Source organism: Suricata suricatta, chromosome 1 (assembly GCF_006229205.1).
Source record: "Suricata suricatta isolate VVHF042 chromosome 1, meerkat_22Aug2017_6uvM2_HiC, whole genome shotgun sequence".
In the NCBI taxonomy this organism is placed as follows: domain Eukaryota; kingdom Metazoa; phylum Chordata; class Mammalia; order Carnivora; family Herpestidae; genus Suricata; species Suricata suricatta.
Window position 1 is genome coordinate 152,392,819 of NC_043700.1, and position 144,179 is coordinate 152,536,997.

Consider the following 144,179-nt stretch of genomic DNA (forward strand, 5'->3'; position numbering starts at 1 on the left):
ATAGGGGTGGAGAGGAGATAAAATTTGATTGAGAAAAGTAAATGTGACCTGTGTTTTAGAGACAAAAAGATTCTTGAGGAGGCCAAATATGCTTCATGCATTATCTCCTTTGATCTCCACACTGTCACATAAGGTAGTTGAACACATGTTGTTCCTATTCTCATTTTCTCAGGTAGGAAACTGGGTCTTGGGGTGGTTTAGTGTCCCACAGCTAGTGAGAGGTGGAGCTTGGAGTTTTCTCTTTTTTCCTTTGAGTGACACTTCCAAGATTTGTCTCGGAAGGAGAAGGCATATCGGATACGATGTCATGGGAGATGTTGCTACTCTTTTTTTAAGAAAGGAAAGGGGAGGGAGTATTTTTCTAATTAGATTCTCTCAAGCTTGTACTGGGAAGGATGTATGATGACTCACAAAAATATTTAAAGCGAAGTGTCGGGAACTGGCCCTCTGCATTCACAGCAACGTCTTCGGTGTTTTGTAGCCCTGCAGAGTACTTGGCTAAAAGTATTTCCTAGGCTCCCTTGAAGCTAGGGTTCTTGCTGGGAATTCGATTCCACCTGTTTGAAGTGCTTGTGTGAGGCTGAGAAGGTGGAAGTGAGCAAGGCCACCATTTCCCTCCTGCTTCGGCTGCTGCTATCGGCAAACATGGGCACGAGGCCATGTTTCTCTGCCATGGTGTCTAGCTCCTAGATGCATGGGTGTGAAAGTCAGGAGCAGCCATCCAGCAATAACCAACTCACCATCCCTGCACGGCAGCTCTGAGGTGAGCTTTGGAAGTCAACAGTTCCAGTGGGAGCCTCCTGATTTTCGTTTCCTGGCTGCTCCAGAGACGCAGCAGCTCCTTTGGTGGGTCAGTTCGGGAGTGTTTTTCAGGAGGCATATTTGTGGGACTAGTCTAGAGCCCACCTTCCATGCATAAGCATCTAATCCCCTGTATTAAATCCCTCTCTGCTTGAAACAGAACAGTTATGGGTTTTTGTATCAGTACCTTGAATGATACATCAAGTTCTGTAAAATTACATAAACCTTGCAAAAATATCCTGGAAACTTAAATGAGGAGGAAACAAACCATGAGATCAGTACAAAGTGTGTATCATTAAAGCATCTCCATTAGCATAGGGTAGATCATCAGGTTGGCTCCTAACCTTTCTAGGAGTGACTACAAAAAGGAAAGACAAGTATTTGATTTACAAAATCCATTAAGCCAAAACATTCCATTTCATGGACATGCACCACTGGTTCCAGGACCAGAAAGACATTTCCCCCATGGGTCTTAAAAATGCTGTGAATGATAATAATATAGTAGAAGTGACCTGGGCACAGTAACTCACTAATTGATTTAGAAACAAAACAAAATACCAACACTTGTTAAAGTGGACACAATTATTTACAAAAACATGATGATACAGGCATATCTTACACCTTTTATTTAAATGAACCCTATGAATAGGAGTTCATTCCTTAATCTTTTGGTAGGGCAATTCTCTTTGATTCTAAATCCTGATTTGAGTCATGCTGCCATCTCTCTCTTCTATAATCACATCCACAATACAGTATCTATAATTTGAAGTTAAATTGGAGTGTGAAATGAAACAAATTGTGAAACATTCTGAGTATGTATTTCTTCTAAGTTTTCTATATGTTTTCTCCCATTTTTTTAGTAGTTATTATACCCTTAACTACTTTGAGAGCAAAATTTCCTGGCCTTTATGAAGTTTTCCAAATATTTCCCTTGATTTTTATTGAAATAACTCCAGTCATACTTTTTTGGAGTATATGAATATAAATATTAAAATATTACTAGGATAAGTTCAACTGACATAAACATGTTTTAACGAGACAGCTTGGTCGGCATGAGCCAAGTGGGCAAGCAGACTGGAGGACAGTCCTATTGGTCCAGAGTGTCCAGTGGGTCTGGACATCAGTTTCTACGATCCACAGTGGGTCTAGAGCACTCCGGTGAAAGTCATGCTCAAGTAAGACCAGAATGGAGTACTGTACTGCCATAGCTTAACATGGATTATCTCATTTCATTCTATGAACAGCCTATGAGCTAGGAGCTGTTCTTATTTCTATTTAATAGATGAAGTAGCTGAGGCTCAGAGAAATTACATGACTGGCCTAAAATCTTACAGTTAATTGATGGCAAGGCTGGGATTAAAACTGGAGTCTCCTCAACTCCAAACATTGGCCACAATAATGTTCTTTTTACAATAGCCTTAATCTAAAGTGGAAGCTGATGGAATACCCCAACATGTAATTCAGCGAAAGCATTTCTGGGGGTTATTATACAATATCAGCCTAGTCTGTGCACACAGCTTTCATCTGTGCATGGATAGAACTTGAATTTCAAATGAGAGGAGGGATGAACTAATTATTCTTTAGACACCTGTGAATAAGCATGGTTTCTATCAGTGAGGTTTTCAATGGATTCTGAATGTCAAGAAGTCAGAAGTTATACTGCCTGACAATATTGTTATCATTGGCTAAGAGCAGGCCAAAGCTTTATTAATCAGCCCAAATAAAGGTAAGGATTGACATTCTTGGGGGTAGGGGAGTTGTAATCATTGGACAGCAGTCTGAAGAGAAAGTGATAGCCTATTGTGTAGTCTGAACAGTTTGTATCTAATGTAACCCTGGCATGATTTGGCTTTATTTTAAGCATAGGCAACTGAGCTATAGAAATGTGTGTGATTGAGAAATAACCCCTGTCTTCCAATTTCCTTTAGACATCTAATAAAAGCTAATAATCTTTTAAATGGGACGCATGGGTGGCTCAGTTGGTTGAGCATCCAACTTTGGCTCAGGTCATGATCTCACAGTCCTTGGGTTCGAGCCCCACACTGGGCTCTGTGCTGATGGCTCTGAGCCTGGAGCCTGCTTTGGATTCCATGTCTCCCTTTCTCTCTCTGCCCTTACCTGTGTGTTCTCTCTCTCTCTCTCTCTCTCTCTCTCTCTCTCTCAAAAATAAATAAACATAAAAAAAATTAAAGTACATTGAATAAAAACCAATCCAGGCCAACTAATATTCCTTCTAATTTCTTAGTCTTTTTTTTTTTACTTACTAAAGGATATTATACTTTCAGACTTCATTAATGAACACATGCTCCTGCCCAGGACTGCTCTGTCCCCTCTCATATGGATCATCTTTATTTAATTAACAGATTAAAATCTATTATCACATACTTCCCCTTGACTTAGCTTCAAACTCAAACAAATGCATGCCATCCTCTACATTTGTTATAAGTGGACCAGAAATATTAGGTCTTAGACTTCCAGTAGCCAATGTGACAAGTTCTTATCTGAAAACATCAGGTTTTTGGTATGTCTATACTATAGGAAATTCCAAGTTCAATTTATGTGTGATGCTCTGGAGTGATCATCACAATACATGGGAAGTTAAAAATGTAAGTTGCAGTTTCAACAATATTCCCATTTCTCTAAATAACAGGAATAGATGGATACATAGGTAGAAAGGTATGGAAGGAACCATACCAAACTTATTATTGATTACCTAAGGAGGAGTAACAGTTAAACACATCTTTTCAAAATGGTAGTATATTGTATACAAGTTAAAAAGAAATTTGGGAACAAATTGGGGCTATGGAAGTCTGGAAAACTTGCAGACAAGGAAGGTATACTTTCCTTCCTTATTTCCCTGTTAAGTCAAAAGGGGCATCTGTGGTTATGTGGCTGGGGACTGTCCTCAAAGTGTGTCAGGCCAGGAAGTCTTCCAGCAAGAGGAGGCAGGAGCCATAGCCAACCACAGCAGGTGGGATGGGATTTTCAGCTGCTGAAATGCAGGGGACTTTCAGTGGTTCCAAATGTGGTCTGTGCAAGACCAGAGAGTCTGGGGGTGGCTGTGGTATGGGGGACATGAGCCTGGCAGGTGGACTTCTGGGACCCCATTGCCATTGGTTTGCTTATTGGGATTCTCATGGACCTTGGGCTGCAGCAGTGGCAGCAACAAAAGAAGCTGAGAATTTCTAATTCCATTGAGAGGGACTTTGGAGTCAGATAAAATTTATTTTAATCTCACTCTTACAGAGCTTGCTCAGTTGTGTAATGCACATAAATGTGTACCTTCTAGGACTGTTATGAGTGTAAGAAGAAATAATGCAGTTAGGCACTTAGTATTTAATATGCGGTCACTTGAAGGAAAAAAAAAGGGGTCACCCACATGGTAAACAGAGACGCAGGGCAATGACAGGCTTGAAATGGCTTACGCATACAGTTGTCAACTTTCTGCATCACTTTTAGACCTTAAGCATTTCAGAGACCTGGGGCAAATGGTCACCAGCATGTGCTCTGAGCACCTATTCATCCTAGGAACTTCCTCTTTTCCTTTTTGAAAAAGCTGTCTCATTTTGCAAGGTTCCAACCTAAATGCTCATCAGTCTGGGAGGAAAGAAGGCCAATAGGCCACAAAGCTCATGTCCACCGAGCATTATGATGAAGACCCCTTCTTTTATCCTAGGCCAGGACAAAACACAAGGACTTTATTGACCCAGGTAGTCTGTCTTGATCAAAACAGGATAGTAAATACACAGAGAGGCAGTTTGACATAGTGCTCAGAACTCAAACGCTGAAGCCTGCTTCGGCCACTTACTGGCTGCATGACCTTGGTCAAGTTACCTGACCTCTCTGTGCCTTAGTTTCCTTATCCATAAAATAGCAACTATTGCATATGGTTGTTGAGATGATCAGATTAGTGAATGTATGCAAAACACTTAGAACATAAGAGCTATGTAAGTGTGCTCTGTAAGAGTTGGCACAGGGGTGCCTGGGTGGCTCAGTCAGTTAGGCATCCGACTTCAGCTCAGGTCATGATCTTGCAGTTCGTGAGTTCAAGCCCTGCATTGGGCTCTGTGCTGACAGCTCAGAGCCTGGAGCCTGCTTTGGACTCTGTATCTCCCCCTCTTTCTGCCCCTCCCCAGCTTACACTCTCACACTCTCTCAAAAATAAATAAACATGAAAAAAAAAAGCACATATGCTACATTTCTCATACTCATGTCCATACAGCCATAAATCAGTGACAGTATTTTCACTGAATTTGAGGTTGCTGTATCTTTCTGAACAAAGCCACTCCATGTAGTTGTTAATTGATTAGCTCACAAAATGAAAACTATTTTCACATCATATTATAAGGTCAGCTGGAATATTTAAAATATTTATTTATTTATTTATTTTATTATTGAGACAGAGAGAAACATAGCATGAATGGGGGAGGGGCAGAGAGAGAGGGAGACATGGAATCCGAAGCAGGCTCCAGGCTCTGAGCTCTCAGCACAGAGCCCCATGTGGGGCTCAAACCCATGAACTGCAAGATCGTGACCTGAGTTGAAGTCAGCCCCTAAACCAACTGAGCCACCCAGGCACCTCTTTTTCTTTTTTTAATGTTATTTATTTATTTATTTTTATTATTGAGACAGAGAGAAACATAGCATGAACAGGGGAGGGTCAGAGAGAGAGGGTCAACTGGAATATTTAGCAGGAAGCAATAGAGAAAGTCAGTTCACCCATACCAGTTTTCCTTATCAAACACTCCACAAAAGTAAAATTTATTCTGATTAGGGGCAAATGATGCCATACAAGGGGGGTTGGGCACCCAGGCCAGGCAGCCTGTTGGGCGGACACAAATGTTTTCAGCTAGAATGCTGATTCGCATTCTGAGGCAAGCAGCCATAAAAATGTCCTCTTGCCTGTCTTCGTTCTTCATTTGCTATAGAATAAGAGCAGCTGCTAAGCCACAGACCACAGAGAAAAAGGTCAGTATCATAAACTACACCACAGTCCTGCTGATGTGCTTGAAAAAGCACGGACACTTCAAAACCAGCCATGGATGGAGACACACGGGCAAGCTGCTCGAGAATGTTTATTTCAACTAGGAAGATTTATCCTGAGGACCCAGCCCCTGTGAGGTGAAACCCTCATAGAAGAACCCACATCATAAAAGCTGCATTTAACCAACAAAAGTGGAATCCACAGTATCGGAGACGTTAATTTATAACCAACAATAACAAACTGTTGACACAAAGGCGGAGTGGTGTTTTCATCCCCACTCGCACCGAACTGAAGTTCTTGGATTTGCCCTCTCCCTAAGGCTCTTCTCTGCACTTCAGACCCCACTCCGTCTGCAACCCAACACTTTGTTTTGTTTTTCTCACGAGGCTTAGATGAACAAGACTGTTCTTTGAAATATAGAGGGAAAAGGGGAAAATGTTCCTGGAGGGCCTGGGGAAGTTCACAGGGTATGTAAGGAAGTGGACAGATCACCAAGCTGTGAGATCAATAGATAATTCTGGTACTTTGTTATTAATTTTTACTTTAACTACCATTCTCATCCAAATTTAGAAGAGTTGGTAATAAGTAACAAAGCGGTTGATTTGATTTCTTTACCTTTTCTTTCATTTTTGAAGGTGAATAAAATGGCTGAAAGATCACCCAAAGCCCAGGAAAGGACAATAAAAGCATTGCCCATATGCCAGCTAGAAAGTGACATTACTGTCAAAAGTCCTAGGATTCAGGGGTCAAACAAACTAGTGTTTGCCTCTCAGCTCCATTGCTCTTAAATATGAGGTTTAGGGCAAGACAGTGAACCTCTGAGAGGTAAAGTTTTTTCGTCTTCAAATGGAGATAAATAATATCTGCTTCCTGGTGTTATCTTGCAGCTCAAATAAGGAAATATGTGTAAAACAGGTAATATACACCAGGTGCAGTGGACATTCAATAAATGATGGTTATTATCATCATTATCACCATCATCTTCATCACTGACAATTATCCAAACAAGGTAACCTATTAGTTATATGACCAAAATATCTAGCAAGATCCCAGAGACAGTCAGACTCAGTGAGTATACGCTAAGAGAGTCATATATGTGGTACCATCTTATGTGGCAAGAATATTTAAAATTAATTCATTAAATTATATGAATATATCTATTAACTATGAACAGGTATGAGAGAAATTTGGGGCATGATAGCAATGTTCTAAGACTGTATCATGGGGATGGATGAACAACTATATAAAGTTAATAAAATCACTGAATTGTACACATACAGTAGTAGGCTTTATGATATGTTAATTATACCTCAATAAAAATTGCTGAAAAATATTCTCCGTGGACAGGAGCTGAAGGGGAATTCAGAAACCAGGAAGAAGAGAATTCTGTTCTTCATGTAGAACAGAAAGACAAAAAGAGAGAAAATATGAAAGCTGGATTAAGAGGTACCAAGGATAGAGAGTCTCTGTGGTGCAGTGAGTTGGAATCCTAGAAGGAGAAGAGAAATACAATGGACAGAGGCAACTTACAAAGGGCTGAAAATGTCCCAATAGTGATGAAAGACATCAATCCACAGATTCTAGAGTCAAAGAATCCCTAATAAGATAAATAAAAATAATTCGAGCTTAGACATGATAGTGAAACTACAAAGACCAAAGACAAAGAGACAATGGTAGAATCAACAAAGAAAAAGAGACAACTATCTTCAAAAGAACAGACTTGACTTGATTTCTCAACATCAACGATGGAAATCAGAAGAGTGGAAATAAATGTGCTGAAATGAATGAACCGAATATTATTGTTGTTCATGAATTCTATTTCCAGTGAAAATACTGTTCGAGAATGAAGGTGAAATAAGATTTGCCCCCTACTGATCTTCCTGAAAATCAAATCCCTTCTGGGTTTTTGTTTTTTCTTGGTTTTGGGGTTTTTTTTGGTGTGTGTGTGTGTGTGTGTGTGTGTGTGTGTGTGTGTGTGTGAGATCACTGAAATTCTACATTTCTTCCATGGGTTGGGTCTTGAATAGGCAACAATTAATTAGGTGCAGTCCCTAACCTCAAGGTGTCCCAAATCTAGACAAGGGAGATTAGATTTGGCAAACAAGATACAAGACACCCAATTTAATTTGCATTTCAGATAAATAATTATTATCTGTGAGTCCCAAATAGCACACAGAACATTTAACTGGGTGTCATCTGTTTTACCTGGCCACCCACAATCTATCCTAGGGTACAAATGTCAGAGATATTGTTGGAAATTGTCAGCTGATAGGTGACAGCCACATTCCAGGGACTGGATGAGATAGACCAGAGCTTGGGGAGAGCATGTCAAATGAAAAAAGACAATAAAGGACCAGACCCAGCATTCCAGCCTTTAAAGGGTGATGAAGGAAAACAGGAGGACCAGGGAGTGCAGGCCAGAAGGCAAGTTCCAACAAGGAGGTTTCCCATTGCATGAAGCTGCATTCATTCAATGAGTATTGAGTTTCTGCTACAGACCAGGTGCTATTCTAGACACTGTTCTAAACAATAGAAAAATTTAAAAGGATCCTTTGAAAGTTTTACTTTGGAGATCATATTCTTAAAGTTTTTAGAGATCATTTTTACTACCCTAGTGATGACCAGGCCACCTGCTACAACAGAGGGTTTTTGAGGCCCTTCTGTTACAGTGAATTACATCTCACCAAATTCCTATGGAAGTCAAAGGTAACTAACTCCCAGTACCTCATAATGTGACCTTATTTGGAAATAAAGTCACTGTAGATGCAATTAGTTAAGGTAAGATCATCCAGGAGTAGGGTGGTCCCTTAATCTGACATGACCTGTATGCATATGAAAAAGAGGGGATTTGGACACAGACTTACACACAGAGGGAGATCACTATGTGAAGAAGGTAGAGCTCTACAAGCCAACGAATGCCAAAGATTGCCGGCAACCCACCCAAAGCTAGGAGAGAGGCAGGAGACAGATTCTCTCACAAGGCTCAGAAGGAACCCACCCTACCAACACCTTGTTCTCGGACATCTGACCTCCAGAACTGTGGGACAGCACATCTCTGTTGTTCCCGCAAGCCCCCGCCCTCAGTGTGCAGTACATTGTTCGAACAGCCTGAGCAGACTAGTACTTCCCTTCACAAAACTTTGCTAGAAGGCAGACCAGCTGGGACTTCCGAATACAGCCCAGGTGGCCCCAGGTCCTCTCTTGGAGGGTGGGGGGAAGTGTGTCTCCGCATGCAGACACTGCCCCCAAATGACCTGCTCCCAAGATAAAGCCTGGATTGGGGGAGGTCTCCTGTCTGCAATTTCTGTACTTCCAGCCCAGGGACTTACTTTAGTGTCTCTCCCCATTCTGATGAAGAAAGAGAAGTTCTGCCATTTTCCCCTCCTCCCTACCCTTCCGAGTCACCTTTTTGTCTACTTCTCATCTCCTCCTTCCCACAAGGCAGGTGTGCATGCCTCAACAAGGCTGCTCAAAAGAACTTCCCTAGTTCGCCTTTCCCCTTCTCCCCCAAAGCTCACCCCTAGTGAGTGTAAAATGAAGCTTCCTTCCCAGGTCCCACTCTGGGTAAAAGTTATGCTGTCTTACATTTTCTGTCTTTCCTGGACCCATTTCTTCCCAGATGACTCTGCCTTGGTCCATGCTGATGGAATGTTTAATTACTCATTAAGAGACATTAATCACTCACGGGGCACTATGCTAGAAGCTTCAGGAGGATGTGAGACAGAGACCACTTGTGTGTTAACAGGAACCATGGCAATCATCTAAGGGTGACGGGTAAGTCTCTCCTTAGGCTAAATCCAATGGATTTGTATAGGCTTCCTGGAGAAGATTGGGCCTTTTAAGGCATCGTGGCTCCGTGAGAAGGAGTGATAGATAAATGAGTGATGTCCATACTGACATGGAGTGGGGGGGTGCCAGCATGGGACGATCCATGATATTTGCCACCGCGGAAGTACAGAGACTCTGATCTGGATTCAAATTCTGGCTCCATGTTCTACTAAGTGAACTTAGGCAAGTCTTAACCTCTCATGACCTCTTGAGCAATTTAATCCCTGAAAAGTTTGGACAAATATTTTAACAAGTGGATGATAGCCAGTAAAACTAGCGATCCTAGCACATAGAGGTATTTTATGCTGGTAGATTTTAATTCAGGAGAAAGGGGCTGTGGGAGACCTAAGAACCAAAATAATTAACAGTATAGGGCAGAATACATTTTAAGAGCAATAAGAAGTATGGGTACAGGATGCCATAGGAATTGAGAGAAAACTTCCAACTGAGATCATTTGCCGGGTCCTGAAAGGTGGGAGCTGATTGGAAGGGAAGAGATGATACGAAGCCTGAATGGGTGGAGACAGAAAGAGTAGGGCGTTCCTGAGTGTGTGGTAATGTGAGAGAAGGTGGGAAGGAAGGCTTGATAAGGGAATTCTGAATTCCTGGCTAAAATCTACATGGGGTACCAACTGGGTTATCCTGGCACAGAGCATCTTCTTAGTTCCTAGTGAGCCTAATTAGCCATGACAAAAGTTACCATTTGTGTTCACCATTTATGTATTAGGCATATGAATATGGTCTTGATAACTTATTAGTACATTGAGATAGATCCCACTATTATGAAAACTGAGATTCCCAGAGTCAATCTGACTGATACCACACATCAGTAAGTGGTCAAGACAAGGTTGGAACCAGGATTTGAACCTAGTTTGAGCCAGGACACCAAACACCTACCTGATGCTCCTTTATGACTAAAAGCTGGGCCAGTGAGAGAAATAATGACAGGCTAATAATATAGGGACCTTTAACAGTCCCCTCCCCCCCTTTTTTAAGTTTATTTATTTATTTTGAGAGAGACAGAGACAACGCGAGTTGGGGAGAAGCAGAGAGAGCAGAAGAGAGAGAATCCCAAGCAGGTTCCATACTGTCAGCACAGAGCCTGCTGTGGGGCTCAGATTCACGAAACTGAGATCATGACTAGAGTCAAAACTCAGATGCTTAACCGACTGAGCCACCCAGGTTCCCTTGCTGTTGATTGCTTTTAACTCAAGATTTCACACACATGAAAAAACATTAAGAAAGGACTTCTTTGTTTTGTGGTCAACTACCTTTCATTCCTGTCTGTACTACAATAATGGAAAATGCTGGACAGAAATATGGGCCCATATTTCATGGACTATTGATGTGCCCTGGCCACACAATTCCCTTCTGATTTTAAGAGGATTCCTCTTCATCACAAGTCACCTTTCACCCCTCTTCCCTTTCCTTTATGGAGCTTCTACTGTAGTTATAGATGCCATGTCAATAGAGAAAATAAAAACTGATGTATTATGCGCCTAACCCATTTTTTAGTAGGATCACGTGGTTCAGGATTGTTCTCTGTCTTAGGCTGGGAGGACTCTCGGGTCTGTGCAGGTTCTAGACGGAACTTTCTGATCACAAAAGATGCTCTGGCCACAAGACAGTGCCCAACCATGTGGCACAAATCACCTCTCTCCAAGCAAGTGACAGAACTGAATGTTCCAGAAGCAAGTGAGAATAAGGTTGAAGGTAGAGAATGAACATCACACAATGGACTAACCTCTCTTCAAAATCCAAGCCAACAATTTCTTGGGATGTCTCATGTCAACCTTGTGAATTACTTTACAGTTCATGTTAATTTTTAGGCAATCTCTTTTAGAAGGAAACACACCAGTTATATTAAAGTGGACCACATGAAATTGCTGGTTAGCCATCATTTTGCCCACAAAATTGGTCATTTCACACAAATAAACCTAATCATAATTGTAGCAATGTGGAGTATTCTCAAAATGTTTCCATACTTTTCTTTAAATGGAGACCTTGGGGTACAGGAACCCCTTTGAAACAGCACAGCTGTATTCTTTAGATATATACCTAGTAGTGCATTTGGTAGCAGCACTACTGACAATAACCAAACTATGGTAAGAGCCCAAATGACCATTGATAGATGAATCGATAAAGAAGATGTGGTACATATATACAATGGAGTATTACTTGGCAATCAAAACGAATAAAATCTTGCCATTTGCAACTACATGGATGGAACTAGAGGGTATTGTGCTAAGTGGAATTAGAGAAAGACAAATATCATAGGACTTCACTCATATGTGGAATTTAAGATACAAAACAGATGATCATAAGGGAAGGGAAGCAAAAATAATATAAAAACAGGAGGGGGACAAAACATGACTCTTAAATACAGAAAACAAACCGAGGGTTGCTGGAGGGATTATGAGAGAGGAGATGGGCTAAATGGGCAAGAGACATTAAGGAGGACACTTGTTGGGATGAGCACAGGGTGTTATATGCACTGGAATCTACTTCTGAAATCATGATTGTACAATATGCTACCTTGGATGTAAATTAAAATATAAATAAAAATTTAAAAAAAGGAAAGGGAGACTTTGGGTTATAAAAATGAGAAAATATAGCACATACTAAATTCTTAATAAGTGTCTGCTAAATCTTCAAGTATATAAATCCCAGTGATCTGATAGTCTTGCTTGCATCTTAAGCATACTAGGTACAAACTTTTTTTTAAATGTTTATTTTGAGAGAGAGAGAGATGAGCATGAGGGAGGGGCAGAGAGAGAGGGAAAGAAAGAATCACTGAGCCCAGCGTGGGTCTTAATCCCATGAACCATGAGATCATGACCTGAACCGAAATCAAGAGTTGGATGCTTAACCGACTGGGCCACCCAGGTGCCCCCAGGTACAAGCTTTCTAACATCAGGCTAAATGCCCTTTACCACTTTGAAGTTGGGTTTCACGAAGCTTGAAAACATAATAAAAAAAATTCCACTTGATTTATATATGTACATTTTTATTAGAATTCTTCAAGAACTGTCAATAGTTGGACAATACACCAGCAAAAAAAAAAAAAAACATGAAACATCCACGTCCTTTAAACTTGCACCGCGTACATATTTACACATAAAGTTACTGTATATATAAAAAATACTTTCAAGGACTCATGGGCTTGGGAATTATTCAAAAGACATTATTGCTACATTTCAATATTTACAAAAAAAAGCCATAAAATAATTTCAAACATTAAGCCACTGCAAAGAAACATCTGATGTAAAAAAAAAAACAACTATAAAAATATAAACTTTCAAGAATATCCAAGACAAAACTCTCAGTGAAGTGCCCCTAAAGTACCTAGACACTCACAATGAACACCCACGTTTCTTACTATGATCAAGGTCAACAGAAACACAAAGGAAATTTTCCGACAAAGTATGGCAAACAGCTACAATCTCTTATGTGATAACAAAACCCCAAAACCTGTTACCTTTGGAAAGGTGCGAGAGTATAGAACTCCAGTGCAAATGGTTACTTCCAGCTAAACGACCACAATTCTCTAAATGTAGTCTAAGGGACCCAGGAGGGGGAACGGTGAAGGCGGCATACCTGAATCTCGCGAGACTACATACAAACATGGCCGCATACACAGGGACCTCTGGCAGTTGGGCGGTGAGTTAAAAAAAAAAAAATGTCAACTCTAAGAATAATATCCAGGCTACAGCCCAAAGGGTAAAATTTAAATATGCTTCAGCGGGAGAGTAGCCTTACGTCTAAGGAACAGATACAGTATGTTGAGTATACAAACAACAGAGTGCTTTAAGTGGAGGTGGATTGCAAATAAATAAGTACTTAAGCACTCTGCTTCCTATATGGCTGCTTTGTAAGCTTTCTGGAAGCTCTCTAGTCAGCTGGGTGAAGAGAAACAAGGGCAGTACTGATGATGAAGGCCAAGCTACTTCTTGAGTGTTGAAGGACCGTCTTGGGCTCAAGGCAAGAATACCCCCCAAAATATTTGTCTATAAGCATACACACACGCACACACATACACACTAATATAGGTACTGGCCCGGTGTCCAGGATACGCCCGCAGAGGAGGCTGAATCTAAATATAATTTCTGGCTACAGAAGGATCCAAACTAAAACAGCACGGTTTTGTCACTCCCGAGGGAGCCATGCAGTAAATCAGTCACTTTCTCAAATGGCATCCAATCCATTGAGCACAATGCCACTCTGAAGCTGGTAGACTTGTTCTGGAGAATCTGGAGAGCAAGTTCATAGGCTACAAAAGGAGATTTCTGTTAAGATTGTGCTTGGCAATCATGGTTTTTTCCTTTAAAAAAAAAAAAAGAAAGAAAAAAAGCACGGTTTCCTTCAAACTTGTCTGGCTCTTTCTTAATCTATTTCTACACACAGCAGACTTGAGCCAGGGTCATATCCAGAAACTACTTCTTGTGGGTTTTCTCCCCTCAAATATATGAAAATGTACAGTTTATAGATGAGTATATACAAATGCTGGTTGGGGAGGCCTTCTCTCCAATTCGGCGCCCTAAGAGCAAACCCTATTTACAGACCAGGTCAGTAGTACAGAGGCTGATGCCCAGTGGCGAACTCTTTATTCCTGCTTGGGGAGCATTTTTCCATGGCCTATGTCTCATTCCCCACATGAAATCCTAGATTTCTTGAGCCCTGATATTCATAGACTTCTGCCCTTTGTTCTAATAACATTCCATTTTCCACATCAAGAGATCAGGTTTCAGCTTCGAATCGTGCCGCATCATCATATCATCGTGGATGGTCACGAGGCCCGAAGGCGACTACTGCCACTTATTCAAATAAACTATCAACTATGCTCTTCAAACAGAAATTGGAGAAGCCTTGGAAAGGACCAGGGGTGTCTGGCCCGTCCCACCCTCCCTTGCTCCAAGTCAGTATTTTGTTTTCCCCGTTAATGGGGGCTGCCTTGCTATTGGGAGTATATGCAGTTGGAACCCTCACGACAGTGTGGTGGCTGATGACACAAATCACTGGCCACTAAAGTGTGCTTATAAAGATGGGATTACAGCGGGGTGTCCTCTACCCTGGCACGGGACGCGAGTTGAAAGAAATAACCAGTATAGAAACCAAAAGAAAAGGGCTTGTTCTTGCTGGGGAGACCCCGGCCCTCGTCGGGCTTCAGGCATCCTCGTGCACCAGCAGAGGTTGCGTGGAGGACGTGCTGCTGCCCACAGAGTTGATCCGCACACAGTGGTCCACCGCCGTGGGGCGCTCCCGGTTCGGGCTGCAGTTTGCGAGGTTGGAATAAATCTGGGGAGAACAAGTCCACCGTTGATATGCTAGTCCTCACCTCGAACACAGCAACAAAGGGGCACATTTGCAGTGTCTGAATCGCAAATAACTGAAAAGCCTTTTAAAGGGAGATTTACAAGACTTTCACGGCCAAAACCCCAATCACATTGACCAAAGGAAACCTAAGCTTTGTTTATCCAGCATCTCCCCTCAGGTCTGATACATAAAAAGTGCCGGCGAACAATGTGCTAGCACACATCTGGGAACAAGTATTATCTAACCTATTAAAAGAAAAGTTTAGAAACTTCTGTGGCCAATGATTAACCCAATGGCTGACATCATTTGCTGGGAAACTGGTGGCCCTTCCAAGGCTGGGAAATGCTGTTATATTTGAAACATGCTTGGGCACCCAGAAGAGCAAGCTTTAACCCCAAAATATCAGTGGCATACTCTTAGAAAAGGTAACTCTGAGCACACAATCCATCAAAAAGAGCAGCTTAAATAAATCTGAGTTACAGTAAGGATTGCAAATTCTTCCTTAAGAGCAGGAGAAGAAATAAGGGATTTGAGTTTTGAATTCCCCCCTCCCCAAATCACTGGGAGGGATCTCTCCACTTCAAACAGCTCTTCATTCTATATGGCTTGTGGGCATGACAGCTAGCTACCATTTTCTGGCTATGCTTGTTTGAGCAGAAGGCTTATTTCACTGCAGTAACAAGCTATCTTTTCTATGCTTTCATTCTAGTTCACATTACCCCAACAGTCCAAAGGCTGAATGGCCATGGCACATGACACAGAGAACGCGCCGACCCCATGACCAGCACTTGAGGTGGGGAGGAAACACGGCAAATCCTTACGGAGGCGTCTGCTTCCGTATTTCTGCCTGCAAAAACCTCCACTGTTTTTCCTCCTCATCTCATGTCTGTAAGCTCAGAAAGGGGGGCCGGGCAGAAAGAACCTGTATCCATTGCCTTACGTGCCTACCCAAAGCCCAGTTTGCCACCTAAGCCAAGGAGAGAAGGGATGGGTAACGGTCTTCGCCCCCAGAGCCTCAGAGGGTGCATCTGGACCCAAGAGAAAGGAGGGGGGTCTATGCCCGGCCAGAGGGCACTCACATGATTGGTGCTATTTGAAATCTGCTTCTCAATAAGCTGCACGATCTGCTTGAATGTTGGCCTTTTCAGGGGATCAGCATCCCAGCAAGTCTTCATTATGTCATACCTGCAAAACAGAAAGCCATTTCCCATCACCCCCCAGTGCCATTAACCTGGCTTCTCACGGTGTAGGCCACGTGACAATCTCAAAATTATTCCAGGGCCATGCAACTGGACATACTGAATGGCACGTGTGTGATGAAATAAAGCACTGTATATATGAAAGGCGGCTGAAACCTTCCACATATTTGGTGACAAGAGATCGTGGAAATAGGTTACAAAAATCACATTTGATTCAGACGCCATAAAAAAGGAACCAGGTGACACGACATTTCAAACCATAGTAGTGAAAACCCTTAACATCTGGGTTTCTGTCTTCATAACGGAAAATAAAAGGGGAAGCACTATCTGAAGGAAAACGTGTCGGCCCTTACATTTCAGCAGGTGCGTGCTCAGGGCTGAGCATTCGGAACCCTTCCTTGATCATCTTGTAGAACTTAGAATCGACCGGCATTCCAGGGTAGGGGCTGCTTCCTGGGGCACAAATGGTTTGCACATGAGTGTTAATAACGAGCAAGCAGGACATTGGGAAAATGTTAAAGAAGATGCTCTGAGTCTAATGAAGGTATCTTTGGCAAGGCATTTTACCTAAAGAGAACAGCTCCCACAGAAAAATCCCATAGGACCAGACATCACTTTCAAATGTGTACACACAGTTGAAAATGCTTTCGGGTGCCATCCACTTCACAGGTAGCCGAGCCTGTAACGGAAGCACAATAGATCCGGCGATGTTCATTAAGAAGCTTAAAAAAAAAAAAAAAAAAAAAAAGAATAGAAAATATCCCTGTAGCCACTGCCCCCGTGGAGGGGTTGAGGGTGAGAAGCTGACTGCCTGTCCTCCCACAAAGCCTTTGCGCAGGACCGCAGAGGACTCCTACTACCTCAGAAATTGGTGGCTCACATGCTCCTATCCCTATCTTGAAAATGGGGACTGTGAGTTAATACACTATGGTGGTTAAGAGCCCAGACGTCAGAGGCAGACACATGGGTTCAAAGCCTGCCTCCACCATTGGCCTTGAGTAACAGAGGTTTGTTAGTTACCACTACATACGTTTTCCCTTTTTTCCTTGATAAGAGAAACATGGCCTCCCACAATAAAAACTACACTTCCAGCTCCTTTGCAGCGTGGTGTAGCCACGTGACTCAAGTCTGGACACTACGCTGTAAGTATGATATGGGAGCTATAGGAAAACCCTAAAACATGACTGGCAGGTGCCTTTGCTCTTTTCCCTCTCATCCCTCCTCCTCCCTGCCTTCTGACTGTGGTGGCTGGCTATCCAGGGGCCACCTTGGGCCAAGAACAGGCGGGCTGCACACCAGATACGGTAAGAAAATGAAAGGGTAGAAGGATTTGGTCCTGAGTGTTTCACAGAACCTCCACTATACTTTTTACTTTTCTTTTGGGTTTTCTATCATGTGAAACCCAAAATCTTCTACAGATATACTAAAAAGGTCACAAGTATCTGTTTGCCTCAATATGTTCTTCTATAATGCAAAAATAATACTTCAAATTTCATGAGTTGTTCAGTGGGTTAAATGAGATCATGTAGGCAAAAGTGCTTAACATAGTACTGCTGACTGACTAGTCTCTAAACACAAGTGAGCACACAATAAACAGGCGTGGCTCATGGTGACCGGGACCATCCCAAGGTGGCGAGTGGCAGACTGGGCTTTACATTCAGTAGCTGAACTTCACATCCTGAACTCTCACCGCTAAAATTGAGCCAAACTTGCTGGGACCATTCCTCTTACAGACATTCTGGATTCCTGGATCTTAAGCTACCATAAAAAGCTATATCAATCCTTCTCTTAATCCATTTAGGATTGAAACTGGGAAAATGTTTTTTTTTCCCCAGTGCTAAAGATATTTTAGCCTACAGGAATGAGGGGAGGGGAGGGAAAGAAAAAGGGAAGGGAAGGGAGAGAAAAAGGAAAGAAAAAGGAAGAAAGAAGGAAAGGAGGAAGAAAAAAAGAGAGAAGGAGATGGGAAGGGAAGAGAGGGGAGGTCAGAAATCTTCTAGTATCCCCTCCTAGATTTTATGCCAAAGTTCCTACAAGGAGCTTTAACCTGAGATCAAAGGTGTCCTGAACTCAAAAGCCTGTGGACTTGGAAGGGGGAAAAAAATGCCATACATTCTTGTTTTCACTAACTTCTAAAATAAGTTTAGCATTTCCTTAAGTTCTGAAAGAAAGCAATAAAGTAATGTCAGCAGGTCCTGTGGCTTCATCACCAACAGTAACCGCAGACACCTCCATCATGACTAGTGTTTACATTCATCACCACTTTGAAATCAATTTTTAGACCCACGGATAGAACAGGTTATTCCGTGTAACAAAGAAACATACATATTGATGTCAAAAAGTATCCTTTTTAGTATTTGGATAACTATACTCCAATCGAACTGCTTTTCTTGGTAATCCTATATATCTTATTTGATGCATTTAAGACAACATTCTGACAAGGCATCTACTGGTTTCACCAGCAGAATAATGACTAAGAACCTATGAGGAATGGAAGAAGGTTCTGAGAAGCTGACACAGGGCGATGTCACATGACTATCATGTAGCAAATCTGAGGCAGTAACATGTTGTGTGAGTTTCCCTGCTTTTAATGTGTCCCATATATTCTCCTTGCCCAGGAGCCTGGTGAAGAGAGACCTGTAATTGGTTTGTGCAATAGACTTGAGCTGGAGCCCACCATCTAGAAGCCTGGTGGGACCTAGCCCATCCTTGTTCATTACAGGTCACTGACCAATCACAAGCTATTAAGAAGCTGCTGCATAACCACTGTCATGATTATTTATATCCCAAATAAGACACCTATAAAGAACAGTCAAAAGAACCAGTGCCATGGGCTTATTGGCTGTAATGCACCTGAACTCTGTAAAGTTCTAAGCACTTCACATAGATTAACTCATTGAATCCTCTCAAGAACTTGATGAGTCAGGTGACAGTATTTTTTCCCAAGAAGAGAAAAAGAAGCAAGGTTGAGAGGCACTGGGTAATTCTTGCCAAACATCACACAGCCATTAAGTGATGGAACCAGATTCGAACTCAACAAGAGCAGGTCCAGAACCTGCCACCTTCCTCCTCTTGCTCTTCGGTCAATATCCCAAGGTCTGGATAAGAAACTACCTGTCACCCTTTCTTCCAGTAGTGCATGCACTGGGGTGCAGAGAACTTGGTTTCATTAACCCTTGTAATGATGAAATCCAGTCTCAGAAGAGATTTATTAGAAATATACGCTTTGAGCAGGAAGTAAAGCCAGCAACACTTCTACAAAATCAAGTCAGGTACAGCCTACCCATTGAGATGCCACAGTGATGAAGGAGAAGATATTACATTATCTTAAGGCACACACACAGCTGCCACCAGGAATAAATCTGGACTGGGGAAACAGGCCTAGGAAACGGATGTAGAATATATATGGCATGATATGGTTTCCATACTAATGGGATGCTGCTTTGTAGACCACGATCTCTGGATTCGCCCTTTAACTGACCTGTGTCATCTCAGAACGAGTGAGGTTTATTACTAAAATATATAAAATATACTGAGTTTTAGTTTCTCCAAGGCTGAAAGAGTGAAGACATTGCATTCTAACACCAGGGGGTTGTTCTAAGGATACAACGAATACTGGCAATGAAATAAAGCACTCTGAAATAAAATCACTATGTTCCATAAGCCCATTATTACTTATGAACCTATTTTAATATGCTCTCTATTGATTATTAAGTCCAACATTCTACATACCTAATTCTGAACATAACCTTAGATTTTAATCTTTTTCATATAGCATGTCAATCTCCGGATAAAATCTCCCTGCTGTGACCTTCAGGCCCACATTTGTTTCACTTGAACAAAACAGAGTTCATTGCTATTCTCAGGCTATAATGAAAATTAAGGCTATTTCTGTTTCCTTCACATGCCCCATAATTACACAATTAGAATTAGGAATTCTATTATCGGAATGTTAGTTGTAGTAATGTTCAGCATACCATGCAAATTTTGCTGAAGGACACTTAATTTGACTGCTAAAATGCATGCTATCATAAAGGTAGGATTTGCATTAGGAAACTCACAAAAAAGCCAATTCTTAGAAAAACGTGAAACTAACATCCTTCATTGGACTGTCAAGCAGAGAGCGGGTACTCACATTTCCTTTGACCACGTAATTAGAATCATTCCTGATGTCTCTGGCTAGACCAAAATCACAAATCTTTGTGATTCGACCATGAGTAAGGAGGATATTTCTAGCAGCCAAGTCTCTGTGAATACACTATTAGGAGAGCGGGAGAGAAAAGAAAACCATTTACATTTATTTTAAACTCTTCAAGAATGAAAACTACGTGCAACATTAGGATGCTATTTTGTCACACAGGTCCGGCAACTTGGCTTTGCACTGAAACTATTTGGTGCACCAAAAATAAACATCTAAATTACGCTTTGAATGATGTGCATTTCACATCGTTAGGACCTTAATTACTATAATCGCTTTCAAAACCAACTTGAATAAACTTTTTTTTCTTCTTAGGACTGCTTTCATTCATAGGAAAATACATTATAAATAGTCATATCATACTTTTTAAACTGAAAACTCATTTTGCACGCTTCTTCTATGTCCTTTTATAGAGTTTCTAAAATGTCTTTGCAACTTCAATTTGATGTCTCCCAAGGACACAGGGAAGAGGCTCTTTATTTCAGCCATCCTGCATCCTCTTTAGTTTGGTAATTGTTTGGAAATGTCACCAATGACACTTACGGGTAGGGTCTGTCACCTCCTCCTAGGCTGCCAGTCCCCTATGCTGGGGTACCTCTCTCCCGCTTCCAGAGACTCTGCTCCTTGTTTTGATTCTACCATTCTCTTCCCATTCCCGTATTTTCCTCAAATGCTTATCATTCTCTCTGACTCCTTATTCCTCCACACTTCATAAACCATACAATATTTGAGGTCTAACTTCAATAAAGCACAGCATTGCAACTGCATGAGGTACCCCTTCCTTTTGCTGATGAATTCATTCTATTTTCTAAGAGCAGCTCCTATATCCTAAAAGCCAAAGGTTTTAAATGAATTCACTGCATTAAAAAAAATATTCATAGAAAGCTCATTTAGACAGGCTTGCACTTTAAAGCTCATAAATGAGAACAGGAATTCCAAAAAGACAGCAGTTGGAACATGAGGAAACTAAATTCCCTCTGTTTTTGGTTCCTGCACTTCAAAATGGCACTGTGCATTCTAACTATGGCTCCAAAATGCTCCGTGGGGTTGGGGCTGGGGGGGCAGGTGGTAGTGTGGGAGGTCCCTCCCGGGACCCACGCCCACTCACGTTCTTCGAGGCGAGGAATGCCATGCCCTTGGCCACCTGGTAGGAGAAGCTGAGCAAGTCCTCCAGGTCGAGAGCCAACTCGTCGTCCTCCATGATGGCGGGAGTCACATCTCTTTCTATGTATGAGCCTGTTAGGAGGAGGACTTTCTTAGCAATTAGATCTCAAAGCAAGGAAAACAGAGGACAGTGACAGCAAGGATACCAAAGGCTGGTAATGAAGGGACTGATATGACCGTGCAGGCCGGTCACCTCACCAGTGCTGAGGAAAGGCTAAGTGCTCAAGCACAAAGTTCATACTCACTGGGGCCTCAGGGGAGAAGGATGGTGGATTACTACACAAGTCTCACATTTTTGATATGTAAAATATATATCTGATGTATTTTGATATGCATAGCACATATTTGATACACATATATTTTCATACAGGCAGTAAGATGCTCATACACAGTAACAAATGCTCTGAACCAATACCCACTTGGAACCCTTAACTGCCATCCAACATTGGCACTGCCATTGGATGCTACCATATATAAAGGAGAACCAGTCACTATGGGGCGTGGTCTTCTATTTCGTAGCAGGATGAGAAATCCTCTGTAAACGGAATAGGCACCCACCTATTCTCGCAGATCTCCTTTTGTCTGCCTTGGTTGGCACAACATAAGAAACGCCGGGTTTCATGTCCATATATTCATTAGTACTGTCGCTGGGAGAGAGGAAATACCCATCCATCAAATCATGACTGAACAAAATGGAAAACAAAGCGAGTACCCATGGGGCAGGCTCTATCTCCGCATTCCCTGTTTTACAGAACAGGCTAATTTTGTTCAAAGAAAGTCCTGCCAAGTTTGAATGAAGAAAATCTTGTTCATAAGATAGGAGGTTTTAATATTCAACATCAGGGTCCAATCGCCAGGAACGAGATGGCCTTTTTTGCCTTCAGTCGTAGATGGGACTCAGGTTATAAATTTCCCATCTCTTGATACCAGGGATTTAATGGGAAACAGAAAGCCAAAGGCATTATTCCCTGTTCCCTCAAACTCTCTAAATTAGCCCCAAGAGACCAGATGAAAGAGACAAGAAAGACACAAAGAACAAGAGCTTCTGAGACGTGTTACAGGGGGGAAGACAGGGATCGTTAACATATAGCGACTGATGGAAGAAGGTTTAAAAAAACCAAGTTTAGTTCAGATAAACACCAATAATTTGGATGATTTTCTGAACCATCTGGACCTCTTGAATCTGAAACATTTGGCTGGAAAGTCTTCAAGATTTCTAGTACTTCCTGCTTCTGATTAGCATAGAAATACTGTGACAACAATCTCCTTCAGAGTATGGTGGTGGTTCCAGCCCCATATGGGATCCCAACGCACAAAGAACACCATATCGAATTAAACAATTTAGGCCATTATTTCAGAAAATTGAAAAATATATATGGGGCCAAGGTTTTTAGAAATAAGGCAAAGTGGCTCATTTATTTATACAAAGAGCATATGTGCTGGAGAAACTAACCAAAGGTGGTTTGTACTGTATTTTACTACCACTTGACACTGCCCCAAATTTATTGGGCTAAAAATGAAATAAAATAAAAAGTCCTCACCTAGGTTTTAAAACTTTAGCCAGGGTAGGTACAGAAAAGGGTTTTTAAGAGGTTAACTGTCCTACAATTATATTTGCTGATGTCTTCTTGAGGCCCTGGAGTTAAGTTCAGAAGACAAAGTCTTGCCATCTCAAATGTAGGGGGCAGAGTGAATGAAAAGGAGAGGAGAAATCTAACAACTTCAGAAATATAAAGCATAAGGGACTGCACATGATGAGTAGGATTTCTGTTGGGCTCGGTGAATCTAGGAAATCTTTGTAAATGGCAGATCTCAACCTTTGGAAAGAATAGGCAAGGCATGGCAGAGAAGAATCATATTTTGGTTGTAAACCACATTCATTCTCCTTAAAGGAATCTGAAGCTCCTTACACAACATTCAAATTCAGAACAATGTTCAGTATGAAAGAGATGAAAATAAGGTATAGGACTTTTAAAAATGGCTAGTCTTTGTGCCTTTTTATAGCATGATGAGTTTTTTTTTAAAGGGCAAGGTATAAAGAAATAATTCAGAGGTAGATGGTGAGAAACCTACATGCGGAGATATGTTCAGAGCTCTTTGCCACTCTGTTAAAGGTTTTCAAGAAATTTACTGAGACAACTTGACAGGTTTTAGCGTTTTCCCTATTAACAGCGTCTCCCTGTAAAGATGGGTACGGTACCAAGCCCAACAGGGTGAATGAAATGACACACGAGAACAGAGCCCTAAGAAAAACAGGTACAGAATTCATTCAACCCAACAGAACTAATGCCTTGAAAAGAACTAAAGATGCATTTTAAAACATCAATGTAAATCTAAGTTTAACACTATTTAAGTCTTTACAAAGACTTTACAAATTTAGAACTTTCTAAATTGCTGGGGACATCCAAATGACTTAATAATTCTGATTTTGTGCCTCAAAGGATCTCATTTTTTTTTCCCTAAACAATCGGCCTTGATTACAAACCCTTCTGACCCCACGAACTGCCTGTCAACAGCTATTTATGTAAATGAGCCTTACCAGGAAGACTCCTTTGAATGCAGAAGGTTCTTATAAAGTGCCACTTCCGCTTGATCTTCTTGCTTTGAGCAAATAAATGAATCCCGTTTTCTTCTCAAAAAATTCAAAAGATCACCATAGCAACAATACTCAGTAATGACCAGGGTAGGCCCTACAGGCATATAAGAGAAGGTTAAATAAAGAGAGATGCCGCCCCCATAATTATACTCAGGAGTGATCATGACCATTAACATTCAGGTTCATTTGATAAGCCTACTTAGTACCAATACAATCCTATCTATTGACCCTGCTTGGCGCAAAAAAAAAAAAAAAAAAAGCAGCATTCTGTGGGGTAAAACTGAACAAGTAAGCCCCCTTTACCTGACTTTCTAAGTGATGTCAGTCTTGGGACCAGGCATGACTGCTGGCTTTACAAAGAGTTACCGCTTTCAATGTTGTAACTAATTTCCTCCATGAATCCTTTGATTCACTTCTGCTTGCAGGGGGCTCCACGCCCTCTCCTATCGTTATTATGGAAATGATGCAGAGCACAAACTGCATAATAGGAAAACCAACCGCACAGAACAGCCAGCTGATAGGAGACTGGCAAGTGGGCGAAAACCTGAAATGACGGGGTATCACCTGTGTTCTGAGTGCTACTGGTCAAAGATGTCTTCGGTGTTGCGACTATGCCTAAAACCGCAGCCCTGAAGTCAACAGGCAACTAATTAACTTGGGCAGACATGTTCATGAACCATGCATGATGTGGACGCAGCATTTATGGGGGCTGTTTTACAAAATTTTAGAAGCCCTCAACTTGAACTCGAATCTGTACATCTTTAGGAAGACAGCTCATTATACCCATCTCCAGTCCTTTAGACCAACATGTTTTCTTGAAACATCACAGAAATCCTTGATGGAAGGCTCTCCTTCAGAACTGCTTCAGATTGGAAATGTAGTTTTCTACAAAAGTGAAGTGTTTGGCTCATTTGGTGCATTATTTGAGAACTGGTAGGCTTCAAAGTCTATCTTTAATTATGATATGTAAATGAATGTTAACCCTTTAGTGACTACAAATGATCCAGCAAAGCATAAAGCCTGCAAGATCAATGAAAAGCTTTCTGGGCGAGAGGAGACATTCTCAAGATACTCAGGAGGTCAATGTCAATGCAACATAATGTGACAGTAACTAGGGTACGTCCTGGGCTATCCTACCCATAATGATAAAACTCAAATGCACGTTCTGAAGAACAGTTTTGGGGGCAGAGCTGTGACATCTAGCAAGAGGAACCAACCTGGGCAAAAATCTTGCAAGAAGGGTGTAATCGAGCATTGTCGAAACCATATGAAAATTTCCCCTCTTTTGAGAATGTGAAAGATTATAAAAGGTAATTTGGTCATGGCTTTACCTCCGACGGTGCATGCTCCAAGAAGATTCACAATATTCATATGATTGCCGAGGTAACTCAGGACTTTGAGCTCGGACATGAGGGCTTCTCGCTCGGTTAAATGGGCACTTGCTAAAATGAGAGAGATCTTATTTTAGCAAAAGGTAAATCTGGCAAGCTGATGTTGAGGGCATGCAGCAGCCGGCAGGAAAAAAAACTTACGTTTGAGCATCTTAACAGCAACAGTCATGGCTGCATCCGACTTAATCAGGCCATACGCAGTGGCCTCAACCACTTTCCCAAAGGCACCGGCACCCAAGGTTTTCCCTGCAGAAAGGAAGAGAAGACAGTACGTGGTGGTGTTGGAACCAGAGGACCACCTGTGTCATCTCCAAGTCAACAATGAAGGCACTGTTACAGAATTAAGGACAAATCTGTCTAGAGACATTTCCCTATAATGCGCAGCATGCCAAACCGATCAAAGGTGGGGACGTTTACAGAAAACACCGTTTCAGGTGCAACAAAACAAAGGAAGTTATTGGGGTTCCCTAAAGTCATTGTTACTGTGTACACAAAGAGGTTACATGGGAATTCCCCTGTTTCATACTGACCAAAACTCAGCCTGTTTCTGGGAAACTCCCATTTGTGATCATAAGGAAGTTGTGTTGGGTCTATGTAAACATAATTGTTTCCGTTTATCTCCTCAACGACCTTCCACCGGACTTCATACATGGGTTTCTGGTCAGGGGAGAAAGGGAAAGATAAATTGTCTTTTAATGATGAAACGTTTCAATCATTACAGTCCTTAGGGGAGAGAGCAAACGAATGATTACCTGTAAATATTTGTAGGTAAGTATCATCACGATAATGCACATCATACCAGCCGCGATCACAAAACCGATCAGCAAAGGTGTGAACAGGGTGTGGGGATGGATTTGTTCTACAATGAGAGGGGAGCATGGAATCACAATCTATTAGCCGGGACGGACCTTCACCACACAAACACCTAACCCCAAACTCACCCATCTTCTATCTTACAGCCCATGGCAGGATTCAAAGCCGTGGCTTCTCTGTGCCTTGCCTCACTTATTATCTCACTCTTGTTATTCAAAGGAAACTTTTAAAATAACAACTTATACCAGGCTCCTGTGGAGGTTGAGATTTCTGTAGCATGAGAATAATTTTATGCCACTTGTTAATTAAAAAAAAAACACATATGAAGGAGTTTTGTACTTCAACCAAATTCCTGCCTTGATCAACTATAAGAATTTTCCTTTATGGAGGGTTTAAACTTTCTTCTTTACGCTTCCCTGTATTTCCCAAATTTTATACATTAAGAACTTCTTTTACAACCAAGAAAACATTTTTTTTAAAGAAAACATTCTTTAAATGTTCTTTCATTGCCTGTCTGAGGGGAAAAAAAATCTATGATGAAGAACAATGTAAGATTCTTCCCCTCATTACTGAAAAACTGAAAATACACCACTTTTGGGCACATATCTTTGCCAGCTCAAGAAAACAAAAACTAAGCCCTAAGAATGTAGGCGCCTGGTTTCTTTGTCCTCTAACTTCATACCAATTCATCAATTTGTCCACAAGGATCATTTAACTTATGTTAGCAGAGGTAGTCACTCATGAATCAAGTTTTACAGACATTAAGGAAATAGCACACTGACATGACTATATAAAAGGCAGTCATACAGAGACTGATAGAGTGGCTGGCGATGTATTGAAACATGTGATTTTAAGTAACTAAAAATTTTATGGGGCGCCTGGGTGGCTCAGTTGGTTAAGTGTCTGACTTCGGCTCAGGTCATGATCTTATAGCTCGTGAGTTCAAGCCCCGTGTCGGGCTCTGTGCGGATAGCTCAGCGCCTGGAGGCTGCTTCAGATTCTGTGTCTCCGTCTCTCTCTGCCCCTCCCCAGTTCACACTCTGTCTCTCTCTCTCTCCCTCTCCTTCAAAAAATAAATAAACATTAAAAAATTTTAATAACTAAACTTTTAAATGAACTTAAATTTCTAAATTGCCCTAATTCTGGTTATGTTTGACTGTAAGGTAAATATACTCCCCTATTTTCTTTCTCGATCCCTTTTAATGGAAAGGATTGGAAATATGCAACTCATTATATACACACACACACATGTGTATGCACACATACATACATGCACATATGCGTACATATGTATGTGTGCGGTTAAAATCACTTCATACGTGTTAGTAACAAACAGCACGGAATGAAACTTAGTGAGTTTGATGATGGCATGGTACAATGTAGAAATTACCAGAAATGACATGGCCACTGATGGAATGGACTGAAAATCATGATTGATATGGCAGGCAGAGCCTAAATGTCCCCTTAAATTGGATTAAAAAGAAATATACCTTTGCTGTTACCTTTAAATGCAAAGTTAAAAAAGGCAGAAGTCTTGCCCACATTGTTAAAAGCCCTACACTCGACTGTGCCATTGTGCTTGAAAGCACTATAATCAATGGAACTTTGAACCATGAGTTTCCCAGATGGCGATACAGAGGCGTTTTGGAGCTGCATATCCAGTGGCCCAACAGGAATGGGACATCTAGAGGGAAGAAGAGAACAAGCCAGAGTTACTCTAGATAGATCACCATCAATCAAACGCAATGGAGTTGGCATACTTTTTGAATTAAGTTAGCAGGAAATGATCAGAAATTCCCTTTTACAACCAAGAGTGAGAGGACGGAGGGGGCACTAGGTTCCCTGGGGCAGTGAGTGGTGAGCAAGAACAGCACGTCGGACAAGAAACAGGGAGTGAGACAGGAGTTCGAATCCTGATTCAAACACCTATTAGCATTGACAAGATACTTCAAGCTCTCCAGGACTCAGTTCCCATAGCTAGAAGATGAGGATGGTAATACCCATTTTGGAAAGTTATTGAAAGGATTAGAAACGAATGGAAGAAGATGGTTGGCACTCAGCAGACCTTTATAAAGCAACTGTCGAATGGTACATGAGGGTTGAAAAAGAGGAACCTAGAGGAGGAAGAGTTAAAATCTACAAGGATGAAGACAGGGCGGCCCCCAAATCCCCAGCGGCCAAGACCCTGTGGCTCCAGGTTTCATGCAGGGAAGCTGCACCATTGGCTTGTACTTCAAAGCCCGTCAGGGGCTAGACCCAGATGACCCCATACACTCAATACTTTTCTCTTCCCTTTCCTCGTTTTATTATTCTCGTTAGCACTTAACACCCGCATATGGTAGCTGTTTATTTCATCCTTTGCTCACCTCTACCCATTAGATATAAAGACACAAAGCTGGGACTCAGGTGTGTTCTGCTCACCAGACCAGGGTCTGGCATACAGCCCGCGCTCCAGCAACATTTGCTGTACAGACAGCAGTCACTGCTGGGGTCACTGTCACCGTCGGGGCATTTCCAGGGTTCTCGAGCCCTACTTATTGTTCCCCAAAGAAAACATTCCACTAAAACTCCGCTGAAAACAACAATCCTGCGTATCCTCTTCCAACTTGTGATAAAAAGGTCTATTCCGCGAAAAATAAAATTTCTATTATTATCCTGACTATTCAATTGTGATGTTACACTGGGCTTTTAAAGCCTGAGCACAAAATAGCATTTGATGGATAAAAACAGCAATGTTGACCCCATTTTCATCTTCAGGTAATGTGAAAGGACAATTTAAGGCTTAAGTGCAGATTGGGAGGGAGAGGAAAACACAATGCCAGATGTGCTCTGCTCAGGGGCTGGGTACCTAATCAAGGAGAAAACCTTTTAAAAACACGCAACTTACAAATGCCATATGTATGTTGTAAGTGCACGATCATTACTTTTTGGTAACTTGGCAATTAACTTCTGAGGCAATTTTTTTCATGATAACTACAGCCACATTTCCCACACACATTACCTCCTGTATATAGAATGGAAATCTAATTACTCTGTCCTGGAAAATTGCTTTATCTACCTGCAGGCTAGAAATTGCACGAGAAATCCAAAAGATAACCACCAAAAGAGAGAAGTCGCTCAGTAATCATTTTCCAGCAAACAAAATTAATGTCTCCCACGAAAAATATAGCAATTATCTCCCCCTAAAAAGCCACATGGATAGAAAAAAAATAAACAAAGCTTCGAAAAACAAATCTGAAAACGTATCTGAAATTCAGCTAAATTACGGCCCTTCCCTTACGCATGTCAAGCAATACCCAAAATAATCACCTCACCTCGGCTCGGTTCCTGGACAAAAATACCAATCTACTGTGGGCTCCGGGAATCCAGCCACCACACAGTGGAGCATGCCATTCACGAGACTTTCAAGAGTCAGGATTTCTGGTTTCGCTGCAGGAAAAGAGAAATGGTCGTACGTCAGACTGCTGGAAAACCTCGCCAAGACCTCCTCCCCCCACTGTTTTCAAATCCTTAGAACTTTCTTGAGGTTGAAGAGGACCTGAGGAAACACATTCACAGGGAAGAGTCTGAAGCAGAGAGGGAGGCAGAGGTGAGGCTCAGACCAGGAAGGGCTTACACAGTGAGAGCTGCCCAGCCCTGGCGTGGACTGTCCACACTGCAGATGAGGCGGGGGTGGGGGTCGTCGCTGAAGTGGGGTTCCTGGGACCACCTGGCAGGGCTCCTGTTTCCAGTGAGGGGAAATCTGGAAGACCGCTTCTAGTCTGAACTTTAGGATTCCCAACTATTGGGAAGGTGGAAATCCTGTTTAAGATTCTTGCCATGAGAATTTCAAATCTCTGATCCCGCTACAGGAACTGCAAGTTAGGGCATGGACTGGAATGGATGAAATGAAGAGGAGTTACAGTAAAAGAAGACCCCTCTGCCCATCTCAGCAAGGTCCTCTTTTGGGGATGGGAAGAGAAGGGAATGGGTGAAAATAAAAGACCTGAGTCACCCTATTTACAGAGAAACCCAAACATAAGAATAAAATACAATATGTGCTTTGAACTCCAAAGTTTTATTTCAAATGCAAAATATGGACTGAAAATTGTAACAGGAAACCAGCCCGAGAGTTTTATTCATACGTACACCTGAGCCTGTGTACAATCACTGAAAAAGTAAATTGTGTCAGCAGGAATGCTCTCATTTGACATTTCTGGGTAACTACAATAATCAACTGGTATTCAATCAAGAGCGCCCTAAACACTGCAAATTCTTGAGATTATTTCTAGAGGGAAAGGAAAATGAACCTATTCCATTCAGTTGTTCTCCTGGAAATACATTTGAAGGCTGCTAACCCTTTGAGAGTGAGTAGGCTAGACTGTGAGGATCCGCCGGCGGGGATGGGGATGTTCACCCTGAATCCTTAGCACAGCACCAGGCACAGAACTCTGGGAGGCCGCAGGCGTGGCGACCAGGCCTGGAGACAGGCGCCCACACTTACCAGGAATCTGTCTTCCATCAGGCCTCCTGGTGCATCACGTGGGATAAAGACAGTGCCCATTTCGTAGCAATGCTCTGACAGTTACATGCGATAGAGCACACCAAGTAGGAAGAATGATTCACAGAAATGAAATAGATTTATTTGTTATGAACTTATTAATGATTCGGTTATTGTGTTCGATTTAGAGTACCTAGCCTCCTTGGTGCATCGAGTTTGCCAAGGATTAAATTAACTGTATTTGCCACTCTAAACAGTCTCTTCAGTGATGTACAAATTGCTTGAATAATGTGACAATGTGTATGCTCTTAACCCAATGCACTGGGAATCTGACACCGATTATGGTGCAACTGACAGGGAACATACATGTGGTGACAAGGGTAAGACGGACAGATCGGAAGCTTATGAGCTTATTTCCTCAAAGGAAGGAACATTGTAGAACCATCTCTCAGCACCTCACCTTCTTGCAGGCAAAACAGCCGGGCAGGGATCAGAGTGTCTGCACGCATGGCACACCCACTCATGGCACACCCACCCACGCTTAGTCTGGCCCTGTGGATAGGTGGGCCATGTGGCTAATACACCCAAAAGAGCGGCACTCCAAAGCGATCTCAAGGTAGGGGCATCCTTGAGAGTTTGGATCCCATGCCAGCTTTCACAAATAGAGCAAGAAGACGAGCCATCGTCTTGCTAAAGCATCCATCTGGCAAGTCTCATTTAATTATCATGGGCAACTGTGTGATTGGGCTGAAAAGTAGGACAGAACACAAAAAAACAGTGGAACTTTCGGAGAATGCTATTTGCCGGAGACGGCAGGCGCCATAAGGCAGGTCTCTCTGGACTCAATTCAAGTGTCGTCTCCTTTTTCAAGCCATGCTCAACTCTCCAAAGCCAAGTTGGTTGGTCTCTCTGTCCTGTTCCCACAGCATGTTAGGGCATCTGCCACTCTTATACAACATTCTGGTCTGCCTCCTCCATCAGACTCTATGTACTCAAGGGCAGAACCTCTGACTCGAGTGGAGTTGGACCTGCTTGGACGATTAGGTCCCCTCCAAAAGGACAAGTTTGTCAGAGTCAGAGGAATTCGATAGAATCCCAAGAAGGGACCCGGAAGAAGAGACGAATGAATGGTGACTTTCTGGTGTGGGGGCACCATTTCCACTATTTTGCAAGAGTGGTCATAAGATAGCCACACAGCTACCTGCTCGTGTGAATTTTTCTTTAGCGCAGAGATGAGATGATGGGGGAGGGCCTACAGAGAGATGGTGCCGGTAACTGGATAGGACTTGGATGGGAATCGAGATCCTGAGACAGATCACTTCATACCAACATTCTTTTCATCACCCATCCTTCCTAATGCCACCCAACAGATTCTTCCCATGGAGTTAAATATGAATCCAGTAGGAAAAAAAACCTTCAAGGATACCTTCAGATGCTAACGATCGTTATTCCTGGGTCATGGAGACTTTCTATTCTATTCTTTTGACTTATCTTCTAATTTTTGTTTTACAATGAACATGGAGTTAATCGTTTTAAAAACTTAAACATTTTTCAATTTAAAAAACTGGAACAGCTTGAAATTAGATAATCAGTTACATTTAGGTCTGGCTACAAGTGCTCGAGATCCAAGCCTTGGAGCGTGACACCTGGTGGCCATCACACCACGACCAGGGCTGGCATGTGGCGCGGTCCGGCTGGCCTACTTGTTCCTGTGTGCTGGTTAATTGGGCAGATTTTTAAGTTACTGTCTCAGGCCAGTTGTAACCCGAGGCTAACAGAGCAGCTTTCATCCTGTTGGTCCTCAGCCCGGCCAAGTGAGCTCAGAAGTCACCAAGAAGAAGTCACTGAGAGGAAAAGAAGTTAAAACGGAGATTCCTGCCCACCCTCACCCCCCCATTCCCAACCCCTGAGATTCAGGAAGTCGAGGATCTGACCCAGCAATGTGCCTTCTTAAAGTACCGGAGAAAGACCCTCATCTGGGGGCCGGGACTTAGGTGAGGCCGGAAAAACACGTAGGATGTGGAATTTAAAAGGCACTCCCCTTCCTCGAGGTCTTGCAGGTACAGGGCTGGCATGGTGAGTGAGCACCTCCTTAAACTTTGCACCCAAGGTACCTCACTCTAATCCCAGCCCTGTCCTGACATCGGTGATGACAGACCTCATTTTGAAAAGGCTAAATCACACACGTACAGTTTCAGCTTCTACATGGCAAGTTGCACTATGAAAATGTTTAATGCATAAAGAATGAGCTAGGTATAAATCTGATTCCTAAAAATGAAAATCTGGGCTCATCTGCATTTTGTAAGTGCCTCAATGCACTGTGTAAGCCATTAAATATGCATTTTGCTTTTAAAGATACATAACTCTGCAATTCTCCAGGTTAAATCTGAGCTGTGGTTTCAGAGATATTCTGCAATCAGCAGTATACCAAATGACACATTCCCTAATTCCTCCCAAGTTGGAGGTTTAGATAAGCCTAAGAGGGGTAGGAGTTATGTATTTCCTGCAGAGATTAAGAAAACAGCCTTTTCTCCTTTCAAAGCTTCGCGGACCTGAGTCATTCCAGTGTCTCCAACAACACCGATCAGCGTGTAGGCTGATTTCAGACTGCTTAATGACTCTACTGAGAATTTATGGCTCATGCAATTAAAAATCCTAACCATTTGCTGACTTACCCCAAAAATATGTGATCGTGAAAAATATTCCTTTCTACCACCATCAGGCCCATCCGGATAGCAAGAACAAAACAAATTCTTGAGAACACAGCACAGATAAAAAGAGCTGGGGGAAGGGGCGGAGGAGACACAGAAGTAACCGGTGCGGAAGCATTTTGGACTTGAACTTCTCTCGCCCCCAACACCTCAACCAGCTCCTGCTGTGAACGCACATTTGCTGGTGCTTTATAATCAGCAAAGAACACGGACTTAGGTCCCCAAACAATAAAATACTAAACGAAGAGGGCTCATAAGGAGGCATTTTGCTTTTATGACTGTAGGTCTGCTGGTGTTTAATGGCAACGCAGCAAGGCTTTGGGACAATCTGTCACTATTTGCGCTCGGGTCAAATCTGTATTCCTGCCACAACACTGTTAAGATAAAGGAACTTAAGTCAGCTAAAATAGGAGCAGAAAACAAGTCAGCTTAACTTGAACTTATACTTAGAAATATCCCCAGAATGGATATTTTGAAAATATATTTTGTTTTACACATTCTTAAAGAAACTGGTGAATGGGCACTTTGCTGGAAATAAAAACTTCAGCTATAGGTGTCTGTATCCAGCCTTTAACAGAGTGTCTACTATTAAAAAACAAAACAAAACAAAACAGAAACAAAAACAGTGGGAGTTGGGGGGCTCAGTCGGTTAAGCTTCCGGCTCTTGGTTTCAGCTCAGGTCATGACCTCATAGTGTGGAAGTTCGAGTCTTGCATTGGGCTCTGCGCTGACAGTGGGGAGCCTGCTTGGGATTCTCGCTCCCTCTCTCTCTGCCCCTCCTTAACCTCTCCCCTGCCCCCTCCAAATAAATAAAATTAAAAACAAACAAAAACAAACCAAAAAAAATCACCCTCCTAACAAAGTGATGTTCTAAACTAGGGGTAAGCTAACCTTTAATGAAAGGGGGAGGCAGTAAATATTTTAGGCTTTGTGGACCTTAGGGTCTTTCTTGCAAATACCCAATTCTGCCAATTGTACCACAAATGTAGCCAGACAGGCAAACAAACGTGCACAGCTGTGCTCCAATAAACTTTCCTTATGGACACTGAAATTTTATTTTCATGTCTCAAAATCTTCTCATTTTTTTTCAACCATTCAAAAAAAAAGGTTTCGTGTATGGGCCCTTCAAAAAATAGGCTGCAGGCTAAATCTGGCCTTAGGCCTATAGTCTGCCAATCTGTTCTCTTATTTTTTTTTAATTTTTCTTTTTTTAACATTTATTTATTTTTGAGAGATAGAGAGACAGAGCATGAGTGGTGGAGGGGCAGAGAGAGGGAGAGAGACATACAGAATCGGAAACAGGTTCCAGGCTCTGAGCTGTCAGCACAGAGGCCTACATGAGACTTGAACCCACGAACTGTGAGATCATGCCCTGAGGCAAAGTCGGATGCTTAACCAACTGAGCCACCCAGGCACCCTGCCAATCTGAGTTCTAAACAGCCATCAAAGATCTCCCCATCCTGAGATTACGTTAAAAAGAGTAAAAAGTAATAAAACTACCTGTAGAAAGCCTTCCTCAGCCAGAATCACCAGGCTCAGGCTCAATTTCCAGGGGTCCCATGGTCACATGACCCAGACATGGGGGGAGGCGAATGTGGACACACACGCCGAGTGCAGGCCTGTGACAAAATGTTATTTTTCTACTCAGCACAAGCACCGAATTCATTTTGCCACATAATTCGTAAGTGGAGAAGGATCACTGACAAAAAACTCTTGGGAAAAATATGTACCTATTCTTAGATTAACTTAAATTTACACTAAATTACAGGTGAATCTGTATCTATATGTGTACGTGAAGGGGGCTAATATGATGTAAAAACATACCTAGGTTCAACTGGAAAGAAGTTTCAACAGAGTAGAAGTTCCATTAATATGAAGAGGAGTTCGTGCTGTTTTTAGAAAAGCATGCCCCAAGTTCAGGGTCAATTCTAGCAGTGTACATGGTTACATAACTGAAACCTGTTTCTCCTGCTTTTCTACCATCAACATGAAGGATGGGCAGATCATACGAACAAAGGGCCTGAACAGTATAGACAGGCTGCCTGTTCTCAGGCAGGCTCGGCGTTTAACCAGACCCCCCAAGTCAGCAACATACCCCACCAGACCAACTTTCTTATAAGACATGAGGGAGACAGAATACCAACACAATTCCCTAAATTTTTTCAGAATTTAGGAGTTTCAAATTCTACTTTAAAAGTAGGTTCCTGGGGCGCCTGGGTAGCTCAGTCGGTTAAGCAGTCAACTTCAGCTCAGGTCATGATCTCACAGTTCATGGGTTTGAGCCCTGCATCGGGCTTTGTGCTGACAGCTCAGAGCCTGGAGCCTGTTTCTGACTCTGTGTCTCCCTCTCTCTCTGACCCTCCCCCACTCAACACTTTGTGTGTGTGCCTCTCTCTCAAAAATAAATAAACGTTAAAAAAAATTTTTTTAAGTAGGTTCCCGTGATATTCCTTTTTTCTTTCCACTGGAATGTCTCCAGCAATTCTTCAGCCACAGAGATTCTCTTCATTAGGAAAAGGAGACATTAAAGTGTCACACCAAAAACAACACTCATAACTCCCAAGCAATTTAACAACAAAAACTCATTTCAACTTTGGGAAGAGAAAATAAAAACAGGGCTCAGACACCGTCAGATGTTGCAAATGAATACACACTACCTATAAAGAGATTAATGTAAAAAGACAAGCGACTATTTTTAAATAGATTAGCAACCACACTAAGATCTGAAAATTATTCCTTAATTTAGAACCGTCCCCAAAGCCAGCACAGTGAATCTTCTGTGACATATGTTTAAGACAGGGGAGCAGGAAAGAGAATGACAGATGATAACCTTATTTACAGCCAGGCACTTAGGCAAGGTCATGCATTTGAGATTAAACAAGATAATTATAAACCTTAAATAAGCATTTGATGGGTTTCTTGAAAACCCCAGTCACATCAGCCGTGTCCCATCCCCCATTCTCCACAATGTCTCAAAACTGCACCAGACATAGACATGGGTTAAAAAAAATTATGCACTATCCGTGCAATGAGATGCCAGAATGAGGTTGCAGAAGAGTATTTCATGACGTGGGAAGATGTGTACAATGTATTCACTATTCAGCACCAAAACACAAGCTTATGAAGAAATATGACCTCATTTTTATTGAAAATAAAAAGTCTAAAAAAAAAATAGTCAGGAAGAATGAACACACAATAAGGCATATGTTAGCAATGGTAATGTAAATACACTTTAAAAGGTATAATTAGGGGTGCCTGGGTGACTCAGTCAGTTAAGCGTCCGACTTCAGCTCAGGTCATGATCTCGCGGTTTGTGGGTTCGAGCCCCGCATTGGGTTCTGGGCTGACGGCTCAGAGCCTGGAGCCTGTTTCAGATTCTGTGTCTCCCTCTCTCTGCCCCTCCCCCGCTCGTGCTCTGTCTCTCTGTCTCAAAAATAAACAAACAAACAAAAATTAAAAAGGCATAATTAAAACTTGCTTCTTATTTTTGCTTATTTACATTTTCTGGTTTTTCTAGAACTATTTTTCACACAATATTTTTATAATTAAAAATTTGTTTCAATTTAAAAATACACGTACACAAATGTTTGCACAAACCAAGCTACATTTCTGGTTACTGTGAGAGCTGACAGCAAACCCTCAAAAGCAAGTAAATAAATCAAAAAGGTGTTCTATTCAGCACTGGCTTTAAGGTTTAAGAATTCTAATAACTTAATCTAGAAGACCTATAGAATTTATCTAATAGGAAAAAAAAAGACAAGACACTGAAGAACAAAGCCTCTCAAGAAAAATTCAACAGACCAGTGCGAGTCATAACCTTAAAACGGTTAGCCTTGGGGCCCCTGGGTGGCTCAGTTGGTTGAGCTATCTGACTTCGGCTCAGGTCATCATCTCGTAGTTCGTGGGTTCAAGCCCCACATCAGCTTCTGTGCTGACAGCTCAGAGCCTGGAGCCTGCTTCTAATTCTGTGTCCCTCTCTCTCTGCCCCTCCCCTGCTCATGATCTGTCTCTGTCTCTCAAAAATAAATGTTAAAAAAAATTTTTAAATGGTTAGCCTCTAACACAAGTATGGCTCGGGCACTCAAATGTTTGGAAGGTCCTCTCAATCCTGTCCATCCTGTCAGCCTTTCTGACTGACAGCATTGCCACCTTCCAGAGAGGCAAAGGTCTAGTAACTGCCCTTGTCTCGTGGGGATCTTGAAAGGCACAGACCCAAAGTCGCCGAAATGAGCAATCCTTGAAGGCCATACCACATTACCATTTTATCCGGGGGGAAGGTTCTTGAGACCTCCAGCCAGGTGGGTAACCAGAGGGATTGCTGACAGGCAGTCCAAGCCGTCTATCTACATGGCCAACGTGACTGGTCTGCTCTCACCTTTGGCAAACATGGCTGGCATGTACCTTGTTTGCAGGGAGTTACCCTTAAAGTGGCTTCCCCTAGAAGAAGGACAGTTTAGCCATCTGAAAGTAGATTTAACTATAACCAGGGGCACCTGGGTGGCTCAGTCGGTTGAGCATCTGACTTAGGCTCAGGTCATGATCTCCCGGTTCAAGAGTTCGAGCCCTGTGTCAGGCTCTGTGTTGACCGCTCAGAGCCTGGAGCCCGCTTTGGATTCTGTGTCTCCCTCCCTCTCTCTGGCCCTCCTCTGCTCACATTCTGTGTCTCTCTCTCTCTCAAATATAAACATTAAAAAATCTGAAAATCTATAATCAAAGATATGTTAAAGGCAGCCCAGATTTTGTAAATGTGGTCAAAGAGAACCTTTATCTTTAAGAGGCCTTATTCTGGATGATTTACTACTCTGGCTGATACAGGTACACTGTATGATCTATAAAGCATTGCTCATGCCAGACAGGAGGTTAATTACATGATACGGTGATGTGGAAATAATGCATTATTTAGCATTTCCTTAAACTGTCTCAACCGCCTCTAACACTCTGGCAAATGAAGAAGAACTGGCAACTTGGAGAGTTAATCTGGTACCGTTCGGCAGTCAGTGGACAGCCAGTCTAGCTTAGCCTTCCATGTGTTCCGCGGGTGCCCGCCGGCGACAGGCTAGCCCCGGAGTTCTCTGCGTCTCACTTGTCCTGTCTGCATCCCTTCACTGCCTCCGGAGTGCCACAGTACTCGGACTCAACTGGCCAAGTTTGTCATTAAAGGGCAGACCTTTAAGATTGGAGAGAGATCTATTTATGGCCCCTCATTATCATTTAGCACAAATATTAGATTCACATTGCTGATCTGGAAGTGTTGTCAGATAACGGCTTACAGAGGCATTTTAAGGTTACCAGCAAATCAAAAACCAAAATGAAGTATTGTCCACGCGGTTAGCACATCTATTATCAAAAAGGGAAGAGGTAACAAATGCTGACAAAGGTGTGGAGAATAGGGAAGCCTCACGCACTGTTGGTGGGAATGCAAACTGGAACAGCCACTCTGGAGAACAGCACGGAGGTTCCCAAAAGCAAGTGGGGAAGGGGCGGAGAGAAGGAAAGACAGAATCCCCAGCGTGCTCTGCACTGTAGAGCCTAATGCGGGGCTCGAACTCACAAAAGGCAAGATCATGACCTGAGCTGAAGTCAGCTGTTTAACCGACTGAGCCACCCAGGCGCCCCTCTGTGTTGTTTTTTAGTGAAAACTCCCATCAGTTTCCACGGGAAGTTCTGCTCAAAAACGGCAAACACGCTCTAGCTCTTGCTTGGCCTTTATAAACCACCTTTAATACCACAGAGCCAACAGCCAACAGAACAGACCCATGTAAATCATGGCTTGGTTAGAGAAGTTAAAAACAGACTTAAAACATTTTCAAATTTAATATTCTACACATTTTTCTCTAACACAAACTGACAGAACATGGTATTTCTTAAAACCTCCCACATAAGCAATTAAAACACACACACACACACACACACACACACACACACACACACACTCAGTGTACTCAAATCTACATGTGGAGTTTTTAAAACAAGTGAATTTTTCAACCATCAAACAACTAACTGTTCAAAACCATGGATTTTCAGAAGCATTTCAGCTAAATCTATTAAGCAATTATGGGGGTGCTTGGGTGGCTCAGTCGGTTAAGCATTTGACTTTGGCTCAGGTCATGATCTTGTGGTCTATGAGTTCGAGCCCCATGTTGGGTTCTGTGCTGACAGCTCAGAACCTGGAGCCTGCTTCAGATTCTGTGTCTCCTTTTCTCTCTGCCCCTCCCCACCTTGTGCTCTGTCTCTCTTGCTCTCAAAAGTAATAAATAAAACATTAAGAAAATTTATTAAGTAATTATGCATTAATGCCACTGAGTAAAAGTCACTGAATTTCTCCACTAATATTAGGTACTTATTATTCTCATTTTTATCAATTCTAATTTTTGCAGAGCACAATTCCTTTCATCCTTGGGGCTAAGCTTGTTTACAGAATAAATCACATAGTAGATCTACATATGGATTTGGCTCAGCTAAAGTGTTATGTCAAAATGGACACAATTCTAATTTAAAATTTCAAAACTATTTTTAGTGTTTGATTTTAAAATTTCACATTAAAAAATCTTTTTCAGTGAAAAAAAAAACAAAGAAATTAGCGAAGTTGGTCTGTGAAGAGCAATTAAATATACTTCACAAGAATTATAATGTTTTTAAGTTTCACACAAAAATACTACCTCCATCGGGGTGCCTGGGTGGGTCAGTTGGTTAAGCTCCCGACTCCTGATTTTGGCTCAGGTCATCATCTGATGGTTCATGGGACTGATCCTTGCTTGGAATTCTCTTTCTCTCTCACTCTCTCAGCCCCTCCCCTGCTCACACACACACACACACACACACACACTCTCTCTCTCTTTCAAAATAAATAAATAAACTTAAAAATAAAATGCTACTTGGGTGCCTGGACCAGTGTGCTCAGTTGGTGAGCATCCAACTTTGGCTCAGGTCATGATTTTGCAGTTTGTGAGTTCAAGCCTCACATTGGGATCTGTGCTGACAGCTCAGAGCCTGGAGCCTGCTTCAGATGCTGCATCTCTCTCTCGCTCTCTCTGTCCCTCCCCCTCTCACAGTCTGTCGCTCTCAAAAATAAAAAGACATTTAAAAAAGTTTTTTTAAATACTACTTCTGTGAACTGACCCACATTTGATTTCTTTTATCTCCAAATGCTTTGACAGAAGTAGAAGAAATCTAATGTGGAGGGTCAGTGCAAGAAGTGGTTCCTGTTAGCTAAGTGTTGGTAATGAACTAGCATCAGTGAAAGACTTCTTGAAGAACTTAACCCATGGGGCAGACACCACCCTTGTCTGCGTGCCCAGTGCCATGAAGGGGGAGCTCAGGAAATGCGAGTGGCATGTCTGCGACCCGGGCCCAGCATAAACAAAAGGGTGTCTGCACCAACAGGAAATCTGATAAAGAATTCATTTGGGAAGCTTAATGCTGTTTCCTATCTAGTTTCAAACAAGCATAAGTTCACTGGCAGAGGTGACTAACACTGATCCTGCTGGATGGCAAATTAGCCTGTAAGTGAAATGGCAGCAATGTTGTCACCAGAGAAAAGAAAGGGTGACTTTAGAGACATCTTTCTAAGGTCAATGACTCACAGCTAAACGTTAGACTAGGCTAGCAAATGGAAGCACGAAAAAGGGGAAAGAGACAGATCTTAATGTCTCCTTGACCTTGAAGCCAGGGAAAGAGAGATGCAAATTATACTTCATTTTATAAAACTCCCAACTACTGAGCTTCTCAAAGTGAGGTCTGTGGAGCAGGCCATGGCCATGATCTGCTGTTACTGGTCAATGAGAGGTAAGTACACAACCTGATAAGTATTTACAAGGAACAATCTGACACAGTAATTTTTCTATCTGTTGAATCTCATAATTTAAAAAAATTCAAACTTGGGTTTTGCATATGTCTGTCCTGTTTTTCATTTCACTTTCCTAGTGATTGGCTCTTACTGTGTATTTTTTATAAGTTCATTTCTTTATTTTGAGAGAGAGAGAGAGAGAACTAGCAGGGGAGGGCTGGGGGGCTAAGGGACAGAGGGTCCGAAGTGACTTGAGACTCAGGGTTCAAATCCATGAACCATGAAATCATGACCTGAGCCGAAGTCAGATGCTTAATCAACTGAGCCACCCAGGCGTCCTGGCTCTTACTGTATTTTATAGGAAGTACTGATCCAGAATAAATTGGGAAAAGGAAAGGTCCTTTACCACAGACAGTTTGGAAAGCAGTGCACCAGAGCACCAAACATCGAGTTGTGTGTGGACAGTGTGCATATTATGCTTGTAAGGATATTGATTTGCCTGCAATCGCCTCTTAAATTACTTGAATATCAGACACTTTTCAGAAGCAGATCATTTTGTCCATGTGTAATATGCTAAGCTCCTCTTATTAACATCTGAATTAATCTAGAAATATCTGGAATGCAAGCCAATCAGATACCATATAATCAACACAGGATGGTATGAGGAATTGAGATGTTAACACGATTTCCTCGAAAAAAAGGCAAATTCTGTGGTCAATCAAGCTTGGGCTGCCCATACCATCCATACCCCGCCCCCCTCCTGGGGAGGCATAACACACACCATAAGGATCCTGAGAAGGCCCGTAGTTCAGAAACTTGTTGAGGTGAATAAATGTGACCCTCTTTATCTAAACACGCAAGAACATCTTGTTCTTGGAAAGGAAAGACTAGTTCAAAGACCAGATGAGCAATCAAAAACCTGCCCTAAGTATCACTTACTGGCTGTGTGCTGTCTTTACTTGAAGTGGATCCTGCTACCCACCCCATACCACCCAGCTGCAGCATCAATGAACTTGTAAGATCACTTCCTAGTGAGCAAGCTCCTTCAGGACAAGAAACAGGTGCTCATTCTTTGTTCCCACAGCCCCACCTGCAGCCCAGCACATAGGAAGTGCTCAGCACAGTTACTAAGTTGTCTCCTAGGGAATGTTCTGGGTTGTCTTCTTATCCCCTACCCAGCAACACACACCCAGGATGGCTAATTCCGATGGGTCATTTTTTGGCCACTCCTTGGAATTCTGTGCCCTGGTCCCCTGGCTGGTGTGATAGGCACCTGCTATCCTTCCTTGGAAATGCAGACAAGCCCCTGAGTAGAGCCGGGAGGAAGCCCCGCACATGGCAGAAGCCATAGCCGGTGAGCATGCTCCGTTGGCCTCAACCTCTGAGCAGAGATATTTCTCCAAGATGCTGTGGCAGCCACGGCAGGGCAGGACTCCAGTGTTCCGGTTCCCATGTCCAAAGCCAGCCTCCCACCTAAACCACCTGCTCCCTCTCCTGAGTACCCACATGCTACATAGGAGGGTCCTGTGGAGCTGGATCGATATTGCTTTCGTCTTGGTGGGAAAACAATCAAAACACAAACAATCTCACAATCCCCAGACAGAAAGCACTGTCACAAAGAAATCATGTCAGAGCCTGATAGCATGTCTTACCCAACTAACACCATAATCCAGGTCCTATTCAACCTCTGGCTCCCCATTTCAACAATCAATAATAATACGCTTTTCCCTCAGACGACAGTTACTTTTAACTTCTATGGCTCCTCTGTTTACCTCAAAGGCAGAACCCAGAATCTGAGTGCCCTCTACAAGGTCGTGCGGTCGGCGAGATGTAGGACAAGGGACTGGGTTTCGTACACATTCTTCCAACCACCAAACCACGGGGTCTTTGTTAAGGTCAAAATTATCATGAAACATTATTTACACAGCACACAAGGAACTCGGTTCTGCAGCTGTTACAAACGCGAGCCACAACTTAAAATAATAAAAAAAGAAAAAGATAAGGACCCATTCATTTTACTCACTGTTCACGTAAACATTCAATGTCACGGAAGAATTGACATCGGAATTGGACACTTGAAATGTGTAAGTGCCTCCTTCATTCCCTTTTAATCTGGTTAGATGAAGTTCACTCACATATCTACAACAACAACAACAAAAGACAATAAATCAATCATCTGTGAAAAGCCTGCCTAAAGTGAGTGTCTTTTCCACCATTTTTGTCTGGAAATACACACCTATTGGAGGGAAAATAAGACTCACTTAATCCAGTATTGAAAAGATCGACATTAACAAATACAAACACATACACCTATATTTACTTTGGGGCAAATGGCTGCCTGGTGAGGGTGCTGAGTTAGTGGGGACGATGCAGCCACCTCTCCGTCCCTGGCTGTCCTCATGCCCACGGTCCCCACTCAGTCTCCTCCCCACCAGTGTCCTGAGCTCACCTGCACCGCTGTGCTTTCATGACACTCATCTGGCAGGACCCTTGACCGGCAGGCATCTACATGGAGGTGTCTCCACACAAAGAGTGAGGTCGACATGGTGGGCCCTCACCTTCCTTCCTGCAACTCCATAATCTCCTGATTTTCCCCCCACGCCCACCACCTCTTCCAAATGTCCTTCAAAGTACTTCCTGTTGAAGCTTGTTTTACAGCAGGGCCCCCAGATATGGCTGTGTAGACGGAGGGCAGGGTTCTGCCAGAAGTTATTGACAGGGACACTGGGATGGATACAGTGCCCTGAACAGCCCTGGACCCACATGAGCTACACACCATCTTAATGCGTCCCTGAGCAATCCACTCTTGCACTGAACTACTCGCTGTTGCTTACAACTTCCAAATCTTTACCTCTAGTTCAGACTTCTCAGCCCTACGCCTCCTCTACAGAGCTATTTTCATGGCTCCAACCCCCTGCCCTGCGGCTACAGCTAATAATGACTCACTCCTGCGACATCTTCCTGAGTCTTGCCCTAGGACACTTAGGCCCACTTGAAAGTTGACTGTCTATCCAGGTCTACAGCCAATGAGTGATTGACCATGGGGAGGGACAAAAGGCCAGCTCCAGAGGACCCCTGAGATCATCCTGTGGCTCATCCACATCCTTTCTCTCTTCCACCCAGCTCTCCTACTCCTTGGCACCTCTCTCTTCCCCTTAATGAAGGCTTTGATCCAGAATCCCTGTCCCAGGCCCTGCTTCTAGGGAACCTGACCTAGGATACTTCCTGGCTGAACATCTCTACTTGGGAGCCCATGGTCAACCTCAAATTCAACAAACTCCAGGCTGAACTCGCAGTATTTGCCCCTGCTAACCCTTCCTCCTCCTCAAATGGCATCACCCCTCACCATCTAACATGGCTGACAACACAGAATCTGAAAGGCCATCTTCAGCAGCTGCCTCTCTCTCCCACCCCCTCAACCACTGAGTCTTCCTATAGAGGTAGCCTGGATGCCTCCCAGACCCGTTCTCTTCCCTCCCATCTTTGCATCTTGACCCAGGACAATGTCATCTCTCACCCACACTGCTACAACAGCCCATAGATCCTGACTGGGGGTGGGGGGTGGGGGACACCTCTGACTGGGCATTTCCCTCGGGTAGCCATTTTGATCTTGTTCAAGTTACTTAGCTCATTTGTGTCTGTTTCCTCTTCTACAGAAATGATGGAACTAAGAGTGCCTGATCACAGGGCTTGTGAGGACTAAAATGATTAACTTAGTACACGTTGGGTACTTAGAACAATGCAGCACAGGCAGAAGCACCTGCAGCTTATAAGAGGGAAGCGACTTTGACTATTTTACTCTTTTAATTCTTTTAATTCTTTTTATTGGATTTCTTTACTAGTTTTCTTTTACTTGTTAACTATTTTATGATTGCCTCTATTTTCATCATAAATGTCTTGAGGATCAAATGAGAGGTGTGTGTGCAGTGACAGAACTTGGGTTCACTGCCTGGCCCAGAGCTACTGAATGAGGCTTAGTTTTCTTATGTTTTGTTTTTTGTAATATAATTTATTATCAAATTGGTTTCCATACAACACCCAGTGCTCATCCCGACAAGTGCCCTCCTCCATGCCCACCACCCAATTTCCCCTCTCCCCCACCCCCATCAAGCCTCAGTTTGCTCTCAGTTTTTAACAGTCTCTTATGGTTTGCCTCCTTCTCTCTATAAGTATTTTCTCCCTCCATGTCCCCCATGGTCTTCTGTTAAGTTTCTCAAAATCCACATAGGAGTGAAAACATATGGTATCTATCTTTCTCTGCCTGACTTATTTTGCTTAGCATAATACCCTTGAGTTCCATCCACATTGCTACAAATGGCCAGATTTCATTCTTTCTCATTGCCATGTAGTAGTCCATTGTATATATATATATATATACCACATCTTCTTGATCCATTCATCAGGTGATGCACACTTAGGCTCTTTCCATGATTTGGCTATTGTTGACTGTGTTGCTATGAACATTGGGGTACGCGTGCCCCTCTGCATCAGCACTTCTGTAGCCCTTGGGTAAATCCCTAGCAGTGCTATTGCTGGGTCATAGCGGAGTTCTACTGTTAATTTTTTGAGGAACCTCCACCCTGTTTTCCAGAGCAGCTGTGCCAGTTTGCATTCCCAACAACAGGTCTTACGGTTTTTAAAAAAAGGATTTAAGGCACGAACTCTCTTCTTTCTCTGAAAAAACATTTTTATTGTGTCTAGTTTATGCCAGCCACTGCTCTGAGCAAGCCTTAGAACTCTGGGGGTGAAGGATCTTCCATTCCACAAATGAGAAAACTGAGGCCCAGACTTCCGTGCGTGCTCTAAACACACAGCGAAAGGAAATACCAGTCTGAAGACTCCGGAAGCAGGCCCAAACTTCTTTCTACACCGGGTGTCTTCTACATTCATGGGTCACAGAAATAGGCCGTGGTAAACCAAAGGAAGACAGGGAAAATATCAAATAACCAGTACAAGGCTCTCTTCTTACCTGATATTACTTTCGTTGTCAGACTTGGGATAATCTTCCCATTTATCAGTGAGGGTTTTGTTCATATACACCCACCGTTGGTGCTCAGGCTTGGGATAGGCCTCATATTCAACAATCAGATCCACATTCTCTCCATCATTCACAAATATTGTAGTATTCATCATAGGGAAGATATTAATGAATCCTTTATCTGATTATAACAGAACAAAACAGGAAGAAACTGTTATCCACAGCTACCTGACAGAATACACAACTTCAACTTCAGATTACAAAGATAACAGACTGGTGTCAGGTACTAATAGGCAGTAATGAGTAAGAATGTTTTAACTTGCCATTTTACCTTTTTTTCCCATTCTATTTAATCTTGTAGAATTACAGTCAAAAAGTTAGAAAGGACACACTTGAAATGTTTATTCTTCCATCCCGGTCTCTTAAGCAACTCGCTTCAAGATCTAGCACCCTCCAGGGGCACTGCGGGGCACAGTCAGTTAAGCGTCTGACTTCAGCTCAGGTTATGATCTTGCGGTTTGTGGGATTGAGCCCCATGTCGGGCTCTGTGCTGACAGCTTAGAGCCTGGAGGTGCTTCGGATTCTGTGTCTCCCTCTCTCTCTGACCTTCCCCTGCTCATGCTCTGGCTCTCTCTGGCTCTCAAATATAAATAAATGTTAAAGAAAATGAAAAGAAAAGAAAAAATTAAAAAAAGACCTAGCACCATCCTGGAAGTCTTCTAGAACTATTTGTTAGGTTAGAAAGTGTTGGGACTCAGTGGTGAGCCCACACCCAGACCAAGTACGGTTGTATATGTGGTAAGAAGGTGTCAGAAATCAAGAGGGGAAGAGAGGTCAAATGGTCAATGAAGAGGCTGAAAGAATGTCATTTAGTATTTGAAGAAAAATAAACCTCCTATCTCATCACATAATGTATCACAGATAAAATCAAGGACAGCAAGGACAGCATTCTAATAACCAAACTGTATTTTAAGCTAACAACAGAATGAATTCCTATTACACTTCTACAGAGGGGGCAATTTTCTAGACTTTTTAGAAACAACAGAAGAGGGTTTCCTGGGTGGCTGAGTCGGTTAAGTGTCTGACTTCAGCTCAGGTCATGATCTTGTGGTTCCTGAGTTTGAGCCCCGCATTGGGCTCTGTACTGACAGCTCAGAGCCTGGAGCCCACTTTGGATTCTTTGACTCCTTCTCTCTCTCTGCCCCTCTCCTGCTCACACTCTGTCTGTCTTTCTCTCTCTCAGAAACAAACACTAAAAAAAAAAAAAAAAAAAGAAAGAAAGAAACAATAGAAGAAAAAAATCAAAATCATTAAAGTCCTAAGAATCTGAATACACAAGCATTTTTAAATGCCTATACTGTAAAATTATGGTAACAAAAAAGAATATGAAAATCAAGATGGAAAAATATTTAAACTAGGAAATAAATTTTTTTATTTTGAGAAAGAGAGAGCCCAAATGGGAGAAAGGGGGCAAGGGGGAGGGAAGAGAGAAGGAGGAGGGAGGGAAGGTGGAATGGAGTGAGAGGGAGAAAGAGAAAATCCCAACCAGGCTCCACACTCAGCATGGAGCCCAACACGGGGCTCGATCTTACAACCTGAGCCAAAATCAAGAGACGGACACTCAATCGACTAAGCCACCCAGGCACCCCTAAACTGGTAATTAAAATAAGGTATCACTTTTCACATATTAAAAATAGCAAAACTTCAAAAAAGCTGTTAAAACAAAGTATATCCATCCTATGGAAAAATAGCAAAACTAATTTGAAAGAAACTCAATAATTTTGCAAGTGTGGTAAAAGTAGCATGCTGAATTACACACTGTAAGTTGGCACAACTCTTTCAGAAAGCATTTAGCAATATAGATTTTCTATAATTATCTATTCTCCAATTTAACCCTGTGATTTCCATTGGAGAGCTCTTCTTAGTGGATAGCTACATCCAAAAAGAAAAGCTGTCTACTCTCAATATAATCACTTTAAAAAAACCAGGGCACTGGTTTAAAAAGTTGCCCTTAGAAATGGTTATATAACAATAATATAAGAAAGAGCTTAAAAATGTAATAAAGTAATTGCCAATATTATTTTTATAGCCACCATTTATGGAATGTTTGTTATGCGCCAAGAACCGCCTTAAGTAGCTTAGCATTACATTTTAATTAATAATCATGACAAATATTTAATTCCATAACAATACTTAGGGACAAAGCTTAGAACTCCTAATTTAGAGATGAAAGACAGCCAGTCCTGGAAAGCTAAGAGCCAGCTGCCAAGGACAGAGTCCCGATCTGAATACACGTTTCTGAGAAGCCAAGGTTGGCTTCTTCTCGCTGTCATTTATCCCTAGATTCTCCATAGAATACTTCCAATTCGAGAGACAGAATCAGGTTGTGTGCATCACCGACAACCTGCTATCTACAAAAACATAAGCAATAAACCACTTCTTAAAAACGATTACATCACATTAGTGGGGTTACGGGAGTTTTCATTTTCTTCTTTAAATTCTTTTTCCAAATTTAGGAATTGTAAAATTTAAAAATAATTTTTCATTATTTTTGGCACTATTTGGCTAAATACAGTAAGGTCCCCCAGGAATTGTCATTATAGCATTGGCTGCCCTTTGGTTTTCCTATAGACTCAGAAGAAAAACCAGAGTCCAACTCTCCTTTGCAGTAATGGAACTGGATCTGTCACAGGTGAGAATAAAAACTCATCCAAAGGAAAGTTGGATTTGGAAACCACCACCTTGTTCTAATACCTAAATCGTAAATTAAATCCTCTTGTCATTTTTAAAGCAAATTTACGTTAACTCTGGGAATAACATAACAAATGTTTCATCTCAATGCTATGTTACATTTTCAGGTTCTTTTTTTTTCCCCCCAAGAGACAGAGAAAGACACAGAAACCAAAGCAGGCTCCAGGCTCTGAGATGTCAACACAGAGCCCGACACGGGGCTTAAACTCATGAACTGTGAGATTATGACCTGAGCCGAAATCAGACACTTAAGCTACTGAGCCACCCAGGCGCCCCAGCAGGTTCTTAGGGTCATCAATTCAAACACACCCAACGCAAAACCCTCCAATATTACAGATGACAGTATCTGCACTGAAATGAGTTCTCTCATCATCACCATGTATATAAACTACCAAAGTTCCTCCTGAGTTTTCTAGAGTCCTTTATGGGCTCAATAAAGTTTTATGTCCTAGAGCGGAATAGAGCTTCAAATTCAAGAAGTATAAGAGTTATTAGGATCAGAGAATTCCATCAGGGTTGTCTGAACATGAAGTATGATTTTTTTCAGGTACTTCTGCATTAAGAAATTGTTGCGGCATTAATAACATTTAACCAAGTGCAAACTCTATCGATGCCAGGCACTTCCACAAATCTATCGCCTTTTCTCCTCTCCGCAGCCTTTGGAGTGAGAGGCTGGCTTTCTCAGAAGAGGAGATGCAGGCAGGTGTAAAGTTGGGTGATTGAAAAGTTAGGTCCAATTCAAAACTGGGGGGACCATCCCAAAGCCATTCCGCATCCTATGCACACCTGATCTTAGCTGAAAGGCCACGAAGAGAGCTCCACATAGTCTTCAAATCCAACCTCCAGCCCCAAAATAAATGATGTTTCTCTTTGTCCCCCCCATTCTTGTCCCATCCCAACCCACCCCGAAACAATACAAAACCAGATTTGGTTTCACAGCCACAAGCCCTTCCAGTTATACAGTTATATTCTTGGAAATTGATGAATGGATTTTAAAAATCTGATTACATACAATAATATGCTCAAAACATCCTTACTAATTGCTTTCTGGAGCTGAAGCTGATATATCAACATGCTCCCTAATCAACTTAGCAAATTAGCACTTATGGAGTTTAATATTTTAAAAGCATAGCTTTCTATTCAAATTAATAAATGGTTCACAATCACGTTTAGGGAAAAAGTAATAATACTCTTTCTGCATGCTGACTCTATAATTGCAAGTAAAGGGTCTTTTCCACATTTAGTCAGTAATGCCTTCCATTACAACATGGGCAGAAACACCAAAATTATATGAGATTATTGTGGAATAAATCACAGACCTCTAACATTGCTTTATAAATTATTGAAGAAACATGGGGGAAAGAGGAGAGATGAAAACAAATATCACATCGTTTTATTATTGCTCATGATGAAGTTTTGCCACTCCACAAATGCTTAATCAAAGTCAAGCGTTAAGAACATAACTGCATTAAAAAGATGAGAAAATAGATTAAATTCAAACAATACTCAAAGATTTTTTTAAATGTGTAAATAAAGTAATTTAAAAATGATTAGTATTTGCAGTAATCAAAAACAGCACCTCACTACTTTCTGCTCTCATTAAGTAGATCTTGGAAAATAAATATTTTGTGACTTTTCCAGAGTAGGGAAGCAAAGGTTAAACCTTTGCGTTGTATGTACTGGCTGTGATGCACTTAGGACCACAGGGGTCATGATCCAGTTTAGAGTAGGTAGAACCAATGACCTAACTAACCCCACTGGACCTCCTTCCTGAAGGTTTATGCTACGGCCTCTGAGGTTTATGACAGGTAGAAGCGAGAGGTGTACTAGGAAGAAAAAGCCCAATTCAGCCCTTCCTGCAACAAATGAACTAGACCCCGTGGGGAAAAAAGATAAACCAAAGACTGAGGCGCCTCTCTAGGAGATGCAGAGAAATACTTTAGGCTCTCAGCATTCGCTCTCCTTCATAGAGAAGGTCTACACCCATTTCCAAACTCAAGTCATTCAGGAAGGACTAGAACTTTTGAAAATGCTCCGCTTCACATTTAATTGTTCGGTGGGGAGGGGAGGGTTGGATGGCAGAAAATGGCCCATTTAAACAATTTCAGTTACATTTTTCCACTTCCCTTCTATTCAACTGGTAGAATTTGCTTTTGTGCTCTCGTTGAAAGAGGCCACCATGATCCTTTCATTCATTCATTCCTTCCGTAATAAAATTTCTAAGAATCGCTTTAACATTCTATTAACATCAAAAGGAAACTCTCTAGCAATTTCTTCTTTCACTGCTGTCAGTACTTTATACGTTCCCATAGAGATATTTACCTACTACTTCCAAGGTTGTTGTGACATTTGCAGATCCAAAAGTATTATTGGCATAACACATGAACACTCCAGAATCGTTAACTCTTGCTGAGCTGATAGTCAACCTCTCCTGACGCACAAAATTGAAGTCACCTTGATGCCAGCTATTACTCTGTAGCTGTGCGTTTGTTTGCTGGTTACAGAAGGAGAAAAAAAAAAAAAATCAAAGATTACCATAACATTTATATTCAGAATCTTTCCTAGCTAGCTAAATTAAAAATAGCAGCAATTAACTTCTCCATATTAACATTCATTATACACTACTTAAGTAAGAATAATAAAGCATCATGCCAAGTCTGTCATTGGAACATTTCATATTACTGGCTTATGTTGAAAGATAGTCACTATTAATGATTAGGAAAAAAACATGAAAATTCATTTCTTAATAACCATAGCATACATAATTCCAAATTCACTGCATTAAGTATTTGTTTAACAGCGCCAAATTTTAGAAGTTACTATATAAGAAATACCACAGAACACTGATACTTTACAATGAGTCAGCAGAGTTAGGTCATATCAATATTTCCTGTTACATGTATTTTTGTTTAATTTTATATCCTGGTGATTGAAAGAAAACACACCCCTAATAATCACATTCTATTAACATTTATATTATTTTCATGGATAAAAGTCAAATCATAATGTCTAAAACAAGCTTGGAAATTCATCCTACCATTCTTACCCAGCAGAATTTTGGCAACCATTAAGAGGGTTTCCAAAGTAGGTAAGACATGTAAAGACCAAGCCCCAAATTACTTAAACATGAGCTGAAGAGAAAAAGTTACAAATGTACTCATGTGATATCACCAACCACACATGGAGAGATTTCTTGTATGGAAAGTATCATGGGAATAAAACATAATGTAAACTATAGCCACTCTCTGAAAAGATTAAAGGGAATACCAAATAGCTTTCTGCATCTTCCAAATTTTCTGTAATAGGAACACATTCCTATTGAAAAAATAACAACTAAAAAAATAAAGTAAACAGAAGCTGATATTCACACGGAAAGAGATCAAGGGTATTTGCTGGCCAGGCCATGGTGAACCTATTAGCATTAGGCCATTCTGACAGTATTGTAAATCAGAACAACCCTTGTGGAAAGCAGCCTGGCAGTATGTCCACACCCCTGATCAATTTCAGAAAATTAGGTCAAGGAAATAATTCAATTTAAAAAAAGCTCAAAAATATTTACTGCAGTGAAATCTCAGAGATGACCTAACATATCAAGTATCAAAATCATGAATGTGAAAATAAGTGTTTACATTACTTAAAACACCTAAATTGAATGTACCTTAACACTGCAACCATGTGATAATGCATATGCACTGGGGCAGAGAAAAATGAAATATGAAAAAAAAAAAGGTGGGCAATATAGTCTTGATAAAGACCAGTCATACAGTGGGATCAGCATCCACCTTTTGATTTCGACTCAGGTCACAATCCCTGGGTCATGGGATTGAGCTCCACTTCGGGCTCCACACCGAGTATAGAGACTGTTTAAGGTTCTCTCCCCCCCACCTCCTGTCTCTCTCTCTCTCTCTCTCTTCCCCCCCTTACCCGCCACCCTCTCTACTGCTCGCATGCACAATTAAAATAAATTAAAATAAATAAATAAATAGCCACATAAAGACTATTGGACCTTTTGAAATGCTTGAGGTCCAATCTGAGTTGTGTTGTAAATATAAAATATATCCCAGATTTTGAAGATTTAATAACAAAAAGTAATGTAAAAATAACTCCTTGATACTTTTTGTTAATTACATATAATATTTTAGCTATAAAAGGTTAAAGAAGCTGTATGACAATCAATTTTACTTTTGTTTACTCTCTGTCATGTGCCTACCAGATAATTTTAAATTACAGAGGAGGCTTATATTATATTTCCATTGCACAACACTGCTACATGCAATGGTAGAATTATATCCGTTTCTCTTTTTTCCTCATGTTATTATATTTTTGGGGAAAAAAATGTTTTACATTAAAATGAGCATACATAAGAGCAGACTGCCAAAGCTGAATGTTTTGAAATAAAAAGAAGAGAAACCTGCTCTGTTAACGAACTGTGAGATCCTGAGCAAGTCGAGGGAGGGATACTAGCAGTCTCAGCTTTTGTTTCTGAAAGGGAAGGAGAAAAGTTCTGAAAGAAAGGTCTTGGAAGGCCTTTCCAATTTGAAGCACTAGGCAGATTTGAAGACACTCCCTTCCAAGAGGTTCTTCTAATAATTGGCAGAAATCTGCCATTTCACTGCAGAAGATTAATCAAGAGGATACAATAGCAAGGTGAGGTGACATTGTTCTGTCCTTTCCTGGTCCATCATGTCAGAGATTTTCTCTGCAAAGGCAGAGCGACAATGGACAGGCAACCTACCACATTCTAGATTTATGGGATCTCTTCCTCTAGTTCTCCGAAGAGTCCAAAGGTCTTCTAACAGGGAGTTAAACAGGAACAATGAACATGTCAGTGTGGGAAGGGATAGCTCGGTCCTTAGTGGTGTGGTACCAACACCAAAACTGAAGACCATTGTTAGGATACTGTCAAATATCCCAATGTAAAGTGAAACTACAAGGGCTTAGAAGCATTAGAAAAGCCATCCAAGATTCCCAAGTGTTGAATAAATGCCAAGACTCTCTTAGATTATAAAACACCCAACAGCAAAAACTCCAGAATAGTCATCTTACCCTAAATTTCATTGTGAGTTCATTATTCTAAGGGGTCAGGATCAAATACCATGGATTTTTTAAATAATTTGATAGTGCTAACAGTGTTCAGTATTTCAAATTCAGCCAAGGGAATATCAACAAAAGATTCATGGATGAACCTTGGCCAAGAGCCATGAGCCCCATCTGCAAGTCACACATTACATATTGTTTGCATGTGATTTCGTTTTCCTTAACCCTTGAGGTGCACACTGGGATTTCCCCAAAGAGCTCCCCATACTGAAGGCTTATCTTCCAGTGCCAGTGGATTAATTGGGAATGGCATGCAGTACTCCTGGGAAAGAGGGTTCAGAACAACACCGCCAGGGGTAATTTAATTTCTCATTGAAAAAAGGCTAGTTTTCAAGTTATACTGAGGCTCAAAGACACACATGGTATAAACTGTTTTCTCATCTGAAATCAAGGATTATAGAAAGCCAATTAACAGAGGATTGTATTCTAGAAGGTCAGTCGAAAACCCATACATAAGCTACCGTTTTTATTAAATCATATGATATGGAAACTAAAACTGGTTTCTCTGAGCCATTGGTTTGAAAGAGCAGATCTACTACAATCCATTCTCCTAGTCAACGCAGACTTCATTAGCAAGGTATCATCCATCACAAGTCCATGTGAACACCATCATAGGACTTTGCATTACACTAATCACCATGGTTACTTACTTGGAAAGCATTCTTTAAACAGGCATGAAATTACCAATGCTGAATAGAGCATGAGGAGGAAGGAGGAAGAAGAGGAGAAGGAAAGTATATGGTATCTTTTCTCCCATGCAATGCATATATGTATACTGAAGAAAAACCACTGTGATCGCTAATTAATTAGATGGCCAAGATTATGCAAATAAAATTATTGAGACTTCAGGAGATGCGAATTTTAAAACAAAATATTTGGGAATTTAGACATTTTAAAGACCTTGCTAGTAAGGAATATTTAGAGAAAAAAAACTTCATATGACTGGCTAAAATTTACTTAAGATATGCCTAACATAGTAACTGACATCTAGTAGACATTCAATATGCATTTGTTAAATGAATGAGAACTTAAGTATGTCCAAATGTTTCAGATCAAAGATAACCATTTTATTAATAGTGACTAAAACAAACAGAAAACCATTAGCAACTTGATCTCAGGTAACCAGCCTCCGCGGGGAAGTCAGATCAATACAAAAAAGAAACCCATGTCTCAAATGGATAGGCCACTTAGTGGGAAAGCAAAGAGCTCTCTGGTTAGTATCTGAGACCATTTACTCTTTTTAAACATGAAAGGAAAAAAAAATGGACAACTTTCCCCAATATTTTAAGTAATCTGGTCTGGATAGTTTTGATAATAGTCTGAAAAATCAAGGTACTGAACGCAACTGTTAGTTTTCTTAAAAGTTTCACCATGAAAGTCAAAGAAACAGTAATAGAAGTCTCAAGTTCTCTCTTTGATTTTCTCAGCATAAATTTACCAAATGACATGTATTTGCCACTAATAATGAAGACACACATCCACATATGGTGTTAGGAACAGGGGAAATCTGCATCTCGACACACGCCCAGACAGTACCACCTCAGACACACACACCAGCTGAGCCATCCCCGGGACAATGAAGGGACCCTTTGAAGGAAAAAACACCTTAAAATCTCCCACCAAGACAGAACCACCGATTGGGGAAAATAAAGGGAATACGCCACTCACCGGGCTGTTTTCCTTGATCCACATTGAGTCCACGGAACTGGACACATCCTTTATCAAACACATCACGGAGAATTCTTCCCCTTCCCTAAGAAGATAGCTTGCTTTGGACACAGACACAACTGGGACAGCTCTGATGGCTAGAATAAAAAGAAATGTGACCCTCAAATAATCTGTTCTAGGATATGCCATTTTCACTTACCTCTTGTCCTCAAATGCGCACAACTTACTTGGTGGCCTGTTAAATAAAAGATCAGGTGTGCTGCTGACTGCTCTGTATTACTTGCACGTCTGCAGGCATCAGCAATTAAATCTTGCATCCTTCAAGCAAATTCATTAATACTGGGTGAAAAAGATAGGACTGTCTGCTCTGAGATTATAATGCTCCTTGACAATGCTATTTTGAAACAGGCAGCAGCCCTGGCAGAGGGAAGTGGCTTTAATCTTTACCTCACACAACCCTGATGGTTTCATGAGGATGTGACCCACACCTAGCTATATTCTCTTAACCAAACAGGCACTGTTCCCATAGGCCGTAAAAATAATATCCTGCTCGTGTCTGAAAATCTCCATTTGAAATGATCAAACTTTCCTTAATTCCAACGAGCACCCTTTTTCAAAAAGCCTTCATACAAACCAAGTAGCTGAATGCCAACTGGTGTCGAATTTGATGATCTGAGATGCGAAATCTAGACATCTTCCAGCTACCAAAATAATCTACACAACGCCAGGATAACAAGGCCGATACTTGGTTCTTGTCTCCTCTGAGTGTGAATAGCTTGGGAATGCGTTAAAATTAAGTAGCTGAGGAGAAAGTCAATTCCTCCATCAATAGTAAATCAAGGAGTGAATAATGTGTATGCTAATCTTTTCAAACAGGGTAACTAAAGCTTCCCAGTGAGTTTTTTCCTGCAAGGAACACCTCGTGCAGTTACAAAACTCAGGGTGTCCCAATGTCAGTTGGTTAAATGGCTGTCCCTTCCCCACACGTGTAGCTTAGATGCCAGTCACTGGTCAACGCGCTCCCCTGGAGGCAGTCGTGGACTGTGGACCGGTCGTGTAGGGTGGGGACTATGCAACAAAGAATTCACAAGCAGCTGACAGTAGTCTGAAGCTGGGGGCAGTGAGGAAAGCCAGCTGTCGGACTGCTGATAGAAAGAGGGACTAGCAAGAAGAGAGAAGTCGTGTATCAACTGACATCGCCAGCTGCTCCGCCTCCCAGAAGAAAGTGAGAAGGAGCCCCGTACCTGCCCTCACTTTCAGGGTGAATTTCTTTGACAGCACGGACTTGCCCTTCTGGTCCGCAGAGCAGTGCAGGCAGAGGCGATGATGCTCGCGCTTCACGTTCCTGATCGTGATGCCAGCCTTGGGATCAGCGATGAAAGTCAAGTCCTTGGGCAGAGGCTTCCCCTCGCACCCCCGGAGGGAGTAATTGGTCACGTTTGGGTCTGTCAGAGGACAGCGGACCAGTGTATCATGGTCTTCTTTCCCATACAAGGGAGGGTCCACGAGGAAAAGCTTTGCAGGGTCTGCAGCATACGAAAAATTAGTAGTTTGAATGGTGGAAAACATTTTTTAAAAACCTCACACGACTCCAATGTTTTCCTTTGCGAGCAAAAGTAGAATTATTCCAAATACTACTAATTAAGTAACAATTAACGTTTGTTAAACCCTTTCCATGTGTCAGACACCATGCCTGGGCCATTACACTTTCTTTCATTTCATCCTCAAAACATCCCCATGTGATGGGGACTGTCATCATCAGCCTTTTATACATGAAGAAACTGAAGTCTCAAAAAAGGGACTCTCCTAGGGGAGCCTGGGAGGCTCAGTCGGGTAGGCATCTGACTTTGGCTCAGGTCACGATCTTGCAGTCCGTGAGTTCGAGCCCCGCGTCGGGCTCTGTGCTGACAGCTCAGCTTCGGATTCTGTGTCTCCCTCTCTCTGCCTCCCCACCCCTGCTTGCACTCTGTCTCTGTCTCTCTCTCTCACACACAAATAGATAAACACTAAAAAAATTTTTCTTTAAGTGACATGGTCCAGAAATGGCAGAACTCAGACCACAGTCCAACTGATACCACAATTTGAGCTCTTAAAATCTGAGGATACTTTATTACAAAACCTACTCTTTTTCTATAATACAGGACACTCTAAGGAGCACGCGCCAAGACTAAGCTATCTGATCATACCTAACAGGATCAGGGAGGAAAGGTGTTCTTCCTCTAACTGTTCTGTGGGAACCCCTTTCCAGAGTCCCCAGTCTCCAGAATCTTTTAGGTTCTGCACAGAATCTGCAAAACTATTAGCAGGCCACCCCATACAAATGTCATGTGGGCCCCGCTCCATTCATACTCTCTTGAAAGATACATATTAATATAAACTTGTGGAAATCACATGAAGCCATATTCCCAAGGGGAGCTCATGAGTTCCAGGAATCTGGTGGCAAATATTTTATCATTCAAAATGGGGCACTTGTGAGTGAAGGGGAGTGCTATTAATAATTATGCCAGGACACCAGGTGGACTGGAAAAGCCTCAGCCAACTGGGACCTCATAGAAGCAAAGATAAACCTCATCCTGTACACACAATATGCTTCCATCTCTACTGTGTAAAGATAATACAGATATATGGTTGGGCCAATAGATTATGTTACAAATGTTTTTAAATTGTTCTTTCTACCTGGAATTCAGGTCTTGCACCGAAATCAACCTGACCTCATTGAAATCTACTTACCATTGAATTTTGACCAACTTTGAAAAAGAATTTTCCAGAATGAATCATGCACCTCCCAGCCTTACTAATTCATTCTATGCATAAAGTACTTCATGATGACAGACCTATGGTCTGAGGCCATAGTTGGTTAGTTTTCCATCTGCTCTTTCTCGGTTGTGGAGTCTAACTCCTACGATTTCTTTCATTGCTGTTAACATCAATCCCTTCAAGTATCCAAACATCTTAAATCAGCAATAATTCAGCATAGGGCTAAGTTAGTAAGGAAGACTTTCCCTTTAAAGAAAACCTATGACCTAGACCAGACCAATCTGGCTAATTCGGTCCCCATTTATTCAGTAGTTTACCCATTGTATTAATGTGCAGAATGATGCTTCGTTATCACCTGAAAATTACAGAGTACCTTCTTGAATGTCAGAGAACAGCTCACAGGTTAGCTCAACAATTATGAAACCATACCCAGAGGCTAAGCTGTGCCTTATCAATGTGTATTTTTCAGCTACCCACCTAGGAAAGAATAACAGATAAACTAAGGAGAGGCAGAGTCAATTTCATGGCAACCTTCTTTCTAGCGAACACTACTACGGGAGTCAACTGTATTAACCCTTGATAAGACTAGAATTTGCAGAAGGCTGTCTCCTGAAAACAATTACACCAGGACGACAGAGCAGGTGATCTTATCTGAAGGTTTCAGTGAAAAACTGAAGCTCCTGAAGTTGCTCAGATCTACGACCTAGGACAAATTTACTTATTATTCCTCCACAATAACCACGCGGGAGGCCTCCTACGCAGCCTCCTTCAATGGTAGCCCAAGTCCAGGGACAAACTCAGGACCAGAGCTGGGACTCTCTTTGTCCTTCTAGACTTTGGGTATATCTGTTAAGCTTTAAGTACTTGTTTTTACATCAACAAGAAGATTCTCCTGTCAAACCTCCTCTTGACGAGGAGGTGAAAAGCACAACCACAGATGAATCATGGAGGTTGTCATGGTAAAAGAGGTACAGAAGTCCAGCCATCATATTTTTCTTCTAAGAGGTCGCAAGTTTTTTTGTTTGTATGTCTTTTGGTTTTTGGCTTGTTTTGGGTTTTTTTACATGAATCAACTGACAACTATTAAGAACCCAAGAGGGACATGGGGTGATTAGCTGACTGGGTGATTTTTCTGGGATTTGCTCCCTGAAAGTGGGTCAATTCTTTTGAAGTGTTGGTCTGTTGAGGCCTTTAGTTCCCTGAAGTGTTTTTACTAAGTGGGAGTATCTAGGATCTCAAGGCATTAAAACGCAGCTTTCCCAAAGGGCCTAATTTATTCTCAGGGTGTGCTCAGAGTGCCAGGACAAATGGGCTCACCATATTGTAATCTCATTAGGAAAAGCATCACAGCTCTTCCCTTGCACACCCTCAGCCGGCGTTGTAACCACAGCCACCATGTGTCAAAGTTGGGGGTGGGGGAGAACTAACCAAGAAAAATTTGTTACGGGCTTTCTGGACCCAGCCAGTAACATTTTCTCTAAGGCCCGGCCATGAATATCTCATCCATAATTAAGAATAGAACCTTAAGTTCTCTAAAGCGTAGCATGAGAGAAAGTCACACGTTTACCTCTCACAAACACGTAAATGGAACTGCTTAAGCCGCCTCCGTTGGTACACGTGTAATTGCCTGTGTTGGTGGCCTCGGCCTTCTCCGTGACCCATTCATTGTGTGTGTTCTCACTAGACTGACCCAGGGCCTCAAAAGTCCATTTGACAAACCCTGGATCGGTGCACAACAGCCTAATCTCGTCGCCAACGCTGACTATTAACTCTGATGTTGCTGGATGGATGGACGGTGGAGACCGTTCCCCTGGACTCACAGATGGCTGAGAAGAGCCTGCCAAGAAAAATAAGAATCGTGTTGAGTATGATCTTTTTCCTTAGCGAAATAAAACATTTCTTCCAATATTGATTTCCATCTTCTGTGTGCTCTACAATAAAAATAGGACAGAGCTGCCCAGCTATTTATAGTCAAAAAGAGTTCTGTTTAAAGTTTCTTGAGCTCATCTAGAAAATTATTTACTGCAACTCTCAACTAATCCTGAGGGTCACACTTGGTATGCAAGTCATTCTTGCTGGACGCCATGGCCTTCTCTGGGTTAAACACCCTGAGTGTGGGTCAAGGTTCCACTCGGAATGGTGGCCATGGCAATGGTACTGACTTGCTGACACCCAGCTTAGGAACAAAAACAACACCTCACACTATAAAAAAAAACAAAAACCATGGACATGTTACTCTTCTGGCAAAATGTACATGACCATGACACAGCTTGGCTGTGAACTGTTTATTTACATGCAATTCTCCTTCTATGGTGATGTTCATCAAAAGGAGAACTACTCATGAATTTCAAACAGTAAGGCCGAAAATGAAAATCCCATTTGAAGATTACACCATGAGAGGTTTCAGGACGTTTGTCGTGTTGCAGCCTAATCAACCATTTAATGCCTAGACAGGCATCCTGTTTAAAGACGCAAAGTTTAGACTCCAAATAGGAAACTTGAACCTCAGAAAACTCACAGCAGCCCACTCATTCATTCATTCATCCTTTTGTCACATAAATGTACTAATTATGATCTGCAAGAGCTTTGAGCTAGGAGAAAAGTCCACGTTAGGTGCAACACGTGGTTCTTACACACACTCCAGAGTTTAAAGAACACACTGCGTCCACATCAGAGTAAGTGAAACACAGCTATCCAGTGCCACGGATAGAGGCCACAGAGAACATGCAGAGACACTGTATGTTTTTCAGTACAAAAGTGCTATGCTGAGGAAGAGATCAGAGATCAACTCGATTCAAGGAAATCAGTGACATGCTCTGGGCCTCAGCTAGGCAGAAGCGAGAAGACTTACAGTAAGGATTTCAGACTAGAGACGTGAATACTGCCCAAGGAAAAACACATCGACGGTTACAGTGCAGTGAAAGCTACAGAGATGAACTGCCACGTGACGTGGGTGAGGGACATGGCAGAAAGAGTCCCTGGAGGAGGTGGGCGAGCGCAACAGGGCAACAGAACTCTCTGGGGTGCTTTCTATCACTTCTTCAAGGTCATGGGTGAAATGGGATACCTACCCCCTCCACACACATACAAGGTCAGAGACAGGAAGTGACCAGAGTTCTGAAGGAGGAGTAGAAGCCCTCCGAGCCAGGTTGGGGGACAAAGGCAGCAAGTAAGCCACACCAGGAAACTCTCCACACGTTTGGCATGATTGGGGCTGGGGAGAAGGGGACAGGATCATAAAGGGATGGGGACAGGAGGAGCAAGAGCCCTGCAATAACATGTGAGATTAAAAGATCGGACAGTCAAGGGTAAGGGTTTGTGGGGAAAAAAGAGGCACACACTGTACACTCCTAAAGAGCTCTTCTTCCAGTTAAGATTTAAAACTCAAGCAAAAATAAACAAGAAAAACAACAAAAAAGCATGACCAGAAAGGAAGGGGAGAAGCCAAAGAGGGAAGGGAAGGCAACACATCAGAAGGTTTCAAAGAGAAGGTGGTAGGTCCTAAGGCAGATGCTGAGAGACGTCAAGGGCATGGACCAAAGTCCCTGCATTTAGTGAGAAAGAGATCACAGGAAATCTATGAGTACAATTTCAGGTGAGTTGGAATGTCTGTATGCTCCAAGGTTAAAGGCTCAAAGGACAGACCTCTGAGGAGCTACAGCAAGAGAAGGTAGAGAAACAGATCTGTAGTCAGACGAGGCTAAAAGTTACAGAAGAGATCTGTTAACATGTGAACATAGAAGGCAGAGAGTCTGCGAAGAGGGACAGACCAAAGATGCGCAAATTGTCCCCCGCAGGTGCATATAGATGACCAGTCTCAATTTCAATTTGTCATCCAGATAAATATTTCATCGGGCACCTTTCAACCGTGGATGCAATCACAGCTCCATGAGAACATGCCAAGCACATCCCAGATTAAAGACAGTCGGCAACTTTGATTCGCAGAAGGTAATACACGGTCAATTAGAATTATCAGATGTGATTAAGCAACAACATAAGAAATGTTACAAGCCAAGACTCCCTGTGCCCAGTATATCTGGCTCAGCATCTAGACGGAGGGGCCAGAATATAATAAAGTTATTATTTTTTATATTTTTAAAGTTATACAGCATGTTAAATAATGAAAATGGGCACAGCAATAAATGGAAACACAATCACTTCAATTATATATCCCCTGGTAAAAAGGGTGTAGTTCCAAGTAAAGAGCAGTGATGTTGAACAGTAAATTTAATCCAAAAATTCTTTAAAAATTTATAATGCAATATATTTTGATCAATTCCATTTTCTCAGGAGTGGATCTTAAGGGTATAGGAGATATTACAATCCAGGTGAATAAATACTGCTGACCTCCAGATACCTACCATGCCAATGTATGCTAAGCCTCGCTGTGTGACCTAAGGCAAGCCACCCAACTTCTCTGTGCCCAAGTTTCCACATCTGGAAAATGATAAAGAAAATAATTCCCTCATCTCAGAGTTCTTATGGGAATCAAATGTGGCAAATACACCGTAAGGCGCTTATCACAGGACTGAGCACCTTTAAGAAACATTGGCTCTTACAGCAAAGCCATAAAGCACACTTGGTAAGAGCTCAGATTTAAGATGGTCTAAATTTGCATCCTGGCTCTGCCAATTACTAAGTTTGTGATCCTTAGGCCAATTACTAATCAATTGTGTCTTGGTTTGCTCATTTGCAAAGGAGGGACAGGACCAGAGCCTATTTCAGAAGGCCAATAAAGAAAGCACTCAGAACGGTTTGGGGGCACAGAGACAATACATAGTAAATATAGGACACAATTATTCTAAGAACAGAACCTCTTATCACTCCTCCAACCAGTCCTGACTTACTCACTTTCTATGAACATAAATGGTTCCATCATTTCCCAAACAGTTTCCTGCCTGACTTCTGCGTCTCTGAAGGCAAATCCTAGCAATCCTTCCTTTGGAGCCTCTGTCACTCATCCTCATGTGCCTTTCCCCGCCCGCAGACTAGTCACTTCCTACCTTACTGAGAGAGAACACCGCTCCTCAAAGGTCTCCATGGCTCTGGCCCCCCCACTCACAACGCCTCAAACCTCATATCCCTGAGATCTATCAGCCTAGAACACCACCTTTCAACAATCCCACTCCCAGACTCAAGAACCCTAACAGAGGCTGCAGCAGCTAACACTGACATAGTGTATGATTTGCAAGGCATTTTCCCGGGACCAATCTGGAGCTGCTTCCTCTGGAGCCTTGCCTGCCTCTCCAATAAGACCGCTCCCGTCCTTGCTCGGCCCATCTTTCTGCCTGTGTCCCCAAGAACACACCTACTCCACCAGCTCACTTTTGTGCCATGCGGAAAGCCGTGTTTTCATGGGTGTTAGTCCCTCGCCACGATCACCTGTCCTCACTAAATCCGTCCGGTATGTCCAGCCCTACCACCCGTTTTGTCATGATGCTCACACGTGGTCTACGTCTACATCTTATCTCCTCCTAATCCTAAATTCTACTTTTTCCCTGGCATAGTCATAAAAACATTTCCTTTGGTCCCTGGATGTGTAAAACACCAGAGGAAGGCCAGATTCCTAAATACCCAGCACCTGCAACAGGCGTCAACAGCCTACTGATCTATCCCCAAAAGAGGACAGATGTGGCCCCATTTATCCATAAAACTGCTACAGAAACCTCCAGAAAGAAGCCTCCAAATTTGAGATCATTGGTGTATGCTTTACTTCTTGAGATCTTAAAAAAATTTTAAATTGTTGCCACCAGAAGCACTAAGGGTTTTATTTTTCAAAGCAAATTATTTATAAGTTCAACCCTCTAAGTCTTGAATGTTGTTATAATGTTCTCACAATAAAAAAAAAATTAGACATACATGTTAAAGGTACGTAAGGGGCACCTGAATGGCTCAGTTGCAAGAGCATGTGACTCTTGATCTCAGCATTGTAAGTTCGAGCCCCATGCTGGGTGCAGAGATCACTAAAAAAATAATAATAAGCTTCAAAAAAAGTTTATACACATACATCTACCTACCTTTGTTATATTTTAAATTCAATATCAATAAGGTATTCCAACTGAGCTTTAAAACTATTCTGAAATCACACATTATTAAAAGCATTTGGCACACAGCAAGTTCTCAACAAATGTTTGTTGAATTGGGTTTCATCTACATCAGGACTCTTTGCATTAGAAAATGTACTTTCCTAATTATGTTTGGCTACAGCCAATTTATGAGTTGTTTTCGATTCCCTGAACACATGTTAATTAATGAGCCAAAAAAAAAAAAAAAAAGGATAAATGGCAAATCCTACCATTGTAGGGACCAACTACCAGAGTGAATGATAGATCTGAGCTAGGAACTCCAGGAACTGGTCAAATATTTATATACTTATTCCAGGAACCTAAGTCCTGAATCTAGAAGGCATCCTCAAAGAACATAAGGGAGAAAAGGAGCACTTATGATCAGTCAATAATGTTGCAAGACTTTAACAATATGAAGATAATTGCCAACATATCTTCTATAACCTCTTTCGCTAGTGTAAAGTTCAACCATACCCCAAAGAATTGAAAGCAGAGATACAAACATATACTTGCATACACATGCTCATAGCAGCATTACTTATAACAGCCAAAAGGTAGAAACAACCCAAGTGCCCATCAACAGATAGACAAAATATGGTATGTGCATACAGGGAATATTACTCAGTCATGAAAAGGAAATTCCAACACCTGTTACCACTTCGATGAACTTCACAAACATTATGCTACATGAGATAATCCAGAAACAAAGGGATAAATATTCTATGATTCCACTTCCATGACCCACCTAAATTTGGCAAATTTATAGAGACGAAAAGTAGAATAGAGGGCTGGGGAAGGGGAGAATGGAACATTAGTGGGTTTAATGGGTACAGAATTTCCATTTGGAAAGATAAAGCAAAGAAAAAAAAGTTCTGGAAATGGATAGTGGTGAGTTTAACAACATTGTGAATGTGAACGGCACTGAATTGGGACACTTAAAAAAATGGTACATTTTATATCATGTGTATTTTACCACAATAAGAAAAAAAAGCCTAAAATTAAAACAACAACAACAAAAAAAATCAACAATTCTTTAAAGGGCCTGGCTGGTAAAGCCTCAAACCTTCTCAGTTACACTGGCTCTTTCTTAGCTGACCACCAGTATCATCCTCTGACAGTCCCCTGACTTTGTTTTAAATCATATCATTAAAAAAACTTTGTGGTTGTCCTTATTTTTACTTATTCCATACAGTTATGCCTGAGGGTCTGAAGAGCATCTTGGTTCCCATCTCTCTACCTTACACAAAGCAGGCATTCATAAAAGGTCTTTTAACCTTCTGGGTTGAATACGCTGTATGTTTCAGATGCAGACTCCTGGGGTGCCTGGGTGGTGCAGTGGGTTAAGCATCGACTCTTGATCTCAGTCCAGGTCATGATCCCACAGTTTGTGTTTGAGCCCCGCATCGGGGCTGATGGTGCAGAGCCTGCTTGAGATTCTGTGTCTGTCTGTCTGTCTGTCTGTCTCTCTCTCTCTGCCCCTCCCCTGTTTGTGCTCTGTCTCTCAAAATAACTAGACTTAAAAAAAAAAAATTAAACCATGTGGACTCCTACCCAAGAGACTCTGAGCACTCAAGACCATTACGTTCTTTTCCTTACCTCTACTCGCCTACTCACACCATCACTTGGTCTTATTCTCAAACCTGTCTACAGAAGTTAGACTTGTGGTATATTACATATATAAATTAAGTGCATGTTATGAAAATTGGTGAAATGTATGTGGGGCAGGGGGAAGGGCTGTTGATTCTCTGATAACACTCTAAATAAAGGAGGCTCACCTAAATGAAGTGTCAAATTAAATATGGCTGAAATAGGAGAAGATTGGAGGAGGACCTCCAACGCACAAACAGGGTAGGGGGACTTGACCCCTAACAGTTTCACAAGCATTACATTTAAGGAAACTGAAGTTAGAAACTCAAGACCTTGCTTGCATTTTGGGTCTGGCTTTTGGATAGAACTCGTGCCAGTCATCCCAAACTCAAAGTCAACCAAAACTCAAAGACAAAGCTCTGCTTTTCCAACAAAAAACGCGGCTGTCCATCTTTCTTCTCTTAAGTGAAAATAAAATATTCAAGGTATACCTGTAGTCTTCATGACCTGTCAATTGAAAGACTAACAGAGGTTGCCTGGGTGGCTCAGGTCATGATCTCACGGTTTTTGAGTTCGAATCCCACATCGGCGAGCTTGAGTCTCGCTTTGGGTAAAACATGAGCCCTGGGAAGACTAATTAAGAGTCCAGGTTGAGCTTCTACTGGAGAAGGTTCTTAATGTCCAGTGTAAATGAGAGCCACTTGTTTGAGCACGAGGTTCTCCCCAATCCCCTCAGCAGTGGCTGGACCACACCAACTGTTGCTGCAAATCTATTCTCAAAGATCCTCCTAAGGGCTTTGTACCCTTTACAGATGTCTAAGCTTCAAAGACTGGATCTATAGCTGGGGTTAAAAGTAAGGAAGTCATTTCAAAACCTTTCCTTTGGACGTAAAGGGCACGAATATAAGGAACCAGGTAAAATAACAGCAGGGAGGAAAACCCTCCTAGAGAGGCCTATTCTAGTTTTGAGGAAGTAGAGCAGGAGGAGTCACTACTAAAGCAAAGCCCCATTGTAGTCTAACTACTCTTTAGTTCAAGTACTATTTAACCACAATTCGTAATAAAAGGGAAAAAAAGCTAATGATGTGCCTATCCAACTGTTTCTGACATACTTCTGTATCCCCACAGGAATAAACTGGATAAAAACCAAGATGGAAGGATCTGGTAATTGCCCACAACACCCATGAGGCTTTAAAAACAAGTAGATGATACTGGAAATAGAATAAAGCTGGGGGTGGGGGAGGGGAGTATGAGCTCAGTGAAAACCAGACAAATCAGAAAAATGGTCTTGCTCAGGCGGCCCTCGGTGGCAGAGGGCGCCATGGTGGGTGGGGACGCGGCCACCACGGAGAAGCTGGCTTCCAGGGCGCGGCAGGCAGCGGACTTCCCGGAGCACTTCCGCTTCTAGGAGCACTTCCGCTCCTACTCAGAGAGCGAGAAGCAATGGAAGGCACGCCATGGAATTCACCGCGACCGGTGGCGGTGGCCGCCTGGATCTGCAGCTGTCCCTCTCCATGGTGTGGGCCAACCACCTTTTCTGGGTTGCAGTTACAACAAAGACCTTTTAGAGTGATGGAAATGGCTGATGGGGTTGAAGTGGAAGACCTGCCACAATTTACTCCCAGAAGTGAATTAATGAAAAAGCATCAACGCTAAGGCAGAGGCTTCATCGCATTTTCAACATCAGCTTAGGAAGGAGGCTGGGATGAATGTGACACTGACCACGGCAGCTCTCTTAAGATTCCTGGTATCTCAACCTGTAGGAAATCAAGAGGCAGTTGGAAGGACAGATAGTCTTGTCTAGATTGGAGTTTGAAAAGGCCTCATACTTCCAATAGGTATCATTCTAAAAGTGTGCATGGATTTTTATGTATTTATAAATCATGCCTTCTTTTATTTTTGAAAGTCAAACTTTTTGTTAAAAATACCTGTTTTTTTAAATGTTGATGTAATAACCGCAGGTAATGAATTTTACAATTTGGATTTTAAAACAAATGGTCTTGCCCAGTGGCAGGGAGACTGTAAATCCATTCTGGATCACCCCGAGTGAAGGAAGCCATCCACAGAGGACCCCAGGAGGGGCCGGGCCCTACTGTTGTGAGTTCCAGCTACCATATGTATCCAAGTCTTTAGCTTCAACAGTGCGTAACTATTACAATGGTAGTGATCTAGATGCTGATGGAGACCTCAGGGACAAACCCAGTAGAAAAGAAATAAGACTGAAAGGTGATGCAGACATCCCAGGACTCCAAGGGAGTAGCTACTCTTCTACCCAAAGGACCAAGAAACATTCCAGAGGAAGGGGCCGTGAGGACTGAGCCAGGAAGACCTTGTCCATTGGCACGTGTCACTATTTATGTGTGTCTTCACAGAGAGGAAAAGTTCTCAGAGTACGAAGGTGAGTGTGATAGTCAGGAAAAGCTCATCCTACAACGACCTTGCCACCCCCACCCCCACATAAGCTCTCAGAATCCAAAGCAAAGTCTGTATCTGTCTTTATCCTCAAAGCCTCACAGAGCATCAGGAATACAGAAGGAGACAATAAATGTGGGGTGAAGGAATTACTACATGTATTAAATGTGGAGGTGCAGGACAGGGGAAGGTAATCGGGGACATCATCCTATATAGTAGCACGTCTCTGATCTAGGGTGCTTTTTAACCAGTCTTCCTGAAGGTCAATTTCTTTAAGTGACCAAGGATTTTACACATTCTTTTCTATGACATATCATGAAATAGAAAGTAAAACAAGTTCATTTTTCAGGTGGAAACACATGAGCCTTCAAAGAAATTAAACCACCTTACAACTACATCCTCCGAAACATACCACCCAGGTCCCTACTGCCCCCAATCTTTCAAAGCACCTCTACAGACATGCTGGAGAATGGTCCTAATGGACAACATGATTCCAGGTTCACAACTCTGCTATTTCCAAAGGACTTTCGGGGTAAGAGAGAGTTCGGATGTATTTTTAATCTTGTAATACCAAGATTAAAGCACTTACCGGGATAGAGCTCGTTATTAAAATCTCCTCAGGTTAGACACAAGATAAATAACAAGTAATTGACAGAATCTCACGGTCTTAGGTCTTCCGCTGCAATACTCCTGTGGCCGCGGCCTCAAAACCAATCCCTTGGCACAGTGCAATTTGTACTTGGTTCTTAAGAATGAAAGAAATTCTCTACCTGCACGTGCAGCCTTGGTACAATGCTAGGTACAAGATTTGTAGTGATTATACAAAATTTGTTTCAGTGTTTGAGACAGTTCACGGTCTCCAGCCATAGCAATACGCCACGGTAAAACCATCAGCCATTTGAAAGTCAGTTTAAAATCACAAAATAACAGAGACTTCACTGCAGCACAGTTTTTTTTAAAGGAGCTCCTGAAGTATATTTCAATGTTGGTTTAAAGATTATGAACTAATTGACAGAAGGGAACTAATGGGCAGAAAAATAAAAGCTGGAGCCTTAGTCATTAGTGGCAGAGATGCACGGGGGACAAAGCAAGCACTTCGAAAATGGCCTTCATTGATGAAATGGTCCTTGAGCTATTTGTCCTGGGTGGCGCCGGGGCCCAGGAATAACGCCCAGAGCCTTAGAATAAAGAGAGCCCAGCTAGAAGGGAATGGGATGGGGCAAGAAGAGGGTCAGAAAAGGATTCCCAGAGCTCAGAATAGAGAATGTGTGTGACCTGGGTGTGTGACCTGGCCCAGCCCCAGGGTCTATTAGGTGTGGGGGCGGGGACACAAGAGCAAATATCATAGACCTAGGAAGATGTGTCCTTAGTATCACAGTATCCTTCAGAATGGTTGCAACATCAGGTCATAGGTCCTGAGGGTCAGGAGCATCACAGGGCCCCCTTAGTCACAGTAAGGGGGTGAGCCCATCCCGATGGGGAGCTACTGATGTGTGCTTGTCGGACTTCTGAGGGAGCACTGATGGATAGTACTGATGAGAGAATAAAAGTCCTGGGGTAGGCTGCATCTGAGCAGTGCAAAAGTGAGAGTTGGAAGACAGACACCTGTGTTTGGCTTAGGTGATAGGGAGACGGGGTGCTGACAGACTGGAGGAGGAAGAACAGATTTCGAAGTATTTGGGCCAGTGGGTGGTACTAAAATGTCCTGGAAATTTGGGGGGGGGGGCTGTGTCATGGCCACAAACATACCAGCACACAGCAGGTGAATGTGGGAGGGAGGCTAACCAGCTGTGTCCATAGACTCATCCAGGGAAGGCGTGGAGAGTACAGTGAGACCAAAAGGGAAATGACAGACACAGGTGGCTGGAGTAGGCTAGAGATGGCATGACTGCATAGGTAAAGGAGAACCAGGGAATTCCAGATGAGGTAGTGCAGAGGACCTTCTAGATGGATGCCAGAGTCTTTGAGGACGTGCAGCAGGTGGGGGAGCAGAAGCGGGCAGAGTCAGCCCCTCGATCATTAGCACACAAGACCGGTCACCAGCAGACACGTCCTGTCCTACATCACTCATTACGATGCTGGCCACATACTGGAATCGCCAACACGCTGGCCCCACCTCACACCGGTGTGCACCAGAGTCTCCAACGGTCGTGGGGTGTGGGAGAAAAGGAGACTTGACTGCACATGCTGTTGAAGGCTGGCTACCTTGGGGCCACTGGAGAGAGGGGGAAGAGGGGGCGGGAGGACTCTTGGAGCTGGACAGCATGGGAGGCAGTGGCTCTTAGAGGGCTGAGTTAGAAATCAAGGACGGATATCCACAGAGGCCGGAGAACAAAAAAGAAGGAAAGAAAAGGAAGCAGGGACAGAGAGAGGAGTGACTGGCAGAGAAGGTCAGTGCACAGAGCCTGTCACAGGCTCCGGGGCTGTTGCTGCCTGACCTCAGGGGAGATGAATGTGGCCATAAGGTGCAGGAGCCCATCTGGGGTTCAAAGGCACCAAAGCTAAGGTGAAGACACTTATTTTCCAGGTCCTTTTCCTTTGTTTTTAATGTTTATTGGGGCGGGGGAGTGTGGAGAGAGTATGAGAGGGGAAGGGACAGATAGAGAATCTCAAACAGGCTCCGTGCTGTCAGCATAGAGCCCCATCCCATGAACCATGAGATCACGGACCTGAGCCAAAATCAAGACTGATGCTTAACTGACTGAGCCACCCAGGCGCCCCTCCAGGTCTTCTCTCTTTGGACCTGCTCTTTTCAGGAAAGGGGTCCAAAGGGGCAAGGGGTACCGCATGTGGGTCCTGCATTCTCATGGATGCCCAGGGAAGAGAGGTCCACCAGGCTCCCCAGTACTAGAGAGGGATGTCCCGCCATAAATGGGGGTGCTCTTCTCTCAGAGGCCAGGACCAGGCTGCATCACTGCATCATACTTTCACATCCTACCTTCTCACTCACTCGCCTTTCTGTGCGCTTTCAGCCTGAGTGGATTCACTTGCCTCTACTATGGACAGTGGTTTCCTCCCCTCCTCCCCGGGGCCAAGTCAGCTCCTTTATTTTCTGCCTTAAGCACAGGACCAGTAAGGTGCGTGCTTGGACAAAGCCAGAAGTCCTGAATCACCTTGCTGATCACACCTTATCAGCAACATTTGCATTTCCTGCTTTCCGGCTGTCCTCTGCTGTAAAGCACTTCCCCACTCAGATTCCTCAATCTTGTACAACTGGGAGCTTCTCTGTGCCTGTACCCCTCAATTCCTTCGTTCCGCTGCTTCCTGGCTCACAAGCATGCCATCTGGTGGCAAGAGAAGACCGCCCCCGCCCCGACCTTGAGCTGTTTGCGCTGTTTGAGAGCTGTTTGCGCTGTTTGAGAAAGCAGACCCAAGGTCAAGGAGATGTTAAATATTCTGCTTTCTTCTAAGGAAACTTACAAAGGGGACCCTGGAGCAAAGACTCGAGCTCCCAATAAATGCCTTTTAATGACAGGACATCTGTCAGAGCTTGGGGCGCCTGGGTGGCTCAGCTGGTTAAGTGATCGACTTTGGCTCAGGTCGTGATCTCACAGTTTGTGGGTTCAAGCCCCATGTTAGACTGTGCTGACAGCGGAGAGCCTGGAGCCTCCTTTGGATTCTCTGTCTCCCTCTCTCTCTGCCCCTCCACAGCTCCTGCTCTCTTGCAATCTCTCGCTCTCTCTCACACTCTCTCTCAAAAAAATAAATAAATAAACATTTAAAAAATTAAAAAAAAAAAAGACAGGACCTCTGTCAAAGCTTTTCTCAGGTTAGGGGAAATAAGCAAAATTAATTGTTGGTTTCTGCTAAGATAAGTCATATTTATATACTTTAGATAAAATATATGACTGCCTTTTTTGGTTTTTTTGCTCTTCAGCAGTTAGTGAAAAGTATGAAGGAAAAATGTAATGGTAGAGAAATACAGAAGTTCTAGATTTGAACTTAGGTTCTCTAGGCCTCAGTTTCCTCTTCTGAAAAATTATAAAGAGGCCATCAAAAGCCACCAAGAGCTTTCAGATTTTAGCATCTGTAATCAATACTTAGGCCATAAAAAGGTCAAGATTCAGTGGCCGGACATAAAAGGTGCTCAAGTAACTGAGGCAAGAATGAATAGCAGTGATTCTCTTAGGATACAAATAATATGACTAATCACTTACTTTGTTTTAAAACTCCTATGTGAACACAGAATAAGGGCCTAAATGTGGAATCTGATCCCTGGCTCTTCCTTCTTATAAAGTGAATAGAAAGTGTGCAGAGGGGAGGACCCTTCAATCCTGAAAGAAAGACCCTTCTCAGCTGATTATTTTGCAAAATGTCTTCTAGATTTGCATACCTCACCAGCAGCAGCAGATTTCATGGGATTACTTAATATACTTCCTACTCACTCATCCTAAGAAAAATACAACCCAATGTTTGAGGAAGCAGGACTTCCTCTTTTGATCTCAGACAATGACACACAGGGAGAGGAAACGTTTCCCTGCCATTATGAAGTCTTTGGGGAATCAGATAAGGTCTGGCTTTGACAAGCACAATATATTAGGATCCATCCCCGCAACAGAAAAGAGGAACTTTCTCATTTCCAGGGGGTTTTTCCCAACACCCCAGTTCAGCTCCTGTTGTAAATACATAGATTTCCCCATTTCTGAGCTCTGGAAAGCACTTACTGAAATCTGAACCAGATAAGAAGCATTAAGGATTTGAATACAATAACCACCACAAGACCCTCAACATCTGTGAAGTTGGGGGTGGGGCTAAAGGAGCTCTTGACTTCTTTCAACCTGAACTTCTTAAAGAAGGATTGGGAACACTGTGAAGAGTGAAAAGAGCATGGGGAAGGTCATCCATACTGGTCAGAGGCGGGTGTTACCCCAAGACCTACCAAGGACCCAGGAAGAGGGCCATGTGTGGCCACCTTCAGGCTGCATGCTCCAGAGGCAGAGGCTGTATCTGATCCTTGCAAGATTTTGCAGAAGGACACGTCGGGCATCAACTGCTGTCACATTCGTGTTGTCCTGGGCGGCTGTGACAGTGCCGGCTGGTGTGGGCGCAGTAGGTTCCCATGCTAACTAATCACCATAACATTTCCTCCTACCAGGAACTAAGAATTCCTCAAAATACCAACTCCCAGGTTTAGGAGAGGAAATGAGGTTGTGCTCGCAGCACATGAAAACTTTAAGAAATGATAATACGTGTGCCAGCCATAAGCTCTAGTTCTAATTCCATCGCCTTGAATTGCAATGACATCAAATAATACGCCAATAAGTAAGGGGCCAGCTTGTCAGTATTTATACACGCAAATCTATGCCAACGGGGGCATTTCAATTTTGTTTCCATTAAGGCAAAACATAGAGGACATAAAATCTACCGTTTTAATCATTTTTAATTATAGAGTTGATTGGTATTACAACGTTGGCCAACACGGCCACTAAGCCACCTCCAGAACTTTCTTATCACTGAAACTTTGTACTCCCTAAACAGAATCTCCCCCTCCCTCCACCTCTTTCCCCATAGCCCCTGGCGACCAACATTCTACTCACTCTCCATGAATGGGCTCTTCTAGAAACCTCAGATATGTGGAACCAGAAAATATTGGTCTTTTTGTGTTTAAATCTGCAGAATGTCTCCAAGGCTCTTAAATGTCTTAGTACTTGTCAAAATCTCCTTTTTAAAACTGAGTAATATTCCGTTGTAGATACGTCGTGACTTGTGGGTTGCTTTCCAAAGGCAAGTTTCATACCTTGTCTTCAAAGTGATCTGCATTTTGAAAGGCCATTCTGATTTTTCTAGTTCTAAAAAAATACTAGGCATTATGCTTGGCTAAAGTAGATATTTAAGCTAATTTTCACCATAATGGGTAAATCAATACATTTGACTAGTGACTAAATTGTAAATCCTGCTTTTAATGGGCCTGTCAGATAAGGGAAATTGCACCTTCCCCTCCATCCCCTGCAGAGCTGACAGGACCTGTTTTCCTTCTGTTTCCACTTTCAAAATGTCACTTTATAGCCTCCGAGCTGGTTTATACCAAAGGAAGTAAAAACAAAAGTATTAATTTTTTTCAAAAGGGAATTTTATCTGAGGCAGTTACCAGAGAAAAAAAGGTTACCAACATTGATAACTGTCCTGCAAACAGACGTGAAGTAGCAGGGACGGACGACAGTTTCACTGCGGCTCTGGATAACAAACTGAGGGGAATCCCTTCTCTCTTCCTTTTACAGAATAGGTAGAAACGTCCAGAAAGTTCCCTCTTATTTGCCTTTGTGTTACCTTGCCAAGAAGAGATTCCCTTTTTTAGGTGCGAGAGAGAACCAATTTCCGGGAGTAGGGTCTGAGCTGCATTTGAAGAACTCAGACTGAGTTTGAGGGCAAAAGCAGGAAGCTCGGACCATCCCTCCCTGGACCAAGGTCCCACCCTAGAGGAAAGGGGGAAAGACCACACTTGGGTGGCGGGCAGAAGAAGGACTCCATTCTGGGTGGCCTCCGAGCTCTCATAAAATACAGAGCAGAGCTGGCCTCCCTCAGATGAGCTTTCAGGGAGCATAGTAGCAACTTCCTCACAAATGGTTCAGAAAAAATTGTATGTATATACATAACGTGAAAGTGTCGAAATGTTAACAATCAGAGAGTCTAGGTGAAGGGTATCCTGGGGCTCTTTTTACTAATTTTGCAACTTCTGTAACTTTATTTAGCAACATTTTAAAGTCTTGGAGCAAGCTCGGAGCCAGGAGACAGACGGTAGTGCTTCTCTGAGCTTCAGTTAAGCAACAGGAATGAAAAAAGGTGTTCGTTTTAGAAGCAGAGAACCATGGATTCCAATCCAAGCTATGTGAGACTTTGGGGAAGTTACCTGACCTTTCCAAGCCTCTGTTTTCACAGCTCCGATGAGGTGATGTGAAAGCCAGGATTTCCAATATTGTAGGATTCTTATTTCACCTCCAATCCTACATGTACCTTGCTGCAGTAAATGGTCTTGTTTCTACTACTGCAACAATTACTGTGCATGACAGTAGCGAAGGAGGATAAGCGAGTGCCCAAGTATTAGAGCCACACTGGGATCCAGATTGGGCAGGAAAGCAGGGGAGGGGGGTGGGGAGAATGTGATGGACGGCAGCTTTGATGGAAAATGGGATGTGATAAACAAAGGGCATAGGTACCAAAATACAAAATTATAGCCATGTGCACCATCCACACTCCTGGCCAGCTCAACACATCATAGCTATTCTGATTATAGCTATTGGAGTGGGCATTTGTGTTCATGACTTTTGTTCCAAACTATACTGTGTTTATTACATTCACTTAATCTAAAAAGGGTTTACAATAAGTATACAGAGAGTATGTTGTGCCTCAAATATAAAGAAAAGACCCACAGCAATCAACTAATTTATAAATAGGCGATAGAGCCATTCTATTAAGAGTAAGATTCCCATAGACATGTCAGCATCTTTACCCTCTATGTCTTAAAAACCCTATCTTCACAAAACCCCGAGCTCTCATTCTCAATATACATATTTCTATAAATTACACAGGTGCATGCTACTGGCAATCCTATTAAATATCAGCACAGCTTACTTTGTGTCTTATTTGAAACACATGCCCCAACCTTGAAGCTGTTGCCTCTGAGAAGCAAATGCCATGCTTTCTCTTTCTGAAACAGAAATGAAAAACCCGACATTATCCAGGTCAAGACAAATAGGCTAAAATAAGGTGAAGGAGAGGACGCCTGGGTGGTCAGTTGGTTAAGCATACAACTTCAGCTCAGGTCATGATCTCCCAGTTCATGGGTTGGAGCCCAGCATCCAACTCTGTGCTGACAGCTCAGAGCCTAGATTCTGTTTCTCCCTCTCTCTCTCTGCCCCTCCCCCACTTGCTCTCTCTCTCAAAAATAAATGAACATTATGGAAAACAATTTGACAATAAAATATTATGGAAAAAAATAAATGAACATTAAAAATTTTTTAAAAATAAATAAGGCAAGGTAGACATCTCTGTTCTATTAAATAGATTTGGAAGTGCGGGGGGGGGGGGGGGGACATCCAGTGCTCCAGCATCAAATTCTGTAAGCAGAGCAGGCAGCCCTTCCTGGACACTCTGAGGGGAGAGGGGACAATGGTCATTTCCCTGAAAACTTCTCAGATGCTACCTTTTACCACTCCGGCCGCTGGTTTCTGGCACATGAATTAAGAATGTGTCCAAGAGCAGAGGACCTCTCTCCTTTCCCATACGCCTACATAGTAACACTTACAACTGCTTCTCTCCGTGTCCCAAAGCTAGACCCCCAAGTTAGAATCAGCTTATGAGATTTTGCCGCCACCACCGTGCAAGGGACTGGCCCTTTCAGTAGTAGGATTCGGTGGTGCTAGCAATTGCTCTTGTGAATAACTTACTGGGTACACCTCTCTCCAGTTGCAAGCATTAGCCAGCCCTGTGACCCAGGGATTAAAAGGGGACCAGCCCCCCTCGACTATTCACTCATTCATTCATTCACCTAAAAATATTTACTAAATGCTTGCTACTTCTGGGACCTAGGGCAGCCGGGCATATGCAAGGTCTTTCCCCCCTCATGGAATGTATATTTAGCTCCACCAAAGAGCAATGAGCCAATAATTATACAATTGTATAATTACAATGTGAGGAGTAAAGATGAAGTGCACTGTACATGGGGAGCTGACCTGACCCACCCTGGGGGGGTCAAAAAGGATCGCAAAGGAAACAAACTAGTTGCAACCTGAAGTGCACTAGACCAGGGAGCAACACGGCCCCCCAGCAGCGGGCAGAGGGGCAGCTCCTGCAGAAGCCACAGCTCAGAGGAGCAGGACATCTTATAAGAAGGGAAGAAAGCACTAGGGTAAAGGATGAGGCGCGTGCTGTGTGCAAAACAGGATCCAAAGGAGACACTGGATGCCCTGAGTGGGATCTACCTGAGCTAATCGCAGAAGGATAAAATCCTATTTGTCCTTTCCAAACACCACCTCTAGGGATGCCTGGCTGTCTCAGTGAGCTAAGTGAAGGGCTCAGGTCATGATCTCCTGGTTTGTGAGTTCGTGCCCTACTTTGGGCTCTGTGCTGACAGCTCAGAGCCATCTTTAGATCTTTTGTCTCCCTCCCCCGCTCCGTCCCTCCCCTGCTCACGAGCTCTCGTTCGCTCTCTCCCCCAAAAATAAACATTGAAAACCCACTTTAAAATACCACCTCTAAAGGGGCCTTCCTGCTCCCTCCCCCAGCACATGCACAGGCTCTAAAGGCCCCTTGCAGTCCGTACTGAGGCCCCAGCCCACAGCGCTGCAATTGTCTGTTTTCCTGTCTGGACTAACCGAAATTCATATCTATCTTTTTAAGCACAACAGAAAAAGAACGCAGAATTGCACCCTGGTCGGACACTCAAGAGGCCAACAGGAGCCTTAACTGTTCAGTTATCCCTTGCCGGACGCTGGGACAGAGCCCGGATACTAGACGTCAGCCTGTACCAGGGTCACCTGGAAGGTCGTGAAAATGGACCCCTGGGCCCTGCGCCGAGCTTCCCATTTCAGCAGGTCCAGGGCGGGGTGCGGGGGGAGAGTCTGCCTTTCTGAGAAGTCCCAGGTGACCCCTGCCGTGGTCCAGGACCACACTTAGAGAAGCAGTTACTCCCCAACCCATAAGATTGTCAGCTACCAGAAGAAACTCAGCATTCATGCAGCAGAGAAGAAAAAAAGAAAAGAAAAGAAAAAGAGAATAGAAAAAGGAAAAAAAAAAAAAAAAAGAAAGGAAAAGAAATTTTACCAGTATCTGTATCTTGGAAGTCAAAGCAAACCTACAAAAACAGATTTTCTTGAGTGAGCAAATCTGCCTGGCTTTTACACCTAGAAATCGGCCTCGCACTGGGTCCCCCTGACAAGCCTTGGCAGCCACTCGGGCACAGATTTCTCGAATCCCCAAGCTTTGGAAGTGGGAAATGTTGCAGAATTCACCAGTCACAGCTACAGGACTCCAGAATAGTGACACTGGGTGGCAAATGCAACTTCTGCAGCACATCAGACCTCAATCTGGGGCACTCCATCTGAGGGCCCAGGGCCCGAGCCCACAGCCCATGCTCAGCCACTGCAAAGCCCGCAGCCTATGCTAATCCAACGCAGGCCCCTGAGCTCCCATTTGCGATGGGTGAGAAACAGAGCAAAAAGTGCAGGCTTCTCCCCAGAAGAGCAGTGTTCTTGCACTCAGCCCTATTGCGTAACAGACATCGCTTGGTGAGGAGTTCAGATACCATTCACCAACTTTCTAAATTGCTAATCAGAAAATTGCTGCAAAATAGTTAATTCTGCAGCCATTCTACATTTGAATAAACAAAATAAAAAATAATTAGACCAAAACAATCACATTGGTCTAAAAGCACACTAATGGACAAAATTGGTTTATTCAAATTTGTTGCAACATTCATCCGAACACTTGCTGGTCAATTTGCTTAATGAGTGTTCACTTTTCCCTTAATTTTTCTTGGGTGACATTCACTTAGGGCAATACATTAAGCCCGCTATCCTTTTGCAAAGAATTCATAATGACCAGCTGTTTTCAAAATGATTTCTTCTCAATCTTTTTGTAGAAGAGGAAATGTCTGAAAATGATTTACTTTGTTTTCCAGAATTTTTTTTTTAAAGTTTCTAATATGTCCACTGAGAAAGTTTTACTTCTTTTCTATATGACTTTAGAATGACTATTCCTTAAAAGATAGGAGGATGGAGAGGCCAATTCTGAAATCGTAACCTTTTAGTATATAATCTAAATCAATAGCCAATTGAAGGAAACTCAAATTGGAGGAAGGATATTTAGTATTTTTGGAAATCTAAATTAATATTATGTCAAGTCCTGGCAGCATCTTTTTCAAATGACTATAATTAGAGATACGCAAATTTTTCACAGAGGGAAAAAAGCCGAAAGTGAAAAATGCACCTAATTAACTAATGATTTTATCTTTACTAGATCATATTCAAAGTTTAAATGTGGTCCAATGCTTTTAAAACCATAAAAAGGCATTATCTCCTTCAGTACTCAAGGAATATCACACCACACAATGGCAGAGTGTGTCATTTTTATGCATTTTCTTCAGAAACAATAGCTCAGATACAGGCTTCCTGGTAATCCAGTGATTTCAAGCATCACATTTTGTCATACACAATAAGCTTAGAAAGCTAATGTTAGGTAGACCATGAAGTGTTCAGTTCTGGTCTTTCAGAGAGTCACAACCACTAACTTTCTCTTTGTGACATCTTTAATAACTTATTTGGGAAGAAAATGATTTATAATGTCAGCTACCAGTGATGAAATGCTTCAAGACTTTGCTACTTTGGTCCCAATTTCATAGATGGAAAGGCTACCAAATCTTATGTTAAAAAGTCTATGGAGAGGGGCACCTGGGTGGCTCAGTCAGTTAAGCATCTGGCTCAGGTCATGATCTCACAGTTGGTGGGTTCGAGCCCCACACGTCGGGCTCTGTGGGCTCTGTGCTGACAGCCTGGAGCCTGGAGCCTGCTTCAGATTCTGTATCTCCCTCTCTCTGCCCCTCCTCTGTTCATGTATGCTCTCTCTCTGTCTGTCAAAAAATAAACATTTTTTTAAAAAGTCTGTGGAGAAGGGTGTCTGGGTGGCTCAGTCAGTAAAGCATCTGACTTGTGATTTCAGGTCAGGTCATGATCTCATAATCTGTGAGTTCGAGCCCCGCCTGGGACTCCTTGTTGATAGCACAGAGTCTGCTTGGGATTCTCTCTCTCAAAATAAATAAATAAGCGTAAAAAAACAAAGTCTATGAAGATTCTTTCAAGATGGCTAAGGTGGCTACAGTGGCAGCAGCATAATGATTGAGTCTCCCCTACCCACACCCATACTAACCATAAAAACAGACAAACAGAGCAGAACCAGAACCCCAGGGACAACATTGATAACAACACTAGGTGACAAGGTATTCCCTATATGTGAGGTGAGGACAACCAACCAACCAACAGCTTCAAGAATCACCATTGGATGCTCACTAGAATGTTCAGAGAGCCATTCTGAGAACACCCATGCAAACTGGCAGAGGGCTTTGTGGGTCCCAATTTTCCTAGTATGTGCAGAGAGAATGTGACCCATCTAGGTCTAACGTCCTGGAATGTTCGGGGGGGGGGGGTGTCTGATTTTTATAAATGAACCAAAAAGGAGAAAGCCCCAGAGGGGGAGAAACTTCTGGGAATAAATCTAAGATGAGCAAAACAGGGGCAGAGGTTGGAGTGGGTGGGGATGGGGACCAAAAATGTAAGATCTTAGACTGTAGAAAAGTAGAGTCCATATACCACTCCATGAAAACAGCGTAAGTGGTACCCCAGAATTGTGAGGCCAGAAAGGCTACACTGGCCCTACTAAAAATACAGGAAAACTCACGGTGAACAACAGAAAAGAATCACAGCTGAATTCCAAACAGTTATTTAAAAACACAACAAGGCACAGAATGACATCCCTAGTATAGGCAATAAAACCATGCCAGAAGGAAAGAGAACAGATGAAAACTATGACCCAGTATTTTCAAAATAAGCTGAAAGACATGAAATCAAAAAAGCTATAAGGAACCATACAAAGCAGAATTTTCAAAACCCAAAAATTCATTACTGATTGGAGAAAATGGAAGATTTGAGATTAGAGGTAAAGAGCTAAGAACAGAAGTAAAAGAAAAAAAAATCATTTCAGAAATGAAGGGTAAATTTTAAAAAAAGAAAAAAAAGAAAGCCCAAGAGCAAATAAAGTGAATAGTGCCTTAAAAGAACCAGAAGATGGAAAGGAACAAAAATTTTTAAATTTACATGAATTATGAAGACACCAGAAGGATTTAGGAGAAAATGGTTAACATAGAAGATAGGCAAAGAAGATCTAACATACACGTAATGGGGGTTCCTAAAGCTAACGAAAAAGAATAGAACAGCCAGCAAAAGCTTTGCCCCCAAGAAAACTTCCCTGGGTAAGTACCTAATTAAGTGGTGCACCATGTCCCAAGAAAAATCAGTGCAAAGCACCCAACACTGTAAAATACTCCTGGGCTTCAAAGAACAAAAGTGAAATACACTCCTTTGGATATCTAGGCAAACATACCAAGTGAAACATGAGGGAAAGAAACAGACTGTCAGCAGACTTTGACAACACTTTATGGCAAAAGACAGTACCATAAAATATTAAAGATATTTGAGCAAAGAAAGATAAGCCAAGGATCTTATATCAGCCAACCTGACTCTGAAGTATAAAGGCGACAGACAAGCTGTAATGAACACGGAATTCAGGAAATACTTCCCATGAGTGCTTCCTGAGGCATCTAGTAGAGGATGAGCTTCAGAAAATCAAAGTGCCAGGAAATACAGGCATAAGGACCAGTGGCCAGGATCAAACATATATTTACAGAGCAAAGAGCGGTAACAAAGGAAATAGAATGTAGGATTGCTATACAGTACGATAAAGCAATTTCAGTATAATAGCTATCAGCAAAATTAGGGACGGGAGGGCTATCTGAAAACTAGCATATGCTTGCTGATTGTACAGATAGTAACCGGGGTGAAAGACTATTACTTCAAATGCCAAACTAGGGGGAGAAAAGGGAGAGGAAAGAATAGGCTTCTAGATAATTTCAATGTTACTCACAGCAGGAAACCAAAAGAAAATAACCCAGACCCCCCCCTCCCATGCCGAAAGAGCAAAACAAGGGTATTATATAAAAGGTATCAGTATAGGAGTGCCTCGGTGGCTCAGCTGGTTAAGCGTCCGGCTTCGGCTCAGATCATGATCTCATGATTTGTGGGTTCGATATATGATCAAACCTGTAAATCACAAATTTACAGGAAATACAGGGAACAGAGCATGTTGACCACCATCACAGACTATGAAAAATTGCATAGAGCAAGCACTCACTTTCTTCAACAAAAATGGGAGACTAGGATCTGTTATAAATAAGAAATGACTGAAAGGCCACATCAACCAACTGCAATATGTGAATCTTGTTTGGATTCTATCAAATGTTGATGAATTTGTATAGATCTTTATATTTATTATATTTCAGTAGGAGAAATGTGAATGCTGGGTCATCAGCAATATTGTGGAATTATATTGACTTGGAAGACTGTGACATTGGCATTATCATTATGTTTAGGGGAAGGGAATCTTTGTATCTTAGAGCTACATGCTAAGAACACTTGTAGATGAAATTCCACAAGGGCTGAGATATGCTTCAGAATAATGGCAGGATGAGGTAGAGATAACGCAGGAAGACTGGTTGTTGATCCAACTGTTGAAGCTGGGTGATAGGCATATGAAGGTTCGTTACACTACTAGCCATGTCTCAAATGTCCCCATAATTTATTTAAATATTTAATGTGAGATCTGACTGCTCCATATTAAAAAGGCTACCACTAGGTTCCCAAACAATCGGAGGAATTAGTCTAAAAGTCATAGGCCCCCTATTTTTTTTTAACCCTTCTCTATCTAGTTAACTGATAGCAAACTCAAACAGGCTCTATTTAAATGAGGGATTAAAGTGCTCACCCAAAACAGTCAGTACTAACCAATGGGTACAACACTGGGGAAGAAGAATTCTCTGACTTGCAAACACTAGTTGTGTCATCTTAGAGCCAGTTTATTAGAGCAACTGATCTCCTAATTACTTAAGCACCCATGCTTATGTACCTGCAGCAGGGTTGTTTCATCAAAATTGTTAGCTGACATCCGCTCAAGCACCTGAGGAACCCTTACGGGCTTCCACCAAAGCTGTGGTCCACGGGAATACCTTCTTGCCCATGGAACTCAAGGGGGTATCACTTTCCATCGCTAGGCAGTCTGTATCTTGGATTCCTTCCTGAGAATCAATACTAACAATGCCAAAGACAACAAGACTCCTACTCGATGCCCAAGAATGGACAGAGAATGAACTTTGCAGTCCTCAGTAATTCACCAGGGTCAAACCTCATTGGGGCAGTGCTAGATTTGAAACTGGAAGGCTTATCCTACCACGGATCTCTGTAAGGCCACTCTCAGGCTAAGAGTGCAAAAAAGTCAGATGAAGCCAACGTGCTGTCCCCTCACCCAGGCCACCTACAGGAACAGGAAAGTGGGACATGATGCACAAAACACCTGTCAGTGGCTGAATGGCACCGAGTCAGACTCAAAGTGCCATCCGTGGATCAGACTTATTATTAAACCCAAAGATGGTCAGAGTTTCACAAGAAAATGATGGAAGACTTTGAAAAGGAGGTATAGAGCCTCTAGTCCCGGGGGACAAACTGAAGAGCTCTCAGCCTGGACCCCTGAAGCATCTCTCTCAGCTGTGAAAAAGCATTCTGGTACATTCTGAGAAGAACAATGCCAAGCCTCCAGACTGACAACGCACTTTGGCACAGGAAAGGCCCCACGACATCCTGGATGGGAAGGCACCTGTCTGTGCTGCCGGTGTTACACACATTTTGTTCAGCCCCTTCGGTGAGTCCTTCCAGGAACTGCTCAAGTGGTTCCTGGCTCTGAAGTTACAGAGACTGGGGCGGTGAAAAAGCTACAGGAGAAGTGGGAGCTCAGCCCTTCGGAAGGCAGGACCTGTGGCAGACAGGACTCAAGGGACTAATGCCACAGAAAGCTCTCCCTGAGTCAGCCCCTTCCCCCTGCCCTGTTTCCTCTTCTTACCCTGCTCCTGCATGCCTTCTCTAGCCCCTCCTTCCCCATGAACTTAGCCCCCCAGACCCTCTGAGAAACCTTACCTGTCTCTGCTTCCTTCCTTAACTGACCATAATGCAGAACTGAAATGAATCTAAATTAAGCTGCTTTCTATGAGAGACCCTAGACTTTTCTTTCTGGGCTCTTTGTGGGCCTGAGCTCAGGAGACAAAAAGAATTCTCTGGAACAGGAGCCCCAACACGACAAGGATTTTTGCTCCCTGTGTTCACTGTTATATCAGCCTCCCTAATGCTTTAATAATTGTTTATGAACAAAATCTATGAGTTCCTGGTGTAAGGGCAGTTTCAAAGATACTAGAAAGGACCATGGGAGTGAAGCTGTGAAGTCTATAGCACTACAGTTTAATGGCCAGAGCTGCTGCCCCCGATTTCCGAAGAAGGAAGCTGGCTACACCCTGCTAAGGACTGTCCTCACCTGCCGGCAGGTCCCCCTCCTCAGCTCTCAAGAGTCCACCTCACTCCCTCGGCCAGTCTCTCTTCCCAAGGCAGTCATTCTGAAACTAAGGTGATCATTTTAAATAATATCCCTCGAAAATGCAGAAATGTAAATTAGGCTACACATTCAGAGCTACTAAAAAATTCATAAACCCTTCTACATATGCTAGTTTATTTTAAAAAGCAGAAGGGGGGGTTCTTTTTTTATGAAAATGATGCATTTTGGTTGAACTGGAAACGTGTCTACTATTTCCCTGCGGTAAGTTCTAAAATACTATCATAAGTAGAAAAAACCATCCCAGCATTACAATTAACTGTTTTCAAGGGGCTGTTCCGATGACACACTTTGGATTAAGAATGCGGGTTAACTTAACAATGACATAAAAGCCTCAAGGCCAGTGCCTGCGGTCTTACCAAGCCCTTTCTTAAAACGAAGATCTTCCCAAGGTAAGTGGACTCAACATCACCCATTAAAAAAGAAATCTGGGAAAATCAGAATGGCAATGCATCTAAAACATTTTACAAACTAAAATCCCAAGTCACTTTAAAAGTCTTTCTGAGTAGAATAATTCTCAATTTTATTTAAACACGGTCTTGTCAGGGCGCCTGGATGGCTCAGTCGGTTAAGCGTCCGGCTTCGGCTCAGGTCATGATCTCACAGTTCGTAGATTCGAGGCCCGTGTCAGGCTCTGTGCTGACAGCTCAGAGCCTGGAGTCTGCTTCAGATTCTGTGTCTCCCTCTCTCTCTGACCCTCCCCTGCTCACGCTGTCTCTCTCTCTCTCTCTCAAAAATAAATAAAACATTAAAAAAAATATTTAAACACTGTTTTGTTTTCTAGCCAAGTAGAGTAACAGAGAGCCAAAGCCCCCCACCCCCTTCACACTTCCAAAATCACCAGTGTTTTCCACAGAAGCCAAATCTATATTAGATTCTGTTCTATAAATACTGCCTTCCAATAAAAAGACACACCAAGTAATTTCCAAAGTTCTTTGTGATAATCCCTCCTTTGTTCTGAGTTCTTGCTAAACAATTCTGCTACTGACCAGCCTGCATAGGTCATTGGATTTAAATTACTGGCAGCCTGGCATTGTCTTTGAAGATTTTTTTTTTAACACCCTTTGAATTAACCTGAGTCACCTGGGGTAAATCCAAAGGAAGCTAGGTATTTTGCCTCACTCAAGAACTTTAAGAAAACCAGGAAAGGAGTAAGTGTTTCTCCTCTTTTAGTTTTTACTATTATTTTTTTTCCCACTAGGTCAGGAACAAAAAACCCCAGGGGTGAGCACCATCATATACCTTTTCTTTAAGTGACTGACTTTTCCTCCCACAGACAGCCCCTCCCCCACACACTGCTCACAGCTTTGGGAAGGGCAGTAACCAAAGTCCCTAATTACCCTCTACTGCAGGGCTGGAGAACTCTGGGCAGAAGCTCAGAAAGTCCTAAACCATACAGGACCCTTATTAAGGCTTGGGGGTTTTGCTTGTTATTGTTTCAGGGTTTGTTTTTTTTAATGTTTATTTATTTTTGGGAGAAAGAGAGAGAGAGAGACAGACTGCAAGCAGGGGAGGAACAGAGAGAGGGAGACACAAAATCTGAAGCAGGCTGCAGGCTCGGAGTTGTTCAGCACAGAGCCCGACGCGGGGCTCAAACTCACGGACCCTGAGATCATAACCTAAGCCGAAGTCGGATGCTTAACCGACTGAGCTACCCAGGTGCTCCTGGGATGGTCGTTTGTTGTTGTTGTTGTTGCTGTTGTTGTTGTTTTAGACAAAGGAATTTATGCAGACTGTTTCATGCCTGGATTATCATTTTATTCAATATTTAAAATCTGCTAATAAGCAAAGAACCAAAAATCATCCATTGCCACTACTGGAATTTGAGCCTCCAAAAGCTGTAATCTCACTGGCGGTGATGAGGGAGGAAAGGGAGGGAGGGTAATTAGCCCTGGACTTAAAAGCAACTCAAAGTACCTATCCGTGGACCTTCTCTGGATTTGCACTGTACATACAGTGTGTGTAATACATGCAGAAGTGAGATCTGTACTTTTCCATTCTTTAACTTTAATGTCTCCGAATAAGTAACCACTTGACCAGATTACACTTAACAAAAACCTCATCACATATGGCTCATTATAAGAAATACTGCAATTACTGAAGCATAAAAACTCTAAGAAATTACCCTCTCTCACCTTCTAGGGGATTCTTTCTACGGGAGTCTTCTAGCTAACTGTAACCCTTTCCTTTTGGATTCATACCTTAACCAGCTCCTTAACCAAGATTTAACTCAGGCCCCAGATCTTCCCCTGAATCAGTCACTCTCCCCCAGAAGCAGCGCCTACTCCTCTAATCCGGTGGTAATGAATATGCATCCCGGCTCTGGACCAGGACTGTTCTTTAAATCTTATTAGAAATCGTATTACATTAGCCCCCACCCCAGCCCTTATCTTCCCACAGCTCCTAGACTCCTTAAACACTGGGAACACATCTCAGACATGGTCACACATTTCAACATGACAAGTGAAATGGTGTGATCAACTGGAAGCTGTTGAATTGCAATTTCATTTCTACCACCTTCCCCTACCAGACGGCTGGCTGATCTGAGACGTACCATGGAGCCATGACCATGAAATGACCAAAGGGAAAGGGCAGGCGGGAAGGGAAGTCAAGCTGGTGGGTAAACCACAGAGCGAACAATCTGCCCCTGAGTCATCAAGGGAGAAGGACTCCCTACATCCTTACAGATCTCTCCGCCTACACGCAGCTCGACTGGCTTTCTCTCAAAACTATCAGTCAGTTGGGAGATCAAAGAGCAATTCCTTCTTAGGTCAGAGTTAATTATGATCGATTACAAGTTCTCTAAACCTCGAACTTCCTTGCCTTCCTCTTACTTTGGCACTCAGCTAAAGCTAGCTCACTGCATAACCCATTTGTGGCTAGACACCCCCAAGATCAACAACCCGTTTTTAAGCTGTGAGCTCTTTATTGGCTATTTTCAGTATAGCCAAAATTTGGCGAGTGGTGGATGTTAGAGCAGAACGAGAATTCGGAGAAGCATTGAACGCAAAGCCAAGGCAATGAAGAAGGAAAAATGGGCTGGCTCTTTTATTTAGAAAAGATTCCAGGGGCTCCTGGGTGGCTCAGTCAGTTAAGCATCCGGCTCCGGCTCAGGTCATGATCTCACAGTTCGTGGGTTCGAGCCCCGCGTCGGGCTCTGTGCTGACAGCTAGCTCAGAGCCTGGAGCCTGCTTCAGATTCGGTATCTCCTTCTCTCTCTGACCCTCCCCTGCTTGTACTGTCTCTCTTTGTCTCTTAAAAAAATAAATAAAAAACATAAAAAAAATTAAAAAAAAAAAAAGATTCCAGACAGGCCTTGAAAGGGTCCTCAAAGCAGCTGAGGTAAGCAGGGTCCAACCATTTCAAAATGACAATTACTTGGCTTTCCTCATATTTGCAGCCAAGCCCCTATAACTAGCTCTGATAATGCAATAAACTATCTTCCAAACCTCAATCAAAGAATTTTCCCTTAAAAAAAAATCTCAATTTCCTTCTGGGGCAATTTACACTATTTTCATCTTCTCCCATTCTTTGCTCGCATATTACAAATATTTGAAGACTGTCCTTCACTAAAACTTCTTCACCTTATCTTCTCTAGCTTAATAATTCCAATTTCTTTAAGTTGCCTTCAAAGAGCCTATTTCCCAAGGCTTTAATCAACTCTGGGTCCTCTTCTATACCCAAAAATGTCCATTCTGTTCTCTGACAAAACCAATAAACGTCCTTCAAAAATGGCTTAATGCAGGGGCGCCTGGGTGGCTCAGTGAGTTAAGCGTCCGACTTCGGCTCAGGACATGATCCCGCAGTTTGTAAATTCAAGCCTGCGTCAGGCTCTGTGCTGACCGCTCAGAGCCTGGAGCCTGCTTCAGCTTCTGTGTCTCCCTCTCTCTCTGACCCTCCCCCTCTCACATTCTGTCTCAGTCTTGATCTCTCTCTCTCTCTCTCTCAAAAATAAACAAACATTAAAAGAAAACAATTTTTTTAATAAAAATGGCTTAATCCAGGGGCGCCTGGGTGGCTCAGTGGATCAAGCATCTTACACTTGATTTCGGTTTAAGTCATGATCTCATGGTTTGTGGGTTTGAGCCCCATATCCAGCTCCATGCTGAAAACGGAGAGCCTGAGTGGGATTTTCTCTCTCCCTCTCTCTCCCTCCCCCTCTCCCTCTCTCTCCCTCCCCTCCCTCTCCCCCCCATCTGTCGCTTGTCCAATTGTTTTCTCTCTCAAAAATAACCTTGTTGATAAAGACTTAATCCAGAGAATGAATACAGAATTATTTTCCTGCTATAGATTTCTTTTCATGAAGACTTACTTTTTATCACATGACTGATACACAATACACAATTCTTTATAATCCCTATATCCCACCATTGACACTACACAGCTATGTTCTGTTGACTTTGGGGGTTTAGTTTTGCTCTCACATGGACCTGGCCATCTAACAGGAATCTCATTTGTATCTACCATCACGTCTGGGAAGTGGAGTTTCAAGTAAACGCAGCCTGTAAATAGTCACTAAACAAACACAACAGCACCCCACGTCATAGTCCTCCCCTGAAATGGGCTGCTGCTCCTCTGGCTTTATTTCCATCAGCTCCATAGTCCCACCAGTTCTCCCAGTTCCCCACGCCTACAACCCGCTCCCCCTTCCCCTCAACCTCATTAGCGCCTGACACATGCAAGATGCCTGAAAACTTGCCAAGTGAATTAAGTCAGCCACCTTTATCTTCTTCATGTCTCGTAAGTATTTCCCCTTCTTTCCAAAGAGCACGCACCCTAACACCCAGGCCCTCACCTTCACCCAGAGGCCATCTAAAGAGTCAGTCCATCCCTCTGTCCAGCTCCCCATCAGCACACAGCTTAGCCATGACACGAACCATCCTGGAAGAGGCTGCTGAGAAACTCTCCATTAGGTATTTGTACACCCATGTTCCTATCAGCGTTATTCAGAACTGCCGGAAGGCGGAAGCAACCCAGTGTCCGTGGATGGATGAATGGAGAAACAAAATACGCAGAAACTTATACATGTGCATATGCATATGCATACATACAGGCACATATACATACATTTCCCTCCTTAAGAAGGAAGGCAATTCTGACATATGCTACAACATGGATGAACCCTGAAGACATTATGTTAAGTGAAATAAGCCAGTCACAAAGACAAACAGCGAATGATTCCCAGCGTCCTCAGATTCCTAGATACAGAAAATAGAACAGTGGTTGCCAGGGGCAGGGGGAGGGGATAATAGGCAGTTGGTGTTTAATGGGCACAGGAGTTTCAGTTTTGCAGGATGGAAAGTGTTCCGGAGATGGGGTTGCACAACAAGGTGAATGTACTTAATGCTGCTGAACTGGACGGCTAAAAATGATCAAGATAGTAAATATCATGATATAGCGTATTTTACTAAAATGTAAAAACACACACACACACCTCCGAACCTACAGCAAGGTGTCCCAAGCTTTCTGAGCAGGTTGGGGACTGGACGGGGAGGTGGAGCAAGCAGCCCCGGCCTAGTCAGCAAAGCCCACAGAGCCACTGCTGGGCCAGGTCCACCTTAGCCCTGACCTCTAAGCTCTTTTCAGGATCTGGACCAAACTCAGCATTAAATATAACCTCCCTGCAGTGATCCCCAAGGAGGCCACCTTTCCAGGCTCTTCCCCTCCGATTCCCTCCCCCCGCACCCATCACACCAATTGCAAGATTTGACAATCCTCAAATAAGCGCTTAGTGTCTTTATCCCTTATTTCCACATCCCCCCCCCTTTTTTTTTCCCAATCAAAGCCTCAACTACAGCCATTCTACCCTCTAACGCGCTGAAATTAATCTCAAATATTATCTCCCACATGGACACTTTTAAAGATCTCTGATCACTATCACCTGCCCACCAAGACATAAACCTCTCTCTTTTGAAATCTTGCCTGAGTACTTTGCACTTCTTTTTTTTTTTTTAATTTTTTATGTATTTCTGAGATATACATAGTGTGAGAAGGGGAGGGGCATGGAAAGAGGAGGACACAGAATCCAAAGCAGGCTCCAGGCTCTGAGCTGTCAGCACAGAGCCTGATGCAGGGTTCGAACTCGTGAATCCCGAGACCACGACCTGAGGTGAAGTCAGAGGCTTAACCGACTGAGCCACTCAGGCGCCCCACTTTGCACTTCTTTTGACACCAAATTCGATTTCAATCAGACACTGTGCTCTTAACTCCATCCCTCCCCCACCTCTCGCCCACACCTACAGTCCCTGCAAGGACCAAGGCCTAGAGATTCATAGATCTTTGTTAAATGGAGTCTGAAATGTTTATTGAGCATTTGTTATGTTCAGAGCATGGTATAAGCACTAGAGAACACGAGATATTAAACCCAGGAGCACCACTGAGTGTCTAGCCTGGGGCAACGGCCAAGTTCAGCTTGGCCTCTTCTCACTCTTAAAGTGCTTTCAGGGGGCGCCTGGGTGGCTCAGTCGGTTAAGTCTCCGGCTTCGGCTCAGGTCAGATCTCACATTCGTGGGTTCGAGCCCCGCGTCAGGTTCTGTGCTGACAGCTAGCTCAGAGCCTGGAGCCTGCTTCTGGTTCTGTGTCTCCTTCTCTCTCTGCCTCTCCCCCTCTCATGCTCTGTCTCTCTCTGTATCATAAATAAAACATTAAAAAAATTAAAAAAAAAAGTGCTTTCAGTGCCCCTTCACGAGGTAACAGGGTTCATGGACCCTATGGTGAGCTACCCTTACTTATTCACCTTGAGAAAATGGCCATGTTACAGAGCTTTCTCCTCCTAAGCTTGTGTCCAGAAATCTGTATCCACTGAAATGAGCTAAGAATAAGGCAAAACAAACAACCAGGGAGAAAAGTAGGCACTGCTACTAATGGTGGACTTAAAAAAACAAAAAACAAAAAAACTAGACATTAAATGTATACATTTCATCTTAATACTATAAAAACCCCTCTACATAATCTGGTTTTAAACTTTTCCAATTTTTTTTTTCCTAAGAGACAAACCTGAAAGAGGAACAGTAAACTCAGCCTAATAGTGACGTCCCTGTGCTGTTGCCATCAGGGACACTGGACTAGGCATGTTATGGGGGTGGTCTCACTTAGTGCCTTGTCAACCAGCCCCGGGTCACAAAAGAACTAAAGCTGACTGAGAAGTGAAGTCTTTTCCCAGGTCCCAAGGCTGGCAAGGGGCCAAATGGATAAACACCCAGGTTGTCCCGGGGTGCCTGGGTGGCTCAGTAGGTTAAGCGTCTGACTTTGGCTCAGGTCATGATCTCTCAGTTTGTGAGTTTGAGCCCTGCGTCAGGCTCTGTGCTGACAGCTCAGAGCCTGGAGCCTGTTTTGGATTCTGTGTCTCACCTTCTCTCTGCCCCTCCCCTGTTCATGCTCTGTCTCTCTCTGTTTCTCAATAATAAATAAATGTAAAAAAAAAATTTTTTTAAAAACCAAACCCAAGTTGTCCCTTTCAGACCCCGAGCTCTTAACTCTGATGCCACCTGCCCAGGCTAACAATTTAGCTTAAAGTTTGCAAGTGTCGAACCCCTAGCTGTCAGAAAGTTGTGCACTGGAAGATACCTAACAAAGTGTGTCATAAGCAAAATGTTAAGCATGAAGGCTAAAGCATAAGGTGAATTGAAAAATCAGCACATGTGAATGTTTTTATCGGAGAAAACTTCTGAGTTCTCTTTCTGGGAGAAAAAAAAAAAAGTCCAAGATCTGTCCAATATCCAAGTAGTGATTCCAAACTGTTAGGTCAGAAGCTATATAAAACTAGGGGTGCCTGGGTGGCTCAGTCGGTTGAGCGTCCAGCTTCAGCTCAGGTCATGATCTCGTCATTCGTGGTTTCGAGCCCTGAGTCAGGCTCTGTGCTGGCAGCTAGCTCAGAGCCTGGAGCCTGTCTTCAGATTCTGTGTCTCCCTCTCTCTCTGCCCCTCCCCTGCTCGCGCTATCTCTGTCTGTCTATCTGTCTGTCTCTCTCTCAAAAATAAATAAAACATTAAAAAATTTAAAGAAAGAGGGTATATGTAACTCAAAAATGAAAGTTTATTTCACATTAAAAGCTGTCACATTAGTACTTATTGGTGCCTACTTGCAAAGATTACAAAAAGAAGCAGTCAAATTCTACATGCTTCACAGGGGTTACTCATTTATTAGGTGCCCACCCTGTCCCGGGCCCTGTGCCAAACATCTGTACAAGAATCTCTTCCTAACCTTCAAGGCAACCATCTCAGAGTAGGCATTATTTCCATTTCGGGAGTAACAATAATTCCTGTTGTACAGATAATAAGTATGACTGGCATGTATTATGTTTCTGGCAGCCCCATTCTAAAAACTTCATATGTAGAAACACGCATACTGGCACAGAGAGGCTAAGTGATTTGCCAAAGTCACACAGCTGAAACAAGGATGAAAGAGTAAGTTCAGCAGGGTAACCAACTTGCTCCAAGGCCCCAAATGGGTCAGCCATGGGGCCAGCAGACTATTACTGTCTTCACTCCCCAGGCCTGTGGTCCTGTCTGCACTCACCAGGGCCTAAGGCTAAATGCTAGATGTTGAACGTCAGTAGAGAGTATTGCCTAGCACCTCCCAAAGAGGATCAGTCCCTCAGTTCAAGAGAACAGAGAAATCGAGATCTTGACATAAATTCTCCAGATTTTTAAGTATTGCCTTGATGTTTGCTTAAAAAGCATCAGGTAGGGGCGCCTGGGTGGCTCAGTCGGTTAAGCCTCCGGCTTCAGCTCAGGTCAGATCTCACATTCGTGGGTTCGAGCCCCACGTCAGGCTCTGTGCTAACAGCTAGCTAAGAGCCTGGAGCCTGCTTCCAGTTCTGTGTCTCCTTCTCTCTCTGCCCCTCCCCCTCTCATGCTCTGTCTCTCTCTGTATTAAAAATAAATAAAAACATTAAAAAAAAATTAAAAAGAAAAAGCATCAGGTAGCAGGGATGGGGGAGTGAAACCAAACAGGTCCATGGACTCTCAGCTTGTAAGCTCTCTTTACTTATTTAGAATCTGAGGGAGGTCAAAGACGAATTGTCTCATGTCCAAACTGTCCAAAGTCAGAGGTGCTAGGCCAGGCTTACTTGGTCCCTTCACTTTGAACAAAGATTTGCACCGGCTCTGCCCTAGACTCACACTCTTCCCGCCGCTAACCCTCCACTAGGTCCACTTCACTCTGTGCAGCCTCAAAGCTCTCCATTCAGGTTACAGAAACCACATATGAAACTCTGCATCTTTAAAGTCCCTTCAAAGGTCTTTCAATCCCTTGTTTTGAAAGTTACCACACAGGAATGCAGCAGAAGCAAGCACTCCCACGTCCCAGTCCGTCAACTGTTAAAATAAATTCAGTCTGGATCATGTGGCTGCAGCCTTGACCACAGCCCTTTCAGGCCTTCCCATACTGCAAAGGCCAGCCTCGAGAATTCCGCTCAGGACCCCGCGGCTCATTTCCTGGTGTCCTTCTTTAATCAGCTGGGGGAGACTTGAGGAAATGAGTCAAAATCCTAAGGGCAGCTTCTAACAGCTGTCAACAACAGCAGCAAAATCCATCACGAAAACAACATGTGTACGCAAACGCGCTCCAAGGAAGCCCACAGAATGGCCCGTTTCTAACGAGAATCTGTTTGGGTGGTAAATCTCTAAGAGGTCAACTGCCCTTATACCTCACGGTGCCCGTTCGGGGCAGATGACCAGCGGTATGAATGCATTCCTGGGAGTTTTCTCTTTCATAAGGCATGCCCCAAGTACATGATGCGAAGCCCATTTTTATGTTTTGGAAAGGTGGATGGAAAAATATCTCAACTGACTTCCACCATCATTTGACATAGTTTATCTTCATTTCTCAGGGCCTCTGGAATGGCATAGCTAACACATACAGCCCTCTTGTCCTGGGTCAATTCTACACACCGCCCCCCCCCCCCCCCCCACAAGCTTCATTTAACGACTCCCCTTCGTGGTAAATACTTCCCTCAAATTGAGAACACTTTCACTCAGACATCATAAGAAAGGCAATTCTAGGTCTTTTTTTTACTAAAACTTGGAAGGTAATGATCTTGACCATCCTGTACTCCCAGAACCTCCAACAAGACCTAGCATATAATATGTGCTCGTTAAATAGTTTTGAATGAATCTCACAAGTGATTCAGTTAAGGCATGTGACTGAATATACAGTTGGGCATATGGGGCTAATCTCAGGCTTCACCACTGATTATTTTGGTAACTGACTTATCCTCAGCCAGTTTCTCCGGCTATAAAATGGTAGGAATGATAATGGTGCTACATCTAGGGCTTGTTGAGAGGACTAGCCTGGCCCGGTTTTGAATAAAGATCAACTATGTACAACACACACAGAAAGGGAAAGTTAAGGCACATCAGAAAAATGTGTTGCAATAACACAGCATATATTATTTATCAAGTCATAAGAAAAAACTGTGTGGATGAGTGGGAAAGGCGAGAATGGGGAGAAGTGACTTTTCTGGGCTCCCTTTCCAAGATCACGATATTATTCCCAACAGGATCATATCCAAAATGTCCTGTGTCCAGCTTCTGGCTGTGACTCTGGCCTCACACCTGCAGGAACAAGGGGAAATCATGGTTCACTATTCCCCGCAGGCTCATCTTGCTGGGAGCCAGTAAACAGAGGGGAGCGTGACAGAGGATCCTAGAGAGTCCACACCTTCTTGATTGAATTCAAAGGGAAACTAGGCACACGTGAGGATTGAGGAAGGCTCACCTAAACCACACCTACCTGCTTCAGCAGGTGGGGGTGGGGTGGCCCAGTAGGCTCCCCCAGGGGTCCTGGTGACCAGGAAAGGCAGAGGCATTTCAGGGAGACAGAAAGGAAGCAGGGAAGGAATTCAGAAAAATTGTAGTCTACACTCAGCACACTGGAAGAGGAGAACGTGGGCCCCCAAGGGTCGTTCAGGATGCAGATGGCTCACTGTCCTCTGAAGGAAATTGGGATCTCCAGAATTAAACGACCTGCCAAGGGCACACAGCTAATAAGCGGCTGGAAAAGGAGAACCAGAAGGGGAGCACTAGGCTCTCTCACTATACCATACTGCCCCCCAGGAGCCAGACCTTCAAATTCCCTTTGCCAAAAATCTGTTTGAGGGAGCAGGATAATTAGGACGAGGGAGGAAGCAACTGATTCTTTTAATTTTAAAAAAGGGAACTATTCTCTGCCTTTGGCTTTCTAGTGCCTATTTGGGTCTGCACATATACCTTAACTGAAATTAAAAATGCCAAGACACAAAGACCTAAGGACCAAATGTGTCATTTGAGCTTAAGACGGTCACATCCCCTACGGAATCTGGGCACTCACTCAGGATCTGCACTCCACCACCCCCCCCCCCCCGCGCCACCCGGGGTCCAGATGCAAGGCCGCTCTTCCTCCACCGGAAAGCCCTCACAATGCCCTTCAAGCCTGAGAGTGGGGCGGCTACACCTTGAGACTTTATGGGAAACTTGAGCGGTAGTCAATGTAGTACCACAATAGTTCGAAGCGATGCTTCATTTTGTGGTCCATGAAACCCAGTTCAGACTCACTTTCTGCCCATGCATCACCGGGGTAAGCCATGAAGGTCTTTAATAAATGCCCTGGGAGAGAGCTAGGCGACCTGCACTCGGTCGCGCACTAGCGACACCCAGGAAAAAAGAGAGAGAGAAACGAAAGGGCAGGAATCTGACTGAGGGCTTCCAGGAGCCTACAAATCCTCTTCCACCACCTTCAGACCTAAGTTCCCGCGCAGATATAACCGGATTTTCACTACAGCTTTATGATCCAAGGAAGATTTTGCAGAAACTTCCACTCCTTCTCCCACCCCCGCCCCAGGCGGCCCCTAAGTAGTGTAGCGATCACGTGGGAAGGGGTGTTGCAGATCTCAAAATTCCCGAAGAAAACGGGGACCCGCAATTACAGGTCGCGGACACCGATTCCAGCGGCTTTGCAGAGGCCGGTCGGCCTGTGTGGGCTTTCTGCCGAGACCCAGGAGGCGACCAGGTCGAGGACCTGAGCGTCCCAGCGCACGGTCCCTGCCTCCTCTGGGAGCAGGCGGCAAACGCGGCCACCAGCCGCTCGGAGGCGCGTGGCAGGAAAGAAACGGCACCGCGGCGGAAAGGGGCGAGCCTTTGGCGTGGGATTTACAAAAGCAAAAAGTCTGCAACCTAGCGGCTGCTTTCCACACGCTCTGCCCAAGTTGTCCCTGTAGCCGCCACCTCTAGCTTCGCGGGGTCTGGCTCCAGAGCCGCACACAGGCGCTTCCCAGGCAAAATGCCTAACCGGAGGGCCCGGGGACGGCAAGCGGGTCGGTCCCCAGCTCTAGGGCACAAAGGGCGCCCGCCGTTTGCAAAGCGGCAGCCACAGAGCAAAGAAAAGGCTCTCCCAACTTTGCCCTCGGCGCAGCTCAGAGCCTGCGGGCTGCTCCTCCAGTGCACCGGTCACACAAGCGCAACTTTTAACAAAAGGAAGCAGCGACCGCGCCTCGCATCGCGGAGATAACGCGCTGGGTGCGGACCCGGGACCCGCCCGCCTGTGCCCCCGCGCACCCCCGGCACAAAAGCAACCCCTAACTCGAACGCAGCCTGCAGGCGCACCTCGCCCTCTTGAGCCCCCTAGCTGCCCGCCTTCCCGGAAGACCCTCAGCTCAGCGTCCCTGCCACCGGCGGCAGGGGCTCCTCGCGCAGGTGAGCGAGGCAGGGCGCAGGAGAGTCCCGGGGACGCTTCGAATCTTCCCGGAAGCTGAAAAGCAAAGGCACCGGAGGGCCGTCGGCCACCTTGGCCGACGAACCCCTGCGGGTTCGAGCCCTCAACGGGCAGAAGCTGCTCCGGGAAGTGGGGCGCGGCCCCAGTGCCCGCGGCGCTCTCCCACCTGTCTGGACGCGGAGCAGGAGGAGCAGGACGCAGAGAAAATCCCAGGCGCCGCGAGCGCCTCTCATCGCGGTGGCTGCGCTGGGATCGGAGGTCCGTTCCACGTTCCTGCTCTCGCCCAAGTGCACGGAGCGCCGCAAAGCCGAGCCCCCAGAGCCGAGAGCGCGGAACAGCGGCCCCTCCTCCCAGCGCCCTCCCCCTGCGCGCCGGCCACGCCCCTTCTCCGCGCCCCTCCTCGCCTCCCCTCCCTCCCTCCCGGGTCTCGCTCCCTCCCGGTGGCGTCTGGCCTCTGCTCCTTCGAAGTGCTAATCCCCGGGGGCTGAGCCGGCCGGGAGGTGGAGGGCACGCCGGCCCCCGCCGCCAGTTCCAGACCCCGGAGCCCCTTCATCTCTCCACCTCTCCTGCTCCCCGGTGATGTGGTCCGGTGACCAGAGGCGGTTCCCGGACGAGGGAGGTGCTGCCCGCGCGCTTTGTGAAGCCCGGCACCCAGTGCACATTAGGGCACGGGCCCGCCACCTGGCAGGTGCTCCCCAGACAATAAATGCCCAACGCAAGGTCCTCGAGCACGCTCCCGAGGAAAGAGAAGGGACGCCGCTGGTGGCGGAGGTGGTGCCGAAATCTACCGAAATTGGGGCGCTGGGATTACGAATTAGGCCCCCACATTCTTCTCCATTTCTGTTAATCGAGTGGCCCAAGAGAGACGCCTGGCACCGTGGTAAAATGTTGAGCCGGACTGTAGGTAATTATGCTCAGTTTCTCCACCTGCTCTTAACCGTAGGAACACAATTGGTTTCTATTGGACGGCTTGGCCTCCGCCAAAGAGGTTCCTGCCGAGACTTTCCTGGAGGACCCGGCTTGGCTTTCGAGTGGGGAAGAGAGCCTAGCGGAGTTTGCTCTGGGAACTCGAGTTTTTTAAACCCATTTGCTCCAGAATCGTTGTGCTGGTTTTTCTTGCTTTGGGGACAGCTGGGGCGGGGGGGGGGGGGGGGTTGTCTTAGCTGCCCTAGTCTGTAACAGGAGTAAAATTATAGTAAAATGAGTTAGAGGATTCTCTTAAACTAGGTTCCACTCCCTGGGAAGTGCTTTATCCAAGGTAACAACAGTATCTGTATACGGTTTTCTAGTTCTTCCTTACTCTGAATATTATTTCATGCTCACAACAGCAGCTTTGTGAGGCAGATAGAACCGAATGTTTTTTATTTGAGTTTTAAAAGCGGCCCAAGACAGCACAGCAAATAGAGGGGAGAGCCAGTCATTTTAAGACTGACTCCAGGTATGATGACCTTTCCCTGTGCATTCTAATAAACCACTAAAACACTTTACCAGAGCTTAGGAGTGGAAAATAAATAGGAGGGGCCCATCCGAAAAAGCAGTGGAATACTATAAATACGCCTAGAGTCTTCTCTAAAATTGCATTCAAAATTTATAATTAATCAGCTCCCTCACTCCACTTTATTTAATATTGAAAGTTCCCCTATTTAATATTGATAGGACCTAAGTTAGTTTTTTAAAAAGCTAATCACTTAAAAATGATCACTTCTAGATCAATATGTATGATTGCCTCTCCTTAAATTTATGTATTCATTCAACAAGCATTTAAGTGTCTACTCTAGGTACTGAGAGTGCCTTTGTCAATATACAGATAGGGACCCTGCAGCAAGCCTTATAGTCAAGGCTGGGAACCCCCACCCAAATATCCTGGGAAGTGTGTCAAGTCACAAGGCTTTGGGAAAACTGAAATTCAAAGGTCTCTGTGCTCTGGGCCACAGACCACATCTTTTTCTTAGGATGACAGAGATAAAAGCTACCACTCCAAGCAATCATAAGTTTCTGAGATCTTGATTTATTTCTCAAATCCATTTTGTAGTAAGAAAAAAATCACTGCAAGTTAAAATATCAACATTATGCCTGAGAGAAAATTTACAATTTTCTTCTTCAATCAACTGATATTGGAGAGGATAACAAGTCTTCAGGAGAGCGGCTGAAAAGAGACCATATTGCAATTTAATTCTAGGCAGGAAACTTCTGGAAAAAAAAAACAAACCCAAAACCCAAAAGCAGAATAGAGAATTATACAATGCTGGGCTGTCAGTCATGTTTACCATCCAACAAATAAATATCTACTGAACACGTTGGTAGGCGCAAGACCCCCTAAAATCAATTAAGACAAAGTCCTCACGTTGGGGGGTGGGCGGGGGGTGGATGTTCACAGTCTGGGCAGGTAAGCAGGTACCCCAAAAGATACTCTAATATCTGCTAACAGGATTTATGTTCAGCCAGTACACATCTAGGTGGCCGTGTTGGTTGGGGTATTGAAATCCTTCTGTATTGATTGAGAAAAAAGCCACTCCCCCAAACACCTAAGTGCACCTTCACTCCAGTTCCTTTCTTGAGATACCCTCAAATCTCCTCAGATCCAGCAATTAAAGGTTTAATGTCAGGCTTAGCCGAGAGCCTTCAGTCCCTGTGCCTTTAGGGTTCATAGCTATTTTTAGGAATACCTCATGCAGCCATGTACTAAAAGGCACATAGAAGGTGCTGTAAGTGATGTGTTACGGGAGTGAACTATATTTTTAGATCACGCCCAGTAGAAACACAACGGAAATGTTTTACATTGTCAGGTAGGATACACAGGACCAATTCTGTATTTTTTTTTTTTTGTGACAGCCCTGGAGCCTTTTATAAATTATACTTTACATATTTTATTGTTTTCATAATCGTATTAGTGAGGACTCTGGATTGCAACTGGTAGAAACCCAGCTCAAACTGACTTATGCAAAAAACAAAAAAGAAACCTAAAATGTAATGGTTCTTATAACTGCAAAGTCCAGTGATGATAGCATCTTAGACTTTCCTAGATTCAAGAATTCAAAGTCATCAGAAGTTGAAGGTGGTGTGGAGCGTGTGCATGTGTGTGCATACACATGCATTTTTCTCCATGTCCATCCTTTAGCAGCACTTTCCTGTATGGCTTCCTTGTGCACTCAGGCTTACAGCTTATTAGGACCAGTGTGAGCAGAGCTTTCAGCCCCCATGAACACCTCGTATGAAAGAAAGGTCTGGCCTGGGGCGCCAGGGTGGCTCAGTTGGTTAAGCTTCTGGCTTCAGCTCAGGTCATGATCTCACGGTTTGTGGGTTCGAGCCCCGTGTCGGGCTCTGTGCTGACAGCTCAGAGCCTGGAGCCTGCTTCTGATTCTGTGTCTCCCTCTCTCTCTGACCCTCCCCTGCTCGCACTGTCTCTCTCTGTCTCTCAAAATTAAAAAAAAAATTAAAAACAAAGAAAGGTCTGGCCTGACTTAAGTCACATGCTGTCTGGAACCAGTCATGAAGCCAGATAAGTAAAATATGATGATTGGCCAGGTCTGGATCACATGCCCACCCCGGGAGTCAGGGGTTGGAAGTACATTTTATCCACATTATGAGGTATAAGAATGAGGAAGGATGTGTCCCCAAAGGAAAACTGAACCAGTCTCTCACGGGAAGAAGGAGTACTAATGCTGCACAAATAGAACAAAAGATGTTTATTATAGTCACACAGTCAAAATCTCAAACGTGAAATTTTTTATATTGAGTGTAAAAGTAAATATGTCTATAATAGAAAATGCAGGGAATACCAGGGGTGCCTTGGAGGCTCAGTCGGTTGAGCATCTGACTGCGGTTCCGATCGTGATCTCATGGTTTGTGGGTTCAAGCCCCGCATAGAGCTCTGTGCTTGTGGCTCAGGACCTGAAGCCTACTTCAGGTTCTATGTCTCCCTCTGTCTCTGCCCCTCCCCTGCTCATGCTCTGTCTCTCTCTCAAAAATAACTAAACATTAAAAAGTTTTTTTAAAAAAAGGAAAATGTAGGAAATACCAAAGATTATAAAAAAAACAAAGATCACCCAATATATAATTACTGAAGGGTTCATTTGGGTATGTTTCTTTTAAGTCTTGTTTCTCTGCTTATTATAAGATTTTTTTCCTTTATGCAACTTCAGATTTTACAGTGTTTGCAGTTTTCTATCCATCTTTTTTCTAATCATAACATAAACATTGTCCCAGATGATTAATAATTCTTTGGAAACAGTGTATAATGGCAGTATAATTTTAGTTGTATTATCTACCATATTTCTGGGTGTTTCATTATTTCTGTTTTTTCCTTTTTTTTTCTATCACCAATTACTTGGTGATGAGAATCTTGGTGAATAAAGCTTTTCTGCCTCTGACTATTTAAGGAGGACGCGGAGAGGTGCAATACTACACAAAGGCTGGAATCCTTTTTGAGGCTGCTACTTAATAGTCCTTCCTTTCCCGGTCACTATTCAAATTTCTTTTTAATATTTATTCATTTTCAAGAGAGAGACAGAACACAAGTGGGGGAGGGACAGGGACAGAGAGGGAGACACAGAATCTGAGGCAGGCTCCAGGCTCTGAGTTGGCAGGACAGCACAGAGCCCTACAGGGGGCTCGAACTTGAGAATGGGGAGATCATGACCTGAGCCAAAGTCGGACACTCAACCAACTGAGCCACCCAGGCGCCTCTCCGGTAACTATTTGAAAGTCTTTTGTCCTAAAGTGGAAGAAATGAATGTATGATCCTTATTGGTCAACTCTATTCTAACAATAACCACCTCAGAGTTTATGAAAGAAAATAATAGATGCTTTGGTTCAGCTTTCATTCGGTATTTATTGAACACCCTCCATGTGCAAAATGTACTACAGAGGCGCTAGAAATGCAAAGTCAAAGAAGACCCAGATGTGGCCCTCATGGACCCTTGGAAAGAAAGAAGGGACACACACCATAAAGAGGTCAAAGATTACCCCGTTATCCATACTCTAAGGGAGGAGTGTGCAGAGTGATGTTTGAACACAGATGAACACTGACCTCATATTGTACAGTGAGACTCCCCCGGAGAGGTAGCTCTTAAATTCTTTTTTTTTCTATGTTTAAATGTTTATTCATTATTGAGAGAGAGAGAGAGGGTGCATGCACATGAGTGGGGGAGGGGCAGACAGAGGGAGACCAAGAATCCCAGGCAGGCTCCGCACTGTCAAAGCAGAGCCCGAATGGGGCTTGAACCCACGAACCATGAGATCATGACCTGAGCCGAAATCTAGAATTGGTGGCATAACCAACTAAGCCACCCAGGTGCCCCAGTAGCACTTAAATTCTGAGGCCTGAGGAGAGGAAGACAAAGCGGAGAGGGGAGAATGTTCAAACAGTAGAAAGCACAGGTGTGAAGGGATGGAGGCATGAAAGAGCACCCGGAGTCTGGAGACCCCAGCGTCATGTGTCCCAGCACAGCTTGTTTAAGAGAGAAACAAGACCCGTCTGTGCTGAGAAGTGAGAAACATGAACTTCATCCTCTGAACAATAAAGAGTCATGAAGAGTCACTAAAGGACTTCAGACTGGGGCCAGATGCGATAGATTTGCATTTTGGAAAGATAATGGAAAGCTCCGTGAAGGATGAGTTGAAAGGAGTTAAAACTTGAGGCCTAAAGAAAATAGCACAGAGGGGCGCCTGGGTGGCTCAGTGGGTTAAACCTCCGACTTCGGCTCAGGTCTTAAATCTCACATTCGTGGGTTTGAGCCCCGCGTCAGGCTCTGTGCTGACGGCTAGCTCAGAGCCTGGAGCCTGCTTCCGGTTCTGTCTCCTCTCTCTGTCCCTTCCTGCTCATGCTCTGCCTCTCTCTGTATCAAAAATAAATAAAACATTAAAAAAATAAAAAAATTAGAAAAAAGAGGGGCGCCTGGGTGGCTCAGTTGGTTAAGTGTCCAACTTTGGCTCATGTCATGATCTCACAGTTCGTGGGTTCGAGCCCCACATCGGGCTTTGTGCTGACAGCTAGCTCAGAGCCTGGAGCCTGCTTCAGAATCTATATGTCCCTCTCCCTCTGACCCTTCCCTGCTCGTGCTGTCTCTATCTCTCAAAAATAAATAAAAAACATTTAAAAAAATTAAAAAAAAAAAAGAAAATAGAACAGAGCCTGATGCGGAGATCCCTGGGATAAGGTGACCTTGAATCAAATTTGTGGAAGGGAGAATGTGAGAGGGGACGAACCAGGGAGAAGGTAAATTCGTGATAGACCCCATCACAGTACTAAGGAAAGTATGTGCAGTTTCTGGCATAAACATCCTTGAAGCAGGTTTGAATGTCAGGTGAAGGACTGGTGGTTGAGCATGTTGGGTTCAAGGTGCTCATGGATTTCTTGAAAGCTGGAGATGCAGGCCTGGGGGTAACACAGGACCAGGCTGTAGGGAGGTGGCTGCATCCAAGGACTAGATGAGCCCTCCCCCCAGAAGGTGCACCCCACCAGGAAGGCAGAGGGCTGTGGTCAGCACCTGGAGAACCACCCACATTTAAGGGACGGACAGAAAAAGAGGATTCCACAAAGGAACCTGATAAGCAGGGGTCAGAAAGGCCAGCACAGAGAGGGCAGAAGCAAAAGGAGATTTTCAGGAAGTAGGAATATTCAGTGGTAATCAGTCCCTTAGGGAGATCAATGAGATAAGAACGGAAAAGTCCCCAGTGGGTTTGTGACCATAATAGGAACTGACAATGCCTAACCAGTTCTGAATTCTTTATAGACATTAAATCACTTAATCTTCCCAGTAACTCTACCAGATAAGGTCTCTTAGTCTTCCCACTCTACAGTCTAGGAAGCCGAGGCACAAGGAAGGTAGATAACTTGCACCAGGCTTTGAACCGCTGGTGGGCTGACCCATAGTCCCTGTGCTTGATCACTGTGATAACTCACTTCTCTGGTTAACCTAGAGGTGTTTGGTGACTAAACACATACTCACACTCACTCACACATGCACTCACAGACACACAGAGTTTGTGGGGCCAGAATCCAAGCTGCAGTGGATGACGCAATGCATTTAAAGTAAAGAGTGGCAGAGGAGCAGGGCGTGGGAACGCACCTAGATGTCAGCATGTCAGTGCTGGAGGTTTTTCCTAAAGGAAAGCACCAGAAGCATTCACACAGGAAGCGAACAATGTTCACTGAGGACCAGCTGGAAGCCTTGGAGTTCTTGTTCAGTCAGAACCCGTACCCGCCCCCCAACCTGCAACAGGAGATGGCCTCGAAGCTGGACATACACCTGACAGTGCTGCAGGTTTGGTTCAAGAACCACAGAGCGAAACTCAAGAAAGCCCAATGCAAGCATATGCAGCAAAAGCAAGAACAAGAGCCATTAGCTGGCGTGGACCTCAAGACCAGCTCTTCCCGGAGAGACACGCAGGCTCCTCTGGGATCCTCTGGTGGCGCCCACGCCACCTCCCTGGTTTACACAAACCATCCAGTGCCCTCCTTCCAGCTCCGCGAGGCTCAGATTCTTCCCAGAAGCATCACTGCTAATCCCTTCCGTTCCACCACCACAAGGAACGGATGAGAGAAGCTAGGCACAAAGTCACATGTCGTCATGATTGGCGACGATGCCCAAACAAGGGACAGACACAAGAGCCACACAGCATGGATGCAGCTCAAACCCATGATGCTCCAAGAAAAAGAAGACACAAAAATGCCCCTGAATTAAGCCAAGAGAGACAGTAAAACTTACTGGGGAAAGTGATGTTTCATGTCTTACTTAGGATAGTGCCTACTTGGACGTATCGAGTCATCAGAAGACACGAAAGTGTAACACGTACAGCACAAAAAAATAATCGTGTCAGCATGGGGACGTCAGCTAATGCCACAGTGGTTGTCATCTTGCAATATGTAAATGTATCAAATCACCTTCATGTACACTTTAAACTTGCACAATGCTGCTAATGTATCAATTGTACCAAAGTAAAGCTGGGGGAAAATGTTTTAATGATACCTCAATAAAGATATATATAAAGACATAAAAAAAAAAAATAAAGAGTGGAGGGGCGCCTGGGTGGCTCAGTCTAAAGTATCCAACTTTGGCTCAGATAATTATCTCAAGGTTCATGAGTTCAGACCCTGCGTCACACTCTGAGGTTCGTGAGTTGGGGCCCTGCGCCAGGCTCTGTGCTGACAGCTCAGAGCCTGGAGCCTGCCTGGCATTCTGTGTCTCCCTCTTTCTCTGCCCCTCCTCCATTCACAGTTTCTGTGTGTGTCTCTCTCTCAAAAATAAATAAACAATTCTAAAAACTAAATAAGATAAAGAGGCAGATCCAAGGATTTGTTGCTTGATAAGTCTTAAAGAAATGTAATGGTGGGGTGCCTGGGTGACTCAGTTGGTTAAGTCTAGGACTTCTGGTTTTGGCTCAGGTCATGATCTCAAGGTTCCTGACTTTGAGCTTCCATCTGGCTGTGCACTGACATCAGGGAGTCTGCTTGGGATTTTCTCCCTCTCTTGCCCCTACGAATGAGTGCAAGCCTGCTCCCTCTCTCTCAAAATAAATAAAAAGTCTTAAAAAAAATGTAATGGTATAAGAAAGGAGGAGATGGGGTGAGAGATTTAGGGGAGACTAGGGGCCTGGACCTGGAGCTGTTTGTAGGCTGAGAGGAAAGCACCAGAAGGGAAAGATATTGAAAATTCAGTTGGTGGGAGAGGATGATTGAAAACCAGAGGGGGAAACAATTTAAAGCCAAGATGGAGGAACGACAAGCCTAGTGAGAAATGGGAGAAATGTGGGGGTCAATCTGACAACACTTGAGTCATACACACACATGACTCTCCATGTCTACACCCCCCACCCCACCCCCACACATACAGTAACACCTGAGTTTTCAAGCATAATTCGTTCCAGAAACATGGTTGTAATTCAAAGCACTTATATATCAAAGCAAATTTCCCTGTAAGAAATAGTGGAAACTCAGATGATTCGTTCCCCAGCCCAAAAATATTTATATAAAAATGATTACAATACTGTAATATACAAAATAATCAGGAAAATACTAAATATAAAGAAAAATAAGCAAATTAGCATGCAGTCACCTTTGAAAACCTCCATAGCTGGCGTGAGGGACACAGGAGGGTTATTGTTCAGGATGACTTTCACTATCACTAATGGAATCACTGCACTCAATTGGCTCAGTGGAATCTTTTCTTCATGCAACTTCAGCAAGGAACCTAACCAATGACCTAGAATGAAGCAAAGCATTCCTAAGCTTCCTCTTGTGTGGAAAAACAAAGGATTGTCCATAGGTGCTTTGAAGGAACCAGAAATACACTAGTGCTCTTTGTGGGCACCTTCTAACATTCTGAAACATCCCTGATTATTGCCAAACACTGAGCATCTGTGCATGAGAGATGATCACCCACAATCCCACAGTGAGAGAGAGAGAGAGAGAAAGAGAGAGGGAGACAGACAGACAGACAGACAGAGAGAAGAACCATTGGCTCAGTTGTGATCATGTGACATTCGGCATCTCATACTACTGTTATTTCAAGACATCACTCGTTTACCAAGTTATAATTTATTAGAAATATTTGCTGGTCTTGCAGAAAGCTCATAGAACAAGCTACTCATGATCCAAGGTTTTACTGTGTATATATTTATATGGCACCTAATACCTTATACATTTAATATATATAAGTATATATGTATGTATATACATAATGTATAATATATATTATATGTACATGTATTACATGTATGTGTATAATCTAGATAGCTATATATATATATATATATATATAGTGCTTAAAATAGGACACCACAAGATTACTGTAATTATCAACAACCACCGCTGAGAACTTATGCCTGGGCCACTGTACAAAAATAAAGAAATGAAAAACAACACAATAGGGTCTCTTATCTAAATCCATTCTACTTCCCAGAATTAGGAGTATTTCTAAACTTCAGAGTCCCGTTTGAGTTCCATAAATCCCCTCAGCCCATGGTTCAGACATCTCTTCTCCTAAGTCATATATCTTTCATTGCTTTATAATAGGATTATTTGTAACCTTGTCACAGCCTCTCCACTAAATAATACATTCTCTTTTTTTAACCTTTATTCATTTTTGAGAGAGAGAGAGAGAGAGAGAGAGAGAGAGAGAGAGAGAGAGAGAGACTGCGAGCGGGGCCGGGGCAGAGAGAGAGGGAGACACAGAATCAGAAGCAGGCTCCAGGCTGACAGCACAGAGCCTGATTCGGGGCTCAAACCCACGAACCGTGAGATCATGACCTGAGCCAAAGACGGACACTTAACCGACTGAGCCGCCCAGGTGCCCCCAGACGCCCCTAAATAACATACGGTTTAAGGAACGGTGCCGAAATTCCGCCGTAGAGCCTGCTGAAGGGCTTGCTCGGCCCGAAGTCACAGTACTTGCATGTCCGTAAGATGGAATTACTGACAAATTATGCATCTGGGTGCTTTTCCCTGTGATTTTTATTTTACCAGGATTTGTTTTGGCTCCAAGAAATCCAACTTAAACAAAACCTTATTATTGTTGTCATAAATGCATAAATCCAAATCTGCCTTAACCTCATACGAAGTACCATGACCTTTTCACCTTTTTACATTTTCCTATGGCTCTGGTAAAGAAGTCCAGTTGTAGAGAAAGAAAAACTTGATTTAAGATTAAAAATATTAGGATAAATAAACTTAAAAAAATTTTTTTAAAAGAGAGAGATTAAAAGCATTAGGGGCACCTGGGTGGCTCAGTCAGGTAAGCATCAGACTCTTGATTTCAGCTCTGGTCATGATCTCACAGATTTCTGTACTTGAGCCCCGGGTTGGGCCCTGCGCTGACAGCACCTGCGTGGGATTCTTTCCCTCTCTCTCTGCCCCTCCCCTGCTCATGCTCTCTCTCTCTTTCTCAAAAAAATAAAAAAATAAAAATGGGGCATGTGGGTGGCTCAGTCAGTTAAGTATCAGACTTCAGCTCAGGTCATGATCTTGTAGTTCATGGGTTCGAGCCCAATGTTGGGCTCTGTGCTGACAGCTCAGAGCCTGGAGCCTGTGTCAGCTTATGTGTCTCACTCTCTCTCTGCCCCTTGCTGGCTCACACTCTGTCTCTCAAATTAAAAAAAAAAAAAGAAAAAAGAAAAAGAAATAAATAAAGATTAAAGTACTAAATGGTTTAGTAAATACAAGGAGTAAAAAACTTATTTGACACACAGTACATGTAAATCAATTCTCTTGATGGGTAAGGGAAGGGGACTCAGGATTTTTTAAATCTACTTGCAACTCTTAAAATTTGCAACTAAATGATCTCATAGGGACCCACCCTCATTCTTGATTGATGGAAGCTATTACCATCATTGAAAAGGATCACAATAGGAGCCTAGCCCCAGACTGTAGCATAAGCCATTCCCAGGGACAGACCGAAGTTGCTATGGTCCTAGCCTGTCCACAGGCCTCCAGGGGTCAAGGTGACTGTGGAGACCTGGACACACATATGCAGGGCAGGGTGGGGCTGGCAGGTGCACTGGGTGGGGGGAGGGGGGGCAAGGAGGTGAAGAGGAGAAGGTTGACTTCAAACCATATGTTCTTTAAAACATGCCTGATGTTCTGATTCAGGTATAAGTGGGGTGATCGTATAATTTATCATCCAAACTGAGCCACTTTGAGGAGTGGGAGGGGACAACAGGCACAAACCAAGTGATCCAGGGTGAATGGTTATTCTGACCACAGGGATTACGGCAACCTCTTTGCTGCCACACCACTCCAGCCAGGAATCAGATCTTTTGTATACATCTGGCTCTTTAGGGAGGAAATGCCTTGGAGATGAGGCTTCAGGGATGAAGTCCTTATGATCTCAGCTTGGATGAGGTTGTGAACAGAGAGAGAATGAGAGAAAGAGAAAGAGGAAGAGAGAGAGAGTGTGAGTGCAAAACTTGTACATTACTTGTAATCGACAATTAAAGTCAATTAATTTTAATTGACTTGAGCATTAAAAAAATAAATACTGGCCAAAATCATCATCATCATCATCATCATTATCATCATCCACAATAATTATTATTACGTATTATTATTCATGGCATAATCACTGAACATCCACCCTTCTACTACAAAGTGCCCTTAAGACTTAATGGGTCGTAACCATGTTGGGGTATTATAATAATATCTAGTGTTTAGTGCATAATTATGATGTTTCAGGTGCTGATGTACGTATTTGCCTGTGCTATTGCATTTCTTCTCCAAACAACGCTTTGAGGTCGGTCTATTATCAGCCCCATCTAACAGGTAAGGAGAGGAGGGCATCGAGCGGCCATGTGCCTTCCCTGGTGCGTGGGTGGTGGGGTGGGCTTAGGCCCAGGCAGCCAGGGAGCAAACCCATCCTGTCCTGCTTTCCTTGGCACCCCGGTGCACATTTATTGCACCTTAATTTGTTTTCAGATTCATTCTTGACTATTCAGAACCAAAGGGAAGGGATATCTTTTCCTTTTTAAAATTTTTTTTTAACGTTTATTTATGTTTGAGAGAGATACACGGAGCGTGAGCAGGGGAGGGGCAGAGAGAGAGGGAGACACAGAATCCGAAGCAGGCTCCAGACTCTGAGCTGTCAGCACAGAGCCCGACGCGGGGCTCGAACCCACAAACTGTGAGATCATGACCTGAGCTGAAATCAGCCGCTTAACCAACTGAACCACCCAGGCCCCCTGGGAAGGGATTTCTTAAACCATCTGGTGTCCTCCACAGTTTCTCCCACTTTTAACAAGTTCAAAGCCTGGGGAGCCTGGGTAGATCAGTCAGGTAAGCATCTGACTCTTGATTTTGGCTCAAGTGGTGGTCTTACGGTTCCCTAAGTTTGACCCTTACTTTGGGCTCCACGCTGACGGAGTGGAGCCTGCTTGGGGTTTCTCTCACTCTCTCTCTGCCTTATACCCTGCTCTCTCTCTCTCTCTCAAAATAAATAAACTTTAAAAAGAAAAAAGTTCAAAGCTTTCTTGCTGCAAACCAACTATAAAAAAAAAGTGTGTGGTAAAGGGAACAATTTGAACTCTGCCAAGCTATTTGATGGTATTTAGCAAGAGTGTTATTTTTGAGATGTGATGATAGTAGTGTGCTGATGTTAAAAAGAGAGTCCTTACAGTTTAGATTTATACTGAGTATGATATCTCAAAGTCCCTTCAAAATGATCCAGAGGGGGGTGAAAAGTGGGGAGTGGGCAGGAATATAGATAACGCACGATTGACCAAGCAGTTGATAGTTGTGGAAGCCGGAGGGTGGTACAAGGGGTTCCCCTACATTCCTGTTGAAGTTTAACCTTATCGACGATAAACGGTTTTTAAAACTTGCTTGCAGTATTTAAGCCAATGGGAAGCCATGGGAATGACTGAGGGCAGTAGGCAAAAATCTATGCCCCCTCACACTCATCAGCTCGAACTTGGCCCAACTCCCTTAAATGCTCTGGGCCTATGTCTTCCTTTCTTGAAAGGAAAGGTTTGCCCTTGACAATTTTTTAAAAAATTTTTAAGTTTTTGAGAGAGAGAGAGAGAGAGAGAGAGAGAGAGAGAGAGAGAAAGCATGAGTGGGAGAGGGACAGAGAGAAAGGGAAAGAGAGAATCCCAAGCAGGCTCTGCACTGACAGTCACGTGAGGGGTCAAACTCATGAACAATGAGATCAATGACCTGAGCCAAAATCAAGAGTCGGATGCTTAACTGACTGAGCCATCCAGGTGCCCCATGCCCTTGACAATTTCTGAGGTCCCGTCCAGCTCCAAAATTTTTATGATTCTCTAATTTGTTTTTTTTTAAATTTTTTTAATGTTTTATTAATTTTTGATACAGGAGGGACAGAGCATGAGAGGGGGAGGGTCAGAGAGAGAAGGAGACACAGAACTGGAAGCAGGCTCCAGGCTCTGAGCTAGCCGTCAACACAGAGCTTGACGCGGGGCTCGAACCCACAAATGTGAGATCTGACCTGAGCCGAAGTCGGAGGCTTAACCGACTGAGCCACCCAGGTGCCCTTGGTTCTCTAATTTGGGGGCAAGAGTGGAAGGAAAAAATGTCACCCACTTCTTGCCCTGGTGGCCAAGCAGAGATGCCCAAACCATTCATTTGTCTCTAACCTTCAAGCATAGTATCTCTTGCTTCCATTCCTCTTCCTCCCTAGCCGTGTGACTTTGGGGAAGTGATTTAACCTCTCTCTGCACTCAGTTTCCTCACCTATAAAATGGGGTAAGCATAGGTTCACCCCCTAGGACTGCAATGACAATTATAGGAGTTAGTATATGGAAAGCAGTGCCCAGTATACAGTAAGCACCCAACAAACGATACAATATTTTTTCTTATTTTAATGTTATAGCTATTAAAACCAATTGTGGTCCAGCGAGGAGAAGTGAGTTAGTCAGTCAATCAGTCTTAATAAACAGTGGAGCAGACATTTGAAAGCAAGTTTTCTGACCATAAATCCAATGCTACTTCTACTTTTCAAATTGCCCTCTGAGGGCATTATTATGAAAAATAGCAATTATGAAAAATTATACTAAACAACAATCGGGGAGGATCAGGTACTATCCAAAGACTCCAGCAGTCATCAGAAACTAAGTTAACGTTTATTGTTAACACAAAAACTTAGTCTGAGTTGCAGACTACGGCCTCTGTGTCTTGGAGCCAGCCAGCCCCTACTCCCAGACAGCCTGGAGCCCGGCACAGGGCAGTGGGAGAGGCTGGGTGGCTGAGAGGTAAATTACTCCAAGCAGCAGGAGTCAGGCAGCACAGTGAAGGGGCTTGGGGGGGAGGGAGCTTTTGTTTGCCTCCTCAAAATCATCTTCACCATGTACGCAGGGCCCCTTGGAAAGAAGTGGGCCTTCTGGGCAGGCTGACCTCAGGTGACCAGGGTATTTTCCAAATGCTAGCATATGCTGAGTACTGTTTCCAGCAGCTCGACCCTCGTCAGCCTCTCCACTTCTCTGTAGCATTAATTTATCTTCTCAAGATGATATTCTTAATAACGCTTTTTGAAATGTTACGTGTCCAAAAATGCAAGGTGATCTCTGTTTGTGCACGAGTGTAGAGATCTATTGCTTAAGAGGAAGTCATGGAATAGTATGTATAGGATGACGCAAAGCATTAAATATTAGGTGGAAACATACAAAGGTGCTGCAAGTCTGACCATTTTTGAGCCATAAACCAGGCATTTTACATGGCTTATGTGTAATATATGTAACTGCATTTCTTCAAGGATACACCCCAAACCATAGCGAGGAGGGTGGGCTTGGGGAAGTGGGAGAGTAAGTGTTCACTCCCCTGTCCCTTTCCTTTCTGTGCTGTTGGAACTTTTCTTCGAGTATGCTCAGGTATTGCTTTTATAATTTAAAAATGAAAGAAAAAGGCACGCCAGGTGGCTCAGTCAGTTAAGCATCTGACTTGGGCTCAGGACACCATCTCACAGTTTGTGAGTTTAAGACCCGCTTTGGGCTTGCTGCCGTGAGCACAGAGCCCGCTCCACATCCTCTGTCCCCCTCTCTCTCTGCCCTTCCCTCCTGATGCTCTCTCTCTCTCTCTCAAAAAATCAGTAAATTTCATTTTATTGTAAAACAATAAAATAATACAATTAAAAAAATAAAAATGAAATAATAAGGTGGGGTTTTTTGGCCACGTTTAGCTACATCAAACATTTTCTGGAATGAATTTACAAATTAAATATTTATGACATCAGATTAAACATTCCTATTCTCAAAGGGTTTTGCATTCTGCATAGATCAGGGCTATATGCACTTCAGATGTCACAAACTTTCAGTTTCCCCACCGTGACTGAACTTGGTATTTTTCTCAGCAGTGTGACTTTATTTAAGAGGAGAGGGTAGTGGGGATAGTTTTCTTTTCATGTGTCTTTAAATGGAGGTGACATTTCTAGCCCCTGAAGACTGAGTTAGGGGCCCCACCCCGTGCTGTAATCGATGACACGTCTGTGTCTCCACACGTCTCACTCTCTGTGAACACCTGCTCTGTCTCCCCGCATTGTCACCACCATAAGCAACAGAAACACAACCAGCACATCTGCTCCTGAGCCCTCCCTGGAGTACAGTGCTCGGCCCGTCGGGGGCTCATCAACATTCGTTGAATGGATGAAAGCCCGCCTGCATCAGGGGGATAAACTCCTTTCATAACTTGTTCATTTGTATCTCAAACAAAATCCATGCCACAGTTACAGCAATGGCAGAGCAGAGCTTTAAAGAATTACTCATGTAATGGTTCAAGGGCAAAGAGCTAAAAGCAAGTCAGAAACTTCTTCATGTTTTGTTCAAAGCCCACTAACACTTCAACATGTATTAAATGTTAATAAGCTGCTATCTGGGTCAGTGGGTTAAGTAATAGCGATGCTGGAAGGCGAGAGGTGAAGAAATATATGGAAATTACTTTCGGGGACAGCAACCGGAGCGCAACTCATATAATAGCATGCTAGTGGCTTAACCGTATTATCTTGTTCCCTTTCCTCACACGGCAGCGGTAAGGTGAAAACGTTCTCTTTACTCAAGCAGCTGAGAAAATCTGGAAAATATCAGGGAGGATCCAAAGGTTTCGTCACCTTCTTCTCCTTAGTGGCCAAAAAAAAAAAAAAAATCACTGCATTTAACAAAACTGTCAGGAGCTGATTATATAGTTTGTAGCCCATCCTTCTCTACTCCTTGCATTTGACCGTTTTTTTGCACATTCTCATGGAGGCCAAAGAAAGAAACAAAGAGAGGCTGCAAGCAGAAGTTGCTGCTCCTTAAAAGCAATACGAAATGATAATAATAATAGAGAATGTCTTTTGAGCACTTGCTACGCGTCAAGTACTTTACCAAGGCCTTTGGCTGGGGGTGGGCGGGTTTGCCCAACAGGGAGCATTTGGCAATGCCTGGAGATATTCACTGTCACGACCCAGGGAGAGGGGAGCAAGAGAAGTGATGCCGGCCGTTGGTGGAGGTCAGGGCTGCTGTTAAACATCTTACACTGCACAGGACTACCTTCCCAAGACAAAGAATGATCCAGCTCAAACTATCACTAGTTATACGGTTAATAAACTGCTTTAGATGAATTATCTTCTGTAACATTCAAAACAGCCCTAGGACAGGATTGTCTCCATTTTACAGATAAGGAAACTGAGGCATGGAAATGTTGGTAGCTCTTTCTAGCTACATAGCTTGTGAGCAGCAGAGCGACTGTGCAGCCCAAGCCTGTCTGGCTCTGGACGACCTCACCTTGACACTGTGTATTGGTGGGAAAGAAGCAATTGATGTTGGATTTGCTGTGGATTTTACGATTGCATACCAGAGAATTGCTCCCATAAGCCCACGTGTCCATCACTGACACTCTTTAGGAGCTCCCAGGCTCCACCTCTTCTCTGGGCCCCAAATGTGAACTCTGTGAGTACACTGACTCTCTTTACTGTCTTTCAACTAAAAAATTCTGAGACTGTATTATTTTTATTAAGATAATGAGTTATAATGAGTAATAATGCTAGTTAATAAAAACATGAAGAAAGCACATAGTTCTCTAAAATAATAGAAGTACTAGCAAAATAATGAAATACTAAATTCAAGGGCACCTGGGTGGCTCAGTCGGTTGAGGGTCCGACTCTTGATTTCAGCTCAAGTCACGATCTCACGGTTTGTGGGTTAGAACCCCAACGGAGGGCTCTGTGTTGATGGAACAGAGCCTGCTTGGGATTCTCTCTCTCTCTTTCTCTCTCTCTTTCTTCCCCTCCCATGTGCTCTGTCTCTCAAAATAAATAAATAAACTTAAAAAAAAAGAAATATTAAGTTCAGCCTTTCCTCGTTTCATGGAATTTTTCTTCCATTCATATCAGTGGGCAGAAGGTTTCCCAAGTTATGTGAAATTCATGAAACAGCTTTATAGTCCTTATCCGCTGTCATTTTCCATATTTTACAAGAACTGAACATTAAAGTGTGTCTCTACCAGTGCAGGGCAATAATACTAGGCCCAGCAATAAGATATTTCACACGGTTGTGATTGTATTTTATACGCGAGGGCTCCCTTTTCTCTTCAAAGCCCCCAAAGGCCTGTCTTTGGTAGAGTCCACTGGAAATCATCCATTTTCCATGAGGCCGAAACAGGTTCCATATATAATGGACCAATATAAAACACATTAGAAATATTAGTATGTGTGTTGTTTTCCCCTTCTCAGCAGGCTATGCTTCTTTTTCATTCCTACTTCTTGTTATAATCAGATTTCTTGTTTATGGGCTTATTACCAAGCCAATAGTTTGATAGTTTCCATCCTGCACACCTCTCTGCTCTCTGCAGCAAAAGAGAACAGGAACATTGAGAGCCATTCAGACCCCAAACTGTATCCGAAACATGACCATCCCTGCTTCAATGCCCAGACGTGGCCAGACTCCTCCAGGCATGCTCCAGGGATACCACAAAACTGCTGGAACATGGTGAAGGGCAGAAGAGGAGGAAGAGGTAAAAGCTAAATCATGAAGGAGAAGGGGATGACTTTAAATAACCGAACTCTAGGTATTTTTTTCACATATGCTACTTTTTAATGACAGAGTGCATTGGAAACAAAATAATATGCATATACTTGAACAAAATAATTCCATATGCTAGTAGGACTGTCACTCAAATATAACATTAAATTGACATTAAACCACAACACAGAACAAGTATAAATTAATAAATGTTTTTTCTCTTAGATTTAAGACAGAAGATAAAAGCGAGCCCAACTCAGCCCCCTCAAAATAACTCTTCCTCTCCCATACCCATCCCCTCCCATCCACTCCGCACACTGCAGAGAGAGTTACTTTTCTAAAAGGAAACTATGATCCCTCCCATGCCCGTCGCAGAAAGCTTCAGTGGCTGTCACCATTACCAAAAACTCATGCTCCAAGGCCTCAGCATGGCCATCTTGATCTGGCATTTGAGCCTTATTTCTGGCCAGTTCTCACTTCTTTTTATCTCTCTCATCATTCAGGAAGCTTCCCCTCCAGTCACGGCAGACCACCCATGGTCCCCAGACACGTGCTCCTATTGGCAGGCCCCTTGCCTAAATGCTCCTTGTTCCTTCACCACCCGACTCGCTCATCCTCCTAGGCCCAACCTAAACGATGCCCTCCTCCCATTCCTGTAGGCTGGGGCTCCTTTCTCAACCATACAATCCTGTATAACAGCCCACAGGTATTTTCCTCACTTGCAGAGCTACCTGTAACATACCATGGCTTTCCAGTTCCAACGAGAGTCATCTCTGGTAACCTAGAATCACGTGCATCATTGAGGGGGCAAGAAATGTTTGATTTGAATGGAGTCAAGTGACCATAGGGAGTATGCTTTTGGGACTCATTTGCCTTGGCCAGCTGAGAATGAGATCTACACCGGCCACTCTCTCTTTTCTTTTTCTTTGCTTCTTTTCTTCGCCTCCTTCTTCTGTAGGGGCCCCTCCAGCCAAAAACCCTGCGGAGAAGATTCCACTGTGATGGCAAATCCTCCGGGGGGAGCGTATGTAATGGCAAAGTCCCTAGCTTTGTCTAGGAAGGTGCTACCCTGGATAACGGTTGACCCTCCCCCCATTTGAGGATTAGGACAAAAAGAACATAGGTCCTGGGAGACTGGGATACAGTGTTGTGTGGCCTACGGGACCCTGCTTCCCCCTACTTGAGAATGTGTGCGCTTGACTGCTTGACCTAAACGGATCAGAGACTGGGGTTAATTCTCCTCTTATTCATACCTCTTGGTGATTGTGGTTTCAGTAAATGGGCAGATTTTCTGATTGAAACTTCCTCCCTGGTTAGAGACACATTACTCACAGACTATTGTTTGAACCTTTAAAGAAAAATAGCCTTGTCATAAGCTTCGGTTAATATTACACTATATATGCAAAATAAGACCCCCGCTGATGTATATGAGTGATGAATTATGTTTTTTGATCTTCTGTATTGTCCCTCATTCCTGTTCTTGATTTTCTGTTCTCTCTTCTGTGAAAACAATAATCTTTTCTGAGACATGATTCTTACCCCGAACCTTAAGAAGTTACAAACAATGTAATCATTAAAAGAATGATGTAATCACCTATGGTATATAAGACACTAAGTTCCACAGTAAAGTGTGGTCTCTTCCACCATTCACGTTGTCTGTGTTCTTTCTTGTAGATATTTCACCGACACCACCCCCCTACTCAGAGACCCTTAGACTCTGGTGCGCGGGCTGGTCCCCCACATTCTTCTCCTCCTTTTTCTCCTCCTTCTTCTTTTTTTAAAGTTTATTTATTGAGAGAGAGAGAGAACAAGTGAGGAAAGGGCAGAGGGGGAGGGACAGGAGAGATCCCAAGCGGGCCCTGCGCTGTCAGCACAGGGGCCTGACCTCACCAACTGTGAGATGATGACCTGAACTGCAACCAACAGCCAGATGCATAACTGGGCCACCCAGGCGCCCCGACACTGGCCATTTCTCACATTTGGTGCACTTTGAAAGGATTTAGGTGGAAGTGGTGGGAAAGCCATCTCCCCAAATAGGTCAGTCCCTCCAATGAAGGATCTCCAATGAGATCTGAGTAATTCATAACCAGGTTTCTTTCAGTTCGGGGGCCTCTGCTGAGAGCCCCAATCTCAGCTGCCCACCTTTAGGCTGAAGATGCTTCTGTGAAACCTGAAAGAATTTTTCCCACTTGTGTTTTCTCAGAAAAGCCACTTCCTTTCAGTAATTCCAGCCTCACAGTAATTATTATATTGATACAAGGATTTTGGACTCAGTGACATACAATTTTCATTATAATTTGCAAAAACCTGGCAATTTAGCAATGCCTTTACTCTTGCTGGAACTGCACATCACCAGGGATACAAACATTTGGCCTAAATTAAGGCCCACTTGGGTATATTGTAGTTAGGAATTTGTAAACACAGAAATTTTAGTCCTTTGGATCCTTTCTGGAGAAGTAGCCACCACAGTCCTCCAAGGCTCCTACTCCCGTGCCTCTTCCTTAAAGACTCCCTGCAGCCCAAAACTGGGATCACAGAAACTGCTCTCCTAACTCAAAAATTAGGTGGGGGGAAGCAGCTGCTGAGGGGTCAGGCAGGCACAGGCCTGGCTAAAGGATCCACCCCTACTACGTAATCTAGAGAATCAAAGGATGTTAGCGTGGAAAATGACCTTTGCAAGAGCCAATTGTGAGGCCACCAGTGGGTCCCAAGCAGGGACATCGATATATGAGCACGCTGGTCGGTAGGAAACATGGCTGCTGTTGGAATACAAGAGCTGGTGGCCCTTTTAAAAGGAACAAACCTGGGGCACCTGGGTGGCTCAGTCGGTTAAGTGTCTGACTTTGGCTCAGGTCATGATCTCACGGTTCTTGGGTACAAGCCCCACATCAGGCTCTCTGCTATCAGCACAGAGCCTGCTTCAGATCTTTGGTCTCCTTCTCCCTCTGCCCCTACCCTGCTCGTATTCTCTCTGTCTTTCAAAAATAAATAAACATTAAAAAAATAAATAAAAGGAACAAACCCTATTTTTCCCAGGTGACAGTTGCTGGGTAAGAATGAAGAGGAGCCATTGATGCCCAGCTTTTCCAATTTTCCAAGAGAAGCTGAAAATTTAGATGTGGAGGGAAATCTCCCTAGTGGGAAACTAACTGAAATTTATTTTCAAACATCACGTAGGTCAGAGTGAAATCAGTCTGCAGGCTAGACGTGGCCTGAGGCCCCCTGGATGACAGCCCTCATCTTAGAGAACATTTAGCCCACCTCCCTGATTTTACGGACGGTGATGCTACAAGAGTGAGAAATTTCACATGGCTGGTGGGGAGCAAAGAGATGACTAGACCCCCAGCCCTCTGATCAATTGCCAGTCCCCTATGTCATTCACCTCTGATCAGTCCCTTGAATCTGAGACAACTGCAATGTAAGGATCAAATCAGCCTGGAGGCTTCTTGCCTGGTTCAGAACATGGTTCACAACTCACTCAGTTTGAAAGACAACAGGATGACAGATCCGTCCCGGGCCCCTCTCTTGTCTCTCAAATCTTCTGGAACTAGACCAGCCCTTCCCTAACGTGGCTGACCATCAGACCCTGGGAATCTTCAGAATGATTGATCTGTAGGTTCCTAGAACTGAGCAACCCAAACGACATGCGTATTTTTAATAAGCTCCATCAGTGATTTTCAGGGAGTCTAAAACTTGGCCACATGAGGAGGGGTGTCAACTGCAGACCAGACCAGGAATTCCGGATTAATCCAGTTCTGAGCCTGTGGTCCTTGAGCCTGGAACCATGTGACTCTTCCTGTGAGTGACCACATGCTCATTTCTTCTAGGTTTTAAAAAGTGTTCTTTTGTGGCGCCCAGGTGGCTCAGTTGGTTAAGCATCTGACTTTGGTTTCGGTCACGATCTCACGGTTTGTGAGTTTGAGTCCCGCATCAGGCTCTGTGTTGACAGCTCAGAGCCTGAAGCCTGCTTTGGATTCTGTGTCTCCCTCTCTCTGCCCCACACCCAGCTCATGCTCTGTTTCTGTCTCTGTCTCTGTCTCTCTTTCTCTCAAAATAAACATTGAAAAAGTTTTTTTAATTTAAAAAATAACTAAAAAATGAAAAGCATTCTTTCCAATTTCCTAGATTCTTGTGTCTTACACTTTTAGGAAAAAAAAGAAAAGCTAGTTCAGTTGTGGTAAAACTTTCAGTTTTACCCAGTACTTCTGGGTACAAGATATTTTTATTCCAGCGTGAACCTCAACAGCTGTGATGATCTACTTAATTAAATCATGAATGATAGATTCCTCATAAATTATACTTCCACATTTTATAATTTTAATAGTTCTTTTTTTAAACTATAATCTGTAAACATTTAAGTGGAAGCTGTGAATTAGATTTCAAAATAGATGAGTAATTTTAGACAGCAACATCCATTTTCATAGCATTCCAGTTTATTTTAAGGGACAATTAGTAACACTTGTAAATATCTATCTAACTGTGATACTAAATCAAACTCCATGGTGATTGGATGTTTCTGCCCTCATCAGGCCTATTTTTTTCCAAGAGTGACCAAAACAATAAGGGAATTGAGGCAAAAAATTAAATTCCAAAGACAAAATGCTTATAATAAACTTAATTATCACTTGGAACATCAGCCCAGATTGACTTGGGCCAATAACTCATGTCTAGTCTCATAAATCATATGCCATTTTGGCCCCTATTACTGGCATGGCCCAAGTGTTCCCTGATGAAGTGTAACTTGAACCTCTTTATAGCAAGTTCAAACGGTTGCTTATATTGAGTTGGGGCCTTACTGGTTTTCAAATGCCCAGACGAACACTCAGATTTCATTGGTGAGGATAGGGTGATGTCAGTGCTCTGCGGCTGCTAATTCATCATCAATTGATAAAACAAGCACTTTGACTTGTCTTCTCCAGGGATCAGCTGGCTGTGTGGCAGTTTTCAATGCTTATGGCCCAGTAACAGATTTAAATCATGCCTATAGTTGTTTCCTTCTTTCTTTGGAAGTTGGAGCATGACATCCTCGAATAATTTTTATGAGCTGAGTTAGCTTGGTCCTAAGATAAAGGAATCAGTTTAGCTTCTTTCTCCATGCCCAGGATTTAACAACATAGAAGATCTCAAGGGAAAATCATTTCTATTCCAGCCACTACCTAGGCTCCCACTTACAGAGAGCTTTGAACGGATCTGGGAAGGACTAATCAGGCCTTACCTCCATCTCAGTCTTCAATATCCCCTAAATTCGTTCTTCGTTTCTGGTGGGTTTTTCTGATGAAACCCTATATTTACCTACTTAAAAAGTCCCCCACTGAGGTGCCTGGGTGGCTCAGTCAGTTAAGCATCTGGCTTCAGCTCAGGTCATGATCTCATGGTTCGTGGGTTCAAGCCCCAGGTTGGGCTCTGTGATGACAGCTCAGAGCCTGGAGCCTGCTTCTGATTCTGTGTCTCTCTCTCTCTCTCTGACCCTCCCCTGCTCACGCTGCCTCTCTCTGTCTCTCAAAAATAAAAAGAAAAAACATTAAAAAAAAGTCCCCACTATTATTTTCAGGATAATTGTAATGGGGCAGGATGCTTGCATCAACACAAACTGGTAGAAAAAGCAAACACAGAGGATGAGTACCTCCAAAAGGGGCAGATGCTATCTAGGTTCAGCCCATCAGGCCATGTGGCAAAGAGGCCCTTGTGTGGCTAGATCTTCTGGTTTTTCCAGAAGTTTTAAAACATAGATAACTGATTTAAAACAATTTAAAATATTATCCAAGTCAAACAGTCCACTTCTATGAAACACCTCTAGCTTATATATTGCCAGTTTGGAAATTCTCTATTATAAGAACCATTGCTCTGTGGATTTATCATCTTAATGCTAAATCAGTTTAGAAATTTCAGCATGGATGGCTCATAGGTAACGGCAGTACGAATATAATTTAACCTACTATGCGCCAAACACTGTTAGACATACAAGGAGTGGCAAAACAGATAAAATGAAGCTTACATTCTAGCATACATTCATCTTCATGGAATTCATAAAGGACAAGAAATGAAACATGAGAAATCAAACAACAGAGACAGTGAAATTGAGAGCTAGGTAATTTTACAAGAGATGTTAGCATGTCATGTAGCGTTCAATAAGAGTAAATTCTAAAAGAAACTACTTCATGGAAAATGCAGCCATGTTTAAAACCCCCTATCAAAATAAGGTATCTCTTCATCCAACAGGTATCTGTGGAGTCCCTACTTTGTGCCAAGCGCCTTGCTGAACAGAAAGGGTGCAAATAATAAGTAAAAATAATGACAAATCATGATAAACACTATGATAAAATAAGGACCAATGACCAGAGTGAGAAGCCTTGTTTAGAGAAGATAGTCAGAGAAGTTCTACCTGAGGAAGTGACGTTTAAAGTGAGGTCTGAAGAATGAGAAAAGAAAGTCACTTGAAAGGAGAGGATAGGGTGAAGATTACTAACTAGAAGAAACAGCATGTGCAAAGGTCCTGAGGCTTGAAAGAGCTAACTCAAAGAATTGAAGTCTACTGAGGCTAGAAGATAGTGGATTGAACCTGGATAAAAAAGCAGGGCCATGTATCCTCAATAAGAACTTTGCTTTTACTCTAAATGCAAGGAAAATTACTGTACAGTTTCAGTTGGAGGAGTGATATAATCTGATTTACACTTTTTGAAAATCACCGTGGCCATTGTGTATGCAAAAAATACACAGGAGTTGGGCAAACACTGACACAAGGAACTCAGTTAGGAGGCCATTGTAAGTAGTCATCTTTGAGATAATGGTTGAGTGGCCCTAAGATAGTGTCACTAGAGCCAGAAGGACACAAATTTCAGATGCATTTGGTTTAGGGGATTTTCCCTTAAGTCCCACGACTCTCTCTGTTTGTCTATCCATATTTTTTTTTCTAAGAAATAAAAACTCGAGCTTAAAGTCAACTGTGCTTTCTGATATGAAAAGTCAGTGCAGGAAATGGAAGGTCCATTCTGGCCTAGTAATGACATCTCTGTGAACTGACTTTCATGGACTTTAAGTCCACAAAGATAAAAATCAAGGGCACGATCCTCTTTAAATATCTCCCTTCAAGTCAAAAACTTGGGTCATTAGGAGTTCTTGGGATTCTGAAAGATATAAACTGCCTGATTGTTCCTCTTATCAAAATATTTTATGTGTTTGTTTTATTGCTTACTTGTTTAAAATAAATCTGACACCATAATTGCAGAAGAAATTTTACTGCAACTCTTAACCAAACAAAACGAGCGGGGAGTTGTGGAGAAAGTTTAAATGAGTCCATCAAACTGGCTCACGCTGTGACTTGGGATTCCCATGACTCAGTTTTTTACTCCATGTGGTAGAAGCTCCATGAAGCCAGCCTGGCCCAGGATTCCCAGCAAGGTGGGCTCGAAAATCAAGCACACTTGAGAAGATAAATCAAAGTAAATATCTGGTGTTCTTTTCAACTCGATACGAGGAAGGGACAAGGAGAGATGCAGGGGGAGGATGGCAGGCGCTCCCAGCCTGGAGCCCGGGCCCTCTGCGTGGGGAATGTTCTCCTAAATCCACACTCCTGCCTCCAAACCCCACTTCGTCCTGATCATCCCATCTTCTGCAACCCTCCCAAGCACGGGTTTCAGCTGGGGAAAAAGAATATGGGGAGTATCTGGGATGCCTGGGTGGCTCAGTCTGTTGACCGTCCAACTCTAGATTTTGGCTCAGGTCGTAATCTCACAGTTCATGAGTTCGAGCTTTGTATGGGGCTCTGTGCTGACATTGGGGAGCCTATTTGGGATTTCTATCTCCCATTCTTTCTGCCCCTCCCCCACTCACACTCATGCTTTGTCTCTCTCTCTCTTTCTCTCTCCAAAATAAATGAGTAAACTTAAAAAATTAAAAAAAGAAAAACTGGGGAGTATCTAATGCAAGAGAATGTGGTAGATTTATTAGGGTTGAGGTATTTGAAATTCCTCAAGTTTTTAATTTCTCAGGTGAAAAAAGAATGAAGAAAGGTTTGTGAACTCAGAGGTGCTGCCTATCTCAGCACACCTTATGTTACCTTGCAGGGAGGCCCACGATTCTCCAAGAACACCACTTCCTTTAGCTGATCTCTGGGAGTCCTTTGTCCTAAACCTCTTTTCTCCAGCCAATCCCACCTCCGACTAAAGAAGACACCACCAGCCTCTCTGACCGTCTGTAAACGATCCTGCACTTAACCCTGGGAATCCAGGCTCATCCAGGGCTAATCTCAGAACAGATGAATCAGTTGGTAGTCAACTTCAGGAATTCAATGTGTGTGATCCCCAGTCTTTTAAGTCCTGGGGAACTGTAAGGTCTGAATCAAGGGCTTCTTTCCTCAATGTTGCCTCTGGGGACATGCTGTGACTTAAGGATGAGAAAAGCAAAGGCAGGTCATGCTTAAGGTATCAGGCAGCTTCCTGAGAGCTGTACTCCCTCTCTTCATTCTTACAATGGCCCTGCGAAGTCAAACAGCCGGTTAGTGGTGCTCACTTAAGCAGCAAGCCTGTGGGTGTCTGCCTTTAACCTCCTCCTCCTCCCCTCTAGCCCCAATCCTGCCCCCAAGCTGGCTCTCCTGACATGCATATTACATCGTGATGAGTATTCTTATAGGATTCTTCCCTTTCTTTTCCAGCTCACGCCTTACACATTTGGGTTTGCATCCAAGGGACAATGTAGGAAGGGGACTGTGAGGATAGTATTAACCACAACATGTAACACATAGGAGACCCATCGGATAGGCTAAGAATTCTGTATTTACTATCTATTGCAACAGTTCTCAAGGATCTGTGCTATTACCCCCTATTGAGAGATGAGGGAGCTGAGGCACAGAGAGGTTAAGTAACATCTCCAGATCACAGGACATGAAGAAGCAGAGCTGAGGTTGGGGGCACAAGCTGCCAGCCTCTTAGCCCGTGAGCTACACGCCCCTCAGTATTACCTTTGCACATGCTAGGGCTCATCATCCTCTGGTCTTTTTCCTCTTTGGTCTTCACTCAATAAGACAAGAGGGTTAGCTGTTGTAGGGGATGCCGTGATGTAGTCCCTGGGTCCCCACGGCAGGATTTGGATCAGTCCTCCCAGCTGCTGGACTGGTTGGTGGCTACCAATATCTCTCCAGGGCTGCCCTCAGTGGGAGAGAGCCACCGAGGCCAATGTTGTGCCCCAGGCAACCCATATACAAGGATGCAAAGAAATGAAAGTTCGGCCCCCTCATCCTACCTTGAGTCAACCTTGAGTCCCCCACTGCCAAGGCCTTTGCTGCATCTGCAATCACAGCCCACCTCCTCCTAATCCTGCTTCCCGTTCCCCATCACACCCACCCCCGCCAGGTGTTGATCCTAAGACCGCTCCCCAATGGACTTCCTGCACTCAAATCTCAAAGTCTGTTTTCCCAGGAATCCAACCTGTGATGGCCGCCAAGTGTCCCAACCCCCTCTTCCAACTGTTACCCCATAATGTCTGTCCAGCATGTGCTGAGAAAGGGGACGGATGGAGGCCACCTGTGTCCTCAGGCCCTGCAGGGCACAGTAGAGGACATTGTTAGCCCTTGGTCCGGCAGGTCGGTCAGGCGCTCCTACACCAGGCCCTGCTCAGGATGGAGGTGAGGACCCGGGACTGAGAAGGGCACACTCCTATCATGACTTTTCTAGTGGAGCTTTACTGTATTTCCCACTTGGAAGCCAGGGGGTCCTCTCTGATCTGGGGGCACTTGGTTTGCTGCTCTTCACCACGTTCCCCTCCCTCTCTCTGGGATCAGTGTGAAGCTCTCTGAGAAGCTGAAAGCAACTTGAAAGGAAAAACAGGGCAAATATGATGTCTTCATCCTTCTTGAAGATCAGAGTGTTTCATCGTGGCTAAGAGTTAATTAAGTATTGACTTAGGTTTGGGGTGAAGCTGGGAAGAGAAGCAATCACGGCCTGCTGGAAGGGAAAGGAACTTTCATAGAGTCTCTGCTTGGTGTCAGTGTGATCTCTGTTTGATCAAGGAGAAAAGGAAGGCACTTACTCAGGCTCTGCTGAAACGTCCAGAGACAGATGCAAGCCCACATTGGTTTCATTCCATGAGCTCCAGCTTTCGATTTACTGGCTGCCCTTGCTATAAGTACTTTAAAAATGATACAATTGTAATTTCTTGTCCTTTTCCAGTATATCCCCAAATTCACAAAACACCAATGCCAATGTGTGTATGTATATATTTATAAACCATATGCCCTCCTCCTTGTACAGGAGACTGCCTCAGGGCCCCCGTATAACACATCTGCACCCCACATCGGCTCTCACTTTCCCTGGAATCTCAACACCATTCTCTTGGCAAGTGCTTTTATCTCCTGTGAGTCTCACCAGCACCTCTGGATTCAAGTGTCCCATGGCTCCTGAGTAAACCCAAACTTGTGCAGACTTCCTGTCTCTTTTCAAATTGCTAAAACCTCAATGTCAGCCATTTGCTTGTTCCTGAAGTTGCAATGACTGCACTCCAGACCCCTATTAAGAAGTGCAGACATTTAAAGTCTTACAGGCTTTGAAGAACTTGAAGAACTTTGGAGCTGGAACGGTGTTCATCCATTTTACAGATGAAGAAACTGAGGCCCAAGATCCCACAAGTCTACTCCTTGAGTCAGTAATAGGATTCTACAAGCTGCTCTATACTTTCAGTCGTTGATTGGGCTCCTCATTGATAAAGAACACAAACTCTGGATCCAGACCACCCAGAGTTCAAAGCCAACCTCTGCCACTTCCTAACTATGTGGCCATGGACAAGCTTCTTCACAGCTCTGTGTTTCATTCATAAACTGGGAATAATACAAGTACCAACTTCGTAGGGTTGATGTGAGAATTAAGTGGCTTAATATATGTAATTATTCAAGGTCATTGTTGAACATGTGTCAGTTGCGTTTCATCCAATGCACTGAAGATTTTAAGAACACAGAATTACCAGACTTTTCTATGGTAGTTTGAGAGACTTCCAGATAGAGGTGGGTACTACAGCAGAGTGGGCAAGAGGAACCATGGAAATGAAATGTTGGAGTCCATACCTTGGTTCTGGCTTTTTCTGTCCGTAAGACTAGGGAAACTATTTAACTTCTTTGTGCCTCAGGTCCCCATCTCTAAAATGGGGTAAATGAAAGTACTGACCAGCAAGGGTTGTTGGGAAAACTAAGAGATAATCTACGCTCAGCACTGGCACATAAAGACTTAATATTTGTTAGCTCTTATCATATGACAAGGCATTTATTATATATCTTCCTACATTTATTATGCATTGTATCCATTATCATAGAACAACTCGGACTTCTCTCCATTGTTTTCAGTCCAATCATTTGGTAAGTCATTCAGACGAATTGCTTAGTATATATAAAGCTTTGTTTATACAAAATGATTTGTAATCACTGCACTACTTAGCTAGTTAATGTGTATTACTCAAAATAGCCCTGGGAAGTTATCTGAGGTTCTCTGTATTTGTGATAAGTCTTAGAAACTCGAGGTCACAGAAGGAGTTGACGATGGAATTAAGAAAGGAATTTGTGGTCATCTGTTACTTAACTCTCTGAAATTTGCTTTTTCTATCCATTCCTGATCATTTATCCTCATCAAACACAAACATAGTGTTTGTTTCTCTGGGCATCTATGGGTGACTGGACCAGACACGTGCTTAGAGGGACTCGATCCATGAGATTCCCAAACCCGCTTACACCCTCCCTAAGAGGTAGTAAGGCTCTAGTGGAAACTGAGGACGCAGGTGGGCGGAACACTCTGATCTGGGGCTTATGGGTAAGATGGGCAACAGGGTAAATGCTGGGAAGTCAGCTTAATGAGTTCAGGATACCTGAAAGAGAGCAAAAAATAGTCACGTCTATGGTTGAGGTCAAGGGGAAAGAGTGACTTTGGAGAGAGGCTCTGTATATGGGAAGAAATGCAGAATCACTTAAATATTACAAATGGTGTGTCCTAACCAGCTGCCCCTATATTCCCAGCCCACACCTTCCCAAGGACAGAGTCACCTACCAGGCAGGAGAACCAGCCACAGGCAAGTTTCTGGAGGCTGGAGCCAACTTCCAGGAGGAAAACAAAAGAAACCCTAGTCTAATCCAGGAGCCTTTTCAGAAACCAGCTCCACCCCAGCCCGACCTGCGACCTGCGGGTGCGGAGCACTTCAGGGCGGTCTCCCAATGCCTGGGGCAATAACCACACCTCATTACAGCTGAATGGGTCCCTTCACAGGCAAATGCACCCGATAGGAATCAGGTCGAATCAGTTTTGTATCCTGAGATCGCTGTTCACTATTCCGCAAGGATGAGCCCATTTCCCTTACGAATGTCCTTGTGCAAATGGGGTGGCTAGAGTTTCCTTGCACATGACAGCAATGAACCAGGTGGCCAGAAAAAAAACAACAACCTGGTTGTAAATCAAATTACAAGCGAGAGAGTGTGTGCATACCCATTGGTGCAAACTGAATTGTTCTCAGTACAATAGGAGAGCTTGAAGCTTCAAAGATGCCCCTCTTGGGGTAAATGAATTGGGTTCAGGTTTTTGTTTTGTTTAGAATGAGTTTTTGCCTCTTGTCTCCCGAAATAAAACATACCTTTACATCATGAAGTGCTCTACTTCTAAGAGAAAAAACTGATGCTAACACAAAACAGTGAGTAATTGTTGCCAAACAATATTGATAGGTAACTGCCAGTCTTTCTTGACCTCTGACCTAAAAAAGGAGGCCCTCCAGTAAAAGCTCCCTGGGAGACTTTGTTATAAAACAGGTTTATTTACATAACACAGCACAGTTTCAGGAAACTTGCTCCAAGGACGCATTTTCATTCCAAGGAAAGCAAGGAGTCTGGAAGAATGTACAGCAAGTGCAGTGACTTTGTAGATACGTCGCAAAGACCGACTGCAAAACCACCTTCCTGTGTGACTTGGGGGCTTTGCTTTCAACTTGGCCTCATCTCTTTCCCCACATGTTTTAAACTGCTCCATACAGGCTGCATAGAATTCAGGTTCCAGACATAAAATATTACCTACTCCTCTTTTATCACTACCACACAGCGTGCGCTGCTCCTAGAGTGTGAGGACTTGGGAAAATGTGCCCGTTGTCCATGAGATGGGTCCACCAAACCAAACACCAGCCCCAGAGAGGATGGCTGGCCTGTGCCCTGCCCTGAAAGTCAACTACCAGGCATTTCTCTAGGGTGGCGGGTGGAAAAAGAGGGGTTGGTATTCTAAATGTCAAGGACCTCTATCTGGAATATGAGGTGTCCCCATTTTAAATCCGAGAGGCATCAGCAAAGAGCATCTGGGCTTGTCTTAATAGTTGCCAAGGGATGAAGGATCAATTAGATGCTGGTGCCATGCATTCCCCAGCCACACCGAGGGCAGAACAAAACCTAACATTTCAGATGGGCGTGGGGGAAGGCAGGTAATGTACAGAGAACAAAAAGGACTTAGGAACTAGCGTAAGGACGCAGGTCTGAAACTGACTCCAAGAGACAATAGAAGGGCACACATTGCCCAAGGCAGGAGGGACACCCTTGTAACACCCAATCAGGAAAGGCTAGCTCACACCCTTAACATTTCTAAGGGCAGGCCTAGAAGGCTAGTTATACCCTACGTGAGGGTTCTGAGTCTTGGGTCCACTCTGTAATTGGCTAACACTCTAAATGTTGTGATTGGGTCCCGCCAAAAGTAACGAATACTCTAGGCAATGTGAATGGTTAAACCTGCTGTCAATAATAGTGTATAATAATGATTGGATCACTATACCTGTGTCACAATTTCCTGTAACTCCCCCTTCCCGAACTCATAAAGGCCCTGCCCCGCCTTTGTTCAGGGCTCTCAGCACAGATCCACTGCGCTGGTAAAGTCTGTGAGCCAGAGCTTAGGTCTGGCCAGCCTAAGCCCATAATAAAACTGCCCTTTGCTTTTGCATGCGTGACTTGGTCTCCCCGGTGGTCTCTGATTTGGGGGATGATATTGAAATCTTGGGCATAACACTAGAACCTTTCACAGAGAAGGTGCTCTATACGTATCAAAAGCTTGGATGGATAAATGAATGAATGGATGAATGAGGCTGTAGAATCCTCTGTCTTAAATGTATTGGGTTCACTCCTAAATATATTTGAGGGATGTGCCATGTGTTACCTCGGGGAGCGGCTATTCCCGTTAGTTCTTTAAATCCTTAAGGTGTTACAGTCCCATAGACATTTTACTCAGGGTTTCCCCTGTGCCACATATGATTCCTCCAAGGAGCTTCGGTCTAGCAGAGACATCAAGACCTAACCAGAGTCATACCGACCGGGAGGCATTTAGGAGGGGAAGCTATACAGAATTTTTAAGCAGAACATGAAATTCTGCTTCCAAATTCAACCTATAGATTGAATACATGCATTTATTGACAATTTTATATTAATTCTTTCCACCATCAAATATTTATTGAGTGCTGACTGTTTTCCAGGCACATTCTGCACAATAGAGATATAGTAGCACCTATAACAGATAATCCTTGCCTTCCAGAGAGAAAACAACAGACAACAAACAAATAAATATATAATGTGTCACATGACAATAATACTGAAAAAAAAAAGTAAAGCAAGATAAGGAGTATAGTAGGGTAGGGTATTGATTTATACAGACTGATCAGGAATAGCCACCCCAATAAGGTGACATCTGATTAGGAAAGACACTAGAGAAGTAAAGGAGCAAGCCGTGCTGCTATATGGGAGCAAAGCATTCTAGGTGTAGAAACAGCAAGTGCAAAGGCCCTGAGGTCAAACTGAAGATGGCAAGGAAGCCAATAGTGATGGAACAGAGTAAGTAGGGAAAGACTGAAAGAAGATGAGGTCACAGACATAACAGGACCAGGTCTTCTTTTTTTTTTAATGTTTATTTATTTTTGAGAGAATGCATGTGTGCATGTGAGTGGGGGAGGGGCAGAGAGAGAGAGAAAATCCCATGCAGGCTTTGTGCCTACAGCAGTGAGCCTGATGTGGGGCTTGAACTCATGAAATGGAAGATCATGACTTGAACCACCCAGGCTCCCCAAGTTCAGGTCTTATAGTATCTTTTGTCTGAGTGAGACAGGAAACCACTGGAGAGACCTGAGCAGAGAAGTAACATGATTTGAAAAGGACCCTTCAGCTGCTGTTTGGACAGGTTATAGTGTAGGGAAAGGATGGCAGCAGAAAGCCCAAGTCAGCAGTGGAGGACAGGAGTCTGGAATTCAAGTGAAGACAAGGCTGGCAATAGAAGTTTGGGAGTCACAGCAACTGGATGATTTTTAGAGCCATGGGTATGGCTAGGGAATAAGTGTAAACAGATACAGGAAGTGCTCCCAGCCCTGGGCCCTGGGGCACTGCAGCCCGGGAAGATCGGGAAGAGAGCTGATCCTGCTGGTTCAGAAAACTAAAAGTGATGATGGCATAACTCTTGCTCAGCGGTGAAAGGTATTTTACAAGGTCAGAATAATCTATCGATTTCACCAAACATTGTCCGTGTAACTGTATTAAGGGAAAGGAAGAAGAGGTATGTGTGGAGTAATCAAAGTGATTCCACCATAATTCCAAAGTAGGAATACATTAAATATCCCAAATTTTAAAAAGCATAAATAGCAGTATAAAGATGATATATGGAAACAGGAATGTAAATACTGTAAGAAATAGCTGAGAATAGAAAGTGCCTTCTTTGCAGGAGGTGGGGAAGGAAAGAATGGAGCAAATGATCACTCTTCATTTAAATTCTATACAGTCGACCTTTGAACAACACAGGGATCAGGCAACCCGTCTCCCTGAGCAGTTGAGAATCTGCATACAACTTTGGACTCCCCCAAAACTTAACTACGAAGAGCTTGCTGTTGACCTGAAGCCTCACTGCTGACATACGCAGCCCATGAACACAACTTTGATTGTAGTTTTATATGCTGTATTCTTACAATAACGCAAGCTAAAGGAAAGAAAGTGTTGTTAAGAACATCGTTAAGCACAGCACTGTATTCACTGAAATAAATCAGGGTATAAGTAGACCTGTGCAGTCCAAACCCGTGCTGTTCGAGGCTCAACTGTACTCCAAAGGATGAATGGACAAAATGTCGCATACCCGTAGAATGAAATATTATTCAGCCATAAAAAGGAATGCACTGCTGATAACCTGCTGCACCAATCTAAGCCTTGATACAGTATGCTAAGTGAAAGAGGCCAGACACAAAAGGCCACATGTTGACTGACTCCATTTATATAAAATACTCAGACTAGGCAAAGCCACCGAGACGAGAAAGCAGAATAGCGGTTGCCAGGGGCTTAGAGGGGGAAGAAATGTGGGGTGACTGCTAAATAGGCACAGGGTTTCTTTTTGAGGTAATGGAAATATTCTGGAATTAGATGATTGATAGTTGTACAACCTTGTGAAACTAAAAACTACTTAACTGTACACTTTGAAAGGGTGAATTGTATGGTGTGCAAATTATTTATATATAATTTTTAAAACTGTATAGTATTTGAAATATTAAATTATACGAACGTATTGCCTCAGTAAGAATTAAAATTCTTAAAATACACTATTCAACCCAAAACCTTGAATTACCTTAGAAATGGGTAGGGAACCCACCTAATTTAAACTTTATCATTTCCATTATTAGCGGTGTGAACCCGGAGCCACGGCCGGCCTCAGGTGGTGAGCGGCAGTTAAGTCAATGAAGAAAGATGAAGACACACTACTTTTGCCTTTCTGGTCTCACACGAGAGACTCAAACTGGAAGATAGGCCTGAATGGGGGACCCTTCGTTCACAAAGAAGGAAAAAAGTACTATGAGAAGTACTAAACATAAAGCTTTTTCCTTTCTTCTGCAGTCTCTCTTTCAACTTACAGTGTTTTTTTTTTTTTAATTTACTATTGAATGCCTTCCTCAGAGAGGAAAATTTAAGTTTAAATTATTAGCGTGCATTTTATCATTTATCTTTACATTGTGCCATGCCAGTTTCAAATACAAATGTAATAGCACTTAATTTGCATATAGAATCTCTGAAATCTTACAATTTGTATTTTTCAGCTTGTATATGCATACGTATTTTGTTCTTATCAGAATAATGGAGACTCTGAACACGACCAACTCTTTAATCTGGTTTTATTTCACATTTGGATATGCACCTGTATTCTGTGCCTTCAGCTTCCTGATGCACGAGAAAGAACAAAATAAGCAAGGAACTTCGGGCTGCCCTGCCTTTCTCCTTCCTTCCACGTCTTCATTTTCAGCATAAGTGGCTGACTAATACAGGGAATTAAAAAAATATGCAGGTAAAAAAAGATACGATGAAGGTATCTTGGGGTTTCATGGTTTTAAAAATGTCTTCACTTTCTGTCTGTGTTCCAAGAAAGGCTCTGTCTCAGGTGGGAAGTGTGGTCGCTTGGGGCTGCGGTCCATATTCAGCTGTCCAGGTAGCATACTTACTGTGTACTGGGTTTGAGTTTTGTTGAGCTCCTGCACATCGCAGGCCTACCAGACTCTGCTTGTGGGGTACCCCTAAAGCTACACGGGAGTGAGTGGCAAGGGACAGCCGTGGACACTCCTGTCGTGGGCCTCTCCTCTGCTCATGCACCTGCCCCACCATCCCGTTGGCTTCACTTCCAAAACACAGATTCAAAGCTATAATTTTTCAGGGTCTCAAGACTGGCCAGAAGAGCATGAAACCAAACCCGGGGGCCCTTCTGAGCAAAGGGTTTAGGCGAAGGTACACGTTCCAGACCCAGAAGCTGGCTGGGCTGGAGGAGCCCAGTCCACGTCTATAGCCCTGCCTTCCAGATAAGGGAAAATGAGGGAATGTTGGTCTTGCGCTCAGCTTCTGCAGCACGTGTGTCTAGTAGGAGGCAAAAAACGTGAGCTCTGAATGTCTGTCAAGTGTAGATGCAGCGGACCCTTGTCTCCTTTCCCTTTCTAGGTTTTCCTTCCTTCTTCTAACCCTTTTCTTGGCTGCTGCTTGCACCAAAGCAATGTTGATTAGTCAAACCAGTTTCTATTGTCTTTCAATAATGTCTGTCTATTTCTGCCTTTTCTACTGCTTTGCTCCTAATTGTCCTCTTTGACAGATTTAACCTTGCCACCCTCCTGTCCCCACTAAAAACAGCAATGAAAAACCCTGTCTTTATTTCTGAGACCAAGTTCCATCTTCTTTGGAAAACACCTCAGACGGGCCAGCTCACGCGTGTGTAGACATGCTGAACTCCTTTGTCACTTCTCTGACCAGGGTGCGGAGCACTTAACCACGCCGACTTGGTTTTTTGTTACTTTTTGCTTTTGCTGTGTTGGTTTTGTCCCTTCAACTAGAACATAATCTTCGACTCCAAGAATTGTCTTCTGTTTCTCTGGTGTCCTCCAGAGCCCCCATGACTGCTGTGTCCATCGTATGTGCTGAATGATTGAAAAAGTAAGTGGATGAATGAGGGCATGAATGACTAAATGAGTCAGAAACTACAGAATGGAAGTCAGAAAATCTGAGTCTATGTTATGGGTTTTCAATACATAATATTTGCAAAACTACAAATAGCTTTTTGGTTTTAGTTTTTTCATTTATTAAATTGAGATAGTTTGGGTATCAGCTCACTTTGTCCAGGACAAACTGCATTATGAGCACAATTCTTAGAATTGACGGGGAGGAAGGCGCTCTGGTAGGATAGCAACCTTATCATGCCCTTTCCTCTCAATTCCCGCTAGGATGGCCGAGGACGTGAAAATAATATTTAAAGTATTTATTTGTATTCCTATTAAATTAGTGCTATATTCTCAATGCAAAAAAAAAAAAATCACCCATCCTACAAATGCAAGAAAACAATTATACTGAGCTTTGGTATAACTTGAGAAATAAGAATATCTCCCTAGTTTATGGTATTTCACCAGGTGCATGGATTTTTCCATACATAATCCTGTTCCCCAAGAACCTAGAACCCGGTGGCAGTTTTGCTACCTTTAGTATATACCTTCTAAGGCTATTCAGGGGATCTTCAGCTCAGAGGGTTGGAGGAGGACACACAAAAACTTATGAACGAGATTGGGAAGAGTACCTTACTTTAACTAAACGAAACAAAAAAATGAGTCTAAATTTGGATCGTCTACCAGTGGCTTGGAAATAGCAAATATATATATATATATATAAAATTTATAGAGACTTTGTCTTTCAATGAACTTTCAAGGACAGACAGATGGCTCACTGAAATGGCCCTATTCAAGTGTGACACTTTGACCATGAGTTTGAGTTAGCCTCCCCCCGTGCCCTTCCCCCCACACCAGCCCCGAAACCAAGCATTGGTCAATGTGTGTGAATCCCAATTCATCCCTGAAACAATTCCTCCAAGAAGGACTCCAGTATGAATGTGCATGGGAAATGATGGAGGCGATATCTACACTTTCCGGGACCTGATTTCTTGGCAGAGTGGGTATGTACATTTCCAATTTGCAATTAAGGGACACTAGGGCTCTGAGAGGTTAACTGACCCACCCCAGGTCATATAGCTAGGAAGCGGAAGAGTTTGAACCCGAACCTTCTGTCTGTTACACCAACAGGCTTTCTAGCATCCAGCATTTACCTTTCATTCATAAAAAGGAGGGGGAGGAAAAGGGGCTATTGGAACCTATTAGAATTGGAAAAAAACAATCAGCTTTCACCAATTTTGATCCTAAATACAAACCAGCCTACCAGAAACATTAGGAAGTGAAAAAAATGAGAAGACACCAGTGAAGCTGTTGTCTTCCTTCTCTGTAACTCAGATGAGAACGCTGATATCTTAAATCCCCATGCTTCATAAGGTCATGGGAAGATGAGGGTCAAAGATTCTGTTCACCAACGTACCTTTCTTCTCTTTCTCTGTTTCCCAGTCTCTCTAGAGGCCGTGTGACTTAGCTCTAGCCAGTGGGAGAGGAGCAAAAGTGGCATGTACGCTTCCCAATCTCGTTCATAGTTTTTACGTGTCCTCCTCCAACCCCCTAAGCTGAAGAGTCCTTGAATAGCCTTGGGAGGTATACTAAAGGTAGCAAAACTGCCACTGGGTTCTAGGTTCCTGAATAATTGAAGAGTCTCTGGCACTACACCCTGCGTCCCCAAACCAGACCTCTCTGGACTGTGTGGGCAAGAAACAAGCTTCTGTTGTATTGACCCATAACCTGTTTGGGTCTATTTATTACTGCAGCCTATCCTAACTAGTACAGGCCCAAAGAATTCCTTCTTCCACGCTCAGGCAGGGCGATGTCTGAATGCTATGGTCTTATTCCAAAGTACAGCATTTATGCTCAAGTGTAGACCAAAAACAGACGGTAGGTGGGGAAAGGGGCAAGAAGGAAGAGAGCAGTATTTGGTGACTTTGGTCTTGGATGTCTAGCAGTGACTCATTCCCTGCATTTCACAGAGTAACGGCTGGTGCGCCCCACCATTGATGGGTTGGAGTTTCAGCCCGACTGTGCCACCAACTAGCCATTCATTTCCTCCTCTGTGCAAGAAGGAATTGAAGAACGAGATATCAAGGGCCCCTTCTAGTTCTATTAAGAGACGAATCTCAATTCCAATGCTAGAATTAAATATAGTCTGAGAAGCACGTGGGACTTTGTAGGACTGATATTCAGCTTGAATTCTCTGGGTTCACAGTTATCCACTCTCATTTACTGGAAAGCATGTTGGACGTCTTAGGTACTTTGAATATCATCCTTGCTTCTTCCTGTCAGAAGTCAAATTTAGAACTTTCTCAGGCTCCCTGCTCTAGTCAGATTATGTGAAAGGGGAATGAGTAAGACCAGCGTGTTCCCAAATTTGGATCTGAGGAATCCTAGTTCTGAGATGTTAATGGGTGTGATAGGAAAAGGAAATAGGGTTTGGACAACTAAATGTGGGGAACACTGTGTTGAACGGGTATAACCCCCCCCCACACCCATCTTCATCAGCTGATGCCATGTCAGCTCCACACCCAGTGGCATTCAAACCCTTTGCTGTTTTCCACAATACATTTCAGTGACATACAGCCAATTTGTGATTTTATTCTTTTTAGTCTTTGTTGGGGGTTTCTTGGGGCAAACAGAGAAGGTTCATCCCTCTATGCATAGCAAGCTATCTTGAAACACTCATGAAATATACCTCATATATTTCCGAGATGGTCTTTCCTTGGCACACATGAAAGTCCTCCTGGTCCTTTCATCGTTCACATCCAGCTTCTTCACTGTCCTGAAAATATTGGCCCCAAACCTGCGTATTGCCTTCAGGAAAACAAAGGCCCTGCAGTCAACTGGCCCCCCTTTCCATAGAGGGCATTTAGAGACCATCTGTTATTTCATAAGCAGTCCCTTATAGACTCTATGCCACCTCTATCTTTAGCAGATGATTAAAATACCCCTTTCAACCATGTGTAGAATTTTTCTAGAGAGAAATTTTATTAAAATGCATTTAAAAAATTTCTTACTGCTATTTATTTACTGCAGGACTTCTCAGAGCCTTTAATATATTGATTTATAATATAAATCCTCTGTGGAGAATACAATGTGCAGTGATTCTTAGTTTATTTGAATGTATAAGAAATACATTTTGAGAACTATGGAGAGTAAGTCAAGCTTTCTTTGCTTTGGGTCAGGACAGCATCCACTCCCCTGCCTTCGCATTTTCAACCATAGAATCCTACGACCCTTTGATTTTTCAGCGTGTCCCCCTTGCCAAGCCTTCCCGTGTTCCAGTTCTCTGGACCGCTCTGCGGAGCTAGAGAGTCACCCAGGTCCACTGGGAGAATTTGCTCAGTCTAATCACAGCTTTTTTAGGCTGGTCATCATTCCTTTTATCTAGCCCTGGTTGGTAGGACTACATTTTTGAATCCCAAATTGGGTATAAGGTCTGACAGGTGTCCATGTGAGTGTGCTTATGAGGGGATTATGGGAGAGGATACTGAAATCAGGGCTGTGCTGGAAAATCTGGGGTGTGTGGTTGTCCTGGTTTGAGGTCCTCATGATGCCATGCTCACCTTTTCCCCAATGTCCCCACCCCAGCCCCTCTCCTCTCCTCACCGTCAACAGCAGCACTTTCTCCACTTGCATTGGGATCACGTCAAACCTTGGTGCCACGATTTTCTTCCTTCCACAGGAAGCTATGCTGCTACCTTCCGCCCATTCTCTAAAGCATCTTCACCCCTTCCCAGGGCCGAACTTCTCATCTGGGTGCCTGGTGCCCTTCCTTTAGGGCCAGGAGGCTGTTCTTCATTGACTTGTACCCCTTTCTCTCTGTGCCACCAGCATCTTCTCTTCCATTCGTGGCTCTGGTCTTAGTCAGCTCAGGCTATTACAACAAAACACCACAGACTGGGCGGCTGAAACAACAGACGTTTGTTTCCACAGTTCTGGAAGCCAGGATGTCCAAGATCAAGGTGCAGGCACATTCTGTGTGTGGTGACATCCCTCCTCCTGGCTTGCAGACTGCCGTGTTCTGGCTGTGTCCTTGGTTGATGAAAAGAGGGAGGGATCTCCCTCATGCCTTTTTCTATTTTTTTTTAAATTATTTTTTTAAATGTTTGTTTACTTTTGAGTGAACGCAAGTAGGGGAGAAACAGAGAGAGAGATGTAGAGAGAATCCCAAGCAGATTCTGTGCTATCAGCACAAAGCCTGACGTGGGGCTCAAACCCATGAACCATGAGATCATGACCTGAGCTGAAGTTGGACGCTTAACCAACTGAGCCACCAGGTGCCCGTCTCACACCTCTTTTTAGAAGGACACTACACCCATTATGAAGGCTCTACTCCGATGACCTGATTACCTCCCCAAGGCCCCACCTCCATCCTTCACATGGGGGGGGGTTAGGGCTTCAACATGTGAACTGCGGGGAGACCCCATGCAGTCCATAGGAGTCACAGTTAATTAGCTTCTTAAAAACAAACCTGAACATCAAACTTTCCCATACGGTAGTTTACACCTACTGCATCCCCTCCTTCACGCTCTGTCATTTCTCAGTCTACAGCCATCTGTCCCTGTCCCTCCTCCTTTCTGTCCCCTTACAGCCATTGGGAACCCCCTGAGTACAGATCCAGTGACTTCTATTAGCAACAACAACTGTTAATCACCTTTATTGGGCAGGTCAGGCGGTGCCGTGCTTACACGCATCATCTCGTTTCATCTCTACACCCTCGTAGAGACAGGCTGGAGCGCAGGATGGAAGGGCGCCGCCCAGAGGTCATGCAAGGGTCCCTGGGAGGAGGGTGTGCGTGCTGGCTGCTACTGAGTATCCTGAATCGGCTTCAATTCCACTTCTTCCTGAAAGTCAGTTAACTCTGACATTGGAGGAGTCATGTTCTCACTCTGTGCCTCAGTTTCCTCACTTGTAAAATGGAGATAAGAATTAGCTGCCTTATGAAGATGCTGTGAGTAGTAAGGAAAGCAGTTGTCGTACATGAAACACCCACAGGAACGCGGGAGGTCCTCAACACGTTGATTCTATGCCCCCACCCCCACAATGAAGTTTTTTGTTTTTTAATGTTTTTTATTTAGTTTTGAGAGGCAGAGAGAGACAGGGTGAACAGGGGAGGGTCAGAGAGAGAGGGAGACACAGCATCAGAAGCAGGCTCCAGGCTCTGAGCTGTCACCACAGAGCCTGATGCGGGGCTTGAACCCACAAACTGTGAGCTCATGACCTGAGCTGAAGTCGGACGCTTAACCGACTGAGCCACCCAGGCGCCCTAAAGGACCCGCGTTGCCTGTAATCTAGCCATGGCTGAACCGGGCTGTGTGTTTCAGCCTTGCCTCTTTCTCGAAAGCACAGCTCCGTGTCTTGCAATCCTGAGACAGATGGGCTGGCTCTTTCCATAACTTAGTATTTTTATTTATTCTCACCTTTTTCTGACCTCATTTCCCTCTTCTGGTATAAACTAAAGGCAATTTCTTTTAAGCTTCATGTATTCCTAAAGAAGAGAGGTTTTTCATTTTTGCCTTGTTTTGTTTTTGCTGAGTGGCTCCTCATGTACCAGTCTCTACCACAGACAGGTTCACACATCCTGAGGCAACTTGAGCCCCTGGACCCTGACCATACAGTTTTCTTGAAGAAGACAGGCCTTTCCATTATTCCATGTATTCTTAGTCTTTTTCCTTCTGAGGTTTTTTTTTGGGGGGGGGGGTGGGTTACCACCTGTCTTCCTTTCACGGATTATCTGAGGCCCTCATGTCCCAGCACCCGTGAAATTCTTTGATTACTCTGACCTTGCGCTCAATCCCAGCTGGAGGCACAAAGCTGGCCCAGCGAGGTGTTTTGTTTGGAATGCACAATATTCTAAATTTGATTTAGTTGCTAATACTTGAAATGTGCCAGTTTCACAGAAAATGACGGATCTTGCAATGCTGAGTCCCAGTGCATTAAAATCGGCAGTTGGCTGGAGCTAGGGGTCTGCTGTCTGCACTGTCCCCTTCTGTCACTGCCCTCTTCCTAACAGCAAGGGACAGGGTCTTACGCAATGAGGCCACTGTTCTTTTTTTTTTATTTTTTTAAATTTTTTATTTATTTAAAAATTTTTTTTAATGTTTTATTTATTTTTGATGCAGAGAGAGACAGAGCATGAGAGGGGGAGGGGCAGAGAGAGTAGGAGACACAGAACCAGAAACAGGCTCCAGGCTCCGAGCTAGCTGTCAGCACAGAGCCTGACGTGGGGCTCGAACCCACAAACGTGAGATCTGACCTGAGCTGAAGTCAGAGGCTTAACCGACTGAGCCACCCAGGCGCCCCTGTTCTTTTTTTTAAAGATTATTTATTTATTTTGAGAGAGCGAGAGTAGGGGAAGGGCAGAGAGAAAGGGAGTCCCAAGCAGGCTCCACACCATCCCACAGAGCCCGATGCAAGGCTCAAACTTACAAACTGGCGAGATCATGACCTGACCTGATACCGAGAGGTGGTTGCTTAACTGACTGAGCCACCCAGTTGCCTGCCACTCTTCTTTATAGACCTTTGAATCTACAACCCCTGTTCTGATCCCTAGGGATTTTGATTATTATTTTTTTTAAAATTTTTTATGTGTGGTTGTTTTTTGTTTTTGAGAGACAGAGAGAGAGCGTGAGCAGGGGAGGGTCAGAGAGAGAGGGAGATACAGAATCTGAAGCAGGCTCTAGGCTCTGAGCTAGCTGTCAGCACAGAGCCTGATGCGGGGCTCGAACCCACGAACTGTGAGATCATGAGCGGAAGTCAGACACTTAACCTGCTGAGCCCCCTAGACACCCCTCCCTAGGGATTTTTACACCATGCTGCTGGTTTGGGGCAGGGGCATTTGCAACCCAGGCACAGATGGACCCTTACTCAGATCCTCCTGCTCTTGCTGCCCTAAGGCCACCTTCCCACCCCCTTCTTTGGCCCTCTGCAGGCCCTCTCCCCTTCTGCACATCCCTGTCCACCATCGTGGTCCCCACACCCCAGCCAGAGTGATGCAGTTTGCGGTGGTCTTAACCAGCCCTGAGATCCAGAGATCTCGTCCCTACTTATTCCAGATCCCTCTAGTCCTCACTATTCATCTGTCAAGCCGAGGGGTTTTGAAGTCACATTGTCCCTAGAGATACTCCTGAAAGGCATGATCTTAAGCGTCCAGAACAGAGTCTCAATTAATTTTACATTTATTCACTCTATGAATGCCGCAGCACCTGGCACCAACGGAAACGAGGGCTGGAAGGGCTCTCGCAGAAAAGCTCTGTCCCCCCCCCCCCCGCCCCCAGCCCACCACCTCGGTGCAGGGAGGCCATTACAGGATAAAGAGCACACCCCACATTGTTGAATTGTACTCTGGGTGGTGAGGTTGCAAAGTGTGGAGGGAGGGGAAAAAGGGACATTTGAGAATTCTCAAATGTTATAAGGGACTTCAAAATTCATCCAATTCAACTCTATTTATCTATGGAAAAAGCCACCTGAGCCCATGAAGGCTGTTTTCTCTCTTAATGTGCTACACGCATGTGTCCTTGTGAGCTTAAAGAGCAGCCAGGGGGAGTGAGGGCCCTAGAACATAGGCACCCCCTAGCCAGGTTGGGTAGCTGTATGCACAGTCTGGAGATGGCTGGTGCATAGGTCGGCCATGGTTTGTGCCTGGGTGGGGGGTGGGTGGGCAGAAGGTGGGGTGTGGGGGATGTCTCCATGGTTACGCAGAGATTTAAGGGCTGTAAAATAGTTTAAGGGGACAAGGCTTTATTTCCTATAACAGAGCAATAAAAGAAATGTCTGAATGAATGCATTCACATATTTAGGAATCCATTATAAGTAGCCTCCTGGCTTTAGAGAAATCTCTCATCACGAAGGCTTACTCACCTGATAGGCTGCTGCCGCCCAGAGAAAACAAAACCCGGGAGAGGTCTTTTGATTTTCGCTGCACAGGGAGTATGGGCTTTCGGGTTTATAAGTTTTATGCAAATAGGATTCGCGAGCCTGCCATAAACGATATTTTCCCCGTTGTGCTACATGCTGGCAGTCTTGGAGTCTTGATCTCATTACGGTGTGGATACTCAAAACCACCTATTTGGAAACTTCTATTGTGTGGTCTCAGAAATCGCTTGCAGGCAAAACGGCCGCTGGAATAGCAATCTTCGGGTTCTTATCTTCCCCCTCCTGCCCCGGCCCAGGAGAGGCCTGCTGGGGCACGCCCGGCTCTAGGTGAAGTCCCAGGGCCCCCCAGGCAGGACTACTCGGCTAGGCCAGCCCAGCAGTCATTAGCAGCACCTTTCTTAAAGACTCTAGAGTAGACCTTGAAATGGCTTTTTCTTTCTTGGAGTCTCCCTGGAAGACTCATCTCTGACCTCTCTTCCACCAACCTTCTCTCTTAGGGCAATCCTTCTCTGACCCCCCCACCCCACCCCTGCAGGCAGAGGTGGGGGCTCGCTTTCTGTTGTCCAAACATTCATCGTGAACAGTGCTAGGTCCCTGGGCTAGGTACTTACGGGGCCCTCAGTCAGCAAGGAGGGGCTGCTGATTCCTGGTCTCCCTAATGGAGACAGAGGTATAAACAGCCCATGGGTATTAAGCACCTACTATGCACTAGGTATTATTCTAGGCCTGCTCTCATTGGAACTTACACACTGATGGAGAAAGACCATCACAAATTTGAAAAAAATAAGTACAGAATAGCACGTGCAAAGGCCCTGAGGCATGAAACAGTGTGGTGTGTTTGTAAAACTGTGGAACTGTGGCTGGAGTGTCCTATCAGGGAAGTTGGGAGAATGGCAAGAAAAGAAATATTTTCTTACTTCTCACTACATGTAAAGCTGTTGCAGCTGACAACTCATAAATGCTTGTCCTACTGAAACCCAAGGCTTTGGAAAGTTGAGAAGATCACAGCAGCCTTCCAACTTTGGAAAACTCCCCTGCTCCTTTTATCGAAGCTTGACTCTGTGGCTCTCAGCCATAGATTCAGAGAGCAGAGGACAATCTTGCTTGAACTTTCCTCCAGCATCATTCCTACAGTTAATTGAAGACTCAGCCCTGGAGGAAGAAGATAGGGAGGCTGAGTCTGGCTGCCCTGTTTTAACTTTTGCCCTTTATCTCCTACCTCTCTGAGCATGTTGGGATCTGGGATTTAGTACATCAGCTTTGAAGACCCTGGCTTCCTGTGTTCCCATAGTGGAGGCCGATTCGGCTAGGTTATCAGGAGCAAACTGAAGATTTAAACCAGTTGAATAACAAGATCGGACTTGAAGAATACAGTTTTGGTGGTAGCACAGAGGAGGACTGGGGCCGGGGGCTGAGGCAGCATTGCTGGGGTTGAGCAGGGAGACCGCGGGCAGGATACTGAAGTATGCTACTTGGGGCGCCTGGGTGGCTCAGTGGGTTGAGCATGCGACGTCAGCCCAGGTCATGATCTCACGATTCGTGAGTCCGCGCCCCACATCCAGCTCTGTGCTTTCTGTGTCGAGCCTGCTTGGGATCCTCTGTTCCTCTCTCCCTCTCTCTCTCTGCCCCTTCCCTGCTCACTTTCTTTCTCTCAAAAATAAATAAGACATTAAAAAAAAAAGAATGGTACCTCCCCAAACTAGGGGAGCAGGCAAGACAGTGTTAGATCTGAGCTCTGAGAAAGGTATGGTCAGCAGGATGCTGGCATCATCTAGATGCAAGGGTGAAGAAGAGGGAGGCATCCAAGTTAAGTTCTAGGAGACTGAGCGGGTGGAAATGCCATTGACTGAATCAGGAAATTAAGGGAAAGGACAAGTTTTGTAGAGAGAGGGGCTAATTGAGGTCACTTTGGGGCACATTAAGTGTGAGGCTTCCACTGGGTATTCTGTTAGGACCTGGCTATGGGGGGTCAAAGGAGCTAATGTT

The 144,179-nt window shown here is 43.6% G+C and overlaps 1 protein-coding gene and 1 pseudogene across 2 annotated transcripts; one reads left to right on the forward strand and one right to left on the reverse strand.

Annotated features, from left to right (window-relative positions):
- Nucleotides 1–12,603: 12,603 nt before the first annotated feature.
- KIT (KIT proto-oncogene, receptor tyrosine kinase) lies at nt 12,604–97,771 on the reverse strand. 2 transcript variants are annotated; one of them, XM_029945691.1, is made up of 21 exons: nt 97,630–97,771; nt 60,083–60,352; nt 57,003–57,284; nt 55,759–55,895; nt 51,316–51,487; nt 46,234–46,423; nt 43,288–43,403; nt 29,602–29,716; nt 27,790–27,971; nt 26,227–26,333; nt 26,005–26,131; nt 25,616–25,720; nt 25,415–25,525; nt 24,027–24,177; nt 22,046–22,134; nt 21,432–21,559; nt 20,261–20,383; nt 16,693–16,804; nt 16,479–16,578; nt 16,006–16,111; nt 12,604–14,908 (listed from the first exon to the last, which is right to left on the reverse strand). In XM_029945691.1, exons 1-21 carry the CDS (start codon nt 97,694–97,696, stop codon nt 14,777–14,779), a joined length of 2,922 nt encoding a protein of 973 aa, XP_029801551.1. In that variant the 5' UTR covers nt 97,697–97,771; the 3' UTR covers nt 12,604–14,776. The 2 variants fall into 2 exon arrangements, with proteins under 2 accessions (XP_029801551.1, XP_029801550.1); XM_029945690.1 differs by having other exon boundaries at nt 27,778–27,971.
- LOC115297462 lies at nt 67,489–67,972 on the forward strand (annotated as a pseudogene).
- Nucleotides 97,772–144,179: the final 46,408 nt, after the last annotated feature.

Excerpts from the sequence above, each read along its gene's own strand:
- KIT (XM_029945690.1), bottom strand. The coding sequence starts at position 97,696 with ATGAGAGGCGCTCGCGGCGCCTGGGATTTTCTCTGCGTCCTGCTCCTC. Across the intron at positions 20,384-21,431 it reads CATTCCTCGCCTCGAAGAAC|TGTATTCACAGAGACTTGGC; the intron begins GTGAGTGGGCGT and ends CTCTCCTAATAG. Across the intron at positions 14,909-16,005 it reads TTTCAAATAGCACCAATCAT|ATTTATTCCAACCTCGCAAA; the intron begins GTGAGTGCCCTC and ends TGTTCTCCCCAG.